The 144,179-nt window shown below is 40.3% G+C and overlaps 3 protein-coding genes across 6 annotated transcripts; 1 reads left to right on the top strand and 2 right to left on the bottom strand.

Moving 5' to 3' along the window:
- Positions 1-3,737: 3,737 nt before the first annotated feature.
- On the bottom strand, positions 3,738-51,633 carry MCM9 (minichromosome maintenance 9 homologous recombination repair factor). The gene is made up of 12 exons (XM_086632113.1): positions 51,324-51,633; positions 47,057-47,370; positions 44,438-44,519; positions 43,304-43,504; positions 41,862-41,987; positions 40,467-40,586; positions 17,577-17,751; positions 15,510-15,712; positions 14,326-14,529; positions 13,015-13,097; positions 7,491-7,636; positions 3,738-5,307 (listed from the first exon to the last, which is right to left on the bottom strand). Exons 1-12 carry the CDS (start codon positions 51,631-51,633, stop codon positions 3,738-3,740), a joined length of 3,534 nt encoding a protein of 1,177 aa, XP_086488239.1.
- ASF1A (anti-silencing function 1A histone chaperone) lies at positions 20,251-31,529 on the top strand. Its single transcript, XM_086632112.1, has 4 exons — positions 20,251-20,611; positions 23,866-23,981; positions 28,662-28,838; positions 31,119-31,529. Exons 1-4 carry the CDS (start codon positions 20,503-20,505, stop codon positions 31,329-31,331), a joined length of 615 nt encoding a protein of 204 aa, XP_086488238.1. The 5' UTR covers positions 20,251-20,502; the 3' UTR covers positions 31,332-31,529.
- A 13,564-nt stretch (positions 51,634-65,197) lies between the features above and the next one.
- FAM184A (family with sequence similarity 184 member A) lies at positions 65,198-142,289 on the bottom strand. Of its 4 annotated transcripts, XM_086632110.1 has the most exons (19): positions 142,116-142,289; positions 116,721-117,575; positions 113,837-113,972; positions 109,939-110,120; positions 109,101-109,298; positions 105,958-106,080; positions 102,452-102,613; positions 100,424-100,549; positions 100,081-100,227; positions 85,214-85,255; positions 79,988-80,200; positions 78,474-78,627; positions 77,926-78,053; positions 75,639-75,823; positions 74,996-75,142; positions 71,629-71,746; positions 70,814-70,918; positions 67,017-67,219; positions 65,198-65,279 (listed from the first exon to the last, which is right to left on the bottom strand). In XM_086632110.1, exons 1-19 carry the CDS (start codon positions 142,287-142,289, stop codon positions 65,198-65,200), a joined length of 3,480 nt encoding a protein of 1,159 aa, XP_086488236.1. The 4 variants fall into 4 exon arrangements, with proteins under 4 accessions (XP_086488236.1, XP_086488237.1, XP_009983807.1 ...); XM_086632111.1 differs by lacking the exon at positions 85,214-85,255; XM_009985505.2 differs by lacking the exons at positions 74,996-75,142; positions 85,214-85,255; positions 142,116-142,289 and having other exon boundaries at positions 116,721-117,374.
- Positions 142,290-144,179: the final 1,890 nt, after the last annotated feature.

Here is a 144,179-nt window from a genome sequence, read left to right as displayed (position 1 = left end):
CAGATCCCTCAAATCTCACAAACTTCAGCTCAATAAAGAAGCATAGTTCCATTTCATAAAGTAATACACTGACTACTTCTAATCTGGGGAATCTGAAGAGACAACTCTCTTTTTACTGATATACTATCTAACATATTATCCCCAAAAATTTTTTAAGACGCTACAAAGAAAGACAGAATTCACTCTGCCTAAATTCTACAGTATGTGTTTGGATTTAGATACCCCAAACATACCCAAGTGGTAGATAGCAATCCAGCCATGCTCTTTCCAGAGCTGCATAGCTCTATAGGCAAAATGTCTTCACTGATCTGGAAAGGTCTCCTGGGCATTATCAAATTCATCTTGATATGCGCAAAGATACTGTTTTGATGGATGCAAGCTTGACTTGCAATCTAGTAAAGACAGGTGCTAAAATGTGGGAGGTCTTAGGTTCTCAGATGTCCTCAGCAAGAAGAGGAGTGAACCTGTATCACTTCCTTGTTTCCTCTACCCCCAGAACACAGTGTATCTTAAGTGAAACCACTCGCTACCTTTTCATCTTGAAGGGCACATTTCACAACCAAGAATACGGAGAGATTAAGACAGAAGAGCAGAATTACATTACACTGCACCTTACACATCTCACTGCTTTAAGCTTCAGCTGCCAAGTACTCAGGACACCCGCAAATCAGGCCTTACAAATGGCGCCTGTTAAAGAATGAACGTACAGAGTCCGCGCTCACTAGTGAAATCTTTGGTTTAAGTGGGCTAATTCGTCCATGCTAAGCAGGAGCTCAGAGGCCTTGGCATTTCTTTATCCTTCCTAGTTCTAGGAAGTTCCTAGTTCTCCCTCTCTGCCAAGCATCGGGGGCCCTTTCTAGGCACACTGTAATGGAAGCTGCTGCAACTTTCCTCTTGCTGTTGGGGAATTTCAGCAAGCCTGCAGAAGACCTCATACACTTGAGCCTCCTCTAAGTTCAGATATCTCAGTACACATATCTTGCTTGGTTGAACTGCTCTCAGGCAATGAAAGGAGGTATCCCAAAGGTCCAGCAGTATACTGAACTGGTTGAGTCCACCAGGTGCTAGGCACATGAGGTAGCCTATCCTAAGAGATCCAGTCTCCAGCAAGCTTCCAGCTTGTCCATGGCTCTGCTGACGGTGCTTTAAAAGAAGAGTTAAACTGTAGACTTCAATTCAAAACAGGTTAATAAAAAATAGGATCGAGCAGTATTTTATCAGCCGAACTGCTGAACTGGCCCACAAATGTGATTAGCACCGTATGACTGGAAAAGCAGTGGGACGTACGGTACCTCAGTACTCTAAGCTGAGTTTTACTGAATCAGAGAAAACATTTTTTCATCTATGCAAAAATAAACTTGGTTTAACCATCTTCCACTTACTCAGCTGCAATGACCTATGCACAGGTTTGAGGACACCAAGAGAATGTTCTCACAGTTGTTGTTAACTGGGCATTGCCTTGCTGCATGAGACTTCACAGGCTTCATTAGTGAGGAAGATAGCTGTCTGCATTTCCTGGAGTTTCAGCTTTCCTGGAACAGCTGCTCTGCTTCACTATGTAGCTTCCCTGGCCCTCAGGCAGGTCTTACAGTGCAACAACTTTTGAAATCAGCAGAAGATAAAAACCAGAACCTTCTTGAATTTTGAGCTTGACTTTCACCTCAATTTTGTGCTGCTGAGTTCAAGAGTTCTTGTTTTCCAGTGGGCAGACAGAAAGTCAACCAGCCTCCAACAAAAGTATGTTTAGTAAAAGGTCCTGCAGTTCTTAGGAGCAGCTCATCACATAACTTTACATAACAAATTACATGAGATGAAGCTCTACCTACTGATCTATAGGAAAGAAGTGATGAATAAAGCAATACTTCCAGCATAAGCGGATAAAATTACATTTGATTAATTTTTTAATAATTTTTCATGGTAAAAAAAGCTCATGCTGCTTCACTATGGAGATCCAGTAGCAATGCTCTGGCTTTGCACTGGTCAGCTAGTAATATCTGTCAAACAAAACAGCTAGCAAGGAGGGCTTTTGATTCTAAATGAGACCACCATGCAAGGGGTTGCTGCAGCTCCAGTGGTGATGAAAAATTATGCCTTTAGCTGGCCTCTGAAAATTCAAGGAGGAAGACCATCATAAATGCTAATAGCTCCAGGCTTCTCGAGCTTTCTCCAGTTTCAGTGTAGACACAGCATCCTGTAGGAAACTTCTGATTTTCATGGGCAGCAGGATCACAAGTACAGGCAACCCTCACCCTGGCGTCTTTGTGAGCAGGAACAAGAAGGAGCGGCTCTGTGCTCTGGGAGAGAGGTGGAAAAATTCCACTTTTTTCAATTGATGTCATCTTTCCAGTGGAGGAACTACCATGCAACCAGTCTGGACAGTAATGTTTCTGTCATTTTCCCAAACTCTTAACACTAAGCCTACTACGATAATTACTGTTCTCATGATTTCACTGTATCACACTGAAGCACTTGTGCCTCACACTCCCTCATTCTCTGAAATTTTATAATATTTTAACTCACATGGTTTCAAGTGAGCTACTTCTAAATTTAAGCAAATCAAGAGAGAATCAGATCTTTTTTGTGCTAGAGAGTCTCTCAAAGGATTTACTGTGCTGTAAGCAACCACTCCATTCTCTGTTTACCTTGCAGGTAGTAATAATATTCTGTGGAGGATTCAAACACAGAAGAAACATACCAGGCAAGTCACCAAAATAAATTGAAGGCATACCTTCCTCTGTAAACACGCAATGCATTAGCAGATTCACTTCCCATTAGACAAATGAATGACATAGGATGCAGCATGCTACAGAACATGAACTGCCTATCAGATGCAGTAAAGCTCTAACCACAATTAAAATGGTCAAGTAAACACTATCTGAGTCAGAACCAAGCTACACTAGGGCAGCACTTCACCACACTGCTAGGTTTGAAGTGTGGCTTATATGCTACAGCTTAACGCCTGCATTAAAGTTACCCTGGTTACTGAGGACTCCCATTCAATCACCTGAAATCTGTCCTCTCTCCAGTGAAGAACTGTGTGTTTATTATAGAGCTGGGTTTTCATAAAATGACCCAGAACACAGACACAGATACCTGAGCCAGTATATTTAAAATTGAAATTAAAAAACAAACAAAGAAACAAAAAGCTCTCGATCCATGTTTTCAACATCAGCAGTGTGACAAGGAGCACAGCAACCAGAGATGCAGCAAAATTGTCATGATACTGATAATACACTTACCACAGCATGATGATAAATGACAATATTGCGAACAACGCTGAGACAAACAGCATACACAGATGAACACAGCTTTAGCATCATTATTTTTCTGAAGTGGCACAGTCATTTGGAAGGACAATCTGGATCACATATGGTTCTAGCCGTTACACAAAATATAGGGTAACAGTCAATTAAACCTGCTCTTCCACAAGATTCACTATACTCTGGATATATGAACGTAACCATACAGGTCTTCAGGTTACACCAGGTCAATCAAAACAGTCAACCGGTACAAGTGGTCCTGGGAAGAGTTTAGGAAACTAAAAGCCACATCAGGCCTGCAGTACATGTGGTCCTTAGCTGATGTAAAGTATACAGCCCTTTAAGAAAGTACGGTCCTTGGTATCAACAGAGGTCCAGGATGACTATTTTTAAATGCTTTGTAAACTACGGATACAATTGACAGAAGGATGGAGATTCAGAAGAACTGTATGTCAAGTAATTTGGAGGATAGACATGTTACGTGCTTGGATTTTTTCTAACCTCTTCGTCCCAATCAAAATCTAATGTAGCATCATCTAGCTCTGCTATCGAGAAGAGAGATTTCTGTGCCACCACACTGGCTTTACTAGTATTTCCCAATGCAAAACTCTTCCTTCTACTAGGATTGCTCATGTGCAGCTTTGGCAATGGGCTGTGGCTTTCCTTGCTAGTGTCAATCTTAACGGTAGGTGAGGTTTCCAATTTTGACTCGGGACGTGATGCAAAGGAGAATGCTGACAGTTTGGCTAGTGTGCTGGAGCGCACTTTCCCTGTGCTTGGACCACCAAACTTCTCCTCTCCCTCCCTTTTCTTTTCAGTGGGTGAAGATGACACAGCATCAAAACTTACATCAGAGCATACTGTTGCACGTCCTCTGATCTCTTTCCCTAAGGCCTGACTCTGTTGCTCTTCTCTCTCTTTATTATCAATTGTTCGTTTTTCCAAACCCTTTTTTCCTAAGCGAGTCAATGTCATCTTGCATTTCTCAGGGGGGCAGCATTCTTCTGGCAGCTGCTCTCCCTGGAGCTGCTCTCCAGGCTTAAAAATAGTTTCACTCTGCAAAAGAGAAAATTCTTCATTTTTCTCCTCTGAAGAATGATCAAGTTTTGTCCTTGGTCTGAAAGAAAATTTAGCTAGTTTAGCTGCTGGAGGACTTTCACTGTCAAGGATTTCTGGCTCATGGGAACTTACCACCTTTGTTTCCTTCATTACTTGACCTTTACCTCGTTTTCTCATGGAAACTGTTGTAGTTTTTGCTGCTACAGATACACCGTTCTCTTCCTCCCCTAACACAGAATCTGCATCACTTGAAAGATCTGGCAGGCCAGACACAGGTGATGCCAAAGGAAGGGCCTTTGCCTCGGGGTCCTGTGTACTTGTAAAAAATCCACGTGATTTCTCCGTGTGCAGTCTCTGCCACCTTTTAGAAACCCGTTGTGTAATAACTGAAGCCTGCATACTAGCACTTGGTGATGCTGAGTCTTGAATATTTGCTTCTGAAGAAAAACAGTTGTGTTCTTCAGTTCTTTTCCTGCTTATCTTGGAAACTTTGTCCTGTTCCAAAGGAGCACGCAGATTCACAGTTGCTAGTGACTCTGTCATTCCGCTTCCCTTCCTTGGTATTGAAGCACTTCTTTCTTCAGAACAGGATGTTTTACTCAGGGTTTTTGAAGTCAAGTTATTTGGAGATATCTTGGTCACTGGAGACTTTTTCTCAGAAGTTTCTTCAGCATCAGTGTTGCTCTTTTCCAGGCTGTCAAACCATGCCAGGCTGCCATCATCACCTCTCTCACTATGTTTAATCGAGAGTTTTGTATTTTTGTTATTATCATGTGCTGGGTTGTGTAAGGATTCTAGAGGTATAACCCCTTCACAGCTGCCTTCGGGTGGAGGTGACTGTGGCCTGGAGTTATTCTCTTGTTGATTTGAAGGTTCTGACTGAGATATTTGCTTTGACTGCTCAAATGTATCCTTGTTCAAGCATCTTGTAGTAGTACTGAAACTTGTCTCTTCAGGCTGCAGCTGGCATGAATTCTCCTTTAGTAATCTATGGAAAGGAAAAAAATTTAAGTAATTTATTTTTCTGTTTTTTTCTTTCTTTGTTGCATTAGTGATGCTTAATATGTGTGAATGGTGAAAAGCTACAAATAATGTAGGTCACAAAAGTGCATTATTAAGTTTCACATAAAGCTCCGAAAGCTGTTGTTGCTTTCAGCACCTTCTACAGTAAGCAGCAGAATTTACTGTCCCCAATAGAAGACTGGCAGATGGACAGAGAAAGCAACCACCTAAACTTCATTTCCTTGAGAAACCAACCAAACAAAAAAATACCCCACGAAACCGAAACCAAACAAACAGCTTTGCACTATTTACAGCCATTGCTAGAGTCCCTTAGAGATTACATATTCTGTAAGTATATCTTCTAGAACAGGAACCTCATTAGATTTTACCCTGAGCAAGGCAAAGCTTCAAAAGGTATCAGAATGGAAAACCTAGGTATTACTTGGAATAGCGGTTGCTGGTGATTTTCTCTCACAATCACTACGGACCCAACAAGTCAAAAACTCCACATGATAGAGTGAAAGCATCTCAGATGACCTATCAAACTTAATTATCACTGACGGTGGCTGTTAGTATTCTCAGGGACCTCCAAAACAACAGAGGTGCTAGAATGAGGGTTCCCTCCAGTATCAGTATAGCTGATGTTCTGTCTCCTGTACCTAAACATACAATTTCCAAGGGAGATAGCATTCTACTTTTTGCTAAATAGTGATTCTAAACATGAATGAAGAGAAGCCACATTCTATCCCAAAAATGACTGCACTACTGTAGGTGAAATGATTGCCATGCACTATAAACAGTTCCTCTGTTATATGAGAAAGAAAACACTATACTGACATGTATCTTTTAGAATCCTTATTATCATTATTTACTGATATGCTTATTAGCAACATTTTGATGGAAAGTAGCAGAAATGATGTGACTCATTGAGAATGGCTGAAAGATACATGATTGTTTTACTGAAATACAGTTTAGGGGGAATGCATAGGACAAGTCTTCCGATACAGAATAGGTTGTGTTAAAGTGGACATTAATTTAGTATTCTCTAAGCTGCTTAAGAGGGGCAAGAAGAAATCAGCTTAATTTGCAGCATAAGGGATTCAGTGGGATATTGGGAAAATCTTTATGAGCATTAGGATAGAGCAATAACAGAACAGACTACCCAATGGCAATGGAAAATCCTCTTCATTAGAAGGCCTTTGGAGCAGATAACACAAGCCCCTGCCAGGAAGGTCAAACACAAACGATTCCGTCTTTGTATTTGATCTCCCATCCTATCCTACATTTCTTATGACCCCTTATGAACACCTCTGTTTTAAAACTACCTTTTGTCTGTCTGTTGGAGATACCCCACTTTGTCTGCTTTTATTGCCTCTGTGGTTATTTAAGATGTCCTTACTATGAGTTACAAAATAAGTCTGAAAAATACTTAAACGAAAAAGTTTATTTTAGCTTTAATATCATCAATTTTTTATCTTCCTTTAACAATAAGAAAGTATGAGTTTCTTTAGCGCCTAATCTCATTTCAGGAAACAAATATGGGGGTTTTGTATTTTATTTCCTTGCAATCCTAGTGTTTTTCTCTCAGCCTCAGTACGTTAGAAGTTTTCTATTAAAAACAGCAAATAGACTTTCCAAAGATTATTGCAGTGAGCTGAAAATTAGAGAAGAGCCAGTGAAAATTCCAGCACATAAAAAAGAAAAATAATCCAAAAGAATAGAACTTTGACTTAGGCTTATATTTTCCATTAACAGAAAGGGAAAGATCCTGACTATCCCACTACAAAAGGAGGCTTAAAAAATATGAAGCAGATCTGCTGTATTTTACCAAGCAAGTAACAAAAGGTTATATAAAATTACTTGCTCAGCTACAGAATCTTGCATTTTGACCCTAACAAGCAATGCTGAAACTTACCTGAGCATAGAATTTAGACATGAGTTGGGAATTGATTAAAATGTTCTTAAATTCTTTGTAAATTCCATAACCCAAAAGGAGGAATGATCTTGTGATGATCTCAGAGTGCTACTTTAAAACAATCTCCCTGCTTATCCATGTCCTCTAAAGAACAAGTCCCTCCCAAATGTCATTCTATTTTTAGACCCTCTCCAGATATTGTCAAACAATTCTTTTTTGCTATTGAATTATTTTGTTACTTTGCACATTATAACCTGTCAAGCCTTTGTAGCTCTTTATGCAGAAGATCTTGCAGCTCCAGTCGCTCCAATATGAGTTCACACTGTGTTCGGTACTGCGCCAGTGGATTTTCTGGAAATGAGGTGTGTAAGGCATTGATGCCTCCAAGAAGTGCACCCCCCTATGTCACCAAAGAGATTAAAAAAAAAATAGAAAATGATCTCTATTATTCAGCACCAAATTTAAACAGCTGAAACCATTTTACACAAAATTCTCCCTTAGATATTTCAAAGCTTAAGGTAGCAAATATTTACTCAGTAACTGTATTCACACAAATAATCCTATTAGGTCTGCTCACACAGGCAAAGTTGCTCATACACATAAAGCAATAAAAATATTGTCATACAAAAAAATATGATCAAGCCTGCAGTTTACTTGTACTGCTTTATTTTAATTTACACAAAAAATGGAAAGTCCACCTAAGGCTTGAGAACATCATGACTATGACTAAAAATGGAAATTAAGATGAAAGAAGTTTCCAAAAATACCTTGAGAAAATTCTACCCATGTGAGCAACTTTTGTAACTGAAGAAGTTCTGACTGCTAGAAGTTTTCATTAGCTTTGCCTAATAATTTAAATGGAAAGACCTGGGTTGTCAGGTCTTCTCAATACAGGGTAAATTGACCGGTAAAAAAATTTCTGAATAGCTCTTTAAGAGTAACTAACTATTCAGGAATAATTCCAGAGAACAATTGATTTTAATCTGGGACAATTTTGCTGTGCCTTGTGGGAAACGAAGTAGTTTTTATTTGGAGCAGAGCATCTGCACAAAGTGATTTGTTCCACAACAAATAATCTAGAATAGCTCTGCAGTTAATTGCTCTTTGGAACAAAAAAAACAAAACAAACAAACTACACCAGAATCCTTCTATTTTGCCACAGATTAGCTACATTTACCGCTTCTGTCTAAGCTACAGAGCTCAATACAACTAATGACCAAGATGGCACCAAGAGCCACGAGAGCAGTTAAAGTCAACGGAATCTCTAGAACCGGAATTGCTACATATGGCATGATGTGGACCATATATTTTCATTTGTAGCAATATCTGGTTCTTCCATTTTGAAATTTAAAAATTCGGTATTAAAAAAAAAAATACATTGAAAAAACACCATTCTGGTGACTAATTGTCCTGGTTTTAGCTGGGACAGAGTTAGCTCTTCTGTTTAGCAGCTAGAAGAGCTCTGTGTTTTGGTTTTACTCAGAGGCTCGCTCTGAGAAGAATGTTGATAGCAAGCTGATGTTTGTGGTTGGAAGTGAGACTCCAAGGACTTTTCAGTGTGCTGTGTTCTGGCTGGAGTGCGGAAGCACGGCGGGATAAGGGGGGAGCATAGCTGGGACAAGGGGGACACGACTCCCCTTGTGATTTGTGGTGGAACTTATGATTGAAGGCCAAACTGGCCAATTAGTATTCCATATCATGCAGCGTCATGCCCAGTATAAAGGTGAGGGTCAGCCAGACAGAACGGCTTTTGCGCTTTGGCTCTTTTGCCGCTTTTGCTCTTTGCGCTGCTGCACTTTTGCTCTATTGCCTTCCCTCTCCTCCGCCCCCCTCCCCGCTTCCAGTACTCCCACTCTCGGAGTACTCTCTCTCTCTCCCTCTCTATTTCGGGACCTCGCGTTCGTCCGGGATTGCAGCTTCGGGACGAGACGGGCTTCGGATAAGAGGGGGTGGTGAGCATCTACACTGTGTATTACTTATCTGTATTAAATTGTTCTTATCTCAACCCACAGGTTTCCTGTTTCTCCTTTAATTCTCTCCCTCATCCCTGGGGATGGGGGAGGGTGAGTGAGCGACTGTGTAGGGTTTGGTTGCCGGAGCGGCCTAACCCATGACACTAATTAAAGCCCTCTAAAACTACACAGTGCTAAAACTAAGGCTGTCCATGCAACCATTAATGCATCCCACTGAATTTATCCCTTGTTTTTTTTTTTCACATATCACTTCAGGAACATGATAGATCTGTTCCACATAGAAGCATTAGTCTGTAGTCATGGAAAAGGTTGTTGCAGGACCTCTCTGCTGAATTTGCTTCAAGGACTGGAAGGTTCATAGTTAGTGAGGCAGGGACTGCAGAAAGGAAAGTCCAGTCTCTTGGTTAGGAGAGTTAAAAGCAGCCAAGGAGAACGAGATTCTATTTCTGACACTAAGTTCCAGTTCTTGTGATTCAGAATGAGCCAGTTAAGCACAGGTTTTGAAAGGCAGTAAATCTGTAACTGGGATCTTGATGTGGTGTGTGCATAGAAGGAAACTGCAGTCAACAGGAAATGTGCTCAAACACTCAAAGTGCTACTACTCTGAAACTGGGGCCCAAACCATCTGTCATGGGGTGTGCTCCAGTGGACAATTCCTTCTGGACCGTGCATAATTCAGCTCCAGATCATCCCATCACTTCACAAGGACTGTGTGAAGATAAGTGAATTGATATTTCTGAAATACTCAGATACACTGGAGATCAATTCCACAGAAAAACACACGAAGAAACTGAGAATTCTACCTTTAGAACAGCAGATAATAAACAAAGCGTTGAGCAAAACACTGGCAAAGGATAGTCGCTTTTGGCTTGAGTACTGTCAACCTGTGACCTACGGATCCAATGGATAAAAAAAGGAATACATATGCCCAAAGAGTACAATTATGTCTTGCCCTCACTGACTTTCCAGTGTTTTACTTGGCCATCGCAATCATCTTACTTTAAATGCGTGTGTGTGTGTGTGTGTGTGTAATTATAAGTGGGATGGGACTGAACTTAGGATATCTTAATGTGAAGTTTCATTCCCGTGCTGGTGCTTACATCTCTGATACACCTGCCCTTCTGAGGCTCTGAGATGTCATTTTGAGCAGAGGAAGTTAGCCATATGACAAATCCACATGCTGTGGAACTGAGGGCAGAGGATCTAGAACAGAGAGAGAAAAAAGAAAGAAAGTATTACAGGGAAAGGTAGCAAAACGGAAGGATGCGAAAGTGCCTAAAGATGGGAAGACAAAATGCAGAAAGGGATTAAAAGGAGAGGGACTGGCAAGGGAAAAAATAAGGATGAAAACATGACTGAGAGAAGGAGGGAGGCAATATTAACAAAGAGGAAATGAGGCAAAGAAAAGATCAAGCCAGAAATTAGAATATGCTCACAAAGACGAAGTAGGAAAGAGAAAAATAAGGGTGACTTAAAGGACAAAACAAACAAAAACCCTCAATGAACTAGGTTGGTGAAGAAAATGTGATAGTTCTCCTTCCCAAGAGGGCTCACAAGAAGTATCTGAATACTGATCTGAGAACCTTGAACTTTGATTTTATACTGGCAAGAATATGACTTTCTGTAGAAGTTGAAAAGACAGTGTTGAAGACAAGAGTTTGCTGAACTGAAAGGTGGCAGCCAGTCCTTCAGGAATGACACCGGTATCTCCCTATTTACAACCTCATGCTACAGACCGACAATTAGGCAGGAAACACAGGATGTACCTATACATAGTTATTTTTTTTTCCTAGAGAAGGAATCAATCTTTGAAAATAAACTTTTGCATGTTACTTTTATTTTTTCAACAAAACAAATAAACCACTTCCTTCAAAAAGAAGCTGTTTCAGTGATTAATTTGAACTTTCTAGGAGGAAAGTAAAATTTGGCCTTAAAGAGCAGACTCAAATTTGCAGATTCCTAGAAAAAAATCAACACATTTGTGTACTTGCTCATAAGAAGCGAAGAGTGAGGCAACATGATGAGCGTACCAACCACTCCCAGGTAGCCTTCTGCAGGCATAATTCAGGCAAATTTCTCACTGACACTTGTCAGGTCGATGTTTGTTATGCAAACTGCAGCCCTCGAGGGCAGGGCTGTATAAATACGAAAAAGTGACCCGCAGTTAAAACAATTCTTCTACATTTATTGGTGCTGATGAGGTAGAGAGATACACAGATAACAACACACATTCATTATTACTATATACATACATTCCGCTTTTTGATCTGTTTTGAAAAAAAAATAAGTATTTCATATTTCTTATACCCCAAACCATCCTGCTTTGAAACCAATGTCCCGTCAAATTTCCATCTAGCTAATTATGGGTTTAATTACAGTTAATGAACACTTAGGTGATATCTTCTGCTGCTTCAACTAGATATATTAGTACAGATTCTTATTTTAACTTAGATGCAGTGCTGTCATTGAAAAGTTCAGCTCTTCACAACAGTGCAAGATGAATTGCCGCAGACAGCGGAATAATCTTTTGCTACTTAATAAGGTCAGGCCCTGAAGTATTTTTGAGACAATTCCATTTGCAACACTGTGTAGTAGATTATCCGTGGCACAAACTGCAATTAGTCTCTCAACCCTCATTGAAAGAACAAGGGAGATCACAAGTGCCTACCTGCCATATGTGACTTTGTGCATCTATCCTGAAGAGCTTTATCTCCGAAATAGGAGCATATCTACTCCTGCAAAGGTCTTTAAGGTCCATTGAGCTAACGGGTGCTATATAAAATTGTTCTAATTTGAATATATTCATATCAACCTACACAGAAACATAGGAAACGCCATTTTGGATCAGACCAGTCATCTGTGCAGTGGAGTACACCATCTCTGACAGAGCCAAACTCAGATATTTCAGACGTGCTAAAAACCCCCATGCATAAAACTTTGGATAATCTGCTTACGGTAATTTTTTTCCTACTCCAAAGCATGAAGATTTATTTCCCTTAAAAATATTCTATCTCAAGTGTCGATATTATTTTCCATATTTCCATTTTAAAAAAAGCCTCTATCAGATTCACATTCCTTTCATTAATTCTATATGTGCTGCTTTTTCTTTATATTCAACATCCTAATAATGTTACAGTAAACTAAAATGTAGCCTTTCATATTTTTTCAATGCCTTTTTACATAGAAACATTACACAAATTCAGGTGATAACTGGAATGCACAATTTTCAGTGCAACCAAAGTTTTGGACTTCTAAGGTTTCTCAAAGCAAAACTGATCTTCTAAAAGTTCTGAGTTTTAATATTAGCACCAACATATTTTTAAATTATCTAATGGCAAAATAAAGTGTAGGTCTTGGCAACTGTTTGAAATTTGCTCAAAAAAAATGATTTAGTTGTCTCTTACCTAGTTAATGAGTGACGAGAATATAATGGAAGAAAAACCCATCAGAGGCTATTTATTAAACACAGCAATATAGACACAATTTCTGACTCAAAAGGTCTTTAAAATGTAGATTAGCCAAAGTCAACAGTACGCCAAAACTTCACTTAGGCTGCAAAGCCTATTAAAAAAAGGGTACCAGGCCTTTAATCATCAATCCAGATTTTTCAGTATAATCTTTGCTTAAAGATTTTAATAATTAAGGTGGCCTAAAAATGACTTGTAAAGGTCTCTGATGACTTACTTTCCATGAATTCATGAAACCCTCTCCAAAGAGGCAAAGGGAACTGGCATATATCTACACGATAAACTAAATCCCTTAGATGTGGTATTGCACCAACGACAAAGTCCACAAGAAACCTTACCTGCATAGAAGATTCCATCACCGATACCACGGTTACAGCATCTTCCAAAGTTACGGTATCCCTAAACATCAACCGGGCATGAGCTACCAAAAATAAACAGGCATTGAAAGCAAATGTTACCAAAGTCAAAAAGCAATTTTTTGTACTAGAAGGGACAGGATATTTCTTCACATTTCTTCAGCTCTTCAAACACTCATGTATGGACCTAACTTAAGTATTAATATAATCCTTTTGATTTTAGCATCAATTTCAACAGGAATTGGAAGGCTTAGTTTTACTAGTGAAAAATGTGAAGTGACTTCCGGATTACAGTTACAGTGACAGTTCGAATAAAGATGCTAAAAATACTAGAATTAAAAAATCTGCTGGATATTACAACAAAGAATGTGATATGAAACATCCCTATCTATATAGGTACATGTCACTATCAAAATGTAAAAAAATAAGTCTAATTTTAATCACAGGTCAGAAAAGATCATACTTTGAAAGAACAAAATGCTACTAAAAGCCTCAATCATGTGAACGCATAAGAATGGAAGAAATACTGAATGTGAAAACAACATGTGAATCCCTAAATGTTAGGAATGTCTTTCACTTAAATAATTTTTCTCCTAAAAGGAAGAATAAAATGTAAACATCTGAGGCAGGAAGCACTACATTGCTGACTGGCATATGAAAGCATAAAGACTGTTTATGATTGTTACACAAAAATACTGTACATTCTTTTAAATTCATCCTGAAAATATTTGATATGCCATTTTATAAAACAAAATAATGTTAAGACAGAGACCTACTGCTTCCTTTGCTTGTGTTCTTATAAATGAAAGAGCTGGAAATGTTGAAGTCCTATTGCGAAATACAGACTTGATTACTGATACTTAAGGAAACAAAAATGTGTTACTTTGATGTTAAATTATCTTAGGATAGAAGCAAATACTTGATACCTTTCTGCAGGCTGAGCAGGATGGCAACCCAGGAATCAAATGAAGTGAAGTAAATTAAATCCTGAGATTGCTTTTCATAAAGACACATAACTTTTGAGATTTTCCTCTTAAAAGTGATTTCTTCCAGCAGTTTTGGGGTTGATATGATTGTGAGAATGGCAAAATTAAAACTGATTTTGACAATCTAAATGTAACACCCTCTCCCACATTCAAAATCTCCAGCCCCTTATAAAACAATACAAGAATCTCCTATTCCCACCTCTACGGAAAAGCTGCTACTCTGCTTATCGGCTATAATTATACTCCTGATCTATTCATTTTATGAAGGTTAATTGTTAGCCTAGAAATAAAATTGCCACGGCCTTACCTTCTGCAAGGCGTATCAAACTCTCTAACAAGCGAATGGTAGTCCTGGCAGCGTTTCTGCAGTCACTCTGACGCTGCATTTGATAGTAGCGTACCAGGATCAGGTTGCTCTCATCAGACAATTTTGGCTGTATGCTTTTTATAAGGCAGAAGTAGGTTTTCATCTTTTCCATGCTCCAGAGCTTTTCTGATTTGCTTGGGCAACCTGCGTAACAACTGCCTAGTCAGTAATTCAGTAACAACAGACATCAAGCTTTTTCCTAAGAATTCCTGTTAAATAGGCAGCTGACTATAAAGACACATTACTCTATTTTTTGGGGCATACTGGGTTGTCTGTATGCTAGTCCTCAAGGACTTGATCAAATTCCAGTGTGGAATTTCACACACCATCCAATGCTTACTCTATCAAAATCCACAGCAGAACCTCCAGTAATTTCAACAGAACTGCTGTCAGACTCCCTGCCCACCAGATGGTACAGTCAGTACTACGTGCTCTAGTATTCCTTAAAACGTAAAATGCTACAGGAATGTATGCACCTTCTCTGGTCGTTTTAACTACTTTGTAGGAGCCAAAAGCTACCTGTCATATTCTGAACATTTTTTGCAGGGAAATGTTTTGGGAAGAGAAGGAAGCTAGCTGAAGAAGTTTCCTCTAACGACTTCTTGCCTAATAGGGATCAAAGCCGTGTTCTTCACATGGATGGAGAAGAGGCCAGTTAAAATCAAACCACACTGCCTTCCCTAATTCCAGCACACAGAGCTCCATGTAGGGAACACTGTTGTTCACTCCTTGAGCCCTGCAGCACATGCAGCTCAGATTTGTTCTGTCTGAATTAAGTTTCCCATTAACAGCATGTACAATTGCATGGTGTGTAGGATCTGCGTATCGATCAATGTAAAGGCGTAAGACGGAAACTATTTCACTTACTGAGTAGTCTGGGCCAAAATCTCTTGCAAATGGTCACAGAGAAAAAGTATAGAGTTCTCAGCTCACTCCTATTAATTAATTAGTGATCTCTCTTATTCCTACTTAAAAAACAACCATACCGCAGGAAACTACCATAGCAAAAATGTAAACACTGATTAATATGAAAGACTCAGGAATAACAAACTAAACTGAAAGGTGAGGAAATGAAAAACAAACAAACGAAAAACCACCTTGTAACTCCAAAAGACTACTCTTACCCTTATTTTGCAAGATGAAGGATGAAATGATGCGGTCCCATTCCTCGTTCTTTGTATCTAACAATACCAAGACCAGGTCAAATCTGCTCAACAGGGGACTGCCAAGAGCTATGTTGACAGAGACAGACTCACTAGGGTCATAATGGCCTTTTGGGTTTGTTGCTGCCAGGATAGTTGTCCTTGTATTAAGCTTGCACACCAAGCTGGAGAAAAGTATGGTGGACATGATGGTTGAATTAAATTGGGTAGGGAAAATGAGTCCAAAGTGTTAAAAACTATCATGTTTTTATGTTATAAAGAGCATATCTTACCTTGAAAGCCCGTAAGAGCTAAACAATATACACAATTATTGTATTAATATATATTATATATATAGCATTTCTCAGTCAGAGATTAGCAACTAGACAGAGAGACAGTGATCAGGATACTAAAAGTAATGAACCAATATTGCCATGAGTAATCTCTATATACAGCTACGTCCTTAAATGGTGAAAACTAACATAACTTTTCAGAAATAAATATTACTTTGCTGATTTATACAGTAAAGGAACACTTTTTTTTTTATGATGGAAAGTAACATTTTAGCTTAACTCACATTTTAAGAAAGCAAAATAAAACATAACATAAATGTATGTTTTATTCCTGTGTGTAAACACATTATGACTACGAACCCAACCAACCAATGATGGCAGCCACATCAACTGTTTCTCCAGGGAAACAGCCATTTTCCACTCTTAACCATGCTAGCCTGACATGTGTTTTTAGATGTGAGGAGAGATTATTTTTATTCTAGTGGTCCAAACGTAATCCTTTTGGTTAAGGCAGCAGCAGAAGTATTCTAACTTTGGTTTGTTGCTGAGCTATTTCTAGTCTCAGCTTCTGAGTAACTGCTGCCTCATGTCCAAAGTACTTCTGTAACTGAGAGTAAGGACCACAAATCTTCTATTACCTTATACTAAATGGGGAAAAAAAAAACTTATTTCCCATGCATCAAAATAAGACCTTACATTAACAATATGTTTAACCTATCTGTGCTAAGTTACTACTTAAAAAATCATCATTATATGTAGTCCTTAAAAGTGAGCAACCAAGGCTATACGTGCAAGTTAGCAAACTGGTTTGGGGTCTACAAAACCAAGGCAACTGCAACAAGGAACCTGGCTAAAATATGTCGCTATCTTACTAAGGAGACAGGACCACGTTGATTCAAAATATTTGTCCCCAGCTGCATTACTGGCAAAGGTGAGTGATCTCCCAGGTGAGAGCGGCATTACTTGTCCGCTCTCTGCCAAAGAGGCTAAAGATGCTCTGAAGAAAGAAAGGACACGATCAGTCAGAGGAGCTGAGAAGATGCGACTGGAGCAAGAGCCAAGTTGAAGGCGAGAAGAAGGAATGTGGAAAGGGTGATGCCTTTGGAGCAGCAGAGATTTCAGCAATACCAGTCAGGAAATTATTTGGGTCTGGACAAGAGCTGCATATGACTGACAGAATGAGATACGAGCTCAAATATCAAAGCGGCAGGGGAAGGAAACAGCAGATTGAACACACACTACTTTGAAAAACAAAGTGAGGAACTGAAAGTAAGCAGGAGTTTGTATTTATGCCATGGCAAATACATAAAATTCAGCAGCCTGGAAATCTCTTGGTCTTCTTTTGTTACCATGCAGTATTACTGGATTTTGGAGAAATGAATTTTTGCTTGCTGAGTTCCAATAAAAAATTCACAAAGTCCCTCATTTCACATACAATTATTATGACCACTAGCAGCAAAGGACAAGAAAAAGAACACCAAGCCTTGTTAGGAAAGTGTCCTGGCCTACACTGGTAGATTGGAAACCCAAGAGTGAACAGGATATATATTTATTCTGATCACTTGAAACTCTAGTGCAGTGCACTGTCCTTTGAAATGTTGACTCATCTAGTTTAAGGACACTGCTGAGAACCAAACTACTAAGTACAGCAAAGAGAAGAGATATATTTAATCAGCATGACAAAGCTTCCTCCAATTCCTAGGTATCAGAGAAATATCTTATGTTGTTTTAGCATATATGTTAACATGCCACTTACCCTGCCTTTGCAACACTGATGGTTTGCTGTTCCATTGCTTCATGGATACTGGTTCTGTCATGTTCCTTGATACTGTTGAACTCGTCAATGCAACAAAGGCCTCCATCTGCAAGCACCAGTGCTCCAGCTTCCAAGTTCCACTCCCCAAAGTCCTTCACAGCAGTCACTGTCAAACCTGAATAATCGATTACTTCAGTCAGTCTTTTCCTTAAAATGCAGGAGTGAGTGCACCTGAGTGAAAGGGACCCAGCACACTGGCTTGTGCCATGAGCAGAAGGCGAATCAGCAGGTTAGCTCCACTAACTCACTTTCTATCTACTGGTAAGAAATCCCACTAGTGTCTGGCAGGCTAGCATGCCTCTGTGGACCAGATTCTCTTAAGCTTCCCATGTTTGACAGCGACTTGTTTAGGACTTTGTTAATTGAATAAAAGAGATTAGGGTAAGAAGACTAAATCTGCCAGACCAAATTGAAAATTAGGGCAAATGCAAAGATTGCAAAATTATGGAATGGACCCATTCAAGCCCTCCTTCCCATCAGCTACTAAAAAAGGTAAATATTTTGGAGCTGCAAAACAAAGTTTGGAACCAAAATAGTATTACAAGTGTCTTTTAATTCATGGACCCAGGAAGTAGAAACAAATTCTTACTTTAAATTAAGGCAACTAAATTTCTTTGTGAAATTCTGTGTTCCTCTAATCATTAAGCAAAAATGAGAATTCAAAGATGTCCAAGGATGAAATGGGGGAAGAGGGGGGGAAGTTCCCAGCAGGGATCAGTAAATCTACATGATATGACACCAAGAGCAGGGCAGGTCAGAAACTTTGCAGAACTGTGAAAACAGCCACTCGTTATCAAGTATGTGCAGCTCCGTTCAAACCTTCTATTCCCTACTTCCCAGCTTCTTCTCCATCTTTAGCCCTCCTTTTTCACTCCAGTGTTCAGCTCAAAATATCCTAGTAGCTGACAAGCTGTGACCAGCCAAAAATCTCCTGGAATGCTATGGCAAAACTTGCCCAAACATCGTTGGTTCAAGGAGGAGAGGCTGCTGAGGCCTGCTTATCGCTGTGCAGCCCACCACAGTAGCCATTTGTTCCCAAATGGCCAGCAAAAAGTTATTGGAAATCTGTTTCCAGATAACATAGCATGTAGTTGAGCTTGTGAGGAATCTCCTCCATCATGTTCAATCTTCACACGTTTCTTGGACTCTCCACTGAAAAAGTCAGGCGGTCAATTATATAGCGGCATTTTAAAAAAGCAGAATAACCTCTAGCCTTGTGTCAAACATGGAGAACACTATTAAAAAGTGTAGCAAGCAACAGATCAGGCAAGTATGAGATGATGACACTTCTTTGTAAATACAAACCGAAAGAGTCATCTCCTTTCCAAACCTTGCATGGGCTTAGAGATTTGCTGAAGGCCAAAGGCCTCCGTGCTGTGCTCTCGTCGCTGCAGATCTGGTGGCACTCTGCTCGTGCCAGCAGGGCTCAGCCTTTCCACACAGCTGGGCAGGTGACTCCTACGTACCTTCCTGCTGTGCATATTCCACTGCAGTCAAGGGCTCCCTGCAGACACTACTAGAACCTGGATGTGTATTTATTCCCATACAGAATGGCCTCTTCTGGTGAGGGTACTAAACTCGCATCCTTGAGCCCTGAGCACTTCCTGCTCTGCCCAGCCCACATCCTGACCCCCCCAGAAGCAGGAGGCATGTCAGTCCTCCCTGTATCTTGTGTGTATCAGCTACAAGATGGCCTCCTCTGCAGGCCTCCCGCAGCCGCACAAGATGGCCTCGTCTGCGGGCCTCCCGCAGCCGCACAAGATGGCTTCCTCTGCGGGCCTCCCGCAGCTGCACAAGATGGCCTCCTCTGCGGGCCTCCCGCAGCTTCCCAAGTACACATGTTCGGTGCTTATTATATTACCTCTTTACAAACAGAGGTGTGAGATGGCTTCTTGACAGCACCGCTCTGTAGAAGAGATGCTCTGACCCTTTCCAGCCCCTCTATGCGGCCTCTGCAGCGGCAGCAAAGCGGATCCGTGGCAGAATCCATGCGGACAGCCTCCAGGCTCGAGGCACCCCGCACCCTACCAGCAGACCACCCTTTGCTGCGGGAGCGCCCCGGCCAGCACGGCTCCCGCCGGCCTCCCTGCCACGCTGCCTGTTGACAGGCGGCCTCCAGCCGTGGTGCTGACCAGGACAGCGCAGCTCCCCCGCGGGTCGGGCGCGTGTGAGCCCCACACCCCCACGCCGCCCCACGGCCCCGAGCCGCGGCAGCCCTGACACTCGCGACCCCGTGAGCCCCGCGGAAACCGGCTCGGTGTCGCCCGGGGCCGCCTTTGGCCACAGGAAAAGGAAAAGAAAAAAACGAAACAAAACCCAACAAAACCTCGGCCGGAGCCCCACGGCACACGGCGCAGCCCCACGCGCGAGGAGGGCCGCGGGGCGGGGGCCTCGCCCGGCTCCCGCCCGCCCCGGCTCCGGCCGGCTGAGCGCGGCCCCGCCCCGCCCCGCCCCGCCCGGCCCGGCCCGGCGCGGCCGCTGGCAGGCCGCTTCCGCCGCGCGCCGGGCGGGGGCGCCGCTGCCGGGCGGCGCGGGCCGAGCGGGAGCGGCGGAGCCCATCTTGTCGCCGCTCGGCGGCCGCGCTCGGGGAGGAGGGCCTTAGCCCGGCGTGCGGCCAATCCGGGCGGGCGCTGGCGGCGAGCAGGGCAGAATGGGCTGTAGTTCGGTGAAATAGGAAAGCTGCGAACAGTGTGGAGTGTTCCTGGTGTAAATAAAAGGGGGAAAAAAAAAGTTTCTGCAAGTCGCGGCTCTGCAGCCTCGCTCGGACACTGGCACGGGGGTTTGCGCGTTGCAAAGAAACCAACCCACTGGACTTTACTGTGCTGCGTTAAGGCGCTCTTCCTATTGTTTGTGTTTTTTTCAAAATATGGCAAAGGTTCAGGTGAACAATGTAGTGGTGTTGGATAATCCTTCTCCTTTCTACAATCCTTTCCAGTTCGAAATCACGTTTGAGTGCATAGAGGACCTGTCGGAAGGTGAGTAGATGTTTTCCCGATACGGATTTGTAACCCAGGGCTCTCAGTTTCGGGGGTTTTAAGGCTTAAACTTTGCGCAGGCCTGCTCCTACAATTTAACAGTTCCTCCTTCACCGCATCGCCGTGTCGAGGCGAAGGGATGTGCTCGCCGGCGCCCGAGCCGCCGGCGCAAAACCGCTCTGGCCGAGCCCGCCGGGGAAAGTTGGCGGCGTTCGCTTGCCCTGGCCGCCGACCGGGGGCCGCCTCTCCCCGCCGCGCCATCGGCGAGGCGAGCTTCAAGTTGCGAGGAACTTGTTAGAGTGGTGGTAGCCATGTTGCCAGCTTTGTGTGTGCGTGGGGGGGAGCGCGAGAGGGAGAGGGTTAACCGGGCTCGGCTGCCGCGCATCCCCGCGCTCACGGGGAGAGGGTCTGTCGCGCCACCGGCGCCCCTGCGCCCAGGCGTTGCTCGGAGCGCGGAAAACGCTGCGGAGCGTTTCGTTGGCCTCGTGCTCTATTTTAATAATTAATATTTAAAAAAAAAAAAAAATCGCTGTGGGAAGCAGGGGCGGGCGGGCTCGCCCCTGGGTGCCGGCAGCCGGCTGCCGCGGCGAGGTGCGGCGCGGTGGGTACGCGGGCCCGGCGGTACGGTAGGGCACGGTACGGTACGCTGGGTGCGGGAGCCCTGCCGGTGGGGGAGGGGGCCGGCCGCCAGCCACTATTTTTGGAAGTCACTCGAAAGTTACCGGCTGCCGCCAGAGGGGGGGGGCGGCGGCGCCGCCCTGCAGCCGCCCCGCGGAGACCCCCCGGCCTGAGCGTGGGGGCGCCGGCCCCGCACCCCGCCGCGGGGCGGGCCGCGCCGCCGGCGGGCTCCCGCCTTCCCCTCGGCCGGGCGGGCCGCGAACCGCCTTCGCCTCGGCGGCGCTCGGCAGCGCCGCCCGCCGGGCCGCCGGCAGGCCGCGCCGCCGCTCTCCGCGGGAGTCGCCCCGAGAGGCCGCGCGTCGCCCCTCGGGCGGGAGTTTTGAACGCCGCGGCTCAGGGCGAGGAAGAAGGCGGCGGGCTGCGAGGGGAAGCGGGGGGCTGCTGGCCGCCGGTAGCGCGGGCGGTGCGAGCGAGCGGCTGCCGGCCCGGGAGGAGGAGGAGGAGGCCGCTCGGCTGGGGCCGCCTGTGAGCGGAAAAGGACAGCTTGCTTGGCCGCCGGCGGAGACCAAGCGCCGGCTGCTCGCCAGGGAGCCCCGGTGGCCTGAGGGGCTCGGGAAGGCATAAGGACGAGCGGAGCTGGTGGGTGACAGCGCCTGGCGGCTCCCCGCCGTTGCGGTTACACTCGCCTCACCCCGCCTGCCTCTGGAGCAGCTTCTACTGCGGGCGGCCGGGCCTGCGCCGCTCCGCCGCCCTCGGGAGGGACGGCCGCGCGGGCGGGAACTCCGGAGGAAGTCTCGTCAGCCCGGGATTTCCTCTGGGCCCCTGCCGCCACCCTGCTGCCCCTGCACGGCTGACCGACGCCCTGGTCCGAGCTGCCCGCTGTGCCCCGTGCCCACTGCCAGGCTGCCGGCTGGATCCCTCTCATCTGCGGTACAGACCCCTCGATGGCAGCTGCCTGGCGGGCGGCAGTGCCCGCCGCAGGGGCTCGGCACAGGGTGTTGCGCCTTTCCCTGGAGTTGCGCACACCTGTCTGTGATGTGCTGCTCGCTCCCTGGGTTTGTCTTGGAGTTAGTCCCGGACAGTCGGGGTGAGAAGAATTATAGATGGTCTAACACGAAACTCTGAGTTCCTTTCCCCCACCTAAATGCAAGTTAGACTGCAGGATAAATTCAGGATGAGCGCTGCTACCTTAAACTTTTAAAAATAAGATTAAACATAGCCTTTCTAGACTTAAATGAAAAATTTGCTGTTCTTGCCTTAGACATACTAGCACGTGAAAGCTATTTACTGTGCTCTTGTCTCTTCAGCCAGTCCTGTGCACCACTGATCTTAAATTCATCAAGCCCAGACCTCTTTTTTTTTTTTTCTGAAGTTGGTATTCTGTATCAAGCTACCTGAACAGCATGTGGACAAACCTATTCAACATATAATTTAAAACTTATTCTTAAAAAGTCCATTTTTCAGTACTAAATACTACTTGTTTAGAATGAACTTTATACTGTTCTAGAATAATGGCACACGATAGTGTGATAATTTTAAGTAGTTTAGGCTAAAAGTCCTCACTTCTAGTAAGTGGTGACTTACACTGACAAAAGTTGTCAAAAAAAAAAAAGCTGACAAAAGAGGTCTTTAATTGTCCTGGATGAGTAGCCTGCAGTTTTTTTTTTTTTTTTTTTTTTAAAAAACAAAATCCACAGAAAATCTCAACAACAACAAAAACCTTGGTCATAGTTTTCTGTAATGGTGATCCTTTTTCCCTCAAAAATCTGTCTTTTAAGATTACTTCTATATATGTATTTATGCATGTGTTTTTGAATCACAAAGTGAAAAGCTGGCCCAGGAAGAGCTCATGTGTGCTAATTTGCAGTTTCAACTTTCAAACACCTGTGGTAGAGAAGGGTGAGTTAGCAAAAACTGAATTGTAAGAAATGTTTGGTTTTGGTGCATTGCTTTCAGAAACAAAATACTACATTTACTTTTTTTTTTTGCCTGTAATTCCATTTCAGGATGTGGATAAAATCCAAACACCTCTATCTTTACAAATATGATCTAACCATGCCATCAAAATTTTACATGCTTCTCGGGTTACACAAGTTGCATGTGAAGGAATGGCGGCACACCGTTAGCGTGCCTGGTGCTTACACAGTGGGTTTTCTTATTCAATTAACTGCCTTCCGTGATCCGTGTAATTTAAATTGTGAGGTGTATATGTGGAAGATGGGAGTTTCTTTTTGGGAGGTGAGTCAGTGTTCAAGGCACACAGTACATTACAGGTTCATATAGGCATCATCCCTGTGCTGGAGCTTTTTCTGACAGACTTGTGAGAAAATGCTGAACGCAGCTCCCAGCATGTAAATGGGCCCTGTCCTCTGTATAAAATTTAAAAATTAATCTGATTATGAAATTAGAGGGATACCTGCAGTACGGACTGATTAGAGAGAGATGGTGGGATGGTCTGGTTCATGAGGACTGGGGCAGGCATCGATAAATTTCCCCAATGAAGACAAGTCCTTTTTCCTTTAGGGCCGTTGCCAAATAAGCAATTTTAGGCTGTGCAAAACTGAAGATGGGCGAGAGTGGAAGATCCTTAACTGTAATGATGTATGTTTGTGTTTTTGATTTTTGTTTTGCTGTAGATTTGGAGTGGAAAATAATTTATGTGGGTTCAGCTGAAAGTGAAGAGTATGATCAGGTGTTAGACTCTGTTTTAGTAGGACCTGTTCCTGCAGGCAGACATATGTTTGTATTTCAGGTAAGTTTGATTTAACTGTTTCTTAAAAGGGTTGTGTTAACTTGTTTAAAGATGACTGTGTCAAACTAACAGGCACTTGAAAAATAGTGTTAAGCTAGAAAAATATTTCAGTCAGCTCTTCAACTATGATACACCTTCCTTTAAAGTCTGTTCATGAGCTGTTATTTCTTGCCCCTTATGTTTCCATGGTACTATTTCCACTTCTGCTATCGATAATTAGAGATAGTGATATAACCATTGTTCCTGTAGCTACTGATAATTTTTACCAGTCTGGTATATAAATATATTCTAGATCAGTCAGTAATCAAGAGTGCCTGTTACCTGGTTTACGCTGGCACCCTCATGCCGAACTCTATGGCAGTTGGTGGCAGTTTCAGACAATGAGGAGCACTAGGTTAATGCAGACATCATCTTCAGAAGATTGGGCCAACAAATTCATTGTAAAACTCAGCCAGAAGAGTTAAGAGTTCATTTCTGTTCGGCAGGACAAATGTACAACCATGATGTTTGGCTAAGCACGCTAAATCACAACAAAATACAGCAACTTGTGAAATAAGACAGAATTTCAATGGCAGATAGCAGGCATTTCAGACACAAGTGTGTAGATCAAGATTGTCCAACGAACTCTGGAGCATGTGACTGTGCTTTAAAAAACTGCTGTTAAAGCCAAAAGTTACTAAGAAGGAATAATGAAGGGAAAGAAAGCAAGGAAAGAGCAGCACTAAGATGGCTTATTAGCCTATTCGGGTTTCCGTTTTAAGTCAGCAACAGGGGAGAAAAACTAAAGCAGACGTGCCTAAATTCTTTGGTTTAGGGTGTTTTCTTTTAATCAAAACGATGATTTGGCTCAGTTTTTTCCTCTCTTTATCTAATACTAGTATTTCTCTTGTAAACTGAGAGCAAAATCCATCAGCAGAAAAATCAGATTGAAACTAAGTACAGATTATTGTATAAGAACCATGCTACTTTCCCAAATACTATAAATTCGCTTAACTGTTTAATGGCAAATGCATGGTGGAGTATGAGCATTAAAAAAAAGTCCTAATGAATACACTTTCTTATTTTTCACGGTTATTGTAACTTTTAAAATAATACCAACATTTGCGAGGCATCTTGATTAATCCTGTAAATTCCAGGAAATTTTTTTTTTCTTACAGGACAGGCTAAAAGAATAGGATTAGGCTTTGATAAATTTAGGTTGATAAATGTAAGATTACATTTACCAACCGCATACGTGCAAATCAGTTTTGAAACATTTCTGTTCGGTATTGGAGCTGGGCCTCATTTTTCCATGCCACAAATAAAGCAAATGTGTAACAAATGCATCATTTATTAACAGTTCTTCCATTATCAAGCTATTAAAGCTTATGGCATTAATTGGTCAGAATAGGTGATTCTCTATTGCCCTCAAAGGGGCTACGTTGTAGCCCTATATCCAGAGAAATCAGTGGGTGTTTGTAAATTTGTAATTTAAAAGACACACTGTTCTCAATTAAGTTACGAAGGTTCATTGTTGATGGTGATGGGAAGGAGCAGGAGGCAAGTATCTAAAAAGGCATCGTTCAGCTGTGTGGTTAGGAAGGCCTTGGAAATCACATTTACTGGCCTTGGAGTTTCTGTAGGATGGACTCATTGATTGTATCCTGGTTATAAATGACACTACAGCTAAATTAGAAGTAGATAATGTAGACATTTTGCTTAGATTGGAATAGTCCTGTAAAAGAGTCAGTACTCCTTCTGTGTTATAATGAACTATCCCTTTTATTTCTTATGGAAGTACTGTTGGTCTGAGTATATTAGACTTCAAAAGCACTGGACCTTCAGGCAAGGGTAGCACTCAGCAAATGTGTGCACGGGAGACTACCAAACCCCGGAGTTCCGCAATAAGCCTTTGCTGATGACTGAAGCTACTTTATGCATCAAACTGAAGCAGCCTTGGAGATGGAGAGACCTGGCAAGAGAAAGCCAGAATGGGGCAAAGCACAGAACTGCAGGAGCCATATAATAGAAAGAAAAGAGATTCTGTTCACTAGGGACAGCACAGGGAGAGGACCTTTGCGGAGGTGTATAAAATTTTCAGCTAATAATATGCTGCAGGCTTTCCTAAATAGGAAAATGGCTGAAACAGCAACTAAAATGGAGTACCACACAGATAAAACATCAAGGATGATAAAACTACCTTTGTCAAAAGCAGCTGTGTATCACGTTGGAAAGTCAGCCTTACATACAGACAGATGGAAAACTAGTGTGCTTTTCAGACTTACACATTCAGCGCTTTTTTTTTTTAAACATTTAAAAAGATTTCAATATTAAAGGCCCACAGGTTGACCTATTTGGTCTTAAATACTAAGATAAGTAGTGAAACCTGATTCCTTCTCTCTGTGCACTTGGAGATTTGTAATAAATTGACAGAAACTTATTTTTGAGAATATAAGCACATAAATAATTTACTATCTTTAAGTAGGGATATGACCTTACACTAACTTAGCTACCCTGCAGTAATGGTTATGTGAATAAATGTATCATGGAAAAGCAAGATGATTCAAGACAACGTATACATTGAGTGATTTATAAAATTCCTAAGTAATTTCTAGCATAAAAATGGCATTTTAAGAGAGTGATTTTTATGCAACAGTTAATCCTGCTGCCTCTTTTTTCCTGCCAAAATATCTGTTTGCAACTTCACTTATTACTTGGTCATACCAAGCTCTTCTTTTTTCTTCCACCTGTGTGTGATCATGTGTTTCCTAGGCAATTAAGAGATTCTATATCCAAGGCAGGAAATTGACAATTTCAGAAAAGAAAACAGTTGGTTTTTTTAAGCAGTGTTCAATGTCTTTTCCACTCAGCAAAACAATGTTTGAGAGTTAAGGAGGATTAAAACAGTATTTCCTTGGGTTCACAACTGTATCATAGGACATAACAGGACACAAAATGACAATTGGAGCCTGGAAAAACTAAATTCTTGCATTAGGGTGTGAGTTGAGTTTCATGGGGGGGTTAAAAGGAACAGTGTCCTCTTGCAGTATATTGTTCTATAACTGCGCACTGTGGAATTCAAAGTAATTAAATGGTCCTGGGCACTGTTAGAACAAGACTACTGAATTAAAGTAGTGATTTCATCAGAGAAGTAGTGATTTGCCCAGAGAAGTTGTGGATGCCCCATCCCTGGAAGTGTTCAAGGCCAGGTTAGATGAGGCTTTGGACAACCTGGTGTAGTGGAGGATTTCTCTGCCCATGGCAGGGGGGTTGGAACTAGATGATCTTTAAGGTCCCTTCCAACCCAAACCATTCTATGATTCATCTGTATTGGCAGTTCTTGTGATTTCTTCAAGCTTCTACACTTGCCCTGTTCCTTGGTCATCTTTTCTGTTCCCCTATGCAAGTTTTAAAGCCATTTGGTCATTTTGTGTTCCCTTCAGGGCTGGAGGAAGTTGTGTTCTGCCTGATTCCCTGGTTGCTTCTGCTTCCCCTGGTGTTAGACCCTGGGAGGTCTGACTCATCTAATTCTTCTGTAAAGTGCCTACAGCTTCTTACAAAAAGCTAGACTGGTTTGAAGGCTTAGAATTGAAGTAACAAAGAGCAGAAGCCAATGATGCATGATCAGTAGCTCCCAAATTTCAGTGCTGGAGCATATAAATGTTACAGAAAAGCAGGGGTGAGAGGGGCAGTAGGAATTAATCCCATTCATCCTCTGTCCTAAGGGAAGATGTTACCCCTGAACCATTCTAACATATGTTGTTAATACCAGCATGTACTCCCAATGCAGGTGTTCATTGTTGGCTTCAGATCTTCATGTGAGATGGTAAATATGAGGCTGTTTCATTTATGCTTAGATTGCTGTTACTTTAGATCTTACAGCAGAATGAGGCATCACATTGTATCAATAAATGTGTAGTTAGGAAGCATTTTAAGGGATTGACGTAAGCCACATTTTACAAGGCAAATTTTATTGATTATTAATAACTGCAGAGCCATGGTAAGTAAGGACATTGAAGAAGATTATAAGAGTTGTGTATTAATTAGGATTGCATCCTGGCTGAAACCGTCAGATATCTTAGAGTGATGATGCATTTAACTGCATATATTTTAACAAAAGTAGGTATGTGAAAGGACTTGAGAGAGAGCAGTTTATTCCTTTCCTAGAAATCTGTAGGACAGCTCAAACCTCACCGTAGTCTGTCCTTGCTCTTCTTACTGAAGTATAAATTGCAGTCTGTATTTTTAAGGGTATAGTCTTGTTAAAAACACATATACAGACCAATTCAACCTCAGAGGTACAAAAAAAAAAAACCCCAAATCTTACTCTTATTAAATTACCAAGATGGGCTGGAGAACAATGGCACTGTAGAATTGGAGGGATGTTAGTACACTTGCTTGAACAACAGTTCAGCTGATCATGTATTTAAAAGCAGTTTTGGATCAAAGCTGTCTAATCACCCATGAGAAATGTCAGCACACAATATTACTGTATTCTAAGTAATTCTGTCTCTAGAGGAGAATTTAGGGTCCTAAATTCAGGGTTGATGTTGTGTAAGCAGGTATATTTTTCTGATTAACGTAAAGAAAAATTTTAAATAGTACTCAGCTGCTAAGGCATACTACTTAAGATTCCCCTGCTAGATAGGGGAATGTGGTATCAATTTTATTTTAATCCGTTTTTCCTTTTCACATTTATAGGCTGATGCACCTAACCCAGGGCTTATTCCCGATGCAGATGCAGTAGGTGTAACAGTTGTGCTAATTACATGCACTTATCGAGGTCAAGAATTTATTAGAGTCGGCTACTACGTAAACAATGAATATACCGAAACAGAACTGAGAGAGAATCCACCAGTAAAACCAGATTTTGCTAAGGTAAGACATGCTTTGTTTCTAGTCGTATATCAAAGGTACGCTCATAGAAAGAGGTTTTTAAGAAACAAAACCAAACACCGTGTTACTATAAAGTGCATAGAAGAAGGCATCAAATAACGTAGAAGACTTGAGGGGAGAAACTGCAGGTGCTGTGTAGTTGTATAAATTTGGAAGACACTGAGAAACCTGCAGCGGTTTCCACTGGCTTGAAGCCTTGGTTGGGCTTTATTATTTTACGCTGATTGTGTGAGAGAAACCGTTGGGTTCTCTGCTGCGCCACTGTTGACAAAGCGGCTCTGTTGTTCTTCAGAGAAACAGAACAATGTTTTTTCAAGGACAGTCAGCTTGGAACTAAGTTGTAAGCAATAATTTAACACAGTTGTTATCCAGCTGTTCTAGTGTTAAGAGCTGCAGTTTCTGCAGACCAGTAACAAACAAACTGAAGAACAAGTAACATAAACGAGTGAAGATGAGTAACCTGTTAAGAGCAGGTTGGATGATTATCTGATCAATGGACAACTTGACCACAGAAGTATACAGATTAAGTTTTTAAAAAAATATATATCTCCTTCGTGGTAAAAATTAAACTAGGACTAGAATTAAAAGATCATGTGAAACACAATTATTTGGAACCTAATACCGTGAGGAGAAGGATCAATTAAACATCAAAAACTAGTCAAAATCCTATGAAATAATCTACCCAGGCAGACTCTGTACAAACCAACACGGTTCTATACAGCATCTGGGTTTGTTTTCATGGAAGATTTTGTGGAGTTGGGTTTTCTCTTTATGAAAGCGGATGTACTGGTGCACACGCTTAGTTTCCAAAGTTGTGTGAGGGTGAAAATTTTGTTATTTCTCAAGTTTGCATGAATTATATGACTGGATATATGAAGAAATGAGGGGGATAATGCATTTACTGTAATGACCAGTACAGAGATAATCCCCGTAGTCTCTGACACTGAATTTCAATGTAACTACACTGAACTGGTTTTTAAAAGCTGCTAATGATTTTCTATGCTTAACTTAATTTTCAGGGATCAGATGCTCAGTATGTTCTCAAAATTTGAAATTACTGTTAATTTTGAAGACTCTTACATTTATAATCTGTTCTTTTGTTTTTTCTTTCATTTAAATCATATACTTATTTGTTATTTTGGGTGTGACTGCCAGAATGTTGACTTCCTTTAAGCACTTTAAATTAAAAATACCAAGAACTACTTGTCTTAATTATCTGATTTGCTTATGTAAAAAACTGACTCTGCTTCTATGAAAAAGAACAGTAAAAGCTATCGCATATTTGCATAAAAAGTCCTTAACATGACTTTGGAACAGAATTTAAACATACAGTAGAATAAAAGATTATTAAACACATTTAATTGTAATTGATGGGTAATAGACCCTATAGATTCAAAAAAAGAAATGGTCTTGTTAGTTTGCATAAGGGGCTGGGAAATATTTAATGAGTGCACTTCCTTGGAGAAGAAAATCAACATGACTACTGAAGCAGACTTTTCCTGTGATCCGTCTTAACTTTCACAGTGAGTGGCCAATGGTAGTAAGCTGCTGTCCTCCGGAGTTAACTATATATTATCTTGAAAATGGTGAAAGATTAAGTGAGCATTTTCTTTTTTGCTGCATACGTGAACAAATACAACATGTTCTCAAAGGAAAATGAAGGCTAGCCATGATAATAAAATATGGCTCGTGTCTAGGCATGGTCGCTGCCACAGTGTGAATATCTTCCAAATCAAAGTATGTTTTTACTTTAAAACTTTAGTAGACAAATTAAAATTCAGTTTGTGAAATCAATCTAAAGCATGGTAATTTAATCTAAGGAAAGGTTGTACCGTGAAATGAAGACAGACAGTTGATGGAATTGATACAATTATTGCAAGCACCATAAAGTTGATGCAAAATTTTACAAAGTACTGTGGTTTGCAAAATCTTTATTGGGGTAGTCACGTGCTTTACTAAGAGCTGGCTAAAACAATAAGCACTTGCACTTTAGTTGCAGAGTTCTCACACAGCCTTGAACTCACAGAACAGTTTAAAAAATATCCTCTCAAATAAGCAGTTATTTTGCTGACTGGAATATTAGAGTAAATAAATGAGTGTTGTGTTTCTGTAAGCCTTTTTCTGATCTATAGTCGCTATAGATTCACATTTTTATGAATTACCTTTTTAATATGGGGAGTAAAAGGAAAAAAGTCTATATACATGTGAACTCCAGTTTAAGATGTACACGTTACATAATCCATGTATTTTCTTCCCTCCCAGCTTCAAAGGAATATTTTGGCATCTAATCCCAGAGTCACAAGATTCCACATTAATTGGGAGGACAACACTGAAAAACTGGAAGATGCAGAGAGCAGTAACCCAAACCTACAGTCACTGCTTTCTACAGATGCATTACCTTCAGCATCAAAGGGGTGGTCAACATCAGAAAATTCATTAAATGTTATGTTAGAATCTCATATGGACTGCATGTGACTAACCACCATCATTTTGGTGCTGTACATGTGTTAAACTGTAAAAACAACCAGAACTATTTCCCTCAAATTCCATAAGTACATAGTTGACAAGCAATGTGAAGAACTTGTTTTAAAACATCCTGTAGAAAGTTTATAAAAAAAACCCAAAACACAGTATTTGAGCAAATTGTGGAATATAAATACAACTATTTTTAAGTAATTGCCTTTTTTCTCTAATGTGTTATTCTATGTGGTCTAAACCAAACCTGATTAAAGCATACCTATTCTTTACTTTGTAAGCACTATTAAAAGCTAAAAAACTGGAAGTTGAAACATTCAGGCAAAATGAAGGAATAAGCCACGTCCTCATCTCTGGTATCTAAATTGCCAAATACAAAGTGTCCTTTAGTAGCAGCTGAAGAACAAAACTGTCAATAGATGGAGTCCAAAGAAAAAAGTATTTCTTAACAAAAAAAAAGTCCTCTTGCTGCGAAAGCAGGCAGCACAGTATAATTTTAGGTGCAAGCTTCTTTTACTTTCAAGGCACATTCTTGTTACTTAAAGCGTGCAATTTGAGATTTACCATCTGCTATCTTGGATTTTAGGACTCCCTTTTTTTCAATCTCCTGTGGCTGCTGTTTGGTCAAGCTGTGGTTTGCTAAGGGCAGTGTTTCATGTGGTTTGGGCAGGTATCTCAGCAAAGAGCCCTTTTTCAGACACCCTAATAGCACACACGGTTAGTTGGAAGGATTGAAGCAATTGCTAGAAAATTTAAGCATTAAGAGGAATAGCATGAGCATCCAAAAAATGCTCTTCTGCAAGATTATTATGTGCAACTGCTGGTTGATAGGTTTATTTTCAGGTCTGATTTATTCTTGTAGTCTTTTTAACTAGTAATAAGGAGTTTAGATGCTTTTTTTCAGTTTTTGAAACATCTAGAATTTAAAACCTTTCTGTTTTCTCCCTACCCTTTACGGCAATCCTATGCACTGGTATAAATCAAGATTCAAACCCTGTTGTGGCAGGCATGACACGCTCAAGAATTCGTTGCCTGCCCTGAAGCTCTTGCACTGAGACATCCCTGTTACCTGAGGCATCCTTGAAGATAAAAAGAACGAGTCAGTAAATTGTAAAGACTTAAGACATTATTGTGACACTAAAAATTGAGTTATTCCTTCCAATCCTCATCAGCCTTACACGTTTACTGTGACTGTGTGTGCATTTAAAATTGTAATCTGTCATGTCAGATTACAAGAATATAGTTCTGCTAGTTACTAGTAACCACCCAAACTCTGAACCCTCGTTAGTTTCTAGGCCCTTAAAAATCATGATGACTGACAGTATAGCTCTGAATAAAAATAGAACACTTTCTCTTTTCTGCATTTTCTAACAGGGATGAAGATGTCCCAAGCAGTTAGCACTTCTGTCTTTCCGCATCATTAGTGGAACTGTTTTCATTTCTAACATTTTTTTTTTTTTTTACATCAGAAGGGAACAAACATGGATGTTTGTTTTTTGTAGGGAAATGCAGCAGTACATATGGCAGCAGAATGAATTAATGAAATCCATTAATATTTGGAACTCTAATTCTAATGTGTGCTCTTGTTTAAAATTATGATTGGCAATTTAAAAACATTAACATTTTAATATCTGTATGACTTAACATAAAGAACTGGTCCCCTAAACCAGCAGTTGCTTCTCTTGAGGGCTGAAATTATTTGAAGATCTTTTGATTTTCAATGATACTGCAACTTTAATTTAATTATCATCTTTAATTTAGTAATTAAACTTAACTTTAATTATTGTCACTGTCTACAGTGACATTTTGAGATTTTTCATGCACTTTATTGTTCTATTTATAAACCTATTTGAGATATCTCTTAAATGTAAGCATGTAAATAACTTGGTCATCTGCTGAAAGATTGGCAGGCTAAAGAAGCCTGCCTTAAGCTAAGGCTACCATAGTAGTATTTCAAACCCTTGCACCTACTGAAGATTCAAATGAAACAAGTACAAGCTGTAACCAAAATCCATCCATCAGCAGCATGAAGCCGCCTTAGAAGCATGTCTTAAAAAGCAATGGAAGCAAAGTGTGTTACTGCTATTGCAGAATGAACTACAAAATACAGCCAGCAAACCTACGTCACCTAGCAAACCAATTAATTTAGAGAGATCAGAAAGTGAAGATCTGTTGTTCTTTTTAGGAGAAAAAAGTCAGCTGTGCATGTAAACTCAGGTGCAGTAAACTTCAAGCTAGACTGGATGGCATGATGCTGCAGTAGAATTTGGCACCACCTTACCTGATACAGTAACACATCCTAGATAGAGCTGACCTGCCAATTACTGGAAAAAGAACAACTCTACTGTGCTTGGTGAAAACTGGAGAACAACTATACCTCATGAGGGCACTGCATGATCTTTGCAAGAGAAACGGCCTTTCTGTGCTTTTTGAAAGATTGGATGCCTCTCCGGTCTTCTACAACTTTGTCCAGATCTTAGCAGTCCACACACACTGTCTTCTGAATATCACATTTCCTGCCAAAATCTCATTCCAGAGACATGGAATTTGAGAAACCAAATTCCAGTACTCCAGAGGCTTCAGGTCTGATCATCCGGCAACATCACAGCACAACCTTAGAGGTATTAAAAGATACAGATGCATATAAGGTGTCTCTGTAAAGACCTGTCCATGATCTCTGAGTTTTGAAGCAGCAGGGCTGTACACAGGACATACAGACAGCCAGTGCAGACAGCGCAGCGTTACCATTGCAAGGTCACAGATGCATTCACCTTCCCACAAACCTCCACTTGCAGAGACCACCAAGATGCAAGAGAATGCTACAGATTGTATTGACAGGACTGGGGATGCATCCTACTGCATTTTAACCTCAGTTAAACAGACTCAATTCCATCAGAAGACTATCATAACGCTTTCCAGAGGTTATTCGTGTACAAAGTAAACGGATCAGACAAGGTAACTAGGGATGAAAAACCTGAGTGGGTTTTTTTATGTCTAGCTGGAAAAAAACCCTTGTCCCTTCCTCTTACATTCATTGTGATTTATTCATGCATCACCTTCAGTCTGAATTACTGTGACGCTCTGAATTTGAAGGGGGCAAAAAGGCTCCAGCTCCATCATAATGGAGGCTGGTGAAATTTAACCTCTCCAGTGGCTCTACAAAGCTGCACGGAAAAAGGCAACCCTTATTACCAATCTTCAAGCCTGGAGCAACTCATAACTTGGCTACAATAACCACAGTAGCTAAGTTTATAGCTCGCCAGACAATCTGTATGCTTGAGATGTGAGTGACAAAGTCACAAAGATAAATCTGATGATCTGACAGTCCATTATTTTCCTTCGTAGGGTCTCAACTGCTCATTTTCTGGAAGTCAGCTCAGACTGGAGGCTAGCCACTTGCAGCTGTACAAAGATGGTCCACTGCCATCTGAAAATAGTGGTAGGGAAGAAAAAGGAAAAAAAAGTCCAGAACCCCTTAGGCATGTACACTCCTGGCAGATCCTCGTTTACCAGAGACAGAAAAAGAGCAAAGTTGACTAAATCGTGTGGCTTCTGTCTTGGCAGCTGCAGGAGATCCTTCACACACTTACTGAACTACCCTACTACCCCTTATCCATAGCACAGTGGTCTGCAACCTTGCAGATTCTCTCATTTTTTTGAAAGCTGTGGAAGTTTGGTCCACTGATGATGCATTAATTGTCCCTGTTGTTGCTAGCTGGAGGGCTCTGCTCAGTGCCAACTGGGCAGATGGGACAAAACTGACAAGTACAGGTAAGGGCAGGCAGTGTGTCAGGGACTACTCGTGGTAGGCCTTCCCTTTTGTATTTATGTTTACAGTTAAAGTTCTGCTTCTTACGAGCTGTTCTTGTCATGTGTGATATGAGTGCTGGGCTGCAGAAGACAAGTGGAGAGATGTTTGCTTGATTTTTGGTCTAGGCAAAGAAAAATGTCTACAGAAGAAGAGCCAGCTGGAGTCACTAAGGAGGCTTTGTTAAAGGCAAAACCCAGGTTTGTATCTGGAATCTGGAAAGCAAAAGTCCTTTCAGGAGGGGATGGAGGGAGAATACACTTCAGCATTTCCAACTTTTGGTAATGCTGGCTTGGAGGAATGGCTGGGTACTCATTGTCCATGGAATGAGGCATGTGACTGGCCTTCCTGTAGATAGAGAAAATCAGAGGAAGGAGGTGTGTGTGCTGCAAAAGGGCTGTACCAGATGTAAGAGAACAGTTACGTGTTAATAGCATTAAGTACTGGCTGAAATGTCAGGAACTTTATTAAGAGAGTTCTTGGTTCTCCTTCCAAAACACCCCTGGACCACGAGATAAGGTCTATCTTTCAACGTAAGGAGTTCTCCAGTTTGTCCTATCTCACTAGAAAGGTGTGGGAAACCTACACTGATACCAATTGAGAAGAAGCAGGGGCTTTATGATATGGTAAAGCGAATCCTGAAGACACGGGGTATCCATCCAAAAATCAACTGCTTGAAATGTCTGCCATTCCAACAGCAGGATGAAAAAGTCTAACCAAGACCTGCCTGGATGTATTATGCCAGAAGTTCATAAGACCTGACACCTCCAGCCAAAATGAAGATGTTGCTCCTGCAGTATTTCCTGTACAACCCAACTACAGGTCTTCAAATACAGATGTATGAACAGGCCAACATTTCTGAAGACAGGTATCTACTTGGCTAAATAATCTTTTGCATGCAGGTAGTCAAAGTAAACTCTGTCTCAGGACAAAGCTATCTTGGAGCAACACTACTGAGAGGAAACTAAGGGAATTTAAGGATCTGCAAGAGATGAGACATTGTTACAGATATGGCATATCTCTGGTGAGGTTTGATCACAACTTCATTCCTTCAAGTCTAGCAGACTTCCTACAGAGTTAAGGCCTCTTCAACTTGAGGCCCAACTTTAAGGGACAGCCAATGAAGTCATGCTGTCAGGAAAATATTTTCAAGGTACATGCTGATAGAAAATACTTCATGTGCGATTATGAATATTCAGGAAAACAATGAATAATCCTGTGGTAGAAGTGAAGATCCGAAAAGAGTGGCCTAAAGGCTGCATCTCTGTTAATAACCCAATCAGGGCCAGGGTACGGACCCACAGTAGTAAACTGTTAGCGTGTTCCCTGGCATTGCCTGGGCCTGTATCAACTAGGAACGCCCAGGGACAGTCTGGGGATCTACAAACAAGGAAAAACGCCTCCAGCTTCAGCATCTTGCACACCTCAGGATGCTGACACCACACACTCTCTTCATAACCATAGCTGGATGGCTCATGTCGGCCACTTTGAATTGGTTTCGAATGGCTCAGAGGACAGACAGCTGTTAGCACCCGAAGCCTGCCTAGCAGGGAGAAGCCTACTATGAAAAGAAAAATGTTTGTTTACCCTCAAGTCAGTTGCCTTCAATGAAAAGAAAAAAAAAACCCACAGTAGCAAACAGCTGTTGGCATGATGTGAACAATGTTAGATGTTGCAAAATGTCAGCAAAAAGCCAGTACTCTCAAGGCTCTGTAAGAGGCTGTGAGAGGCCAGAAGGCTGCATTTCTTACTGCTCAGGAAGGCACATTGTACACAACTGGAAAGCTGGAGAAAACAGTTGATAGTCTCCCAGATTTTTAGACAAGCTGTTCTAAATACAGTTCACAAAATTCTTTAAGCAGTCCATCTGTGGAGGGACACAACACCAAACATAACTTTGCAGAAATCTGAACAGCCAAATATGCACCAGGAAGCGGCATAATGAGACTGACCCAGATGTCCACGAGCTCCAGACCCAGCAGCAGCTGGCATGTGTTGGTTCCTGTCCCTATGGAGTCAAACACATCGCTCACTCAATCACTGCAGATCTTAAGCTCCAGGGGAAAATGAAATATTTCCTTACTAGTGATTACCTCATCCAATTATGCACAAGCAGCACTATGGCTCTGGGGACTGCAAAACAGTTTGTTAAACTCAAGTGGTAAGGTGGGAACCAATAGAGAGAAATTGTTAAACCTCACTAAGTCTCTTTTTTTCTGGAAAACTATGTATCAATTTATAAAAATTAAAAGATATCTTGAATGATTCCCTGTCATTCTCAGATGAGAGACTACAGAGGAAGAACGAACCAGGCCTTTATGAAAATTAAACACTGCGTAGACAGAACCAGATAGTGGGACAGATGGTTCCCCCCATCTTCTATTTACAAATCAGAAAGTCCTATAGCAGTCAAAGAAATTTTTGCCACTGAGTTGTTGAATGTGGGCTGGCCTTCTGGCTGCCAACTTTCATTACAGAGATGTGGGAGGAACGAGCCCCAGTTCCTCATAAAAGTTATCAACTCGCAGAGAACTCTCAACAGAAAGTCTCTACTGAAGAGTTCATAAGAATGGCACCCTAATAAAACAACCCAACTCAGAAACACTATCTGGAGAGTGGAGGCAAAGTTCTGGTTTTACCCACAACAGAAAATAAATGACTGGTCATTTGCAAGGGCTGTTTGCAGCAAGTGGTCGACTTGAGCCTGTCGGTGAGATAAGAAAGATGACGATCTTCCACACTGATTCACTGGAACAAGAAAGCAGGGTGTTAGCCTGGGCCAAACTTTCTGAGTCAGGCAAAACCCATCTTACGCAGCACAGACTTTGTTTAAAAAAGGGCTGGGGAAGGCAGGAGCCTGTTTGAAAGAGCAGAAGCCCAAAAGCAAATCAAGCTGAGGAGTTAGGTTACTCTTTTCTGAAATTCTGTGAGAAAATTCCAGTTAGGTGTGGATGGGGTATTCGGCTGCAGCAGGTACATGACACTGCAGGGCCCCAAAGGACCATAGTGGATTTCAAAGCACATGATACTTAAGGTAGAGCAGGAAAGAAAGGGAATTCTGGCACAAGGAGAATGTTAATGATCTAATATGCTGTCCTGGTACCAACAACTGCTTCTACAGAAATCCAGGTAAAACCGATATGATAGACAGTTTTGGAAGCAGAATTCTAATTCTGTGGTTGATAAATAGCTCATGTCCTAAAACAGCACCAGATGGGTAAAGAGTACAAGATGTGCTAATGCACATGATCTTACCAAAGGTTGGTTAGATATCAGCAGTTTTCTCTAAAAGAGGAATCCACATGTAGGACAGCTTTTAGCACTTCTCCAGGGTTTACCAAATCTCAGGTGTGTCTTTTGGCCTATGTGGACTGTAATCCCAGAGCCAGCAATAAAACTGCAATCCAGACCGCTTTTTACACAAAGTAAGGAACTAGCTGAAAGTAGAACTTACAGATTTAGTCTTTGTACACTGGAGGGAAAAACATGCATGAGGACTCTCCTCTCACAAGAAAGTAGAAACTGGTAATTTGAAGTGTGCAATTAAGACAAGGAAAGTAAAACAGTTCTATTAGAAGAGCAAGTTGACAAAATCAACATTAGGTACAGTCATAAACATGTTCATAAGTAAGACACTCCTTGCACAGGGACATCCAAACTCCTGGGCTAGGAATTAATGCTTTAGTCCAGCAGTCCTAGCCATGGAAAGGTTCCCTGAGATTTAACTAGAGTTAATAACTTGCTAGGGACTCAAGTTTCGCTTGCAATAAGGGTCCTAAAAAATTTTAAGGTGGAAATTGGTGCTCCTGCTGTCAGATTTCAGGAAGGAGGTGGGGGGCAGGAAGAGGGAGAAGTTTTTTAAAATATAAGGAATATTTAAGTGAAATGTAGATGATCTAGAGACCCAAGACAATCCTTTCACAAAATGAAAGTTCGTCTCCATGCATCATTACAGCTACTCTACGGCATAGATACCACAATATTGCTTGTAAACTGCAATACTGGTTTTCAGGGAAATGTCTTTGAACCTAGCTATCATGGCTGAGATGGAAACCAGATCATACAGAAAATGAAGCACAGGAGGGAGATGTGGAGAAGAAGGCAACAGCAACATCAGAGGCCAGGAGCAGCTGACACAGGGAGATTACTACTGACAGAAGTGGGCAAAGTCACATTGAAATGCATGGCAAAATTTCACTCCAGGTCACCGTCAGTCCCCTAGCAAAATTTAAATTATCCAGCCTGTTCTCAGTTCTTAACAAAGAACAAAAGGTGGAGAAAAAGTAATGTTGAGCCAAAATGTTCCCTCTGGCTTCTCTCCAGGCCTATTTGTCAACAGTTTGGATGGAAAACCAGAGGCATATTTGCAGTTCTCTGCACAGAAGAGTATACGTTCAACAACATGTTCCACTTCCACAGCTACAGAAGACCCACTATACACATGTACACATAGCTACAGAAGTGGGAAAGATTTATTCTCTGGTTTTCCCATGTATAAATAATGCTGTTTCCCAGACATAAAATAAACCGCAGCACTACCTGAGAAACATTCAAGTTACACATGCTAGCTGAGACACTGGCATTTGTCCCTAATCACTTTACGATTTTTAATATACTAGTAATACAGTCACTTGCTCAAATAAAGTCATTTGCAGAGGTAATCCAACCCTGCACATTGTGCCCAGAAGAGTTTGTAAAGATACCTGGCATTCAGAGCCAGCTGGGACATAGCTATATTAAAAAAAAAACCAAAACCCACCCCACAAACAAAAAACAACCCACCAAACAAACAAAAAACAAAACCCAACTTGCTCTCTGAAACCATCTTGAAACCATCTTTATAAGTCAGAAATAATTCCTCAGCACAGGGCTGAATTTCCAGAAAGTAAGCAGAAATCAAACTGGCACCCAGCCAGAACATATAAAAGAACAGAAGAGAGGAGAATATCTGTTCAGGAGAAACCAAAGGATGCTAGCCCATCACACAGTGTGAGCTCTGGAAAGGTGTCAGATTTGTCATAGCTGGGAAAAACACTACAAATACAGGTCCAGATCATCCTCTGCTAGCAAAGCAGTGAGAGGTGCCTCTTGATGAGGCTTGTAAGGTTCCCTGTTAAAAGCTCATCCCACTGCTCCACTGATAGAGAAGAAGGGGCAGGACTGCCCTTCTGCAGAGAGTCATGTCAAGCCTCATATGCCTCCACAGCAGTTCTTTGCTTCGGCTGTGCTCGTACAACCTGAGCACCTATGTTTATGTATGTAGGAGGCCTCTGTGTAAACATACTCCAGCAATAAAAGTCAAGTGTTCCCACTGAAGAAGCACATACCTGCACTTGTAGATCCAATTCCTGCAGTGAGCACCGACCGTGGTATAATCTTTACTGCATACTTGAGAAATTGGGATTTCCCTGTACCTGGGTCTCCGACCAACAAAAGATGTGATTCACCTTGGGGGAGAGCGCCGATGTAGGAGTAGACGGTTCATATGCGGAGAAAGATAGACATAAAATGTTCTGAATTAAATAATACTGCTCATTATTCACCCAGTGTTTAGTACTACACATACATTACAACATGCAATTCTGTTTAAGACTGCACTATTTACTGAGTGTGATAAACATGTTGTTTAACAAAAGCATCCAGTCATATTGCTGCACTCAAACCAAATATTTACGCTGAAGTATTCAAAAAGTATTTGCAGGTATTTGACATTCTTCCTGTAATGTGAGTTCTTACATTTTAGAATACTCATTTCTCAGACTCAACTTACTATTGAACATGAAATAGATGGATACCAGGGTTTAGTTATCATTCCACTACTCAGTTACTTAAGTTACTGTGAAAAGGACTAATAAAATCGGGAGGTTGTTTTTCTTAATCAACTGTCACATTGTCAACAGTTACACAATTTAGTAATATAATAACAATGCATTTACCGAAGTAAATAATTTGGCTACTACAATCTCACTGAACTGCTCTAAAATTATTTCATTGTCTTCTACAAAACATTAATTCAATTTCAATTCAAATATAAAATCTCTAACCTTATTTAGCTGCTGGAGCATTAAGAAAATCCTGTATTTGCAGATACAGTCATATTATTTTAGAATTATTATGACCTACATAGATTATGACCTGCATACCACCTGGCACATGGCATATTTGCCATCTAATAACAACAGAAGGAGAATCAGCAGGCAGATAACTTACAATAACAGAACTAAGTGAGATGTGCTGACAATCGCAGATGGAAAAGTCTGGCATTAGGAAGTAAAATGAATCCTTTAATTTTTCCTTTCAGTGTACTACAGTGATCCACATTAAGGAAACATTAATATTCCATCCTTTGATGCCAAATACTGCTGGGAATATTCTACTAGAAATAATTTTAAATGTCACTTATACAATAAAAAGTGAGTTTATGTTTTATCTAAAACAACTGCCTTTAGTATTCTACCTAATGGAATCCTGAACGCCTGCTTCTACTGGGTTCTATTGGGGAAAAATTAAAATAAAAAGAGAAGTCTAGACACCCACTTTATTTGTCTGAGATTCTGGAAGAATACTCAGCATTAATCAAAATCTCTCTCGCTCAAGAAAATGGGATCATTTCGCTCCTGAAACCTTACTGGCTTGATTTTGGAGAGGCAAGGGATTTGAGTGAAGACAGGGATGGGAATGACTGTCCGAAAGGATGTGATACTATTAGAAACACCACTAACCTCTGATTCGAGTTCCAGTAGCATCAGTCCTCTGTACACCACCAGCAAGCACCATGGCTACAGCCAGCTTCACCAGGTACAATCCAAAAACTTGAGGACATAAGCTAGCCAAAATTTCGTTTCTCCCTAGAACAGGAACAAAAAATGCTACTCAGCCCTAAGAAAAAATGAAATTAATGAAATTTTTCTCTTGAAAAACAGTAAATGTACATACATCCTGCTGTGAAATTGCCTATACTTTGGACTCCTTAGTCAAATTTGATCTCTGCCCTCACCTGAGGAGACTCAGATTCAGACAAACGGCCTGAAACAGACATGTTGGGCAGTCAGGGTCCTTCTAATTTCCCCCTCAATTTTCTTGTAGCCGTTTCATATTAATTTATTTGTTCTGAATGGGTAATATTCCATAAAACCACAGTGCTCCCTACAGACTTCCACAAATTGTCTTGAGAATGAAAGACTAAATGGGACCTTCAAAGAGGATCCTGAATTACATTCTGAACAGTTCTAAACTGGGTGTGAAGAAATGTTCTTGTTCCAGAGCAGGAGGCTAACAATTAAATTGCTTTCCAGGAAATGCCGTTCTGAAGAATCTTTGCCATTGACAAAATCTCTGATTTCTTATGTGAGCACTCTATTTGTTAAGCTGACATGAGCAACATTTCCACCAGCTTTGCCTCCTGTTTGTCTTTTAAGAAGAAAGACTAAGCCCTCCTCAGGGCAGTTCACTGACAGAAATCCTAAAGAGTCCATTGAGCTTCACCATGTTTCAGAGGGAAGCACTCCGATTACAGAGAGGAACAGAGTTCCAGACAACTCCTGCTAATTCCTAGGTGGTTGACTGCATAAGTTTAGGAGCCAGCATACTGAACACTCTGGGTGTTCTGGAAGCCACTGTGAATTGGAAGACTCCATATTTGATAGGAGGCTCCACAGCACCTAAATCAAGAGTCTAGGCATCCAAGAGTTAGGTTAAAGATGAGATGTGTTAAGCTCTGTGGTAAAGATTCACAGCTTAATTAGGGATGCAGAGACAGTGAGTCAGATTTCTCGCCCCAGAGTCAATCGCTACGCTCACTAAAAGTAGACCTGGTCTGCACTATTTCTTCTAAGAGGTATCTTTATTCTTTCTTGATTATGAAATGATTCTCTTTTTTTCTCTGATACTTGTATTATTTCTCATTTCTTGTTAATAAATGTTCCACTAAACACTTGACTAGAATGCTCAAAAGAAGGAAGATCAACGCAGTATGTTTGGTACTTTTTTCCCCAGTAATATTAAAGTAAGAATTTCATATTCCTGTACTGGAAAAATACATATTCGGAGGAATGTGTGGTGGGATAGAATAACGGGGCAAGAAGGTGTGCACTCACTGTATTTTCACTCATGATTTCATCTATAGCTGAACATGTGTGCTACTTAAAAGCTTTCAACTACTAACCTGCTAAGGGATCATTCCTGTGCTTTTCCCAGAAGTCTTCAAATTCCTTGCGAACTTCTTCATCAATTACAACCCCTGCTAGCTGCTCATTGTTCACTTTAACATAGTTGGCTTTCAGAACAAGCTCCAAGTCACAGCGTGCATCCTCGTGAAAAGGTTTCCACCTTTGCATTACCACTCCATACACTGTGATGTCATCTCCTGGTGACAAAAATTTATAAAATAACATCTGACTTGAGATACACAGATGCGTCAGTTAACTGTAATACATAATAATACAGTTGAGATCATGTGTTAACAGTTAATAAGGTTAAAAAACCCCAAAACGAAAAGCAAACCTCCTGTAGCTACTGCAAGTCTAAAACAAACATTGGGTAGATTGCTTCTGTCTGTGGTAGGAAGTTTCTATCTTTCTGTTTCTGTTTAAGGTAGGTGAATTCTTGAAGGTATACCTCTGCTTGGTTCCTCTTTCAGGAAAGAGGAATTCACAGTAAACTGTAGAAGCTCTTCTTTCATTTACTATACAAAAAATTCAGTCAAAACATATTTGACTTCTGGTAACTTTTACGATGAGTTCCAGAATGACTCGTTAACATCCTGGCCACAGTGTTCTTCTAAGAAAGTACAACATGAAATGAATTCTTTCTGGGGATGCGCCTATCTGAGAAATTTTAGTCCCGTTTTCCTACATCCTCCTGCCAGTTAGCTTCCTTTTTGAATGCCAAGTAGCTTTTTCTACCTGCAGCGCTCCTTTAGATAGGAGGTCAGGTTACCCAGCTCTCCGAACCTACAGAGAGGCACCACACACTGTGTGATGGTGTGGACCAATTTCCTCAAGAAGTTTGGTGTTCCCACACTAACAAGATTTAATATACTTTCTGTACATTACAACACATTACTTATTGAAACTGATCTGTCAAACAGTACAGATGTAACATGGGGATGTATGACATTTTCGAGAATAGTCTTCCAACTGCCATGCTAACCTCCAAGCTGAAACAGCAACGTGACAGACGAACAGATCTCATTCGACAAGCCCCCAGCACCAACAGTCTACTTGGCAAAGATTCATCTCAAATGGAAAAATAAAAACGCTTGTGCTACAAACATATGCGAAATATGCTGTATCCTCACCGGACTTGCAACTGTCCACTAAGTCATCTTCCAGAACAACCACCATGCAACGAGGGATGCTTCCAACAGACAGTCTTTGAACCTAGGAGACAGGAAGGAAAAGCACTTCTTAGTAAGAAGACCATCTTTCAAAAGCCATTTACTGTCTCTCTGGCTTAAAGACTTACGTTCTTTTCCTGGAACTGAGGTCAATCCTTGCTGCTTCTCACAAAACTTACACAGTAAACATGCTGCTGCTGCCATGAACTTAATAACAGAACTTTAATGCTTATATTAATGGAAACAGGATTGAGTATTAGATCAGCTGAACTTGCTCAGTCCTGGGAGGTGCTGTGTGATTTTAATATCTCGCTGAAGAAAGCTTGCTAAAAGAATTCCTTTGAAAGAGCCATTTTTTTTTTAATAATTTGAGATATTTTTAGATATTTCTTCAACATGCAAAGTTTACTTTGGGTACTAAAGCATGCCCGTGGATTAGATAACCCTTCACTGAAGTGTATACTGAAGGATTATTCTCTACATCTTTCTGGCATTTAACTACGATTTGACAGGTTGAGATTTAAGTTTACGTCTAGGCGTCAAGGATTAAATCAACAACAGGAAGAAACAAATCGCACACGACCACACAAATGTATATTGACAAATGTGTCAGTAACTCCTGTAATTCTTCTTATTTTCTCCAGGGCAAAGTCTATGCCATCTTGTCACGATCTATTTCCAACTGGCAATCTTTCCATTTACACTCAAAGCTTGCAATAGTAGAATAGAATAGAATAGAATAGAATAGAATAGAATATGCACAAGAACAACAATCAGAACTATCTTTTCATTCTCAAGAAGCTCAACATGAGCCGGCAATGTGCGCTGGCAGCCCAGAAAGCCAACCGTATCCTGGGCTGTATTAAAAGGAGCGTGGCCAGCAGGTCGAGGGAAGTGATTCTGCCCCTCTACTCTGCTCTTGTGAGACCCCACCTGGAATACTGTGTTCAGCTCTGGAGTCCCCAACACGAGAAGGACATAGAGCTACTGGAACGAGTCCAGAGGAGGGCCACGAAGATGATCCGAGGGCTGGAGCACCTCTGCTATGAAGACAGGCTGAGAGAGTTGGGGCTGTTCAGCCTGGAGAAGAGAAGGCTCCGGGGTGATCTTATAGCAGCTTTCCAGTACCTAAAGGGGGCCTACAGGAAAGCTGGAGAGGGACTTTTTACAAGGACGTGTAGTGATAGGACAAGGGACAATGGCTTTAAACTGAAAGAGGGGAGATTTAGGTTAGATATAAGAAAGAAATTCTTTGCATTGAGGGTGGTGAGGTACTGGAACAGGTTGCCCAGAGAAGTTGTACATGCCCCATCCCTGGAGGTGTTCAAGGCCAGGTTGGATGAGGCTTTGGGCAACCTGGTGTAGTGGAGGATTTCCCTGCCCATGGCAGGGGGGTTGGAACTAGATGATCTTTAAGGTCCCTTCCAACCCTAACCATTCTATGATTCTATGATTCTGCAGCACAGGCCATACGTGCTAGAATTCCACATCCATTCACTCTCTAATGCCTAGGAAGGTTAGTTCATCCTAAATGGCCACAGGCAGTTCACATCACTGTCAGTACTGGTGGCACATGCACAGTTACTTGCAGAGCTCAGTAAGAAACATGAGTTAAATTAATTCCTGGTTTAATTTTACTGTGTTTAATAAGCCCGTGCTGCTGAAAATCCTTTCCATCATAGTGATCTGCGTGTCACACAGTAAACCAAAAATAATGTTATAGAAACCATATGTCAGAAACAATCATAATATAAACATGCAGCACAGGGCTTATTTCCTAAAAATAGTTTTATTCTCTTACTTTTTTTCTATTCTGAACTTTAAAGAGTTTCATTTCTAATTTCATACATGTCTGTTTTCATACATCTTGCATGCTGATGGACACCACTATACTTTTAACTTATAAAATCAAAACCCTGAAACAACTGAAGAGATCTTAGAAAAGATTTATGAAAAAGACACTGAACATGTAAATAAACACAGAAACATTGCCTGTAATACACTCTATTATTCTCAATTTTCATGCAGCATAGATTTTCTTGTGCCAGTTTTGCCTTTGTTACGCGCTACTGTAAAAAGAGGTCTGATTATTCTTACTCCTCCAGCTTAGCTGTATTTCCACCCAGGGCTACCTTCAGAAAAACAAATGCAAATTCCGTCAGGAGCATATAATTCAGTAATTGTTAAACTCACTATTGGCTGAAGGGAACAGACATTTGCAGACACCATGTATTAACCATACTGTGCCACTACAGCTGGCCTTGGCCACCGCCGGGCTAGGTTCAGTCCTTGGAGAAACGACCCAAATTTGGTCTTTTAAGGATTCAGCATGGAAATTTAACCTATGCACTGATCCCGGGTGTTTCGTATGATCACGAATGGAGTTACCTAATAACGGAAGTCTAATCAACAGCTTCATTCTGACGTAAGCATGAACAGTTTCATTAAAATTAGAGGAGTGACCTTATTCCAGCAGGAAATTAAGCCCTCAAATGCCTTCTTTAGTAAGTTAACTATTTTTCTAGTTGAGACATCTATACCTTAATACCCTCCCCTTTTTCGCATCTTATTTTTTTTCACCTGTTCCTGAATTTTGATTTCTTGATAGTCTCTGCAGCAGGTAGAAGAGGTTGTTCCAGAGAGACATGTGAACTTGGTTGAGTTGCAGCCTTCTGCATTGAGACAGGCTGATGGACGACAGAACGCGTAGTACTGTTCAAAGTCAGCCTTGACGACAAACACATGCTTGCACTTATTGCAGATATAACTCCGTTCAAACTCCAAAACTTTCACCAAACCGGTACGTATGACAGTCCCAGTAACAGACAAAAAGTGACCCACATCTCTGGTTTTAGGAATGTGCTCTCGAGTCAGCTCTGGGCAAACAGGCAAACCTGTTTAAAAAAAAAAAAAATGTGCAGCATAAGGCTGTGCATATAAAACATGAGCTTACAACGCAGTTAAACAGAAAAAATTGTCAGATGTATTAACAGTAGCCATTGCTATTACTTTTTCATAAATGTCATTCAACAATTCATCTGTTGTACCATAAATCTGATTCACTGGCCTCAGACAGTGAACAACATCAGACGCTGAGCACTGACAGAAAACGTCGCCGTTTTACCCTCCTGCTCTTGCCAAGGGCTGAATAGTCATGAGCAGTTTCTATCCACCGAAATAGCTCCCAATGTTCTTAGATCTATTTATTGATTTAAATCATCTTTTGGCAAATGCCATTTATTCTACAACTGGTTTATCTGCATTACAAAATTGTAGTTATGCTACTTAATTGTGGTTCAGTGTTATTCCCACATTTAAACAAGGGTAACTCCTAATCTTGTGTCAATTCTCAAGTCTAAGCAAATTTCAAATCCGCAGTCTGTGAGCATTTGATCTTAAATTCACACTGCATACCAGTACATTCCAAGCACAAGGAAGATGGCATAAAAAGAATATAAAGGGGTTATGAACACAACCAAAGCAAATTCACTTGCATGTTCAAATGAATAATGACGGAACATTTTCGTGGCACTTGCTCTCCTTTAATTCCACCCCAACAGCCAGTTACATGGTTTACTGATCCTGCTCCGCATTCACCTGTGTGGGTGAATCCCTTAGCACCGCAGCGGCTAAAATCCTCAGGAAGATTAGTCTACCTCAACAGCCTGCAAAGCCTTTATAAAAATAAATGGTCTCTGAAATGCACACCTGAAGACAGCATCAAAATACTGCCTCTTCAGAAGTTAGTATATGAACTACAAGATACTAATAATTACCAGCTTAAAAAATTTAAATTACTTGCTTTTAAAATAATTTCTTAGCTTTACTTCCAAAATAGAGCTAGGAAACAGAGATGCGAAATAATAACTCTGCTGGAAAATTATGTTTCTAAGGGGATCAAAACTACTTGTGCATTTAGGTCAAATCTTCTTAGTAGCTTTGGCTGCTAAAAAAAAAAAAGACATCATTTATTTCAGTGTTTTCAAACTCAAATGCTTTATTTCAGACATGCTGAAATATTCTGGTTTGATGCTTTTAAGCAAAGTGTTTGTCTTTTTGCTTCTGTTTAAAGGAAATATTTCTAAATATTAAGCTAATTTTAAAACTTAAAATTAAAGTAAAAAAAAAAGCAAAGTAGAAAGGAATTAAATAATCTGGAAAAGGAATAAAGTATTATGCAGAACTGCAAACAAATTTTTCTGGTTGACTGTAACAAAGCTATTTCCATATTCTACCAAATCTGTTGAAAATTCTTTTTCTCTCACAGCTTTGCACTTCTGTTCAGTTCAGGCAAAAAACAAAAAAAGATAAAAGCCACTATTTTTCCAACTGCTTTGGCATCTTTCATTCTCAGCTCAGTATTGGTGCAGCTCAACAGCCTTGGCAAATACCACACATCTTACGCTAGAGAGAGCTGCAGCACTGTTGCCAGGATATATGATCTGATCATCTCTGTGAAGAGTGAAGAGACGAGAGTCTGGATGGGGAAAGAAAGAGCCTTCGTTCTGGTGATACCAGACTGCTTGACAAACTTTGAGTATGTGAATCTGAATCAGCTTTACTACGTTAGTAATAACGTGTAAAACTGAACTATTAGAAGCAGCTTGGCTACCAGTAACAGACACAGCGGTGCTCAGGCCAATGGTAAGTGAGAAAAAAATCTTTTAATAGATTTGTAGCAAAAGGAGAAGTTATAAAATCAAATTCCTACAATGCTAAGATTCAGATAAAGAACTTCACCTTTTACTTTCTTTAGTGAACTTGGGGTAATCATCCATTATTAATCACTTGATATTCACACTCCCCGAGTCCTTCTCTCATCTCCTAGATGCCCTGTCCATATCGGTATGAGCATGCTAAGATTGCATTCTTATATCCAGCATAAGCAAAACCACTTTTCCTCACTTCAGTCTCAAGCCTGACAGGCAGATACCCTCAACCCCACTCCAGGTAGTCCCTGCTGCTCCCACCAAGAAGTGCACCACCTTCTCCTCCTCTCATTTGATGTGGGAATGGGAAGTGGCACTCCAGGACAAGAATCCTGAAGGTAATCGGAATCACTTTTATTTTTATTTTTTTTTATTATTACTTTTAATTACTTAAAAGATAACAGTATCACGGGAAAATTTGGCTGGAAAAAAGCCTACAGATCGTTTAGCTTGCTTTTGTTTCTTCAGCAGTGGTGGTACAGAACATAAACCAAAGTACTGGGTCAGACGTTCTTTTGATCCAGCTGGACCACATGAGGATAACCACCCCCTGCTCTTCATCATTTTCCCTCCTGTTTAGTGATGGAGTAATTTGTAAGTCTGTCGACTAACTTTTTCCATCAGTGATCAGTCAGACTTGCTTTTATCAGTTATTAAAACTATTTGATCAAACATGGCTAATTTTGCCTGAGGTTGATTAGTGAATATTCAGACAAACCATCACTGTGGGAGGAATGGTCAGCTCCAGCAACAGGCTGATAACAGGAGCAGGAATGTCCTAAAGACACCACTACTCATGCAGCGATCATTTGCCTCTTGCTTTATTCCTTCTAATACTTCCTGCTAGCTTATAAAACAATCACACTTGGAGTAAAAATAAGTGTTTTCATACTGAAGCCCTGAATAATGCAAATGCATTCTAGAACACTAGGGGGAAAGTTTTCACTCACTCCAACTTTTACAGGTACAGGGAAATGCCTGATGCTTCAAATTTTAGTACAACACAGAGGCTATTCTTTTAGACCACGTATTCAGCAGTTGTACACAAGCTCCATAATACTTAAATAGGTAGCAAGCGTTTTCCTGCCTCCCTTAAAAATCTTGAGAAAACAGCACTGTGAGAGCCACAGGCTAACTGTATTTCTGATGTATGTGTTTTAATGACAATATTTTTAATGAATCTTCCTAGGACAAAATACAGGTCTATTTAACAACTGTGTTCAAGCTGTTCAAATCCAAGCTCAAGCTGCCAAAATACTGAATGATCATAAACCACTCCAACACAGGGCAGAGGAGGGAAACACAGGTCATCAGCTCTTGGCTTTGCAGACTAGATAGCTCCAAATCAGCACTGGCCAGAAGGGACTGTGCCACTGCTGAACCAGTTCTCCACAACAGGCAAAACAGGCATTTTAATCCCAGAACCTGCACTCCTCACTTACCACATCTCAAAGCTCCTAAAAATTCCCTGGTAATAAGGAATAATGGCCGATCAACTTGTAGTGAAAAAAGGGACAAAATCCTCTATTAACGATCATGTCTTCCAACAGTTCATTCCAATTTTATAACAAGTAATTCTATAACAAACAGGTAAGCATGAAATTTGACAATTTCAGATTAAATGGTTACAAGACAACTCAAAATTTAGACTTTTCCTCTTCTGGGACATGGCTGGAGCCAATAAAGACCATGAGCCAACTGACACAGCAAGGAAGGTGACTTGCAAGAAAAGCCACAAACTACACCTCTTCCCCTAAAATTTTTTTTTTCCTTTAGATCTTCTGGCTAACAAGAGAAATTATGCGAGACCAGCTGGGATTTGAGGAGCCTTTTTGCCACAGAAAGGCTTTGTTGCAAGTCCTGACCCAGCAGCAAGTGCCAGCCATCGCACGCACACCATCAGAGATGGCCACAGCGTTTTTCCAGGTTGGTCCACACAGCCTCATATGTTTGCATGTCTTCTTTTCTGTTTTAATAAACACTACCCACTCCCTACTGCTTCAAACACTGAAACTGCAAGAATTAAACTTGCTCCTTCCCTCGACCCCCAATAGTTTGTTGGAGGATGAGGGAATTTGGCAACGCTGACTGGGAGATGCCCTCTGGCACCTTGCTGCCGCCTCTGCCCTGCTACTCACCCGACACCCTGGCATGGAGGTTCTGCTTCACGCTGAGGCGCGGAGGAGCTGCGGCGGCCTGCAGCACCGCCAGAGCAGCTCGGCGCAGCGCGCTGTCAAAAACGGGGAGGACCTCGCTGGGGAAGGCGTTGAAATACTCCCCGATCTCCATGTTGGTCTCGAAGAGCGTCAAAGCGTCGACGACGACGGGATAGTGCGCCTCGTCGTCGGCCTCCCTCAGGATGCCCAGGATGTCGTCCCTGTGGTGCTCCAGCACGTAGGACTCGAACACCTGCCCGATGAGGTTCACCTGATCGGCGCTCAGCACCATGTCGCACCTGTGCGCAGGCAGACGGCGGTCACAAGGCGGGGATTTTCGGTAGGGTCAGGCGCCAACCGGGAAAACTTACTTTTCGCTCGGAAAAGCCCATCACGGAGCCAGGCGCGAGCGGGGCGGGGCTAATGAGCTTGGGCACCGGCGCCTCGTTACCCCGCGCCCCGGCCTGCCGGCGGCCCGGCGGGAACGCGCCGCCACGGGCCGCCCCGCCCCGCCCCACCCACCGACGGCTCCCGCCAACCCGCCGCCCCGCCCCGCGCCAGTCAGTCCGTCCGTCCGTCCGCCAGTCAGTCCGTCAGTCAGTCACCCACCCCCGTCCGCCCCCCGTCTGTCAGTCAGTCAGTCCGTCCGTCAGTCAGTCAGTCACCCACCCCCGTCCGCCCCCCGTCTGTCAGTCAGTCAGTCCGTCCGTCAGTCAGTCACTCACTCACCCCCGTCCGCCCCCCGTCTGTCAGTCCGTCAGTCAGTCACGCACCCCTGTCCCGCCCCGCGTCAGTCAGTCAGTCAGTCCGTCCGCCCGTCTGTCAGTCAGTCCGTCAATCACCCGCCCCTGTCCCGCCCCCCGTCAGTCAGTCACGCCCCCCGCGCAGAAAGGCGGGCTCGGCAGCGCTGCACTCCTCACGCCCGCCGGGGCAGGCAGGGTGGTGGGCCGTTTCCAGCCGTGCGTTCTCCGCCCCGTTAATGCCAGAAAGTGGAGCCGTCCGGCCACCCACCTCCGCTCTGCTCGGAGGGGGATGAGGGGAGGCAGCAGCCGCTTGCCCCGCTTCGCCCCAGGCAGCGGCAGGCGCGGGGCTCTCTGCAGCGCGGGACCAGGCCTCCCGGCCGCCGCCAGCGCGGCAAGTTTTGAAAGCGGCGAGGCGGAGGTGGGGCGGGCCGGGCCGGCAGCGCGCCGCCTCGGCCGCCCGCCTGCGGAGCGCTGTCCCCGGCGCGCCCCGTCCCGTCCCGCCGCGCCTCCGGACGGCGCGGGCCGCGGGTGCGCTCTCAGCGGCCGCATCGTCGGCCCCGCCGGAGCGTATGTGCAGAGCCGCGGCCGCCCCGCTCCCGTTCGGTACCTGCAGCACGGTCGCCGCCGCCCCTCTGGCCGCGCTCCCGCCGCCGCCGTGCTGAGCTGAGGCAGCGGCGGCAGCTCCCTCACCCGGCAGGAGAAGCAGCTCCGTCCCCGCCCCCTCAGCGCAGCTCCACGCCCGGGCCCGGCGGCCCCCGAGCGGGGCGGTGGGGTGGAGAGCGGCGCGGAGCCGCCAGACCCGGGCGGGGTGAGGGGGGCACTGCCCTCGGGTGCCTCGGCGGGCCGTGGTGTGGGGAAGCGCCGCTCGCTCGGGGCCGCGGCGGCGGGAGGAGGGCCTGTGCCCCCGGGCGCAGGTGAGGGGCGGCGGGCCCGGCGCCCCGCCGAGTAGCGCGGCGCCCGGGAGCCCTGCGGGGAGAGGAGAGCGCTCCGAGGGTGCGGGGATATCCCATATCCCAGCTGCTCTGCCTCCCGCGAGCAGAACATACACCAGCGGGTTCTCGTTTAATGGTGCTGCGCGCGGTTGTTTGCCTAAACCTCTCTTGTCGCTGCTCCCCCGTTCCAAAGGGGCGCTGCTCCTGCGTACAACACGGGAGGATTGCCAGTCAAGGGGGAAAGATGGGTGCTGTGCAGCAGGGGTAGCCCGAAGGTAGCTGGAGCTCGTATTTGCTGCTGCTTCCTGCAGCCCCCCCAGTTTGCAAATCCCATAAATTTGGCTTTTTTAAAGTGAGATGCTGAACAAAAGAGTCAATTGTCCCCTCTTCATGAGGGCACGTCGTAGCAAAGTCTGTGGAGTTTGGGGATTTTGTTTTTAATAGAGCCAGAATATAGGCTTTTCTGGAGGCTCTAAAGCTTTCACTTTTGCCCAGAATTTACAGCATGTCATTTTGAATAGTTGCATTATCTGTATGTTATTTTCTCTGGGTGTGTATTACAACCCAGTGTGTTGCAGCCCAAGTGTTAACAGTAAGGAATGTGTATCAGCGAATATAAAAAGAACACTGTCCTTGAGATAAGAAGGTAGGTTGAAGCTGTGAAAAACACACTGTCCCTGGGAAAAAAACAAGAAGGATGAAACTATGAAAAACAAGATTCTGAGCAAAACATACTAACTGCAAAAATATTAAAATATTGTAACAAATATAGAAATCTGTATCCAATCACAGTGTGTATCATACTCGTGCTTGTCGCGTGAACAGTAGTGCTAGACCAATTAGCTTGCTAAGTACAGCGCATGAAAGCGTGCACAGAACCGAGCTATGCTATAAAAAGAGCAGTATCACAGAATAAAGTTGAAGCCTTTTTACTCATCATATTGATGCGTCTTGCTTCCCCGTCCTCGGCCGCAACACCAGTGACACGCTTTAACTATTTGAAATATTTTGTCTTTCAAATAGTTAATCCTGTTTTAAAATTGAGTTCCAGGCATAAGGAGTGAAACTGGATCCCAGTTTCTCCAGCAGTATGCCTATTTCTTTCCTCTTCAGCTACTTTGCATCATGCGTGTGCTCTTCTACCAAGTGCTGTACCTGCCTGCCTGAATCTTGCCCCCGTTGAGTTCCGTGTAAGTAGACTGTCTTCTGAATTATTACATGTATTTTCTCAGTATCTCTGATAATGTATTTGAATACCTTTTTTTCATATATCCATTCAAGTCTTGTAATATCACAGAGAATAATTTTGTCTACTTAACTTCAAAGTTTTTGAAGGATTTTAAAACTTCATAGAATCATAGAATGGTTTGGGTTGGAAGGGACCTCAAAGATCATCTAGTTCCAACCCCCCTGCCGTGGGCAGGGACACCCTCCACTACACCAGGTTGTCCAAAGCCTCATCCAACCTGGCCTTGAACACCTCCAGGGATGGGGCATGTACAACTTCTCTGGGAAACCTGTTCCAGTACCTCACCACCCTCAATGCAAAGAATTTCTTTCTTATATCTAACCTAAATCTCCCCTCTTTCAGTTTAAATCCATTGTCCCTTGTCCTATCACTACATGCCCCTGTAAAAATTCCCTCTCCAGCTTTCCTCTAGGCCCTCCTTTAAGTACTGGAAGGCTGCAATAAGATCACCCCGGAGCCTTCTCTTCTCCAGGCTGAACAGCCCCAACTGTCTCAGCCTGTCTTCATAGCAGAGAGTTCTTCTTTATTGAGCTCCTCATTCCCAGAACCTCCCATCGTTGGCTTGTATTAATGATGAATTATTTTTATGCAATCAAACCAAAAATCACTGCCCGTGTAAAATCTTAACTGAAAAGTTTACCGTACTATCACTAAAGTATCAGAACTGTGCCAATAGTTCTATAATAAAAATGCATCAGAACAAATTTACAAAATTTATATTTTAATACCTTTTTTTCAGAGTTGGTGGACGGGAAAATCAATGCTTTTCAAACAAAAATGTCCTTTAGATCTCTTATTTCCAAGTTATGATATATGGCTTCAATATGTAAAGAGCCCTACCTGCCTTAATTAAACTGAGATAATTAATTTGAATGTCTAGCATTTTTTTCTCCCAATCTTATTTAAATGTGATTTTAATGATTAAGAAAGCTATAGCAGTTACTTCACCTGTTAACTATATTGAGTATCTCACCATCCATGAGTTGGTCTGAGGAATGTTTGGCCAGCAGAGGAGGGAAGGGTAATGTTTGGGTAAAAGCTTCTTGGTGGAGCTGCGGGTGCTTTAAATCACAAATCACATTTCTTTGAATTGCTACTCCACAAGCTATTGGAGGAGGATTCCTGGGTAGGACTCCTGTCTGGTAACTGTTACTTGTCCTGTGTTGTTTGCAAATCGAAACTTCTTGAGAGTAGATGTTGCCTAAATCCTCATCTGAAGGAAACAGTGTTTACAACAGAAGTCTCAGGCTGCTTCTGAGGGTTATAAAGAGGGAATGTTTTAACCCCTAGATATGTCTCTAGAAGCAAAAAAAATTTTGCTTTATAAAATGGTCTTGTTCTGACCAATTGAATGGATATGGCTACAAAATCACTGCTGAGATCTGCACCTAACCTATAAATTGATCCCTGTGAAAATTCAAAGCTATTTCTGGTAGAGATTATCCTGGGTGGAGTGTCAAGCAAGTCCTGTCTCTGCAATATGCTTTCGGTTTCAACTTTACTCATTTAATGGGCTGTCTTGCAAGGCGAAAAACCAGGCTGCTTTTTTTTTCTAATGATGAGATGCAGCTACTTCTACACACTTGTTAGATCAGCACAGTTACTTGGCTTCTGGTGTCTTTGTGATCTGTCACCTTTGTGATTTCCTGGACATGTCTGTGTTTCCTCAGACTCTGTGTTTTGTAGCCTGAACAACTAGAAAAACAGGATGAAATAGAATGCAGCCACCTGCAACTGGAGCAGCTAATTACAACTGAGAGCAAGTAACTGATATTGGTGTGTAAAGGCTGCAATTAGGTAGTGGTTCCTACAAGAAAAAAAACTGAAGTATTTATAATTTTGTTATTATCTAATAATAACTAGTAGCAGTTATGTGCTTAGCTGAGTAACGAAGAAATGTTTACTCAACAAGAAGTCATTAAAAAAATACATTATGCCTGTTTGAGAATCCATGAGGTAGCCAGCTGCCTTTGAAATAATCGTGCAAAATAGGACAAGAAAAAATAATTGTCTCAAACGAGCAGATAGAGAGAGTGCTGGCAGTTGCCAACCTGAAAAGCTCTCTTGTGCTGGAGTCAGAACACTTTCCTGGTTTGCCTCTGCTTTCCGCTTTGAATGGCTGTTGTGGTTTGACTCTAGCCAGCAAATGAGCACTATGCAGCTGCTTGACTTTCCCCCACCCTCCGCAGTGGGATGAGGGTGAGAATCAGAGTGAAAAGGTAAGAAAACTCATGGGTTGAGATAAGAACAGCTTGTTGATTGAAATAAAATAAAATAATAATGTTAGTTCTAACATTAATAAAAATGGTAATGAAAACAACAAAAAATGGAGGGAGACAAAGCCCAAGAAAAACAAGCAATGCAACTGCTCACCACTCACTGTCTGACACAGCCAGTCCCTGAGCAGCGATTGCTGGCCCCAGCCAGCTCCCCCCAGCTTTATAAGCTGAGCACGATGCCATATGGTGTGGAATATCCCTTTGGTCAGTTGGGGTCAGCTGTCCCAGCTGTGTCCCCTCTCAGCTTCTTGTGCACTTCCAACCTACTTGCTGGTGGGGTGGGGTTAGAAGCAGAACAGGCCTTGACTCTTACGTAAGTGCTGCTCAACGGTAATGAAAACACCCCTGTGTTATCAACTGTGTTTCCAGCACAAAACCAAACCATAGCCCCATAGTAGCTACTATGAAGTAAATTAACTCTATCCTAGCCAAAACCAGCATGTTCTCCACCCCTTATTCAGTACCATTTACGTCATGCTCAGGTCCCACACTATCCTATACAACCTCATTAACCACCCTCCCTCTTCCCATCCCTTGGTTTAATACACAGGTATCATTCCCTTAATCTGCAGACCACCTCTGTAAAATGTCCACAGAATGTCCTTTGAGTTCATTTAGTCTATGACTTTGGGCTTCATCTGTTGTGGTGGTCACTCAGGACAGGAGAGGTGGTGTGTTGTGTGGAGTTATTGGGTATCCAAGCCCGCTCAGGTTGGGTCACTGCTGCACTGGCGCTGCTTCTTGTAAGGCCTCTGCTCCGTTGGTTCAGGTGGTTCCTACTGTAGTAATTCCTGTAACATGCAACTCAAATCAAGGGTTACAGCATTTTAAAGCTGGGGGAGCTGCTCAGCCAACTCATCCACCATTGGTCTCTGTCTTTCCAGGTCAGTACAGCCAATGAGTTGGCATATGATGATGGTACACTCCGTACAAATTTCCACCACACGGGTTGTGTGCACTGGACTTCATCTGGATCTTTGGGTAACTGCTTATTGTCCAGGTCACTATAAATCACCTCCAGCATGGCTGATTCCCTCAGGTACCTCTCTCCATGGTGGTCCACTTGCCTGGTGATACATAACATCATCCTTGAAGAGCTACTTTTTCTCCATGCCTGACAGGAGTTGCCTCCAGAGGCTGAGGGCTTATGCCCCTTTCCAATCGCTTTGTCAATGCCCCCTTCCCTAGAAAGGGATCTTAGCTGCTTGGCTTCCTTACCCTGTAATTCCAGGCTATGGGCTCCGTTATCCCAGATCGAAGCAGCCAGGTGACAATGTGCTCGCCTGGACAACAGCTGAGATCTTTTTGCACATCTCACAGCTCATTCAGGGATAGGGATCGGGTGGTTACCATTTTTTCTTCCTCCTCCTCGTGATGGCCCTGCTTGTTTGTCATCCCTTACTAGATGAGCTGACTTTTGCTTCCAAGATTTCTTGTGTAGGGAGGATGACTGATCCCGGCACAGGTTGGTTCTCTGCAGTGCCTGTTGTGGGGGTTTGAGTAGCCATAGTGTCTGTCGCCTTGTCGTCAGGTCCAGAGACTTTCTCTTTCCCTTGAGGATACTGAATAGTGTTGAACAGGGCTCAGTAGGCATGGGTCAGGCCCCAGCACGTTGCGTGATTTGTGTCTCTCTGGGATTACCAGGGTAACACGTACTTCTTTCAAATATTGTGCTAGTTTTATAGGATTCTGCACTTGTTCAGGGGTAAAGTTCCAAGCCATTGGAGATGGCCACTGTCCTAGGCACTTGCCCATTCTATACCAACACACTCTGCCACTCATAACTATCCAGCCTCAGGACAGATCTCTGGGTGTTATCCTTAAATAGTTGTTCAAACTTAAACTTAAGACCTGAAACAGGAGACATAGCAACAGGAACATGCTGGTTTGAACATCTCAAGGGTAGTCAGAATTCTCAAGAGCTATCATAACTAGCCTGGAGGAGAAGGGGAAGGGGAAGGTGAAGGAGCAGAGAAAAGTATTCCCCCTTGTCTCTTCCGTGGATTGCGCCTCTGAGAAAAGGTAGAGAATGTAATTATTAATAGTTTCCAGTAGATGGCTCCCGAAGTACGGAGATGGCGGCGAAGCTGAGCACAAACATCGCATGAGTCCTACGGCCGGTGCTACACAGTGCAGAAAAATGGTGACGGTGGTTCAGCTCCCAGGGAAGACTGGCAGCACGACAGGGAACATCATACGCAGCAAGTGAGGTGTTAAAGCTCTGAGAACAAGCACAGCAACTTTGAGAGCAAGTAAGTCAACATAGTGACCACTGACTATTAAACTATTTTTCGTAAAAATTTATTTTAACGGGCTCTGGTGAGATCTGTTGTTATCTCAACCCTTCGAGCCCCACAGTGGGTGCCAAAAAGGACTGTTGTGGTTTAACCCCAGCCAGTAACTGAGCACCATGCAGCTGCTCACTCACCCCAGTGGGATGGGGGAGAGAATCAGAGAAAAAAGATAAGAAAACTCATGGGTTGAGATAAGAACAGTTTAATAATTGAAATAAAATATTAGTACTATTTAAAAATTGTAATGAAAACAACAAAAGACAGAGACGAAACCCAAGAAAAACAAGCGATGCAACTGCTCACCACCCACCGACTGATACCCAGCCAGTCCCTGAGCAGCAATCGCTGCCCCCAGCCAACTCCGTGAAGTTTTTATGGTGAGCACTATGTCATATGGTGTGGAGCATCCCTTTGGTCAGTTGGGGTCAGCTGTCCCAGCTGTGTCCCTTCCCAGTCCTTGTGCACCCCCAACCTACTTGCTGGTGGGGTGGGGTGAGAAGCAGAAAAGGCCTTGGCTTTGTGTAAGCACTGCTCAGCAATGACGAAAACATCCCTGTGTTATCAGCACCATTTTCAGTATTAATCCCAAACATTGCTCTTTATGAGCTACTATGAAGAAAATTAACTCTATCCCAGCCAAAACCAGCACAATGGCTCTCTTACATAAGCCAACATTACTATTTTTGCTTTCAGGTCACTTCTGATCCTCTTATATGTGTTTATGAAGGAAAGGACGAAGACTGCAGAACAGAGTGTGTGCCCTCAATCTGGGAATGTCCCCGGAGAGTACAAGAACTGTCCACTAATGCCGCGGTCAGAGTGGCTGGTACACATCCCACTCCAGCATGTGACTGGGACACTGCCGGCAAGGCTGCACAAGTGCTGAGAAGGGCTCCACAGGTTAGGTAAAGATTTAGGCTCAGCAGCATGGATATGGTTAAATGTTTATGTGACTGTGAAATTTGGGCTTCAGCCTCTGCCGTAAGGCATGTCTGTTGCCAGCCGTGACTGAGGCTGCCGGTGGCGTTCCCAGCCTGACGTGTGCCCGCTCTTCCTTGTGCCCAGCTGCCACGCTGATGATCTGTAACTGAAGTTAAACAGCAATAGTTCCCACTAAACACTCATTCCGTTCTCTAAACTTTTCTGTTCATCTGTCAGGTTGATTGTGGAAAGCCTGTTAATTTCTGAGAGCGCTCACTGTCATAATGAAGCCAGATTTTGGTAGCCATTACTGAATTATGCTTTTGTTTTCTTAAGCTTGGCTCTTTGTGTTCCCTAGCAACGTTGCCATCAGTGCCGCTGGCAGCAGCTGCTTCGCATTGGGTTCAGCCAGCTGTTTATGGTGAACAGGCCTCTATGCCATGCTTAACTCTGAAAATGACCGAGTTGCCTTAGTGACAGACAATTTATAGACTCACCCTTTAGACTGTGCAGGACTCCAGAGTGGGTCAGTAGTTCACCTCGTAAGTCCTATCCTTAACCTAGCAACTTGCTGTGCAATTTGTGCAGTCAACAAAGCTCGAGTTACCCAATTGGGTATGTCCTTCAAAATTATGTTAACACAGTTGTGCAGTAAAAGAGCCCCGTGTTGAGCCTTGCAAATCATGAGTCTTGTTATTAAGGGAAATGGAATTCGGTGATCGGTCATGCTGAAAAGTTCTGTTTCAGCTTGGCTGCCTGGTTTCCTTACATGATCTCAGTACTATTCACAGGTACTTCTGATTACTGTAGCGTATCCAGAGAAATGGATGTTTATTTGTGTGACCAAAATACACCGCAAAGTAAATTAGCTTTAGAACTGCAAGCTGATTTCTATATAAAATTGTAAATGGAAATGAGTCATGTTTCCATTTAAAGATTTTTTGCGAGGGAATGTATACATAAATAAAACTAATATAATGCCCAATGCCCAAAAGTAGCTGAACAATACTACAAATTAGACATTTGCCTTCTATAGTGAAAAAAGGTTTAGCTTTCGCCTAGGAAGATTAGTAACAGTACTGTATTGGACTACATTGAACAAACCAGGAAAAAAGCAACAGCTCCTGTAAGGGAAGTCAGTTTGCATCTTTCAAAGCTGATACAGTTTTGCAAATGTTGGTTAAAAAAAAAAAAAAAAAGACAGGCTCACACCTAAATTTAGGCAATGGAGGTACTTACATTTGCTGTTGCTCTACAGTCTTCATGCAATCCAGAGAGATAAGTGGACTGATTCACCCTTGAAGCTGCCTGTTGACTGCAGAGGAGGTTGAAGATCACTATTTTCTTCAGTGATGCGATTCAGTCATTTTCCTTCTAAGTGAAGTAAATTACAGGAAAGGAGGAAAGCTTGGGGTCTAATTTTCTCAATGCAGAATTAGTGAAATTTACCTGTGGATAGCAGGAGGATGAAGTAGCAAAATTCACATATGACTTAAACCTTAAACAAACAAGAGATTGCTCTGAGATTTTGAACAGGTCTGGTTTCTGATATTATGAATGAAGTTTCCCTATATTCATTAGGAATTCCTCCTGTCCTGTAGTTTTTAAATGGAGTTTCAAGGTAAGACTAAAGCTGGGGAAAAACGTGAATGACTGTTAGTTAAAAGTTAATATTGGGATTTTCTAGTCATGGTTACTGGGATAGTGTATTTGTTAACAGTTTAAAGAAAGGACCCCAATTTTTTCAGCTGCCACACCAGAAAGGCAAGAGCTGAAACAGGGACTGTAGCTCAGAATCTGTCCATGTTCAGTTACGGGAACAGAAGTGTTTTTCCCCGCAGACTGCTGCTTTCAGTTTTGAAGGGCAGCTCCTCAAAGGAGGTCCTTTGTGGAAAGAGTTTTCTAGTCTCAAAAAACAGGAAAGTTTAGTACCAGAGACTACCTACATCAAGAGCGAAAAAATGATATTCTACTTTAAGAATGAAAAAGATTCTTGCAGCATTATAGAAAACATTTTAGAAGAAAAGATGATAGGTATATCCTAAAAAAAAAAAAAACCCTAAATATTCCTAAATATTCTGTATTCTCCTGTAGGGTTGGAAGGGACGTCAAAGATCATCTAGTTCCAACCCCCCTGCCATGGACAGGGAAACCCTCCACTACGCCAGGTTGCTCAACGCCTCATCCAACCTGGCCTTGAACACTTCCAGGGATGGGGCATCTACAACTTCTCTGGGCAACCTAGAACACAGGTATTCTTACTCTTTAAAGCGATCAAAGATTACAAATTTAAGACATTTAATTTAAACATGTACATGTTTAATGTACAACTACTCAAACCAGTTAGAAAATAATCAAAGTTTTTTATTCCAAAATAACAGATCATGAGAAAAACAGATGTGAAAAGTTACTTAGTCTAAATTAGAATATTAAAAATTCTATTATATTGACCCATGTATTTTATTGTCAGCACTTCTCATAGGACTAATATTTTCCTTGAAGTCTCAGGTAAATATAGTACACGTATGCTGAGGTAACTGAAAAAATGCAAAAGGAAGGAATCAGCATGATAAGGCGATTTCTATGTTGGCACTGATTACAGCTTGGTTTTCAATAGTTTGGGGGCCTTTTTTTTCCAAGTAAACCTTCTGGGTACAATTCCTGCTACAGAAAAAAAAAGCCATGAAGTTCTCAGGACAAAATTCTTCCTTGTGCTATGAGATCATGTCAGATGGGTCAGCTAGAGCAGTTTTGTGCTAACCTGGAAAGTCCACTGGCATTCAGGCTCTTATCACAGAAGTAAGTGGAGCAATCCAAACTGAAGGGCCAAACCTGGCCTTGAGACTGGTTATTACGATGACTTTCTGATGAAATGTAGGATTCTTCTGGATTTTGCCACTGTATCAAGTACTGCCTGTTCGTTACTTCCTTCTTCCATAGGAAAACACAGTAAGGATTACAATATTACATTCTTTGTTGGCTCTTTATTATCTTTCTGAATAAAACTAAAGGGTTGGGGGAATAGTTACACTAAGTGCTGGTAATGAGATTTAACGTGTCAGAGTGCAGAGAGAGAGAGCTCCTAAGAGCCAAAAGATTTTGCCACCATTTTAGATAATACTGTGCAACTTCATGCTAATTCCATACCTCCTTACTCAGAGTTGCCTGTTGAGCTTGGAAAGACTGCGTGCCCATGAGAGCAGAGACTCTGCAGAATTCTCTGCGTAACTGGACTCACGAATACGTATGCTTTTTGCTTTTTCCGAATACCAGATACTGCAAAGGTCAGGAACACAATGGTGGTGTGATAATGCAAGTTCCTGTATTAATTCCAAATGCCAGATACTAACTTCTCTTAGGAATACATTTTACAGAGTTCTCAATGCCATTTGGTAGAAAATAATTTTTTTCCTAGTTTCTTCAGGTTGGTTTGTTGGTTTTGTGTTTTTTTTGTTTGTTTGTTTGGATAGTTTTTAAGAGACTGATTTGGTAGTGGAACAGCTGCTGGCTGTGGCAGACATGGTAACTGAGTGTTCCTTAACTTTCTTCTCCTTTCCAAAAGAAAAATGCCTACTTGCAAAAGTCAATGGGCACATGTTTTACTGAACAGGTGTAAAGTAAACATGGATACTGCCATCAGATTACTGTTCAGTTATTAATTCCATATGTAAAAATGTACAGATGAGGTGGAGGATGGGAGGAAAAGGCTGAGCCCTTGCAAAGCATGCAAGAAAAAATACGCAACACTCAACTTCAGAACATTGTAACAAAACGAGCTAGTGTATTTTATTTCGGGTAACAGCCAAGAAATCTGACATTTTGCCCAATATGGCTTTCTTCTAAAATTAGAAAGTTGCATATACCTACAGTTGAGTCAACCAGCTACAGAAAATCTGCTGTATACATCTTTAATCCATGGCAGCATCACCAGAATACAGCTTTCAGTGGAATTTTCAAGCTGAACTATAAGATACAAGTTTTAAAATGTTCATTTAGAAGATTTTATATTGTTTATATGAAAACATACAAATTTTTCATTTATACATATACTACATATAAAACTCATCATAATTAGCAAGTATCTTCCTCTAGGTATTTACCTTTGTGCATATAGCGAAGAAAAGATGTAGTTAGGGCTTCAGATGAAATATTAAAGTTCAAGACCTTTGTTTATGCTAACTAAAACCTTATTCAAATAACTCAAACATTTTTTCCTGCTTTTAAAAGATAAGAGATTCAGCTTAAAAATACATTCATAAAACAAAGAGACAATTTTCTCCCTGAGACTACCAGTGTGAGTTACTTTGTGGTAATCTTTGAATGAAAAATTAGAAAAAAAAGACAACAAACTCTATTTTTCTATATGCTGCAACAAATTTCTCAAGCAAAACTGGCATCATAAAAGGTGTAGATTGGAGAATCATGCTCACAAGCTGAAAAAACATTTTCATGTATCAGTTTAAGAAGAAGAAAAACCTTTAATACAGAGAAGGGAAGGTAATTAAGTTTTAATGAAAGATCTGTATCTGTAGTATGCATAAATAGGAAAAAGTTGGGTTGTTGTTTTTGTTTTGTGTTTTTTTTCCATTTCAGACATGAATTTTATCCAAAGCAGGACTATATGCTCAAAACGTAGATTTTTGATTTATGCAGAGATACTTGGTACAGTCTTATAAATGTTTCAAGAAAGTTTTTGTTAATATTCATAAAAGAAATACATAACTTGTAGGAACAGTTTCTGCTTGAATTCAGCGATAAAGTGTTTGATTATAACTAGATGGCAAAGTCTCATGAGCAACAGGTAAGGAGTCAACTTCCCCCAGTGAACAGCTCCTGGTTTGCGGCTTTCTTCATCCTTTTGTCAAAATTACTCTGCGCTGAAGACTAGCAGCTACACTAGTTCTGATTTATTTCACATTCATCCTTTTAAATGTTAGAAGGAGACAGTTTTTAAATTGCTGCAAAGTAACAGAATAGAATTGGGATGCATTAAACATAGCCTGCCCAAACTGGAGAAAGAGTGCGATATATATACTTCTTCCTTTTACAATTTAGATTGTGTTTATAGTAACCATGCAATTACGTTACTTTTTGGGGAAAAGCCTTACCTGAAATCAAAGAAAACACATTTATAGGAAAAAAAGGGAAAGCATTATGTTTGTTCTACCAAAATTTATTATGTAGTAGTTACAAAGTTTAAAGATTCTTCCATTTTAAATAAAAATAAGTCATAATTGCACACATTATATAGTACCATTTCCAGTGATTCCAACAAATATAACATGAAATACAGTGCAGTTTCAAATCAGAAAGACAAATACTTTCTCATTCACAGTGTTTGACAAATTACAGGAAAGCTTGTTCACATGAGGGTTTACTTAAGGTCATGCTCTTATAAACAGTCCACATCACGCTGTGCCAAAAAAACAAATCATCTCTTAGAACGTGAAGTATCGGGCAAACCACTCCTGGCGTTGTGGATCTGGTGAAGCCACTGGTGAAGCGTCAGTCTGAGGAGGGCTAAATTCACAGAAAGAAAAAAAAAACAAACCACAATTATCCCACGACTACACAAAAAGTACAAATGTTAGGAGAAAAAAAATCCCAGAAAATACTCAGTAAAGAACACAGTCTCTGTATTTCCACGGATTAGTTAGCAGTGTGCCTCAGGACATGATTTAATGTCTCCCTATAGAATCTCTGATCATCCACTCCATTGGAGAGCATCAGCAGCACAGACAAGCAGTTCAGAAGCCATGTTACAGGGTGGGCAAACAATATTTTGGAAAACTTAATTTAAAATCTCATGAACAGCTGTAGGTTTTCAGGAAGAATAAAAAGGGTTTTCTTGGAAAAGCGTGACTGTAGAAGGTCCTCTTTTAGCATCCTTTTCCTGTGGTAAAGTTAATTTTCAAAAATATGATGCAAGCATCATATTTGTAGACATGTGCTCACAAAGACTTGTTGGCAAGTGAACGAAAATACACACTATTTCAATACTTAACACTGATCACAAATATCACTTGCATTGTTCATGCACACATTTAAAATATGCTAATATTCTAGGAAAAAATAAACTGCTGTGCTGCAAACAAGATTTGTTTCCCCCTTGAAGACTTAGAATTCTCGCAAAACGAGCAAGGGAGAATAATTTAATAATTTAAATTTAATTACACAATTAAGTTCCTTTATCAATAAAAATCAGTAATAAGATAATCCCTACTGTATTACTGGATAATACAAAGCACAAAATAATTTGGAATGGAAACTCCAGCATCACAATCCATGAATTCATGCACATGCAAGTTACAGATACCTGAGCACACTCATGCACATCACATGTACAGGAAAAAACAAGCAATAGTGGTTTTTTTTTAAAAAAAAGCTTTCCTGAAATAGACTGTCTCTTAATTTTTTAGATTCTATTATTAGTTTCCTTCTCTAATTAGTAGTTGCTAGGTATGTGCTCACGTTAAACCAAGAGAGAGAGTAAACCACCAACTGAGGAACTGGTAATGACACGTTGCTTTAAGCTGCCAACTTAGAGGTAAGAGATGAGCCCCTGCTAAATACAGCGTGCAGCACTGCAGTGCATTTAATGTGTAGGCACATAACGCCAAAAGATTAAAATCTCACCTCTTAGATGCCATTTTAAAGTTATTCAATTCTCTATTATTAATTGTGAGAGAATTACTTGAGACTTTAATGCTGGTTGTAATTACGGGAAGCTCAGCATTAAGCATCCGAGCATGCACATTTCCTGTTGCTGTAGTAAGGTTACTCATATGAAACGATTTGATATAGGTGAGGAAAGGGGAAACACAAAACATTCATGTAGCACAGAAAATAGTTTTCTTACATAAAAACCATTATCACATAATACCGAATAAAATAAATTCCGTGCTAGTATCAATTCCTAAGTGACAATCAGTAAATAACACAAACATTTAAAACAATTGTTCATATATGTAAACAATTGGAAGCACATGAATTCTGTTAAAGTATCCAAAGAGGTTTTCAAAGTTCAAGACCTATGAAAAAATGAGAGAATACTTCACATTTCAACAAGGTCTGCAATAAAAAGGAATACTATAAAGAGGTTACAAATATAATGTAAAAATTAAAAATGCCATAAGTACTTGTACCTCTGAAAGGTTCACAAAGCAAGTGGGATTCAGCTCAATAGGAATGCAAAATTTTCCTGAGTTAAGCGAAAAAAAAAAAAGAAAAAAAAAAGATTGGTGAGGCAGTGCTCACCTCAAAAACGTCTTGGGCTCTTTAGGTGGCACTGGCTGTGGTAGTGGTTTGCTGCTGTTGAACTCAATATCGTGGATGGGTGAGTTGGGAATGGGGTCCAGGCGGTTAGGATGTCCATTGCCCACCACTCCGCTAGATTCCAGAGCACTTAGATTGGGGACACTCACAAACCTGTTTGTTGATTTATCGCTCTTCTTCTTTTGCTGCATTAAAAATAACAAATGTAAGGAAGGCTTCTTGCACTAGGACAGATGAGGAAATTTTCAAATTTAAAAGTTTTATTAATGGCTGATTTGAGGTTTTTTAGAAGGAGAGCAATTGGGACCAATTGTTTTTTTTTTTTTTTTCTAATTGTAGTTTTACTATTTGTTTTGACCAGAACTGAACACCACAAATTTTTACAGAAAAAAAAAAAAAATTCTGGTCAAGATGATTAAGTTATTATGACTTTGTGTAATAATCAATTAATATATTATATGAGATCGTCCAATATAACATTTTGCTCTGTTTAAAACATTGGAGATAGGAAGTTTTCCACAAAATTGTCGTTTAGTCTGTTATACCTTTCATGTTTACTTAAATCTGTTCTTGGTATCAGTGAAACAGCTCTGCTGTCAAATGTAATTACAGCCAGTTTCAGTGATGAAAAAAGTAAATCTCTCCCACAGGTTTCACCTCATCACTGAGGCACAGTTTGGTTACTGGAACATGGAACCTAGAAAAGCAGCTACATATATTTAAAGCAATTATGCCCTCATAGTTAGCAAGCATTATAGCAATACTGCTAAAGATAAAAAGATTACTGTACAGTTCCGTTTCCTGCACAAGGAAAAGGCCAGGCTTCTAATGCTGCTACAGCTGCCACTTCTAGACACCAGATGGCACAACTGAACCTTTTTCTTTTCTTCATACTCTATACTCCTACTGACAGTATTTCACAGGACTCAAAACACTGAAGAATTTTATTTTCATATCACTATGTTACTCTCCATAACACATCATACAAAGGAATCAGTATTTATCCTCTGTACTTTAATAGCTATTTTAATGTAGAAGGATGCTTCAAATAATTCTATAGCTTTTTAAAAATAGCAATGTGGCAGAATACCATGTGTATTTTCTGACTTCTATCAAATATTCCATATCCACAGTAAAATATTAATATTAAAAAGCCTTAGTTCCCAAACCAGGATTTGTGAACAGATTTGTTTATTCTCATGATTTATGTATTATTTGAATATCTAATAAATACTTTCACTCAATTACGTATATGCAACCCTGACAAAGCAGCTAGCAGAGAAACCCCTTAAGGGCTTATGAACTACACAAATTTGAACTAAATAAAGTCAAGGACAAGTGGACTCTCACGGTTTATTTTCTATATACTGTTTTCCAGCAGAATTCCACTTGGAAGAGAAATGCTGCTCAGAGACAGAGTCCTATTGTTTGTTTGTACTTTCTTCTGTTTAGCTCTTCACTGGCTTTGATTTCAGCGCCTGACCTCTCCAGGGTTGGCAGATGCAGATGCCACTAATTGTAGCCACACTGGTGGATGCGTTTGTTAAAATACAATTAAAACCTCCTAACAATTTAACAGAAAGCTATAACAGAAAAAAGTCTTTTTTTAAGCATCGCAGTGAAAGATCATTAGCTGCAAAGGATTAAACTAAGATTGTCCCACACGCTTTACTACTTCTGTAGTAGCTGAAAAAGCAAGAAATAACATTATGGTGGAAAAACTAGCTTGGTAAAAGTAGCCAACTGTATGTAAAATACATCTGCAAGGTAATATACACTACAATTAAACCTGTGTGTTAAACACTCTGTAGTTAAATCTGTGTGCTTCGTAAGTGGCTCATTTCTGGAAAATGTATATTATCCACACAAGTGCTTAGAAAAATACTACAGTTTATATCTTATTCTCTATAAAATAATCTATGCTTCTGAAGCAGTCAAATCTGGAGAGACAAAATTGTGTGTATTGTTTCCATGAAATTCATGCAAAGTATTAAGAAACTTCAGATGCAACAATGTAATATTAAACAGATCCATTGCATAAATTAGAAAAGCTGTAATACATACTGCAATGGCTGTAATTTTGCATTAATATGCAAAGTCTGTAGTAACTCATAAATTCTGCCTTTTTATTACAAAAAAGAAAAGAGAATGAGATTTTCAGTTTCTTTGCTATTCATTCTCCAATAACACAGTACATGCTTTGACAAAATAAAGTAACATAGTCCACAACATATGAAGTGAGAGATCCAAATGTTCTGGCATACAAGATGGTTTTAAAGTCCAAATAGTTTTAAGTGATAGAAGCATATTATAAAATTATATGAATTATCACTACAGAAATCTGATGGTGAAGTATGTTTCCCAAACACTTCAGATTTCACACAAAACACAAGCTTACATACTCGATGGTTACATTTCACATTTTTATAAATGAGTGGTTCAGACAAACTTCCAAAATTTTCAAGCAGTTGTTATCACCTAAACCCAAAGCATTCAATTGTATCTGGCAGTCCTGGTGTTGTCTCTATTGGGCCCACACAAAGTTCTTTTATGCAGTTATGCATAAAAGTCAGGCACCCGCAGATAAGCTTGTGAGAGCTCCTGGGCTCCTGAAGAACGTAAGAGAATACTGACAATTTGCAGCAGAGTTTGTGAAAAAGTAAGAAATATGCTGATCTGATGTGAAACGGTAGTAAAACTTCGCTAAACAACACAGCCTGATCTCAAAGAACAGAGGCAGACCTCCTTTTAAATAACGGAGCCTGAACCTTGGTCTCTGAGGCTCTGAGCATCTGAGCTGCTCGCAATGTGCCCCTTGAGTCACCCTCTGCTTCAGAAACTTCCTCAGTTCTTCTGCCTCTACAGCTGGGACAAGTCTCTTCCCTTTCCATGCAGTTGAAGTAACTTATGGGTTATCACAAGGAGGAAGGAAATATCACAAGACTCAGTCTTACTCCTGAAGCAGTGAAAAGAAATGGAATTAGGGTACCCTGCCAGAGTCTATTCATGCGCCTCCTGAAGGAATGCTGCTGGGTTTTCAAGTGACCAGGAGGCTACTACACCTGCTTGTACAGTAGCCTTCACTGGCTGTTATTCAGCAGGATGGAGAGAACTGAAAAAGGTTGCTACTGAAGTGCTTTCACTTACATAGAAGGCGACAACAACTGAGAAGGCTAGAGACTGACTTCTATCTCCTGCTGCCCCCACAGTCCCTACCTGGTTTGTCACCCCAGTTCTCCAGTATTACTCTGTCTTTCTCCATTCAGACTTGTTCCATCCCCTTCTCATACTCTTCTCCTTCCACTTTTTACTCTTATTCCCTTCCTTTAGTGTCCCCTGTTCCTCTGTCTTTCTAATGCTCTTCCGTCCTTAGCACCGCCTGAAAAATGAAGTTATCCTTGCACTTTCCAAAATAACCAAGAAAAATTGTGAAACTAAAACCATGTCACTGTTCTGTATTATATGCTACAGTCCTGCCCTCTCTTTCCTTTCTGTCACGTCTATTTGGATTTTGCAGGAACTGTTGTTTTATGTCACACGTCTAGCAAACTAGGGCAACGGTATCAGTGGATCTCTCAACAACACAAAAGAAACAAATCTACACAAAAATAAGTAGAGACAAATGGAAAACTATGTTTCTTGTTTTGGATGTGTCTTTTAAGAGTGATATACGTACACACGCAGGCACACACACTCACACATATATTTCTTTTTTTTTACTACATCCTAAGTTAAGATTTCTTTTTCTTCACTTTAGCAATGAAGTCCATGGAACATACCTTCACCAATGGATTAATAACACCAACATTAGGGCTTTCATTAAACATTTTGTTGTAGTTAGTCTCCCTGTTAACTAGCTCCAGCTGATAGAACTTTTTGTCCTCCTAAAAAGAAGAACAAATAGAAACTGCTTTTTATGCATTTTCAATCAGTTAGCGGCCAAATCTGCCTATAAAATGATCTCAAATAAATTTATATTTACATTTTTAAATAAACTGGTAATTCTAAAAATTGCATTTCATATTTAATATGCTTAATATATAATTATATGTGAATACTAAATAATTTCTATTTATGCAGGTCTGTTGCAGTTCTGCACTCCTGAGAGTGAGCATAGCCTAATGGATTATGCACTGGGAAAGACTCTGTTCAGTTAACTTCTGATTTCTAATTAATTTGAATTTCCTCATTCCTTCTTTTTTCTGAACCAGGATCTAATCAGACTAATCTGAGTCAGCATGTTGTGCTCTGAATTTGGGAAGCTCAGTGGGTCAGGAAACTGGTCTTGGAAGCCTCACAGAAGAGACTATTTCTTGTATGGTTTACATGGCTGGCTTATTCCAGGATTGGAGACGTCTGATCAAGGTCATACTGAAATATTTTTTATAATAATGTATTATGCTTGATTGTGCAGAACATTCTGTATCTAATTAGTTTTACTATTATGAGCCATTGGGGCCACAGGTATAACATGTTAAAGAAAGTGAATAACATACTAACAGGATTGGTTCTTTAAATACATTTCAAACGCTTTGAAATAGATTAACTTTTGTATCTGCCAAGATATTAAACCAAGAGAGCATAAAAGTCTTACAATCAATTTCTTTATGAGTTGGTCTCGCTCTGCAATTAGGTCTTTCAGTTCTGAGATAAGCTGCAAGTCTTCTGGTCTTGATTCTCTGTTTTTATATTTTTCTTCCATTTCTTCTAAACTTTATAGGAAAGAAGAATACCCCCTTTAGCCTGATCCAATGTTAAATGATGAGTGAATAGTCACATCTTTGATTAGTACAAAAGAGAATTAAGGGAGTAAAACCAGAAGATGACTTTCCTATTACCCTGAAGTAAATTAATTCAGCTTTAGCTAGTTAAAAAAAAAAAAATCCACAATAACCATAACCTTTGCTCCAGTAGCTAATAATCTGGTCAAAATTCTAAAAACTCAACATCCTTCTTGTGCATGCAGTACTAGGTGTTTGAAAAAAGGCCTCTTGGAAGTCAGACAGAAAATAAGGCATTCAAAAACACAATATGGACAGTAGGACTACAGAAGTCATAGCTAAGACAGATTCTTATGTAAAACATAGAGACTATATTGCATTATATTTAATATTAACGTAAATTTTAAAAGCTGGCAATTCACTTTCTTGATGAGAAACACAAACTGTATCATTTTTCTTTTTATAGATGACTACTCTGAATAAAGATGCATGCGTGTGGTACTGGAGAAACTGGATAGACAGAAAAGGCTGGCACCGTCTTCCTCAGTTCTTGTGGAACATACTGGGACAAAGATATCCAAGAACAGTGAAGACTAATAGGTAACTAATTCCTCTCCACAAAAGCAACTTAGTACCATTAGAGATGAAATAAAGGAATGGGCTGCAAAAGAAAAGCAATAAAACTTCGATATTAGGATATCTAGATTAAGTGAAATATAACAATTGATAAACATTTGAAAAAAAATAGGAAGAAATTTGAAATGCTTGGTGGGAAAGCATTAAAGGAGAGACGTGAAATAAGCCAACTGAGAGAGGAATTGTACAAGTATAAATATCCTTGTTTCTTCTTAAAGAACAAGTTTTGAAGACACAAAAGTTTCAAACAACTCAAACATAAATATTGTGCTCATGATGCTAAACATTGTTCCAAAGGAAACTACTAAAATACTCGTCTCACATATTCAGCCCTCATGTAGATTAGTGAACCAAGTTTCAGAACAGATTCAGGAAATTTAACAAACTTAATGAAAAAAGAAATTTAAAAAAATGCCCAACAAACCCTGAGAAAAATCTATGAATTTAAGGTGTGTAAGTCAGCTCAAACTCAATTCCACAAGGCACCTGGAAGTAGACGTAACTTCTCACTTTAGATAAATATTTTCCCTTCAGAAGCAGCTATGTGATTTTTATTTTGAGTTGTATCTGAAAAAAGAGTTCATATTAAATTATATTTATAGCTTTCAAATAACCGGTACATAATCTGAGGAGATTATATAATGTATTTACATAAAACGTTATAAATGTGAACAACATGACTGTTTCTATTTGCCGAAAAGGCACTTGACTCAGCAGAACAGAAATATGCTCAGCTGGCTTAATTTTTGTGTACACATTTTATGCCGGGTTAAGCTATTGCACACAGATCTCCAGAGCACAGCACATACTTACGCACAGCTGTCGCTTTATTTTCAGATATTTCAGAGGACTGGTTTTTCTCTGTTTCAAAGAGGAAACATGTAATTTAAAGACCTTAGTTGTAGACCCTAATTAATGACACCCACTCTCAATTACTGTAAGATAGATTCTCCATTTCATAAATGTACACAAGGCCATGCTTAAGTACAGCAGAACCTGGAAACAATTACTTAAGAAATAGCTGCTTCTGGGCATTATCCAGGGCACCTTGGATAATGTTTGCTCTCTTTAGAACAGTGGCTGCTCCCTCACAGCTCTAAGTTCAGCAAAAACCAGGAGTGGGGAACCAACTAAATTCAGAAATTTCAAGACACTGAAAAACAAACTTCACGAGGGAAAAAAGTTAGGATAAACAGTTCCAAGACCTTGTTCGGATGGTTGCTCATAGGCATGTTCCTCATACAAGACAAATGTAGTAAACAGGAGGTAGCTCACACCTAACGTACTGAATGCCAAGTTACCACATTTATCAGGAGACACGAGTGTGCATGTGGACGATTAGAAAGGAGTAAGAACTAGAATTTTCTACCCATCTTATTTGAAGACAATTTCTGAGTGCTCATTATCAAGAAAGAATGCATTTGGGTTTTATTGTCCGTTTGTAATTGATATTTACTTTAAGTATATGATAGATTTAGAGATAATTACTTTTTCTACTATAAATCTTTTATGCTGCAAATACAAATCCCTCAGTGACAACTTCATGTCAGGAAGCCCTCACTGTGCTATGAAGCCTCAGCCAGAAACTCTGACCAAATGGGTTATGTCACAGACAGAGATAAAGAATGAAGTGGCTGAGAGAGCTGGGACTGTTTAGTCTGGAGAAGAGGAGGCTCAGGGGGGACCTTATCGCTCTCTACAATTACCTGAAAGGAAGTTGTAGGGAGATGGGGGTCGGTCTCTTCTCCCACGTTATGAATGACAGGATGAGAGGGTACGGCCTCAAGTTGTGCCAGGGGAAATTTAGGTTAGATATCAGGAAAAATTTCTTTACAGAGAGGGTTGTGAAGTATTGGAACAGGCTGCCCACGGAGGTGGTGGAGTCCCCATCCCTGGAGGTGTTTAAAAACTGTGTGGATTTTGGTGTTGAGCAACATGGTTTAGAGACCCTGACAATGCAGGGTGGATGGTTGGACTCAATGATTTTGAGGGTCTCTTCCAACCAAATGATTCTATGATTCTATGAAGGATGTGGAAGACACGAAAACACCAGCTAGATGACACACTACTGTGCCACTTCTGCCCAGCGGTGGTCTAACCCCAGGTAGCATTCTGAGTCAGAGACACTCCAAGTGTTCTGTTATTGTTATGCTCATATAATCCATTTTAGACACTAATTTTCCCTACATTAGCAAACCTGGAAATGTTTGCATCACTCGTGCTCTAATCAGACTTCTTAATAGCACATATTGTACTGTTTATAAACTTGTTGAAAAAACTCTTGTGCTCCCAAAAAATATGTATTAATGTTTGAGAAAAAACATTTGCAATAATGTTTTCTCCTATTTTCTACGAACTGCACAGATTTAGTATCTTTCCTGCTTGAAATTTTTTTATCTCAAATCCCTAACAATTCATCTCACTAAATTGCCCTAAAGCTTATAGAGTTGTGTTGCCTAAAGAATGCAAGATCAGGCCCCATACTTGATTGAGGTTTTTGCACATCTGCATCTCTGCAATATCTTCAGCAACTTGTGGACACCAGAATAAACTATTCACTCAAACGCAGCTACATACAAACTTTTTTAATGCAACAAAACTTACGAAATTTGTAAAGCTGAATTAATTTCCTTGAGCAGCTCTTGGGTCTTATTAAAATCTGCCAGCATGCTTTGTTTCTCTCTGATGTGATCTGCTGTCAAGACATCCAGCTCTTTTTCATGTTTCTTGCTTAAATCTTGCTCATGCATCCTGTTTAATTTATTTTTTGTTAAAAAAAGAGTTATTCTAAAATCAGACTCATTCGTTCATCATGATTTTCTGCTTTGCTTCTAATGGCTTTTACATGATATCAGACAACACAGACAGAATTACTGATTTATCAAAACCCACTACTTACTGTCCTCCAGTCTTCTAGCTTATTTCATGGAAAATGCATCTCCTTTAATGCTTTTTTAAATAAACAGACATAATGAATTTAAAATAAAAAAAATCAAACAAAACTCAACACTTGAGTGGCCTGTTACTAAAATATGCCAAAATATATCACTGAAGCGCAGCTTAACTATACAGTAGTATTCACTAACTTTACTAGTAATGGGCGTAGCTTTTTCTAAAGAAGCCTAAGTGATATATAACATCACTTAATTAAGAGGATAAAATAAAAGCTGCAAATGGTAACATTTCTTAAGTAAAACACAATACATGAAATAATACACATTTGTGTTTAGCGTGGAAAAATTCATACCTGATCTGTTGGTTGGATTCACTGCGTATTCTAAGAACTTCTTTCCCTTTAAACTCTAATTCCTTGGTCAGTGCACTTATATTTTCATGAAGATGCAGAATCTCTTTGTCCAATTCAGCTATATGATGGTCTCGGTGCCTCAGTTCATCTTGTAGATCTGATATTCGGCATAAAAATTCTTTCTCCTATGATATAAGTGGCAGAAGCAAAAAATACTTTAAAGAGACTTGTCTCTCAGAAGCACAGTACTTGCTGTTGGAAGATAATAGCTGAGCAGAATTTTCCATTCAACAGACAATTTTTTCAGTTTTTGATGCTGGCACAAATTATAATTATAATTGAGGTGTTTTTTTATTGTGTACAAGTACAAATAAGGAAGAAATCAGTTACGTATCAAACAACTTCCATTTGTGAGAAAATTTAAAACCTGTCGTTGCCTGTTAAACTTTGTGTAGCTCATCACATTTTCCTTTTGCCCACACATACAACAAAAAGAATACAGTTACTGCTAAGAACTGGGGAGCTGGGCATTTAGCATTTTCTACCTCTTCAACTCATGATATAGAGAAACTGTTTTTCCCTTTGCAGCCCCATACAGTGGGATGAAATATCTCAAGATGTACCATGATTCAGAAGTCTCCTATCCTACATATGTATAAGGGTCATAAATGTCTCACAGCAGCATCTGGGAAACTCATCTGGATCACATCCCAGTTTAGAAAAAGTCGGTAATAAAATCAACCTTTTTCAGAGTTTTCCATTTCCACCTATTCCACTTCTTACAGTTTCACAATAATTTATGACCATATAGTTTGCACAGATGGAAAATCAGCAGGTATTTCAAAGTTTTGTGTATAATTGTGTTTTGTGCCTTCACGCATCCAGGAAATACAAATATATCCTAATGAACAAATTTTATAGTACATCTTTAAGAACAAACCTTTAAAAATAACTCTCTACCTCCCCATAGAAAGACTATATTAAAGTTATAAGAAAAAGCAGTGGAAAATTTATATCCACATATTTAAATATTTCAAAAGGTAGCAAATACATTCATCCTGCTCAAACCTCTCTACATCTGGTTCAGCTCTGATCCTGTGAATTCTAACAGGAACACACAATTAACTGCTTTGCCATCAGTACAACTAAGGCTCATGCTGAGCAGATCATTGTAGTGAGGCCAAAAGTACATGGCATTTGGTTGGATCAAACACTTGCTCTGGTACTGTAAACTTTTTCTTCTGACATCTCCTTTAGGTGTCTCTCTCAAGGCTTAAACACCCCACAACTGAAACTACATCCTACTGAATCCTGCATGGTGTTGTTCACTGCTGACAGCACCACATTTTTGCCTCTAGTGCTCACACTTTTAAACCAGCAAGGAAGAGAAAAAGAAGGGGTCATCTTTGACTGTCTCTGTTTTTGTGTAAAGGCTATATCCAACTAAACTTGTTTGGTATATTAATATATTTCTAAAACCACTCCACCTCCTTCGTGCTGGACTATCAGGAAATCAATCCTGAAAAGCCTATTTTATAGGCAAATAAAGAAGTAATATTCTGGTCCTCTTATTTCCAGGAGCCTGGCTTCCCTTCAATAGAGATCCAGCTTTGAAATTTTGGTTACTACTGGAAAAACTGTGCATAAAGTGAAAAATGAAAGATAAAAGTGAATGAATCTGCTGCTGAAAGCTAAGGTAGTCCATACCGGCTTTGGGATTTGGGGGTTTGTTTTGGATTTTTTTGTTTTGGGGTGGTTATTTTTAAGAAACAGTTGCAAGCTGTTATGTCGTCTTCTCTGCTTTTTTTAGATGCTAATTTATCTTTTCCAATTTGGGTCTTGAAAATAAAATATACTAAGCTACCTCTTAAGTTTGAAGCAATCATTTGGTTTTAAGCAACTGCCCCTTAGCCATATCACTCAGGCTTTGGAAACAAAGAGCTTTTTCCCTTCTGAGTCCTGTTGGCAGCAGAGGATGAGCAGAATTTTGCGAGAATTGGCACTTTCCTCCCACAGCAAGCCAGCTTGCTCCCAGGTGGCTGCACAACTCTGAGAAGAAAACTGCCTTGATACAGGGTCCTTTACTGGACTTCGAGTGAAGTTTGTTGAAGGAAGGAAGAGCTAAACATGAAGTTTAGGTTAACTGGCAGGGATGTGTTATCTGCTGGTGCTGGTGACTTTGAAGGATTGCATTTTTGTTGTCTGTTCACAACAGTTCTTGCCTCCAGCTAAGAGAAAACAAATACCAATTAGGCGATTTTACAGTCAGTAAAGCAGTGCCGCTGACCTGTCGCCTGCCGAGTTCTATGCTTCTTTCAAGCTCCATTTTAGCAGCTACCAATTCCTGTTGATGGTTGTGCCTTAGCTGGTCAATTGCTGCTGCATGTTGATGATTTAACTCTGAGCGCAAGGAAGCTAGTTACCAGGAACAAAAAGGAAAAGTTTATTTTGCAAACGTTTACATTAATTAACAATAACTGTCCGGCTCTGTCAAGTATTGCTGCTAACCTAAGACACACTGTTTATGTCAGTTAAGCAACTGTCCTGTTGTTGTATTCCTGTTACTTTCTGAAACATTCTCCATCATGAAATTCGGTTGCTTACTCCTTCAAAAAAAAACCCTCAAGGGTAAGATCTTTCAAAAGCGAACAGTTTGGGCTCACCTGTTAAAGCTTATATTGATTTTAAGAGGATCAACTAGGTCAACGTCAAATGACTCTGAGATACACCACAGCGTTATAATACACACACACGTACATACATATACGTGCATGTATATTTGTATGAGTAGAAATAATGGTGTTGGACCCACTTGCAAATCTGAAGATAGTATACCTAACATAGCTTTTCCTTCATCCTCCAGCTCAAATCGTAGAGTCTGAAGTTCCTGTTCCATCTCCAGTTTGAAACCTTCCATGGCTTGTTTATGTGTTTCTTTCAGCGCCTGAAGTTCTTCCGAGTGCTTCTGTTGTAAACGTTCTTCTAATTCCTATGAAATCCAAATTGACAAAATTTATTCTATACCAGCGTAGGGAATTTATAAAATATTAAACAATAAACAACTGGCAAAAAAAGCAGGCATTGGCATACTCTGGAAATTATTTGAAATGCACTAATAATGCTCATATTTTCTTCTCTCACTAAGCTATTCTACTACTATATTTTTTCTTTTCAGTGGCTGATGGTTATCTGTGCACAAAACCCCTGTTCTGCTCACAGCTGGAAAAGAGAAAAAAGCAATCTATGGATATATTTACAATAGTGAGCAACGTGATAACGTGCAGATCCATGGACGGGTCTAGTGTGCACACAATACACATCCGGAAATTTCTGTTCATAGATTCATAGATTCATAGATTTCTAGGTTGGAAAAGACCTTAGAGATCATCGAGTCCAACCATCCCTAATCCCCATTAAACCATATCCTCAAGTAGATCATCCACCCTATTCTTAAACACATCCAGGGATGGGGACTCAACCACCTCCCTGGGCAGTCTATTCCAGTGGCTGACAACCCTTTCAGAGAAGAAATGTTCCCCATTGACACCCATGTTTACCCCTATTGAAGCATAACGTTCCTGGTGCACGTCATCTAGCTACATTTTGAACAAAAGGAATCCACCTTGTGTGCTTCAAGATCAGTCTATGATGTGAACCAAAGTACATGAAGCAGGGACAACAGGAAAATTGATTGCAAACATACGCTCTAGACCTGAACTTCAAACAACCCCAAAACCTAAGACACGTGCCCTGTTAAGTACCATACACTGCCAAAATTTTAATTTTAAAGCTGGTTTAGGCAAGGCTTTAAAAAAAATATCTTAGATGTGACATTGTTCTGGACAGGAAAATTATCTTGGAAGTTGCAGAACATAGTTTATACAATTTTCAACATAATGAAAATATAAAATACACTACAAAAGGAGTCAATTGACAGGAAATATCAGGAAACACATGAAAAATTAGGTAACTAGAATGGAAAATACAGAGAAACATATTCCAAATCAAAACTAATATAATGTTATGGATAACAATGTCAAACTACTGTAATGAAATGCATGTGTTGATAATAATTTTACACAAATATATATACACACACATACACCCCCTCTCTCTCTGTATGCATATACTATTAGAATATAAAGCAAGACATGAAACTATGCCAGTATTAGAGATGATTTTCAATATGTCTTAATCAGATTTAACTGGATAGAAATATTACTATAGGACATCAGCAGCGAAGGAAATTTATTAGTTATGCAGATATTTTTCTTTACTAATTCTGACTGTGTACAGAAATTGCTAAAATGGCATTCTCTACATAATTCGGAATATCCATATGGCCATGCCTTTTGTTCTTGCTCTTTTGTTTCTTCCATGTTTTGAAAGGCAAGGATATGGGCTTCCTGAAGTGACTTGTGTCTTTGCTGATGCTCCTCTTCTAACTCCTGGATCTCCTGAGTCAGCCTCTGTCGCTCCTGACTGAACTGGGCTTGTAGCTGTTGCAAAGAGCTCTGTGACTGGGAAAGCTGCATCTCCAGATTCTGCTTCAGTAAGGAGATCTAACCCACAACAGAACAGCAAATATCCATTAGTCATTAATACTAACATCAACTCTGAAAAAAACATTCAAAAGAAGAAAACACTTGAAATGTTATAGCCAGAACGTTAACTCAAAGACAGAGAAGAAATGTCATTCATCTACTGAATTTGTTGTTAATATTATATCTCGGAGAGATAATAATTACATTTAAATAGTTTTGTCAGGGTTACCACATCTGTCAGTTCATACTACAGCACTACCTATAACACAATTTTTCATGGCCGAATTATCAAAATTTACTTCTAGGTTTTCATAGATTTCATAGATTTTCTAGGTTGGAAAAGACCTTAGAGATCATCCAGTCCCTAATCTCCCATTAAACCATATCCCTAAGTAGTTCAACCACTCTTTTCTTAAACACATCCAGGGATGGGGACTCAACCACTTCCCTGGGCAGCCTATTCCAGTGGCTGACAACCCTTTCAGAGAAGAAATACTTTCTAACGTCCAACCTGAATCTCCCCTGACTAAGCTTATACCCATTTCCTCTTGTCCTGTCACCCATCACTAATGTAAAGTGTATCCTTTGTATAAGGATCAATAAAAATAACACTATCAAGGCCTGAAATCAAACACTTGATTGTTAAGATAAACTGTTCTTCAGGGGAACATCACGTCAATTCTGTAAGGAAAATCCTGCAGTTGATAGGATAGCCTGTAACATCCAGATTGATTGATTTTTGTACCTTTTGATATGATATGGTCCTATCTTACTGGTAGTTTTCTTATTTAAAAAGAAATGGTAGCGTATTACTGTACATCACAAATAAAATGTTACACATGATGGATTCCCTCCCTTTCTTTTTTGTCGCTAGCTCAGTAATACTATGAGTGATTTTTCTGCTGGTTTTCAAGATCTAAGATCTAAGCAATCTGAGTCACTCATTTTCTTAGAAATACCTGATTTTACAAATTATGCTTTTCACCCAACAAGCATTTTAATACATTAGAAGTACACTGTACTTCTTGAAAAAGTCCTTTTTTTTTTTTTTTAATAATAATGTTATACTTTGTTCTTCCCATCAGATAGCATCTTTTCAGACTGAAAATACTAAACTGTATTCCTTTAGAGCCAAACACAAAAGAGGTACCCTCCAATTCTGGAAACAAGATTTAACCAAAAGAGAATTTTGCTAAAGTGACTCAAAGGAAGGAAAAATGAAATTGCCATCTGACAAAGAATTTGAATCATTAAGGACACTTTTCAAGCCTGAGAGCATTACATAAAATTGAATTATAAATGAAAGTCTGATAGTGTCATTTGATTCAGCATATCTTAAAATTAATTATGACAAATAAGTAATGACATTGCACATCAATTCATTCATTTACAAAACACTAAAACCCACCACTTATCAAAAAATTAATAGCAGCATACCAAGGACAACTTGCAGCATGAACATTATTGTCGAATGTGGGGTTTTTTCAGGACACAGCTTAAGCAGATTTGAAAGAAAAAAGCTACACTTAAAGAAAAATTAGCACTAAAACAAAACAAGCAAATTAATTTGAATGAAATGAGCATGGCTCGTTGCATTTCAAATTACCAGGTCTTTGTGTCTGTTCATATATACTCTACCTTTTAAGTGTCCTGTATCAACAGGATTTTACTTCAGACACCTTTGAAACAGATCAGCTACAACTGAAGGAGGAGTACAGCGAAGGCCTACACTACATTCTGTAATCTGAACTATACACGTAAAACCTTTTACTAAGTATATTAAATATAAATATCACATACAAATTGTACAGTGTCAGATCAAAGGTTTGTCTGATCTCCTCTTCTGCCTCCAGAAACGGCCAACCTGGGTTACCCAGGGAAAACCAGTCCAAAGCATAAACGTAGGGATCTTGACTCCGAAGTGTACCAGCATCCAGCAATCTTTCTTAAAGCATAAGAAGCATTTTGGGGCAAATTCATGGAACAAATATTAAATAAATACAACCACTATCTGAATCCGTAAAAGCTTTTAGTATCCACAGCATCCTGTGGCAAGTTCCATATAGACGTGCCAGTTTGACGTGATGACCTCTAATACTTGTAATGGAAAGGAGTCAAAAGAAGTTTCCTTTTCATTTACTCTGTTCTACTCATGTTTCTGTAGATCTCCACCATTTCCCTCCTTAAACCCTTTTCCAGACTAAACAGTTTTGGCTTAACAAGTCATTCTTGCATGAAAGCTATTTCATATCTATCATCACATTTCTCCTACTTTTGTCCCTTTTCTACTATTTGTTTTCCAGATTAGGAAACCAAAACAGCATAAGGTATTTAAAATGAGAGTAAACTCTGGTTTTATATAGTGGTTTATATGGTTTCACATGTTATTTATTCACATGTTATTTATATTTATATGTTATTTATGGTTTCATATATTATTTTCTGTTTCTCTCCTGTATTCCTAATGTTTTATCTGCTTTTGTGACTCTTACTGAGCACCGAGGTGATGTTTTCATGGAATTATATATCACAGTCCCCAAAACTACTCTCTAGTTGTAACAGGTCAAGATAAGGTTCATCATTTTACATAAGAACTTATGATTTGTTTGTTTGTTTTTTCCTTGTGTATCACTTTGCATTTATCTACACTGAATTTCATCTGCCATTTTATTGCAAAGTCCCTTGGCTTTTTACAGCTATTCTGTAATTCTTCAGTCTTTGTCCTTCCCACCCTGAATAGCCTTTTATAAGCTGCAAACTTCCCCACCTTACTTATTCATAAACAACCTGCAAAAGAAAATACGTTGAACATCAGTGTAACTCCACTGATAATCTACGTTTGCTATGGAAGCCTCAGAAATTCTTGGCCATCTCTTTCGGCACACCATGGCCAGGGCTGCCATGCTGGTCAGACAAACTAATAAATGAAACCATGTATTGTATTCTTTCTCTTCAACTCTAGAAACTCACTCCACTGATGCAGTTTGCACCACGCAACTGCCAGCACGGCCAGCTCTGGATTTTCATCTATGTATCATCATCTGGTATTGCACTGTGCTATTGCCTTCCTTCACCAGAAAAAAAAATAAATCTAACTTATCTAAATTCCCCTTTGATCTACTCACATCCCCATCTACTCTGATTCATCCCATGTTGGGTCCTTCTCTCTTTCTCCACCTTTCTGCGACTTCATACCTACCCTGGGTCCTTCTTTTCACCTGTAAGCTCTGCCTTTATTTCCTGTTTCTCTGCCAGACTACACCCAGCAAAAACCAGTCTCTGCCTGGAGGTCTATTTTCCCCCTGTGCTTTTAGGTAACTCTTACACTTCTTTAGATTACCTCTGCTCCTATTTAACCTCCATCCATAAACTCTCAGGTTTGTTGAGATTTTTTATTTGTTTCCCTGAGACCACTAGTGTGACTTGGCTCTAGCCTCTCCTATACTCCTCGTCTTCCATCCGTCCCATACTCCAGTATCTATCCCCCATTTCCTCCCTTCCTTTGCTCTTTTTCTTCTTCCTTACTCCATTTTTTAGTATCACAGGAATATGCAGTTAGGACAGTCTTAAGAGATTACTCAGTCCTTTCTGCTAGGTGGGAACTCTATACACAAATTACTGCTTAAAAATCTCGTATGAAGGAAATCCCACAATTTACACTCAGATTCTCTTCCTCCTCCTGTGAGTATCTGTGGCAGAAGCACTGAGATACAGGATACATGTTCTGTCCACTCTGAACTTGTCCCTTTCACTATGTTTCTGTCGCTCAGGTTTCTCACCATTGCCCTGTCCCGTTCACCATGGTCAAGAGGAGGTATAGTTCTAGGGGAAGTCCTGCTCAGTCCTGCAGAACCTCAGGTAGTTTAATCATCATATTCTAAAAAGCCTTTCATGGTAACATTCAAATGGAGTTGAGCACAGTATCTTACCTAATTTTTATTAAGAGGACATGAAAAAAAAAAAAGTATTTTTGGCTTGAAGTTAAATCTGTCTCTCACTTAAGTTCCTGCTCCAAGTTCTGATAATTCTCAGTATATCATTTATAAACATTTTTAGCATGGGCCAAAGGCAAAACAAATTTAATTTCTTTCTTGGAAATGCAGAAAACATTTTAAATAGGATGATCAAGAGTAGTCTGACATCTGGCCAGGAAGCCATCTTAGAGGAGATCAGGAATACCCTTCTCAAGAGCAGTTCATACTTTCACCAGATTAAAGTGACTGCAGAACCACAGCCTGAAATGAGTCAATCTCTGAAGATGTCTATTTGCATTAATAAACTATACAGAAAATAAAGGACAATGAGGATTAAATGGTTCTAACAAGCAAGTCAGATAAGTCTACCCTTCTAATTAAGATTTTTTTTGAAAGTACATCAAATATTAAAAATCTAATAGTTATTTTTTAGAAGAGCACATAAATTTAAACATTATTTTGATTATTCAGTACATACACTGATAGGTCCAAGGGCACATTTTGGAAAACATTAGTGCCTCTCTTTGCATGTCTTTGGGGCATCCCTTCTATGTACTCCTGTACTGAGGACTCAAAAGAGAACAGCTCTAAACACTACTCTTTGAACTTTCAATACTTTAATCCAAGGGTTTCAGCACATTAAAAACATCAGTAAGAATTTAAAGAAAAAAATAAAATAAAATAAAAAATAAAGGCTATTTTGGCTACAATTATGACTTGCACTGCAAAACTGCAAATTATAGTGCAGCATCGATCCCATGCTTCGTAGAAAGCTCTGCAGTACACATCTGCACGGCCCACAAGCTTGCTTGAACAACGACATAAAAATGCTGCTTATATTATGACCATGTACACAGTGTTTGATGCCCAGCGATACACACATTTACACAGGCGAATGGATGGCGCAGTACACAAGCTTTTGACAACGAGCGGCAAACGTTCTCCTCCCCAATATTACCATGTATTCTATCTCATAGGCTAAAGCAGCACTAAAGGATATGCAGATTTATCAGTGCAAACATGCCCTGCTCAAAAGCTGTAAGTGCAAATCACTTACATTGCTGATAGATTTATGCAAGGCTTCACCGAGACAGTGCCGCTATGAAGAAAAGATCACAGGAATAAAGGGAAACATTCAGAAATCAACTGAGTAAAAGAAAAAGGGGTAAGGAAGGGAGAGTAAAACATAGAACATTAATTATAATTTGATCAGGGAAAAATAAGTTGAAAACTATCTGGAAAAAATATGAACACGTTGCTTTGACTTAGTAAATAAACTACTGAACATGGAACAGAATGATGTATTTTCCTGCATTATGCTTTGAATGTACAGGACAGCATTATCTCTTCAACATAATGTTACTATATACTCATATATTACGCAGCTGAACACTTTTGAAGTTATCCAACTGTTTTCTTTTCTCCTTTATGGCAAATAATTTTGGGAAGAAATCATTAAGTACACCAATTTGCATTACTATTAGAAAAGATGTTACCTAAGGACTCGATTAATCAACAGTCAGCTGTATCTCTGAAGTATCACAGTACTGAACACATAATAAAGATCAAATTTCACTGCTAAAGGGCAGAAAACACGTTTAGTCTGTAACAAAGGCATAATTGCATTAAAATACTTGTTTTATTGTTCTTAAAATTCAGAAAGAGCTGGGTACACAAAAGACACTTCCTGAAAACCTCCAGCAAAAATGACCTGATGTACCACTTATATTAGTTGATTGCTAATGAAAAGCAAAAAATAAAAACATCTTGCTGAGTAAATGTTCCATATGCAATATTATTGACCATACAAATCATATATATCATTCATGTGTGTGTACGTATACACACACACACGCCTGTGTGTTCATCTCTCTGAATGGCATAGATAGGTACAGACACAATAGTCATCAGAAATAAGGTGAGAGCAGTTTCAAATCCAGCATGACCAATTTCCCCTTTCGGCACAAGTCAGTCAAGAAGAGGCTTTCTCCAGGAGACAGCAGGTATTTTGACACCAGCTTGGAAGCCTACAGCTGGGAACTTTTAGATAATACTTTGTCAAAATACAAAAAGAAGAAATTATTATTCGTGCTCCTGAATCTACAAAAAATCACAACAGAAAAATACATTACTGTGGAATATCCAAAATTTTCTTATTAAAATTGTAAGAGTTACAAGCAACAATTTTCTATGCAAGGGCGATAACACTAGGAGGCATCATACTCCAGCGGACAAGACAGCAAAGCAGCATCTAACAGCTCCGATTTCTACACTGGATTTTAACAGTGTCAGTCTGAACTAATTCACCTATTTTTTTTGTGCTTCCATTCACATCTGTCTGGTAGTTTAGGGGGGAAGCTGCTAAGAGCAGGAATGATCTCTTGCTAAATAAATGTTCAGTTTCTAGAACATCTGGGACTTAATTTTGACAGACACAGCTGGGCACCACTGTAGTACCACTAAGAAATACTTAGATTTCACACCTGAAGCAGAAAGGTTAGTAATCTGCTACACTGAAAATAAAGTCCAAGTAAAAATACTTTTGGGAATCTGTATTCTGAGATCTACCCTATTAAAAAGGCCGTGCAAAGTGAGAGTTGCCCACTGCTGCTTGCAGAGAACAGATTTCTTTCACCAGGAAACGAACTGGTCTTGCTTTGCTGTCAAACTGATCTTAGAATTAAAAGTACTGAGATGGGCTAATCATTTTAATACATGTGATTTCACCAATTTTTAAAGTTTTTCAGAGATCTGGAAAACAGATGGAATTAAAACGAACTTTTGGTGAAGGTTCTCCACTAAAACTCTCAGTCACTATTTAGATTTGTCACAGATTTCTTAGGCTACCTCACTCGAAGTGATCTTTCTGCAACTCACATTTCCTGATTTTGCAGTGAGAACAGTTATTACTTAATGAAAAAAAATAATTAACTATGAAATGCTTAGACCTTATTGGCAAAAAGAAGACCATGCACAGACCAAAAAGAAGTTATTTTTTAATAAAGTTGAACTTATATATTTGACATTCCTGTGCGATCTAAAAAGACACACAGCAATGTCGAATATACAGTAAATACAGCTTACTGATTTTTAACAAAACTTGAAATACACAAGTATTTTATAAATCTGGAAGCCTAAGTATCATATCACTATTCAAAAGCGTTTAATTATAAGATAGCTAGCTAAACATCAGTCCTGGAAAAAGACTGGAAAATATGATTTAAGAAATGCATCTTCAAGCATGAAAATAAGATTTTCAGTCAACATAACAATGGAATAAAGCCATGCTAAAGAAAACCTGATTTCTTGCAGTGACAACACTACAAACTTGGGCAATAAACGCTCCTGTACAGAAATAAGGCTTACAGGAATTTTTAATGGTATTCAATTTATTATCACATGATATTTTGTTCAAAATGGGTGCTTATACAGTATTACTGGAGGATGTTTTAAAAGATTAAAATCTTTTAAATGTTCTCCATCCTTCCAGTTGCGAGCAGTGACACTGGAAGAAGCAAGTGCATTCAGTCGATTAATATGTGGCTCTGTGGCTGGTGTCATCGCCACAATTTTAGCTTTTTTGATAATGGGATGGACCACATGGCACCAGGCCTACTGGTGCCAGATGGGACTTGCTTTTCTCAGAGAAGAACGAGGGTCTTAGCACAACAGCTAGCAGGGCTCATTGACAGGGCTTCAAACTAGAATCGAAGTGGGAGGGGGGTAATATCAAGAATGATAAAGATATGCTGGAAGTACCTGAAGAACAGAAGAAAGGAACTCCAGCCTCTCCAGCCAGGAAGTCAGATTCATCTGGGGCCCAACTTAAATGCCTTTATGCCAATGCGCGCAGCATGGGGAACAAGCAAGAGGAGTTAGAAGTGTGTGCGCGCCTGTTGGGCTATGATCTTATTGGCATCACGGAGACCTGGTGGGATGAATCCTATGACTGGAGTGTCAGAATAGAAGGGTATAGGCTCTTTAGGAAGGATAGGCAGGGGAGAAGAGGAGGAGGGGTTGCCCTCTATGTCAAAGACCAGTTGGAGTGCATGGAGCTGCACCTGGGGATCGATGAGGTCCCAACTGAGAGCTTCTGGGTTAGGATTAAAGGGAGAGCAGGGACGGGGATGTACTAGTAGTGGTCTACTACAGACCACCTGACCAGGAGGACCGGGTGCGTGAGGCCCTCTACAGACAGATAGGAGCTGCCTCACGTTCACGCACCCTCATCCTCATGGGGGACTTCAACCACCCCGATATCTGTTAGAAGGACAACACAGCAGGGCACAGGCAATCCAGGAGGTTCCTGGAATGCATGGATGATAACTTCCTTCTCCAAGTGGTAGAGGAACCAATGAGGAGAGGTGCTTTGCTGGACCTTGTTCTCACCAATAATTAAGGGCTGGTGGGGAACGTGACGCTCAAGGAGAGCCTTGGCTGCAGCGATCATGAAATGGTGGAATTCAAGATACTTGGGAAGCAAGGAGGGTGCACAGCAAGCTCACTACCCTGGATTTCAGGAGAGCAGACTTCGGCCTCTTCAGGGATCTCCTCGCTAGAGTACAGGATGAAGCCCTGGAGGGAAGATGGGCCCAAGAAAACTGGTTAATATTCAAGGACCACCTCTTCCAAGCTCAGGAGCGGTGCACCCCAACAAAGAGAAAGTCAGGTAGGAACACCAGGAGGCCTGCATGGATGAACAAGGAGCTCCTGGACCAACTCGGACACAAAAAGAAGGCCTATAGCGGGTGGAAGCAAGGACAGGTAGCTTGGGAAGAATACAGAGAAATTGTCCGAGCAACCAGAGATCAGGTTAGGAAAGCTAAAGCCCTGATACAGTTAAATCTGGCCAGGGACATCAAGGGAGACAAGAAAAAATTCTATAGATATGTCAGTGATAAAAAGAGATCTAGGGAAAATGTAGGCCCTCTCCAGAAGGAAACGGAGGACCTGGCTACCCGGGATATGGAGAAGGCTGAGGTACTCAGTGACTTCTTTGCCTCAGTCTTCACTGGCAAGAGCTCCAGCTGCACAGCCCAAGTCACAGAAGGCAAAGGCAGGGACTGGGAGAATGAAGAACCACCCACTGTAGGAGAAGATCAGGTTCAAGACCATCTAAAGAACCTGAAGGTGGACGGACAAGTCCATGGGACCTGATGAGGTGCATCCGCGGGTCCTGAGGGAGCTGGCAGATGAAGTTGCTAAGGCACTATCCATTAAGGCACTATCCATCATATTTCAGAAGTTGTGGCAATCTGGTGAAGTTCCCAATGACTGGAAAAGGGGAAACATAGCCCCCATCTTTAAAAAGGGATGCAGTTATGTAACACTACTTCTCATTGATATTTCAATGTCAAATTGTGTCAAGATCTGACTTTGGTATACAGTTTACTAAATTTTCAAAATACTGCTGGAAGGGAATTCTTGTGTAATACCTGAGACCTCAACTGAGGAAGGTCCAACTTTATCTGTATCAAAGCAGATCTAGATTGCTATGCAGTCTGCCTCATTTTAAGAATGACCTCCAATAGATGCTGCTAACCTTTCAGAAGAAGAAAACCTATTTGCATCCATCAGATGTTAGTAAAAGAAACTAGTTTTTGAGATGCCTACTGAAGAAGCTGAAGGGACCTTTGGCATAAGTCCATTTTATCCAGCTAATATCAACAACAATCACAAAACTCTCCCTCAAGATACATCTTTGGTTTGAAGACTGATTCGTCAGCAGATGCACTGTCTCTGGCTGTGCAGTGCTTACGCGACAGATGACTCTGCAGAGATTTGGAAAGCAGCTGTTTCCCACTACAACATTTTGTACTTGGCTTCAGGCCAGTAACCCTTGTGCTGGGGGAAAAAAATAGTGTTTCCTGATTCTGCTGATGTGGATGCACGTCAGCTCTGCAATAAGCACCTCCACACAGGCAGATAAAGACCAAACAATGACTGCCCTCCAGTAGAAGGCTGGCCAACAGTCATTTACAGATGAGCACAGGAGCTCTGTGACTTTTCTACAACACTCCACTTCATGAACAAGAGTACACTCAGTGGGCAGGGTTTTAAGATTGAGTTTGAAAACTACAATTTGAATAATGCCTACATCAGAAGGAAATATTTACCTTTTGGTAGAAATCAAACTCACTTTGTCAGTTGAAGAAGGAACACATTATCATAGAAACAAACTCTGAATAGGAAACTTCTACTTTTTTTTCAAAAAAGGAGAAAATCTTTGCAGCAGGAAAAATAAAGAGCAGCTACCAAAGCATATGTAGTATACTTTTGTCTTGTCTCACTGTACTACTTCTAATATTTCCATGAGTAGAAGGTGGTATCTTCATGTGCAAAAAGTTGACAAAGTTAGAACGTCATGCTAATGCTCGATCACGTAACAGTATGAAGCTACATAAGAATGGAAAAAAAAAAAAACGCTGACAAAAACATTTAATTTACTGGAAACACATTTTACTGAAAAGTAAGGAAGATGAGAGAACTAATATTTGCTCAAATATAGAAAAGTCCATCCACAATCAGGGCTTGTGCATGAATACTTGATTCAGTTTACTGAGAGAAACATTTATCACAAGAAGAAACAGATAAGAAGAATACTGGTCTTAACCTGTACGTTTCAGTGCCCAGAACTGAGGGTTGTGCAACACAGAGAGGCAGAAGAGAGAACACACTCATGCTTTAAAAACGAAAATTCCTGCCATTTCATCCATGGCTGAAGCCTTCTCAGTAGTAAAATGTTTTTAAGAAAAGCGTTAAAAGCCCATCATACAGCTAAGAGGAATGGAAAAGAGCTAGCACAGCTGAATTCGCTACATATTTCATAAAGAAACTCTCACATGGATTGATGTAGAAGTACTTAGTACAATTTACAGGAAAAACAGGAAAAGCGCTTTCTTTTTAAGTATACTGGAACCATTTCTCATATCAGAGACAAGAACTACACGCTTGGTCCTAGACACTGATCTAGTTAACCTGCCAACCACATTTAACTGTAGATGGTAAGTGATGCAACCGGCAAGAACGTGTTTTAAGCATTTAATCAGCTGAACAGCGTTTTCTCTCAAGAGAATTATTTTACTCGTAACAAAGCTATACTGTTAGAACAACAATAATCCCACATGCATTCTATGAGGGATCACTTAGAATTGCCAATATAAAAGCAACATCATTACCTTGCTTTATGCAAGAGCTAGCCCTCACCTGTCAAATGTGCAACAACTAAGAGAAGGCAGAAATTTGTAGATTAGTATAACATAATTTAAAAAAAAAAAACAATCAGCTTCATACACTTTAGGGACATACTTTTTTTTTGATTAAACGTGCTTTATTTTATTTTATTTTTAAATTGTTGCCGTTTATAGCAGTGTCTCTTCATTCAGTTTTTTTGGCACCAGTCAGCAGCATTCCAAGATGCGTTTACTCTATGTTGTATATTTCTACGGTTTAAGTAACTATACTGTGTCCCTTCTCTCCATTCATTTAAATCTGTTTTTCAAAGCTTTGCTTACATAACCACTCCTATACTTCAGGTTAGGTGCTACACTCCTTTGTAGCTTGTTTTTAAATCAAATCTGAGATGCATCAATATGTAATAGAAAATTATCTACCTGTATCGATCAGCATTTCATTTCTGAATTCAACCTTTCTGAACAGTATTTATACAACTAAATTTATACTACTAAATTTAAATTCATACTATTATACAACTAAATTTATACTATACTATATATACACCTAAATGCTCTAGACATTTTCTCAACATAAAGAGCACGTGTAGACCACATTTTCCGTCAAGTTAGGAATTTACAAATGATTTAGTAGAGACCTTGGTCTTGTAACATTTTGATAAAGCACAGAATCATAGAATGGTTTGGGTTGGAAGGGACCTTAAAGATCATCTAGTTCCAACCCCCCTGCCATGGGCAGGGAAACCCTCCACTACACCAGGTTGCCCAAAGCCTCATGCAACCTGGCCTAGAACATTTCCAGGGACAGGGCATCTACAGCCTTTCTGGGCAACCTGTTCCAGTGCCTCACCACCCTCACAGTGAAGTTCTTCCTTAGATCTAATCTAAATCAGTTTAAAGCCATTGCCGCTTGTCCTATCACTACATGCCCCTGTCAGAAGTCCCTCTCCAGCTTTCTTGTAGGCCCCCTTAGGTACTGGAAGACTGCTAGGCGGCCTCGCTGGAGCCTTCTCTTCTCCACGTTGAACAGCTCCAACTCTCTCAGCATGTCTTCACAGGAGAGGAGCTCCAGCCCTAGGATTATCTTCGTGGCCCTCCTCTGGACTCTCTCCAGCAGCTCCATGTCCTTCTTGTGTTGGAGGCCCGACTGCTGAACACAGTACTCCAGGTGGGGTCACACGAGAGATTGTATAGTATTGATGGTATAGACTAAACCAATGCTTCAGGTGTAAAAATCTGAATTGCAAAAAGAGGTTCTGGATCTCTTCTCTCTCCCTGACTTTTTACATGACTTCATGCCTTTCAAATGGGTTTTAAATGCATCTTCCCACTAATGAAGACTGGGGCTGGGTGTAACAAATTCACAATTTTACACCCCTACTGCAGTATCTCAGGCTGCTCTAGTTCAGTGTAGCTGATAGAAGACAAGTATGAACAGATATTCTTCTGACAGACTGAAACTTGAATTCTTCCCAATGCTGTTAATTTAATTTTTATTTTATTTATATATATATATATGCAACGGCAGAAGAATCTCATTTTTGTTACTCTCTCCAGTCTGTTCAAACTGGACCGAGAATCCTCTGGGGTAAAGCGTCTCACTGCACGTTTACAGACTGCCGAGCACAGCCAGGCTTACTGCAGTAGTTCCTGTGGTGCCAAAGTGGAACCAGCGCAGTTTCCACTCAGAATAGCATCATTCTAGATTGACACAACCAAAGCGTATGGTCATCTTTGCATTATGAAACGCATATCAAAAATCTTCCACTCTCTTCCATAATGAAAATACTATCTCTGATTTTCTTCTATGATGAAACAACTAATCATGGAGGGGGATAATACCAGGCTTGATCAAGACAAGCTGAGAGCACCTGACGATCAGCTGAAATCCAGTGATCCAGCCACTCCAGCCAGTGTCAGCTTCACCAGAGGTCCAAATGAAATGCCACTATGCAAATGCATGTAGCATGGGGAATAAACAAGAGTTAGAGGTGTGCGCGTGCCTGCAGGGCTATCATTTTATTGGCATCATGGAAACATGGTGGGATGGCTCCTATGACTAGAGTGGTAGAATGGAAGGATGAAACCTGATCACCTTCTATGACAGGGTGACCCGCCTGGTTGACGAGGGAAGGGCTGTGGATGTAGTTTTCCTGGACCTCAGTAAAGCCTTTGATACAGTTTCTCATAGTGTTCTGGTGGAGAAACTGGTAACTGCTGGCCTGGATAGGCACACCCTCCTTTGGGTTAAAAACTGGCTGGATGGCCGGGCCCAAAGAGTGGTGGTAAATGGGGCTAAATCCGGCTGGAGGCCGGTCACCAGTGGGGTTCCCCAGGGCTCAGTGCTGGGTCCAGTTCTGTTTAACATCTTTATCAATGACCTGGATGAGGGGATTGAATGTACCCTCAGTAAATTTGCGGACGACACCAAGCTGGGAGGCTGTGTCGATCTGCTCGAGGGTAGGGAGGCCCTTCAGAGGGATTTGAACAGACTGGATCGTTGAGCTGAGGCCAATGGCATGAGCTTTAATAAGGCCAAGTGCAGAGTCCTTCACTTGGGGTATAAAAACCCCAAGCATCGCTATAGGCTCGGGGAGGAGTGGCTGGAGAGCTGCCTGGCGGAGAAGGACCTGGGGGTGTTGGTTGACTACCGGCTTGATATGAGCCAGCAGTGTGCCCAGGTGGCCAAAAAGGCCAATGGGATACTGGCATGTATCAAGAATAGTGTGACCAGCAGGAGCAGGGAAGTGATCCTGCCCCTGTACTCGGCACTGGTGAGGCCGCACCTGGAATATTGTGTCCAGTTTTGGGCCCCTCGCTTTAAGAGAGATATTGAGCTCCTGGAGCGAGTCCAAAGAAGGGCAACTAAACTGGTCAAGGGGCTGGAAAATAAAACTTATGAGGAGCGGCTGAGGGAGTTGGGGCTGTTTAGCCTGGAGAAGAGGAGGCTGAGGGGAGACCTGATTACGGCCTATAAATACTTGAGAAAAGATGGTGGGGAGTTAGGGGAAGGGCTCTTTACATTAGTGATGGGAGATAGAACAAGAGGAAATGGGCATAAGCTTAGTCAGGGGAGATTCAGGTTGGATGTTAGGAAGTATTTCTTCTCTGAAAGGGTTGTCAGCCACTGGAATAGGCTGCCCAGGGAAGTGGTTGAGTCCCCATCCCTGGATGTGTTTAAGAATAGGGTGGATGAGCTACTTGAGGATATGGTTTAATGGGGATTAGGGATGGTTGGACTCGATGATCTCTAAGGTCTTTTCCAACCTAGAAATCTATGAATCTATGATACCGGCTTTTTAGGAAGGGCAGGCAGGAGAGATGAGGAGGAGGTGTCACCCTCTATGTCAAAGACCAGCTGAAGTGCATGGAGCTCTGCCTGGGGATGCATGAGAAGCTAACTGAGAGCTTGTGGGTCAGGATTAAAGGGAGGGCAGAGACAGGTGACATCAGAGTGAAGGTCTGCTACAGGCCATAAGGAAGACTAAGCAGATGAAGCCCTCTATAGACAGACAGGAGCAGCCCTGGTCCTCATGTGGGACTTCAACCACCCCAATACCTGTGGGAGGGACAACACAGCAGGGCATAAGCAATTCAGGAGGTTCCTGGAATGCATGGATGATAACTTGCTTCTCCAAGTGATAGAGCAACCAATGAGGAGAGGTGCCATGCTGGACCTTGTTCTCACCAACAAGCAGGGGCTGGTGGGGAATGTGAAGCTCAAGGGCAGCTTTGGCTACAGTGACCATGATGGAGTCCAATGGTGGAGTTCAAGATCCTTAGGACTTCAGGAGAGCAGCCTTTGGCCTCTCCAGGGATCTGCTTGGTCGAGTACCATGGGGTAAAGTCCTGGAAGGAAGAGGGGTCCAAGAAAGTTGATTAATATTCAAGGATCACCTCCTCCAAGCTCTGGAGTGGTGCATCCCAACGAAGAGGAAGTCAGGCAGAAATGCCAGGAGGCCTGCCTGGATGAACAAGGAGCTCCTGGACAAACTCAGTCACAAAAGGGAAACCTACAGAGAGCTGAAGCAAGGACAGGTAGCCTGGGAAGAATACAAATAAATTGTCCAAGCAGCCAGGGATCAGGTTAGGAAACCTAAAACCCTGTTAGAAATCAATCTGGCCAGGGACATCAAGGGAGACAAGAAAAGTTTCTATAGGTACGTCAGTGATAAAAAGAGATCTAGGGAAAACGTGGACCCTCTCTGGATGGAAATGGGAGACCTGGTTAACAAGGACATGGAAAAGGCTGAGGTACCCAATGACTTCTTTGCCTCAGTCTTCACTGGCAAGAGCTCCAGCTGCACAGCCCAAGTCACAGAAGGCACAGGCAGGGACTGGGAGAATGAAGAACCACCCACTGTAGGAGAAGATCAGGTTTGAGACCATCTAAAGAACCTGAAGGTGCACAAGTCCATGGGACCTGACAAGATGCATCCACCGGTCCTCATGGAACTGGCAGATGAATTTGCTAAGCCATTAGCCATCATATTTGAGAAGTCATGGCAGTCTGGTGAAGTTCCCACCGACTGGAAAAGGGGAATCATAGCCCTTATTTTTAAAAAGGGAAAAAAGGAGACCCAGAGAACTATAGGGTTCTCTGTAGTCCTGGCCTGCATCCAAATAAGTCTCACCTCTATGCCTGGCAAAATCACAGAGCAGGTGCTCCTCAAAATCTTGCTAAGACACATGGAAAATAAGGGGGCAATCAGTGAGAGCCACCATGGCTTCACTAGGGGCAAATCCTGCCTGACTAATTTGGTGGCCTTCTATGACGGGGTTACAGTGTTGGTGGATAAGGGAAGAGCAATTGATATAATCTACCTCGAGTTGTCCAAAGCATTTGATACTGTCCCACACGACATCCTTGTCCCTAAATTGGAGAGACATGGATTTGATGGATGGACCACTCGGTGAATAAGGAATCGGCTGGATGGTCGTTGGAGTTGTGGTCAACTTGTATGTGGTCCAACACAATTGGAGTTGTGGTCAACTGCTCAATGTCCAAGTGCAGAACACTGATGAGTGGTGTTCCTCAGGGGTCAGTATTGGGGCCGGTGCTATTTAACATCTTTGTCGGCGACATGGACAGTGGGATCGAGTGCGCCCTCAGCAAGTTTGCAGATGACACCAAGTTGTGTGGTGTTGTGGACACGCTGGAGGGAAGGGATGCCATCCAGAGGGACCTTGACAGTCTGGAGAGGTGGGCCTGTGAGAACCTCATGAAGTTCAACAAGGCCAAGTGCAAGGTCCTGCACATGGGTCAGGGCAATGCCAAGCACAAATACAGACTGGGCGGATGTTGCTCACCAGCCTGGGCTGCGGCACCAAGGATGCTGTTGCATCCTCCGCAGCCAGGAGGAAATGGCCTGCCTCTTGTAGGCAGGATAGGTACCTTGAGTTGATTAGAGTAATTAGTAGTTCATTATCTCAACTCAGTCCAGCTGGGTAAGAATGATTGGTGCCATAGGCGGAGAATGGATTGAGAGCAGCCCGGAGGAGAAGGACTTGGGAGTGCTGGTGGATGAGAAGCTCAACATGAACCGGCAATGTGCATTGGCAGCCCAGAAAGCCAACCGTGTCCTGGGCTGCATCAAAAGGAGCGTGGCCAGCAGGTCGAGTGAGGTGATTCTGCCGCTCTACTCTGCTCTCGTGAGACCCCACCTGGAATACTGCGTTCAGCTCTGGAGTCCCCAACACAAGAAGGACATGGAGCTGCTGGAACGGGCCCAGAGGAGGGCCACGAAGATGATCCTAGGGCTGGAGCACCTCTCCTGTGAAAACAGGCTGATAGTGTTGGGGCTGTTCAGCCTGGAGAAGGCTTCAAAGAGATCTTATAGCAGCCTTCTAGTACTTAAAGGAGTATCTAAGGAGCCTACAAGAAAGCAAGAAAGAGGGACTTTTGACAAGGGCATGTAGTGATAGGACAAGGGGCAATGTCTTCAAACTGAAAGAGGGCAGATTTAGATTAGATCTAAGGAAGAACTTCTTGAATCTGAGGGTGGTGGGGCACTGGAACAGGTTGCTTAGAGATGTTGTGGATGCCCCATTCCTGGAAGCGTTCAAGGCCAGACTGGATGAGGCTTTGAGCAATCTGATCTAGTGGAAAATGTCTCTGTCAATGGCAGGGGGGTTGGAACTACATAGCTTTAAGGTCCCTTCGAATCCAATCCATTTTAGGATGCTATGACTAGATCTATGGATAAGGGGAGAGCAGTAGATGTTTGTGACCTCGACTTCAGTGAGATTTAACATCCTTGTATCCGACTGTATCACAATTCAGACAGGCAGGCTACCAGATAAATGCGAACTGGCCAGATTATCAGGCTGAAAGGGTAGCAGTTACTTGTTCACACTATCTGAAATCTTCTTACAGGTCAAGTTCCCACAGTGTCTGTTCCAGTGTTTTAGTACCTTATCAATGACGTGGAGGAGGAAACAGATAGTACACTCATGCGGAGTTAGTGGATGACATCAAAATGGGAGGAGTAGAAGCAGGAGAACAGCACAGTGGAAGGGACACAATACATTGAAATTATGTGGTTGCCATCCAGAGGGATCTGTACAGGTTTTAGGTACGAGCCAATAGGAACCTCACAAAATTCAACAGGGACACAGGCAAAGTCTTTTACATGGGATGGACTAAACCCCTGCGTTGGTTCATACTGGTTTACAGATCTGCTTCACAAAATCTAGTGAACAGTAGGCTAAACATCAACCAGCAGTGCAGCCTGGCAGCAATGAATGCCACGCAGCACACTGGGTTGTAGCAACAGCGAGTAGTTTGAGGGAAGGGATCAGCCTCTGACTTGGCACTTGTTGCACATCGCCTTGACAGCACATTCTGTCTCCTCCTCCAGTTCATTCAGCTTTCGTTGCCCCAGTACAGGACAAACGTTGATAAATTTGAACCTGTTCAGTGGAGATGGCTGGGACTGGAACATACATCCTTCTGAGGGAACTAGGTTTGTTCAGTCTAAAGAAGAGAAGGTTTTGTGGGACTTAATTGCTTTCCAGTACCTATGAAGTGGTTACAGAGGAAGTGGAACCAGCCTTTTAACAGTGGTGCACAACAGCACGAGAGACAATGATCAAACTCCAACAGAGGGGGTTCTGTCTAAACATAAAGAAAAAACTCAGTATGAGGATAATTAAGCATTAGAAGAGATTATTCAGAGAGGCTATGGTATCTTCATCCTTGGAAGTTATTCAAGACTTGACTGGACAAAGCTTGAAGCAATCTGGTTCAATTTCAGTGTTGACTGATTTGAGCAGGAGGTTGCACGAGATGACCTCCTGAGGTCTCTCCCAACCTAAGTCTATGATTCAGGTCAGTGCAACTCTCAGAGGCTACCATTTGCATACTGCAATCAGGAGGAACTTACTAAAAACCCACTCCTCTAAGAGGAAAGTTGCCCATCTTGTACGCTATAGTCTGGAATTCTCTCTCCTCCAGGTGTAATGGATAAGATGTAGATTCTTACAGGGGAAAAGCTGAATTCCCTACCACCAATAACTTTTCAGTCTTTATGAAATACCTGTCCAACTCAAACACTGGTATAGAAAAGCAACAGCTGGATTAAAAAAAAAAGGGTGAAGACTCCCATAGTTTAGTTTCCTCTGAACACACATGCCTGTATGAAAAGTTGCAGCTCTTTGGTACAGTAAAAAGAATAAAGAAAAAAAAAATCTCAGCCATTTTGCACATGCAGACCATTTCCTGTGTCTGTAAATTCTCTAGTAAAATCCTCCTTATTATAGTTAGCTGTTTAACATATCCCTTTCAAATTGTACTTTCCTAGAGAAAATGCTATTTATAGGGAGACATAAAGAGAGTAAATGAAGCTTGGGTAAAGGCAGTAAGCGAAACTTAAAATCAAATGAGTTCAAGTCTTACTACATTATGTTGTAAAAAGCAACAGACCGAGAACTTTGAAAACCTCCACCTTTTATGAGCCTAAGCAACAAGATTTTACAAGGTTAAATCTCCTTGTCAGCAAAATACGTATTATGTGTTCCTATAAGAAGCTGTATAATTAAGTGCATGTTAAGTTATTAGACTTCTCAAATTAGACAGCAAATTAAAAGATATTCCACACACACTCTGGCATTGCAGTCATTTAATGAGTTTCTGTTTCTCTTACTTTAAAATGTATTTGTTCATTGTCAGCTATTCTTTCAAACTGTAGTCAATAAAAATCAATTCTCTAGCATTTATGGTTTGGAAAAAGTACAAAACAAGTATTTTCTGTGAACTATCTAGCATAATTCAGTTTATAAAGACAAGTTGCAATTAAAAACTCACTATTTATAAAAAATATCCCAATTTAGTGTTGAAAATTATTGAATGTGTCATCACCGTAAAGAGAAGAGATACCTCCAAGTCCAAACAACTATCGTTGGTAAATATTTACAATAGAATAGGTGAACAGACATAAAATTAAAAAAATCTTATAGAAGAGGTGAGACTGCCAACACGCTCTCACTTCCCCCCAAAAATCCTGTAAAAAGTTTTATTCACATTCAGTGTAAAGAAAGACATGCGTATAATTTTAAGGCCTCTTCATGTATTACTTAAAAAAGTCAATAATAATTAGATTTAAAAAGCATTACACTAACAAATTTCATTTGAAAGACAGATGTCACAATTAATTTCATGTAATTAACTGGTAATAAACTACCAGCTACTAAATTGTAACAATCTGCCAATTCTCAAAGAGATCATAGTTACCTGGTCTAAAAGATCTTCAACTTTTTTTTGCCATCCATCCCTTGCTGCATTTTTTTCACGTTCTTTCAGCTGCAACAGCTGAGTCATGGCTGCCTTCTTATCCTCTTCATGCTGAAGCCTCAGCTCTTCACGAAGCTTATTACATTCCTGTCTAAAAGCAAAGGCCAAATAACTAACACACAGTGGACTTGTGCACAAAGTGAAAAATAATTAAGAACTCAGTAGTAATTGGAAAAGCTTAGATAATAACAAACCCCTTTGTTTTACATGTCACTTGATATTACACTTGTATGTAAAACATGCTTCATTTCTTATTCAAAGACTAAAAGAAAAAAATTAATACTTGCCGAAGATTTTCTGTCCATTTTATTTCCAAGTCACGAGCCATTCTGTCAACTTTGAACTTTTCCTCTTCTCTCATGGCAGCAATCATTGCCTCGTGCTGCTGTCTCTCCTGATCTAGTTCACCCTGCAAACACAAACTTCACAATAGAGACTGATCAGCAGCAAAAAAGTATTTCAAACCTTAGATGAATGTATTTATAACAAAAGTGTCAGTAACAAGAGGCTCATAAAACGTGACCTATAACTTTTTCAGTGTGTAATTCCTAATTACACACAGTTAACACCTATACATCTGCTGATATTTCTTACTTGTGGAAAAGAATTCTGCATTCCTATAAAAGCAGTTTTGTAATAAGTCATTCTGGAATTAATCCTTTCAAATACTGTTACATTGAATCACAGAATAATTTATGTTGGAAAGAACCTCAAAAGGTTGTCAAGTCCTGCTCAGTGCAGGACTAAATTCAGAATTAGAGCAAGTTGCTTAGGTTTTTGTCAAGCATGCTTTGGACTTTTTTTTTTTAAATCAGCCAATATTCATTATTTGAATTTCAAAACTTGAGCTATCTGGATTTGATACAAAGTTCACGTATCTTCTTTGTTCTTGACTGGACTAACCTGGTACAAACCGGCTTTCAGTCTGAATACAAAAGAAATTTCAGAATTCATATCAATTTCTGTTCAAATTTTACCATGCTAGAATAGTATTAGGTACTACCTAGAATTTATACTTACATGAACGTTTTTCAGCAGTGCTTGCTTCATTCATGACAAGCGAGCATGGTTGTCTAAATTTAAATTAAGACTTTTTAAAGTGATAATTTTTCTGTATGAATTTTTCATTATATATTTTTAAATTTGTTAAGATAAATGTTATTGCCAGTAACCTGCTACGTAGGAATATTTAAAAGTTATACAAGGTGAAGAGAGAAGACTGCAGGAGTTCATACAGGCCCTTAGAGAAATTATAAAAAGTAATGAGGAAGTTATAAACTGTAATAGGGTGCACATCTAATGACCATGGCTGAAAGAAATATAAGAAAGCATACATATATACACCAATATCCTGTTTCAGGCTGGTTTTGTTAAGAAAATAATAGCAGTATCAAAATGGATTCAAGGAATTATCTTTTAATATTTGCTGCTCTACTTCAACTATTGCGGTGACCTTCTAAATATACATTGTTTACTGAGGAAAGAGAAAAGAAAGGTTATACTTAGTATTAAAGTCAATGTGCTACTGACAGATTAACTAATGATTCCAGTTTCATCCAAGCCAACTAAAATGGCAATACATTTGTGCTTAGACAAATTAATTACTTCAATTGTATAAAGTGGTCACATTTTCTGGACGATAGTCCGCTATCTTTCAATATATCATAGCATATATCTTTAAACTATTCTCAAACATCTTCTGAAATTCTAAATTTGAACCTGAAATGAAGACAGTGCCCATTATTTGAGGAAAAAGTGGTATGCTTGAATACTGAAAAAAAAAAAAAATTAATAATTAAAAAGGTTTCAATGAATTCTAAAGCTAGTAAGCTCTGGATCTTATTTTGCACCAAGACATGGAACTGTCTGGAACAGTACTGGTGTAACACATCTCCTTTTCACATTCTCATGAAATTCTGTTACGCATCTGAAGAATCCAACTCTGGATATATATTGTAAGACATACTTTGGCAGCTACAATTTATATTAACCACAGAAAAATGTGTTTGCAGCAATACCCATTAAATATTTAAGTATTTAAAATACTTAAAAACATTCTGAAAATAAACAAACAAAAAAAACCAAGCCCAAAACAACCAATCAACCAAAACCAACTCAAACTAACCCACCCTAGTTTTTCAAGTTTTTTTTCTTTTTGCTCGAAATAAAGAGAGAAATCTCTTTTTTAATGAGGCCATATGAAGCTCCTTCAGTAACATGTAGACTATAACACTTATTGCCGTTTTAAAAACAGAATCAGAAATCACTGTGACTGAACTTTGCACAATTTTTTCTCCAACATTATGGTTACCTCAACACTATACAATGAATCTGTGGTCTCTCGCAGTCTTGCTCTAGTTAATTCTAGTTCTTTCTGGAGTATTTCCTGAGCTTCTTGAAGACTGGAGATATGTCCTTCTGCAGTACCAAGGCCTTGCTCACTTTTTCGTACTAGGTCTTGCAAACGACACACCTATGACATGAAAGAAAACAACAGACTTGTAATTTACATAATCATTACTAATGGCAGCCAAGTCATCCTAGTTTCATTTTTTCCAGTGATTTCTAATTCCAACTTAGGCAAATTTTTATTTGCGCAGCCTGTTCTCCTTTAATATCACTTCATGTTTCTGTATTAAAAACCAAATTCCTGTAATATTATAAAATCAAAGATTCAATTAAAGTTTTTTTTACAACAAAAACAATCCAATCTACATTTGAAGCATTCTGCAAGGAAAGAGGGTCCATAAAAGTTCTGAAACCACCTGTAATTTTACTGTGAGAAAGCATGTTTTATGCAAATTAAAATAATGAGAATTGCTATTTCAAAATATATAAACTCTAATCTAATGGATAAATTAACTTGTGCTAAATTAATGTTTCTCTGTCTTCAGATTGCTACCTGTCAATAGGTTAGTCCATTTAAAGCTCAATCTAATTATCTGTAAAGTATAATGTGATCATTTCCCTAACTGCTACATAACAATGCACTTTTCTCTGCCTCTTTGTGCTTCAGCTCCTCATCTGTAAAACAATGATACTATATTTCTTTGCTTCAGGTAATAGTAGAGATTGAACATCGATCACCAGTTATAGGAAAGGAAAAACTTTTTTTTAATATGTAGGCTAGAAAAACAGAATAATGAGACCAAAGAACAGCAGCTAATGGGAATCGAAGTTTTCGCAGAATAGTCTATGTCATTGCCTTGTACACTGAGATAAATTCATTCACAAAGGAACAAGCGTCCCAGGAAAAGACTAATCTTTGATTTGCAGGTATGAACAAGTAACAGTTAAAACTATTTTCTGGTTTTTAGCATAATTATATGCAAATACTGCTTATAACATACGCAGGCCCACACACACATATACACCCCGCCTCCCTCCCAGAACTCTTTCTCTCTGTATTCAACCCATGAAGTGTTTAAAAAGAGGAACTCAAATTAAAAAATTAAAAAGAGGGAATCCTATATTTCTTTGGGATGACAGATCTCCGAGAAAAACTAATGTAATCTTGAGCACTTCTCCATGTGCTCCTTTGCATTATATGCAAACAACTAGTAATTCCTTACAAAGCCTACTACTTGAAGGAGAATCTCTACATGAAATACTGCCCTAAAACTGTGTTGATATCCTCGAAGTGCACCACTGTCTATGTATCTGGTAGCAGCATGCCACTTGGAAGAAGTGTGAACAGCAGGCCTGTAGATCTGAAGGATATGGAAATAGCACTTACAGTGCTCAGGTCTATTCTACCAATGACACAGCAATGCTGGAGGCTGTTAAATGTGATCCTCAGTAATATCATCAGAAATCCTTTGCACAGAGATGGCCAGTCTCTGTCAAGAGACACAAGCAAAGATCCTTCCAAAGAGTCTTGGCCAGTCAATGGTGAAAGTAAGATCTACAATGTAAACAGCCAGCCACATCCGGAGATACATGTGAAAAACTTAGTATTTTGACTTAACATGAACTCTCAAAAAATCCCTGACAAGTATTTAAGATTACTCTGTTCTTAAATAGCTTGAAACTAGGAGTGAGCCTAATGAGGCTTGAATGTTCCTCATCATTTAGCTAAGATAATTGCTATCAAAAAGTCTGTCAAAAAGAAGAGAGGATGGCATATGTTCAAAACTAGTTTTCTCAGCAGGGAAGCTAAAACTAAGCTAACATCTGCAGAAAGTAATAAATATATGCCTACTGTTAAATGAAGTCTGTAACTTAAAACAAAACAAACAAAAAAGGAAGCAGCAGCAGAAACGTAAGAGCCAAGCTAAAGATGCGCCAGACATTTCACAAGGAAGTTTATTCCAGGTCAGTGAAGATATTGAGAAACTGTTGTGAGTTGTCAATAGAGATCTAACAGTAAGCTGTTAGAAGCAGTGAAGCACTTGCCTCATGTGCTTAAGATAAACATAGTAATAAAATAAAACGTATCGCCTCTGTATTAAACAGAGAGGATTTACAGACCACTCCAAATTTATTGCCTGTACACTTTCTCTCATTCTCTCAACATGCAAAACACACTGTATTACATTTATCCTGGCATAAGAATGTATATAAGCTCAATTACCAAACACCAGCTGGCTCTAATTCCTTATTTTAGTTTATGTTGAAGTTATCTATTCCTTAGCTATGCCTCTGTTTTCTTAATGCAGTGTGCTGATGGATTTTCCAAGCCTAAACTTGATAGCAGTTAGGTAATGAAAACTCATTCTCAAATCATTTGAAGCTATTTCCTTCAAAGAAGGAGCAAGTTTATTACTCGTGAACCCAAGAGAAGTTGATAAGGAGTAACTAATTAAAGTCTACAGTGTTGAATGACTATAGTCAGTGATCTCCCTCAGATGTAATCCAGCAATAGGGAGAGATAACACACATCAGAGAAGTTAATGCCAAAAAGAAATAACAAATATATATTTATATATATATGTAAGGGCAATATTTCCGATTTATTAAAAATAATCAGTTTCATTCTAAAGCAGGTTTAATGTTTGTGCAAATTGAAAGCTACCAGAATTAGACAAACCTCTGCCACCTCCAGAACCTGTATGGTATAGAAAATGGTAACTAAAAGTACAGCCACAAAGAAATACTTGAATTCATGCTTAAGTGTGTCTTAAAGCACATATGTATGGCCTGATGAATAATGAAGCTGATTATTTTCTTGAAACAAGGCAGAAGTTCCAGACAAGAATAGACTGGTGTTTTCACTATCAGTAGAACATATTTCTAGTTTAAAACTATTACATTATGAAAAGGTTGTGACTTCAAACACAAAAAATTAAAACTATATTGAGATATAATACATTTAACATGGATTGCATATATCTAAACATTGCAAATAATTTGGGTCTTACTATCAGTAAGTATTTCACATCATCTTTGGATGGAAATATATGAAGATCACCTGCAAGTCAGGAAGCTGACCAAAATTTACAATATGTTAATTGTAAACAAATATGGGTTTAAATACAGTTAATTTTCCCTCTGTCTCCTGGCATATTTTGTGTAGAGGTCTGCATACCTAATGAGAAGATAAGCAGAGTTAAAACAAGAAAGGCTGTTTAAGTCAACAGTTTTGTACCTCAATCTCTTTTGCTTTGTTAATTTTGTAAAGGATAATAAAATCAGTGCTCAGATGCAGTCAAGTAATTTGTGTTTGAAGAATGCTCCACCTTAAACAGAAATAAGTCACACAACAGACTGAACAGTGTAATCCTGGCTCTGTACTGGACTCTAAGCACACGACCATTATTGATGAAATGTGGCCGAGTGCACAGGAATGTTAGCTGATACAATTCGGTTAACCCTTGCCTCCTGATTAGCAGAAGTCAGTTTTGTTGTCAGCTCTTCCTTCAGGTTTTCCAGCTGCTGTCGGAGCTGATTCTTATCGTCCTCCAAATGCAGTTTCTCCTTCTCAAACTGCTGCTCCAACTCCTTCAGAAATAAGAAGGATGGAAGAAATATTAAATGCTTGCTCTATGGTCATTGCAAAGCACAGGTATACCACATGAAAATTACTTCTCCTGGCATAAATATTCCTGATCTCATGCACGAATTGGCCTTTCCTTAAAGTGTAAAAGCACAAACATTTACTTTCTTTTACAACGGATGTCTTAATTTTTCAGTTTATTTTCTCATCTAACATCCTTGATTAATCACAAAATAAAGACAAAAAGGACTTTCTTCTCAATTACTAGTTTCACTTTGCATTTAATGATCAGTCATTAAAACTACACCTACTTCCATAGTTTTTCAACTTGAATTGACAGAATGCAGAGGGTTTCACTTTTTACAAAATTACACTGATAATAGGCTTATCCTTCAGCCTTCACCCATCTATCTCCTACACATAATCCTCACAGAAAACAGAAAAGCTTAAGATCCAGTCTGAGCTTTGGGAAGTTTTTCAGGCTGTTACAATAAAGAAAAAAAGGCCTCACACCGTTATCTATAGAATTTATGTAGAACCAAAAGAAATCAACAATTAGTCTTCAAGTTCAACTATATGGACAGAATCAAGTAACACCTCTGTTTTCATTCAATCTCTGTGGAGTAATAGCCAAATTTTGACAACAACTCTGTTGGATGAGTTATATTTCTCTTACATGAGCCCATGTTGTATGTTATACATATATGCATATGTTAGAAACTTTTTTCTTTTTCAAGGGAAGCTATAAATGCGTGCTTCAGCTTTATTAATATTCAGAATATATCTTCAGAAGGACAATTTCTGTCACAAAATATTTAACATGAAACATGTTAAAATTAAGAGCTTTATTATATATTCCACTGGAATATAATATGTAATTTTTTACACCGCAAAGTCTTCTTCAAGAAAATTAAGGTTGCCAGGTAAGGTGCTCCAGAGCCAGGTAATACAAGACTTCAAGGTTTTTTATGCAGCTACAGAGGCTCCTTTATTAGCTTCCTCCTTGGGTTCAGCTGTAATTCAAGGCTTCGCATTGATTCAGTGCCTCTGTGTAGCCCTGGGCTCAGATCTCTGAGAAATCAATATCTCAGAAACAGTTATGAAAATACATAGACCAGAGCCGTGCATGAAACAAAAAGTACAACTGCAGGCATTGGTAAGATTGCAGAGACAGGGAGAGTTAAAAGCTTAAGAATTCAAGAGGAGAAAGACTGTCATGAAAAGGTAAAAAACTCTAAGGAAAACCAGGGAGCTGGAAGTCAGCAACTCAGTGTCATCCAGCTCCTTACAAGAAGCAATGAAGGCCAACCTTTCCTCGTCCAAAACCAGCGACTCCTCAAGTGTTTTGTTTTTTTTCTGGGGGTGGTATTAAGCTTAGTAGCTTGTTAGTTCTAGCACTCCATTAGTTGTGCAATAGGCAATAAATAGTTTGTGTATAAACCACTTGCCCAATCTCTTTGGTCATAGTTGGGCAGAGTGACAAAACCAAAGGGTTACGCTTTCAACAATACGTTGCCACACAACGTAACTCAACAAGTGCATGTTTCTTCACCGGGCCCCGATCAATCGCCACGCTGAGAAAACGACGCTCGCTAAATGAGACTTGCTCAATTTTTCTTGTTCGCGCTGCGAAATCTGCTGTCTGCAAAATTTCACTGGTGCTATTCAGACCCTAATCTGATAACTGAGGAATTAGTTCTTTTATGATGCTTGTCAGTACAGCTGTGCAGTACTGTAAAATTATTAGCAGCTCTATTTTAATAATCCTCCTATGAACTGATGCCATTTTTACAGCTCATTTTATACATGGAAGAATTGAAGCAGAGATATTTAAACCATTTCTTGAGTCCTATTCTCATTCTTTAGAATTCTCTTCTGTTCCATTTTTTTCCAAAGATTTCCAAACCCTAGATGCCTTTCCCAGTCTTCCAAGTCCTGATAAATCCTCGTGTCCTCTATCCCAAGCCTCCTTGCTTGTACCATGCTTCCTCCTCATATACTAAATTCAACTCTTGAATGCATTTGAGACTGACGGTTTCTTCCTTGAATTGCTCAAAGAACACAACATGTGCTTACTGAGGCAGCTTTGACCAAGGAGACAGCATGCTGATTAACATTTACTAAGATCTTGACCCTGACATCTTTTCATAGTTAGTTTTCACTTGCTAAAATAAAGTTTTATGTTTCTCACATTTATAGAGGTGTTCCCTATTTAATTCAATGATTTAAGAACAAACATTTTATGATATCCTTTGTTTTGTTCTCTATATTATTTTAGTAACAAACAAAAGGAAACAAAATTAACTCCACATCTTACTGAAGTAAAATAAAAATATTCCCAAAACCTTTAAGAGACACTGTTTTAATAACAGGCATGTTTAAAGTTACAAAGAAAATTTATGTATAATGTACATACCACCAGATTAGAACATAATAATTAAAAATCGGTCCCTTAATTTATCTCAACAAAGAAAAGGCCAATTTTGTGAAACAAAAAAGCCTTTCAATTTGAGGATTCCAGTCAAAGGTTAATGAATAGTCGATATACAGTTAGCATAATTTTATGATGTAAGTTAGGAACAGCTGTTGTCTTTTGAGTATGCAAGCAGTCAAGTACTAATATAATAACTTTTTGTATTTCTAGACTGTTTATAAAAATTTCAAATAAACATTAGAGTAACATAATCTTTCATCTCCTTCAGAAGAACTGATCTTGAGTGAGATACCAACCCTTCTGAATACGGGTCACAAAACCTGGAAAAACACACCTACTATACTTGCAAAGAAAGTTTTACTGAGTTGAAAATGTCTCTTCTGTATGCAGACAAATGACAGTACAAATGCTCCTTTTTTTCGCAAGATATATGTAATTTTAATAAAAGCTGAGCAGTTTTTTCTGAGGCACAGCAGATCTGCAGTAACTCCAAATAAAACTTGCCATGTAATGAAACCATGCAGTACATGGTTCAAACTCTAACATTTGCTTTTTGTAATATGTTTGATTATTAAGAAAACACAAACCTACCATCTGCAGTTTTTTCTTATCCTTATTAGCGCTACTGTGTGCAGCCTCAATTGCAGTATGGTGTTTCCAAGCCAATTCTTCTAAGGTCTTGGAATGAGCCTCCTTTAACTGTGCAGCCTCTCCTTCCAATCTTGCTTGCAATTTTACCAACTCCTTCTCATAATATTCACGTTGTGTCTCCCTCGCTTCATTTACTTTCTATAAGAGACAGAGTAAAATAAAATTATTTCTATTAAGCAGTAAAATCTCAACAGTAGGAGGAAAAAAATACAAAAACATACTGGTGACATAAATCTACAAGAATTAACTTCCATACAGAACGAACTAAGCAAACACTAAACATTGACTAAGTAATTCAATAACCAAAAAGGTAGTTACAATATATCCATGCAAAGCGATATAGCCACATTAAAATCTATTTTTTCAGTCTATTTAGTCTGGGGAAACAGTAATCAAGTATCAAGCCTACAGAAAATTTCAGTTCAGTATTTTCAAACACGTTCAGCACATTTTCAGAGAACAGCTTTTTGAACAGTTCTTTACCCATTTCACCTTTCTCCTCACTGAGACACTTTAGTTACTAAGCATCTACACTCAAGGTCATAAATTAAGAAGTCCAAAGCAGTTTGAACATCATCTAATCTGACTTCCCTTTACTCTCACTTTACAATCTACTTTAGTCATTGTATGTTGCTATGTGAGATATACTTGGAATGTACTTCTACTGGTCCTAGTCCAGTCATATCTAACAAAAATTAAAACATATTCAAGTTGGGTTTTTTTCTGAGAATTCTAAGTCTTTTGGTTTTATTCAACTAAAGCCAATAAGCTGTTTAACCTTCTCCAAGGCCAGAATTTGCTGCCTTTGTCGCTCATCCAGACTTTGTGTTTTGCTTTGTAATAAGTTTCTTTCTTCTTCCAGTTGGGACAGTTTTTCTTTTAATCTAGACTTTTCTGATTCCAAATCTCTGATTGTAACTTCTTGAGTCATTTGAGTAGCCTGGAGCATTCCAATGTGACCTAAAAACAAAACAGCTCTTTAAAACCTCACAGCATTGATTTCATTTAATTGAAGTACATATTCACACTTCAGTAATTTCTAGAAGTACAACTGCAGTGGAAGCTTTCATATGGATCTCCATTATCTTCACTGCAATGCTTACCTTCCCCTCTACTTCTCCCTTTTTTTTTAGTTTTATTGTAAAACGTCCAACAACAGTAGAGTACTTGATGCTGGGACTCCTTTAGTTTCAATTTTCCTGGTTCAAAATTGCTTACTGACTTCAAGAGAAAGCAGTGATAGGCAACAGTATGAATGCAGACAGTCCACCTTGAAGAACTTAACCCACCTAAAACCACACATTTTTACCCCACAATAAGCTACACAACAGAAAGCAGAACATTGAAGTATAAAAGTAAAGACGTTACTGTTTTATGAAACTCATAATTTAACCAGCACACTAGGTATAGCAGCTAAAGCTATGTAAAACTTATGGAATTATGCTTTGTTTATTCTGCTCTAGGGATATGACTAAAAGATGTAACAGAACTCCTTCTCTCCATAGTAAAGTATCATCTAAATCCTTTACAGGTTAGAGGCTTGCTTTTAATTTCTTTCGATATATTTTTTTTAAAAAAAAGCTACAAAGCTAGACAGTATAATCATCTGTCCTTCACATCACTGGTGGAAAAAAGTTTATGACTTCAGAAGAACAAGGACAAAAATTTCTGATTTATATCTATAGTATGAAAAATACTACTGCTAGGTAACTGACTAAAGCAGTGAAACTCCTGTTATTCTCAGAAAGCTTTAGGAGGGGACGGAAGGCTATTTTGGAAAAGAGGATGCTCCTAAGTTTGTTCAGCTGAAAGATGACAGAGAGGATATTCTCCCATTATTTTAATATCTTTGTAGAAGCATCAGGAAGTCGTACCTAAGCTGATATTCCACGTTTGAATGGACTCTTTTGATAGAAATGCTCCATGATCCCTTTCATAAATTGCATGACCTAGACATGTTTGAAACATGCCTTTTAAAAATTAGCATATGATAAAATGAAATGGTAACTAAACAGGCTTTCAAGTATTATACAGACATCCTTAACATGTTTCACATTAAGAAAGCATCCAGATAAAAAAAACTGCACTGTTTACTCAGAGAAATTTTTCATTATTTTTGTAGTCACATCTAGGAGAGACTATTTTTTTCCCCAATTTTATTAAAATCTTTAAAAATTGTAAATTAATTGAGTTTTAATAATAGAGTATTGCTTTTAAATTTAAGTTACTAACAAACAGCTAAGAAAGTGGACTGTTCATCACTGTTTCTCACAAGACAAAACCACTGAGCCTCCAGATTCATTTCTATCTGCGGTTAAAGCAAGACATGAGCCAAAAAGGAAACGGCTTTAGCCTTTGTTGCATGTGGACACTATCATGCAATGAAGGACAGTGGGATACGTAATGGAATTTGGCCATGAAAAATGCTTCAAAATTAGTAGTATTTTTATAAACAACACATACTTCTAATAGTATTAAGCCCTGAAGAATTCTAAGAGTCATTTTGGCACTTTTGTTTGATAAAACTAAAAACTGAAGAAAAAACCTTAAGATGACAGGTAGACTTAACTTCTGTAACATTTCAAAAACTACCTTATTTCAAGAGTTTGGCCATTTAAGAAATGTATTTGCAAACCCAGATTTTAGAATGCAACAAGAAGAATAATTGTGCAAGAATTTCAAGCTTGTCAGGAAGTATTATGCACAAACATATTTTATTGTAAGCACACACACACACACACACACACTGATCTAGAGCTTTTTTCCTAGCAATACTGACACACAATAGAGGTTTTCCATTCTTCATGCTCTACACAGAAGGTATGAAACACAGCAGTTTCATTTCAAAGTTTGGAATTTCAGGATATATGGAAGAAGGATATATGAATTTCCCATAATAGACTTACTACGGGATTCTCAAATTGCAATACAATGAGTAAATATTTTGTATGGTAATTAAGTAGGAGAATTTAGTTTCTTTGAGGCAGGATTTCTGCCTTCCAAGTGTGAGATGAAATTCAAAGGAGATGGCAGTGGGCCAGTGCCAGAAACCATTTCCAAACAGGCTGGTAATCAACTGTATCCCACCTGGTTCTTGTTGCACAGCAAGGTGCTGTAAAGCAAAGATGTGCTACTGAGTGCCACTGAGCTCAGCAACAGTGTGGACACAGCAGTAAATTTCTGGTAAAGTGAAAAACCTCGGTGCCAGAGGAGACCAGTGCTAGACTCATAGGCTGACTCCATGCCATTAGTAATATGGAAAAACAGCCTGGAAATTTAAGGTTCTTTCCACTAAATATGGGGCTGGCTGCTGAACCCTTCCCATGCTTCTTCCTAGGGAAGGAAACAGCAATGGTCAAGGAGTATGCGAGAACAGGGGCTTTTTTTCCCAATAGTCTCAGGTCATGAATTTTTCTGAGTGCATCACACATAACTTTTTGAAGGGTCAGATTCCCATTTGAGATTCGTGATTCAAGACGCTTTTAGCAGGAAGCCCATTCCTTTTAGCTATTCACATCCAGTAAACCCTGCAGTCTTGGGTCCCTGCTGGCCGCTATGTTGTCCAAACATATAGCCTAGACTATTTCTAGCCTTGACCTTAGCTAGCTCATCTATGCCACTTGTCCTAGGCGGGAAGCTCTCCTGGGCAGACACACTCAGTCCATCTGTAGGAACTGCTTAATTATTTAAAGGACAGAAATAAAGCCTTGATACAGGCCACATACATGGTTTGAGGGCTATGCCACATGTAGCCACCTGTAACAGTAAACTATTACAGTAAGAGTAAATACAGTATTATATATAGTATATAATATAAATAGCAAACTATTACAGTATTAGCAAGTTAACGCTTTGAAGTATTTTCTGGCCCTAAAGCCAACTGGCACAGTCTGGCAACATCCCAGCCTTCAAAACAAGGTGATCTTATTAAAACTGACTTTTGGGAAGGGCCCTTGGGCTTGTGCTAACTTGTGTGGAAAATAATCAGGTATTTCTATGGTTGGTCTAGTTGAATAAGGCCAAAGATAAGCCACAGGCTTATTTTTAATCTACAGTCCTACCTATAGTATAGTTAACCAAGTTCAAGTACTTGGGCCCATGCCCATGCCCTACCACTAAGCAGTTTACTAGGGAGACAATACCATTAAGACCCACACATGTACAGGCAAATCTTAAACCATTTTCTATGCTGTTCCATATGACAGTTAGCACAGAGAAGTCAAGAAAACAGCTATACAGAAAACCCTAACAGATTTATCAACTGATAAGCTGCAGGTCTTCTGACAGTAGGTGTAAGGCAAAGTACCGTGGTCTCAGCAAAAAGACAAGGCAACATAAAAGGCTGGAGACACAGGAAGCATGTCTCAGTGATTATGTGGAGAACAGATACACAGCAGAAGTATTCCGTACAAGAGCAGTTAAGGCAAGAAATTCCAAAGCCTGGAAGATGCCATAGAAAGTAGAACATTTGGGCAAATAAGTAGACAAAAAAAGCATCGTAAGTACAATGCAGGTGATATCAAAACAGTTGAAAGACCCAAAACTTGTTATAAATGTCTATGGACAGCACTGAACAGCCTTTAGGCACTGTAAACCTGCACAAGGTTAACAGGAAAAGGAAAGGCTAGAATAAACAGATGAAGGTGATTTCCAGATTAGGTTACTGACATACATACTGGCTTTGAGAACAAGATCGGTGGCCTGCTGCTGTAAGCGTTCTCTAGCAGCTGCTAGCTCACTTTCCACTTCCTTGTGCTTGCTTAACAACGACAATTCCTCCTCCTTCACATCATCTAGCTGTTTTTGAAGAACCTAGAGGAAGAACAGTATAACGCCTGTCATCACTATATACAATCATGTTTAAATTTAAATGAGCTTTAGGTTAAAACATACAGAAAAACCCTTCAGCAAACAAGTTTTGTAATATTACCATCATATTCACTCTGTATTATGTGTTTTTCCAAAAATATTGTTGAAGCACTACAAGATACTGGATGTATGGCGTGACAAGAACGCAGAAGAAAAGTGTGAAAATATTCCAAAAGGTGTATGAAAAATAAAAATGGTAAAATGGTCCACAGAGTTTGAGGGCCAATTTGATAAACCTGGTTTCTGGTATCTAAGAGTTCTTCACACTGAATAATACATTTGTCCAGGTTTCGGCTGGGACAGAATTAGCTTTTCTTTTTAGTAGCAAGTGTTTTGGATTTAGTATAGAATTTGTTATGAGAAGAATGCTGACAGCACACTGATGTTTATAGTTGGCACTGAGACCTCAAGGACTTTTCAGCTTCCCATGTTTTGCCAGTGTGCAGGAGCACAACAGGCTGGGGAGAAGCACAGCCGGGACAAAGAGCCCATATACATCTCCTCTCATGATTTGAACTTAGGCTTAGGATCGAGGTCCAAACTGCTCAACTGAATACTCCATATCATGCAATGTCATGCCCAGTATGTAGATGAGGGTTGGGTTGACTGGGAAGTTGGAATCACTCTTTTGGGGAATTCTCTCAGACCCTCAGAGTTCACTCGCTCTCTTTTCAGGCCTCTCTCTCATCCAGGACTGTGGTGTCAGGACTTACCTGTTTTGGGATCACTTGCTGGGACAGGATATGCGTTGGTCACCAGGTGCTGAGCAATTACACTGTGCATCACTTGTTCGTATGTATTATTGTCATTATATATATTATTATTTTATCATTATTACTTCTGATTTTTATATGATTATTAAATTGTTCTTATCTCAATCCGTGAGTCTCCCTTCCCTTTCCCTTTTAATTCTATCCTCCAATCCCCATGGGGTGGGAGAGGGTGAGCAAGCAGCTGTGTGGCATTTAGTTGCTGGCCAGGTTAAACCACAACAACATCATATGTTCACAGCAGTTTACAGTGTCCTTCATTGCAACTGTGAGTATTTAGTAGTGACACAAATTAAGGTGCACATGGATATACATAAAATGAGAGCTTCTAAACAAACTTTTAGAATGCTTTGAGGTACTGATTCACAATAGCATATCTTGGGTAGTGTGATGACGTGTTCTCAGCCATGCGGGAAGGAAGAGGAACAGGTTCTGTTTTTATAGGAAAGCTAGATTTTCCCATTGTTTGACTCACTAGAACAGTAAAGGGTTATTTCAGAAACTAAAGCAGGAAATAGAACTGGGGAAAACACTGCACAGGATGTGTAATGAAACATGGGCACCAAAAACGGTGAGATTATGCCTTTGATCACCTCATCCACGATGACCAGAGCACGACCTGACTTTAAAATTCGCTGCGAATACTTTATACTAGACTTTTCCTCTTCTTTGGAACTGAGAGGAACTCCCTTATTGCACAAATGATCAATCTACAGTGGGTTTCCTCTTTGCTGCAGCTTGCCAGAAACCCATCTCCTTGATAAAGTCAACTGAAAGGCAAGAGTTCTGCTTCATTAACTGAACAGAGTTGGAAAAAAAGTTTTGGAAGGCTCCTTGGGAAATTGGAAAAAGGTATTCTGAATTTAATATCTGATAAAGGTGGCAGTCTTCCTTCACTGTACCCTTTAGCCTTTAAACAAGAAGGAAGGATAGTCTAAAAGATGGGCTGGAATTAGACTCTAAATGAGAGAAGCTCATGGCCCCTCTCAGCAATACTCCATGATGCTTTCAAAATTACTATGACCATCACATTTCAAGTACTTCTGGCTCTGAAACTTGAGAGTAACTACAAATGCAAAAGACAAGATGCTCAAGCTTACCCACAGAAATTACTGTTGTCAAGCCTCAGCACAGCTACCAAAAACCAAGCATAATTTCACAGAATCTTTTCCTTCAAGTCCAGCATACCCAGTCCTATTTTTTTCTGAACAAAAAAAATATATCAGTCATTGTATTTCTGGGATGTCTTGTCCTTCTTTAAGGACAAGAAACTTTAGCATCTAAATAGCACTGTGTTGTGGTTTAACCTGGTAAGTGGCTAAGCACCACACAGCTGCTCGCTCACCCTTCCCAGAATGATGGGGGAGAGAATAGCAAGAGTAAAAGTGAGAAAACTTGTGGGTTGAGATAAAGACAGTTTAACAGGTGAAGTAAAAGCCATGCACACAAGCAAAGCAACACAAGGAATTCCTTCACTGCTTCCCATGGGCAGGCAGGTGTTCAGCCATCTCCAGGAAAGCAAAGCTCCATCATGCACAGTGATTACTTGGGAAGACAAACACCATCACCCGAACATCCCCCCCTTCCTTCTTCTTCTCCCAGCTTTACATGCTGAGCATGACATCATATAGTATGGAATATCCTTTTGGTCAGCTGTGTCCCCTCTCGACAACTTCTTGTGCACCCCCAGCCTACTCAGTGGGGTGGTGTGAGAAGCAGAAAAGGACTTGACTCTGTGTAAGCCCTTCTCAGCAACAGCTCAGACATCCCTGTGTTATCAACACTGTTTTCAGTAAAAATCCAAAACACAGACCCATACAAGTTACTATGAAGAAAACCCAACCTACCTACCTTATAGAAAGACAGCCTAAGTAGGAAAAGAAAATTCACACTCTTGGGAACAACATATCATCAGTCTCACCTGAACATTGTTTTCTGCTGTACCAAGAGCCACCTGCAGTTTTTGGCATTTTTCCCGTAGACTGGCAGCTTCATCTTGAACCATTTGCAACTCAGTTTTAAGTTTTCCCAGGTTCTTCCGCAACATACTTTCCTGGTTTTGAAATTCTTTTCTTAGCTCCACTTCTTTTTCTTTGCAAGCATGTAGACTTTCTGCTGTAAAAAGCTGAGATCTTTTCAAAGAATCAAGTTCATGTTCATAGAAGGACTGTGCTTTGCTGAGTTTGCCTTCATAGTCCTCAATGAGTTTTTTTCTTTCCAGCCTTAACTCTTCAACTTTACTGTTCAAGTCTTCAAGCTCCAGTCTATGTAATTCCTCTAGTTTTTCTTGCCCCTTACTTAAAGTAGCATTCTGACTCTGTTGAGTCTTCAGAAGTTCTTGAATCTCAAGCCTGTGGGCAGCTCTTAAGTCTTCCAGAGCTGTACGCTTGTCCTTCTCATACTGCACTTGCAACTGTATGAAACTTCGTAGCCTTTCCTCAAATTTCTTTCTGATCTCTTCTACTTCTCTTGACATGGTCACTACACGCTGCACATGCTGAGCTTCTGCACAAAGCTGCATATCTTCAACTCTATCCTTATAGGCTTCAAATTCTGTCAAGGCCTGATGTTTCATCTTTTTATGATCTTCCAGTGACTCCTCTAAAACCTGGATCTTTCTCTTGAGATCCATTTCTTCTGCCACTTTACTTTTATACTGCAAGATCTTCTCTCTGGTCTCTGCAAGAATTTGTTGAATTTCTTCTTCATGAGCGTCCTTAAGGGCTTGGATTGCAGCTTCATGTTCATCATTTTTAGTGTTCAAAGCATATATTACCTACAAACATGAAACGATACTATATTAGAGAAAAGGCCTTCTGGTTATGAAAACCTAGGTGCCTAGGCACCCTGAAAGTTACTTTGACAATCTGGCATGTTTTCATGATATAAATAAGACACCAAACATTATTATGACTGTGACTGCATAAATGCTGTATTAGTTATGACAATCTTACACATCTTGCAGAATGTTTTTTCTATACTTTTTAACCTATAATTTTCCTAATGAAAGTTTTGCCTTCATATGAATGCTGTTGCTGTCAACACCACTGGAAAAAAGCACATTCAACGCATCTGAAAAAAATTATTTATTTAAAAAATTAAAATCATAGCCTAAAAGAAATTTGAACAGAGGTCTTCTGACACAGAGAATAAATTACAACATGAAAATAAATTGGAACAAAATCCAAATCTCATATTCCTCCTTTCCAAATGCTAACTATTCTTAAATATTTAACTAAAATGCCAACATTGGTTGCTCAGATATAATTTCTGTTTTGACAGCTTATCTAGTAGGCATCCTGTGTACGTGGATCTCCTAAGGTCTGAAGTCCCTCACTACATAAGCTCGCAACTTTCCAGCTTGTGAGTCGGCTGAACAGAAAATTAGCTGGCAGGGCAGCCAACAGCTTGGGGAGTCCGGGGAGCTAAGCAGCTCAAGGTGGCTGTGAAACCAGCAAAGTTGCCTAGCAGTGAAAGTTTTAAAGCAACTAGATATATATGGCTATCACCCAGCTGGCTTGTATTGGTGATTATCTAATTAAGGTTTAGGTCCTGCCTACAAAAGGTGGGCCATTTCTTCCTGGCTGTGGAAGATGCAATGACATCCTTGGAGCTGCAGCCTAGGCTGGTGAGCAACAGATATGTTCCAATTGTACCTCAGCATGGTAGGTCATCTTTTTGGTTTTTAACTAGGAAGTACTCTCACCAATACAGAGATGCAGATAAGTACCTGTGTATGTATGTGTATATGTATAGACCAGCAAATAAACTATAACTATTCAAACAATAAGTGGTTTTAATCAATATTTTGTGCTCCAAGAACTCCAGAAAATCCCCACGCTTCCCAGATATGTTACAGCCAGCAGAGGTATTAATGTGCCTGAATAGGAAAAAACTAAAGTCTCCTGATTAGTATATTTTGTATATCTTAATAATGAACAACAAGCAACAAAAATGGACAACGAAGAAGCAGAGAGTTTAGAAAAAAGCTGCCTTTTGGGGTTGTTTTATTTTTTTCTTTTTTAGAACGGAACCTGGACCAGTCTTCTGTTAGCATTCAACCAGACAACAGAGGCATTGTGCTGACTTGCCCTCAGGGCCAAGAAATACGAAGAAGGCCCAGAACTGCTCTTCTGGTAAAAAGCCTCCATGTTCTGTACTGCAGACAGTGTCTATAGTCAAGTGTTCAGAGAAGTAACAAAGACTTTTCATAAATGTAAACGCAGATTCAAGATTTTGGCCCTGTCAAATAACAAGCTTTGTTTTCTAAGGGGTTTTTGTTTAGTTTGTCTTTGGGTTTTTTTGGTTGGGTTTGGGGTTTTTTTTGGTTGGTTGATTGGGTTTTTTTAAACAAAAGTCCAGACATTGCATTCTAAATTTTATTGTCTGAAATGACAAACACATTATTCTAATTCCATTTTTCTAACATATGTACATGTTATTTAATGAAAGAGAGAAAAAAATAGCTCTTCCATGGTTTTGGAAACTGTTCCTAATATTGCTAATATCCCTGCAGGCAGCACATAAACTTTTGGCTTTCCTCCTCCCTAGCAAAAAACCATTTTTTCCTATAGCAAAAGAGCCTCATAGTTCAGAAACTCAAAAAGCTCCTTCAATACATTGCAAAAAACGGCAACAGAACCACATGCAATTCCATTAGCAGAATCACAACTATCATTGCCATGCCTTTCACCCAAGGTTTCAGCCTTTTATATTCTCATTGTCTTTCACGATGCCAACAGCAACTTCTTACCACAAAGAAGTTTCGCCTCCCTCCCCTCACCAACATCAGGTTTAAGCTATTGGATCCCAAAGGTTAGTTTCTCTGTCGTTTAAACGGTGTCCAGTGCTCAACTCCTTGTTTCATATCCGAAATACTTCAAAAACTGGGATTTTTATTTTATTTTTTTTTAAAACGTACATGCAGCATCTTGCATGAAGAGGCCTTAGTTTTGATTAGAGAAACTGGACAATGTAGTTTAAAAGATATTATAAAAAAGATCACACTTCTGATCAGGTTATCATAGTAAGTATTTGCAGAACACTAGGTCAAATGCTCAGAACGGTCTGTGACTCCTGTCTGTGTGCACAAAAGTGCCAAAATGTTTTTCCTCACTTCAGGCAGTGTTCCAGTCTCAGGTTATACAGCACTATAATCTGCAGAAAGTATAAATCATACAGTATTTTCAATAGTATTATGATTTGGCAAAGGGACCCTCACTGAAAGTTCCAAGTGAAATACAAGTCTATACGCAATGCCAGATTCAGAAGGTATCTTCAAATTCTCATCATCCGCTTACTCCATATAAAAAGCACTCAACATCTACAAATTCAATAAGCACCATTCATTCCCTAAATGAAGGACATGGGTGTCTTGTGGAAAATATAAAAATAAAATAAAATGCATGCAACAATGTTGTATCATATCATATGTTCTTCAACAGCCTGAATTCCAGCTCTATCAAATTACTCTGTTATAAATCTCATTATTTTTCAAGTAATGGAATAGCTATATCTGATTTTATCTTTGAGAACTTGATGCACTGTATTAGCATGGGAACAGAGAAAAATGTCTGTACTAACTGAAGCAAAAGCAACATAGCAGTACTTCAACAAAGTGAAAGCAGAAACTGAAATACGTAGGAACAAATTAATACATTTAAATTCTAGCTAAAATACACAGTTCTTGCTCAAGTAAATTTCTGAAAATTGAAAGGCAGTAGGGTTGCAAGTTGGAGGTGGGCAGCTAAAACAAGTTTTGCACTCTTTTTTTAAAATCAGAGGATGAGCTGTTTCCTAAGCATGCTTGTAAATGCTTTTAAAAATACTAGTAGGTTTTTCAGTACGGCTGCATATTAGTAAGAAGCATAAACTGCTCATTTGAGTAATTCACATTTTTTCCTGTTCCACACTAAATGCATCATAAACATTGTAGTTCTCAGGTGACAGGAAAAAAAAAAATTGTGCTTTACTGTATTTTCCATTAGCATATCATTCCAGAGGTACAGACAGAACCATACGCTCTCCAAGAATACTGAGATTGCCACCTGAGAGCCTTAATACTCTTTATAAAAAACAGTAACATAATTAATTATTAACAGGAATCTACTGAAATACTACGTGTCTTGGTCTGAAGAACTACAACAGAGTAAGTGAGTAACAACAACAATAACCACCTTTTTTATGCCAACAATTGAGTATTGGAGTGTTTAGTTATATTCTACATGGTAAGGTTAAGCAAGTCTGTTGCTGCATTAGCACTGGTGTCTTGAACTACATGGAGTACAAGCAACAATCAGCGTTCAACACTGTGGCTGAAAGATAAATATTGTACTATTTGGCTGAGAAATACTTTTGACTCCAAACCAGATGTTACAGCTTGGAGAGCTGACCAGCTCTTGCATGGTCAGCTTCACTTGGTCATCTGCTCCTGCCAGCAACTTAGTCACGATGGAATGCTTTTCTAATTGAAAATGTGTAATTCACCTTAATACTGGTATTAAGTGCCAAATATACTTAGCAGCACAGAAAACACCTCCAAAAACACGTGTGGTTCATTCTCCCTAATTTTACATGGAAATGGGAAGTGATACCTACCAAAAAAATCACATCATGCACAAACATCAGCTTTATGTCTCTAGTAAAACTTCATTTTAGACTTAACATGTGGGTTCCTGGGTCAGAGCACCATCTTCGGCCTAGTTTGGGTGAAGTGTCTTGTTCCCAGTGCTGCTGGGGCGTTGCTGCCAGTGAGCACTGGTGCTGTCTGTACCCACTGGTCTGAAACACCAGGGTCCTTGCAGACAGCCCAAGACTTTGCCAGTGCTGCACACCTGTTCAAGGAACTACACAACTACAGCACCAACAAGGAATTGTTCGTGCAGAACCTGTTAATGACTGGAACACACGAACCAACGAGCCTGACCTACCCTTGCTATCTGCGGGTAGATAAGAACCGCGAGATGCAGGAAGAAGTTAAGATACATCAGGAAAGAGTCACAAGGGTTTTCTAGGGACAAGTCACACCTCACAGATATGGTGGGATGCAAATAGAAAAGTTCAGTCTACAACATCGACAAGAAACGTTAAAAAACTTCCAGGTATTATTATCAATTAATTTTATGTAGAAACGTATCCTCTACTATAGTCTAGATTGATCATACTTTTGTTGCAACAAGCATTGCATTCATTTTTCCCCTTTTCTTCCTGTTGACCAAATATAGAGAAGTATATTTAAGCATTTAAAATTCATGTATTATGATCAATGAAAGATCAATTTAAGACAAATTAAATAATCAATTTTAAACTCAGAAAAAGTTTGGTTTTACTGGACAAATTTCTGCTCCTTAGTACATTATAAAGATATGCCCCTCTACTCAGCTCTCGTGAGACTCCACCTAGAATACTCAGGAGTCCCCAACATAGAAGGACATGGAGCTACTGGAACGAGTCCAGAGGAGGGCCACGAAGATGATTCGAGGGCTGGAGCACCTCTGCTATGAAGACAGGCTGAGAGAGTTGGGGCTGTTCAGCCTGGAGAAGAGAAGGCTCCGGGGTGATCTTATAGCAGCTTTCCAGTACCTAAAGGGGCCTACACGAAAGCTGGAGAGGGACTTTTTACAAGGGCGTGTAGTGATAGGACAAGGGGCAATGGATTTAAACTGAAAGAGGGGAGATTTAGATTAGATATAAGGAAAAAATTTTTTACATTGAGGGTGGTGAGGCAGTGGAACAGGTTGCCCAGAGAAGTTGTAGATGCCCCATCCCTGGAAGTGTTTAAAGCCAGGTTAGATGAGGCTTTGGGCAACCTGGTGTAGTGGAGGATTTCTCTGCCCATGGCAGGGGGGTTGGAACTAGATGATCTTTAAGGTCCCTTCCAACCCTAACCATTCTATGATTCTATATGGGAACACAGGAAAATACTTCAAAGTTATTTAAAACAGTCTTTCAGAAAAGCTGTCCACAATCACAGAGCACATTCTTACAAACGCATTACTATGTACAAAGTAGATAGCCAATTATAACATTGCATTTTATTCCTTCTTATCCATTGCTAGCCAGACATTGAATAATCAAGAGATGAACTCTGAAGATTTTTTCGTATAATAATCTTTGAAGTTGCATTTTTTTAAATAGGACGTTTCCCTCAAATTGTAACAAAGGGCCAACTCTGCTCAGAGCATTTAATGGGGAAAATCAAGTTACTGCTAAATCTGAACCCCGCCTTTGCATAAAAACTTGACTTAAAAAGTCATAGATTCATAGATTCATAGATTCATAGATTCATAGATTCATAGATTTCTAGGTTGGAAAAGACCTTAGAGATCATCGAGTCCAACCATCCCTAATCCCCATTAAACCATATCCTCAAGTAGCTCATCCACCCTATTCTTAAACACATCCAGGGATGGGGACTCAACCACCTCCCTGGGCAGCCTATTCCAGTGGCTGACAACCCTTTCAGAGAAGAAATACTTCCTAACATCCAACCTGAATCTCCCCTGACTAAGCTTATGCCCATTTCCTCTTGTTCTATCACCCATCACTAATGTAAAGAGCCCTTCCCCTAACTCCCCACCATCTTTTCTCAAGTATTTATAGGCCGTAATCAGGTCTCCCCTCAGCCTCCTCTTCTCCAGGCTAAACAGCCCCAACTCCCTCAGCCGCTCCTCATAAGTTTTATTTTCCAGCCCCTTGACCAGTTTAGTCGCCCTTCTTTGGACTCGCTCCAGGAGCTCAATATCTCTCTTAAAGCGAGGGGCCCAAAACTGGACACAATATTCCAGGCGCGGCCTCACCAGTGCCGAGTACAGGGGCAGGATCACTTCCCTGCTCCTGCTGGTCACACTATTCTTGATACACGCCAGTATCCCATTGGCCTTTTTGGCCACCTGGGCACACTGCTGGCTCATATCAAGCCGGTAGTCAACCAACACCCCCAGGTCCTTCTCCGCCAGGCAGCTCTCCAGCCACTCCTCCCCGAGCCTATAGCGATGCTTGGGGTTTTTATACCCCAAGTGAAGGACTCTGCACTTGGCCTTATTAAAGCTCATGCCATTGGCCTCAGCCCAACGATCCAGTCTGTTCAAATCCCTCTGAAGGGCCTCCCTACCCTCGAGCAGATCGACACAGCCTCCCAGCTTGGTGTCGTCCGCAAATTTACTGAGGGTACATTCAATCCCCTCATCCAGGTCATTGATAAAGATGTTAAACAGAACTGGACCCAGCACTGAGCCCTGATTAACAAAAAAATCCCAACCCCACAACATATATATACCCATCTCTTTTTTTTTTTTTTTAATTAAAATAAATAAATCCCTCTATCTAGAAAGACCTGTTGTTCTCTTATGCAAAATACTGCAAATATAGATGCTTTGTCAAATCCAGTCCTCTGTGTTGCTGGCAACACAACAGAAACAAGCCCAGAACATTAGGCCAAGATTGCTTCAACATCACAGAAAAGGCAAAAGGCAGGCACTTGTTCTTTAGCTAATCTGGTTCACTGGAGGTCGTCTTATATGCTTGGGCCAGTGCATTAGGGGCAGAGCATGAGGAGCTGGGAAGAGACAAATAATGGTCTGCAGCTGTAAAAGTAGTGTCCCCTGCCAGTACCATCTCCCCAGAAAAGCCAGTCTAACTACGCCAGTCTTCCTTTCACTTAAAATCCAGAGGGCAAGAACTTGAAAATTTTTCCACAAAAAATACACTTCCACAGAAAATTTACTATGAAAATATCCTTTAGCTGTTCAACAGTCTTCACAAATTAGCTCAGTTTATGCCTAAGTAAAATTTAGCACTTTATTCCTTTAGAAAATCTGAAAAAAAATACTGAATTATTTTTATTACAGAAATAAGCGTTCCAAAGTAATCTCTAATGTCTTCTGTTTACAATTAACTATTTAGAGAATGATGCCATGAAGTTCAGCATAATTTACTTCCAGGAATAGAACATTAACGGATTTCCACTTCTACCTGACATTCAGCCTTTGAATGAAAACAAACGAGAACCATTCTTCGCTTTCATACTCGCTGCCATACATCTAAGCTTAATTTTCTATAAAAGAGAAGTCTTGGTAAGTCAGAGGACATGCACTGTTCTCTAACATCTAAGCTGATAATTAAACAAGGGTAAAAATATATTTATTTTATACTTTCAGGTTCCTTGATGTTCAATACCACACACATAAGGCACAAGGGGCACACAGACCCAAAGACACTTTGCTCATGTTCCTAAGCACATGCTCCTCAGGTACCTGTCATCCGATGTGCTGATAACCTGTTTCTGCTTTCTGAACTGTCAAGTACAGATCAATATCACGTTAACTACTTGACTTACAATCCTTCCTGTGATTTGTTTATTTGTGTATGACTCACACCAAAATATCAACTCTTCTTAAATTGACAAATCCCTGAAAAATCCCACTGGTTGAAAAGATCCACTTGCATTTACCAGCATATTTATAAATTACTATAGGGCCTATACCTTAAAATTTAATTATCAGAAAAAGGCATGCCACTTTCCAATTAATCTCTCCTCCATCAAAACAAAGTTCATTTTCACACTCTCTGCTTTCAGGTCTTTTCCTCTCAACACTTGATCTATTTTGATTCCTATTTCCTCAAGGACTTATGCAGGTTTTATGTAATTCCAGTATCTAGTGGTTCCTCACAGTAGAAGAGACCAGCCTCTATGGAGCAAAGAAGAATTCCACAGCAGTGGTTTGAATGGCACACTGGACAAACAACTCTTTCTTGGTTATCATTGTCTCTCTACCTTCCAGGCTTGTTTAAGAGAAGGAAAGGCATGAAGCCTTCCAAACAAGTATGCAGCTATGCAGGAAAGAAATATTAGTGGAAAGCATATATTGCAAGATTCCCAACTCATTCTATGATTCTAACTCAGTATTGTTATCTACAGAATTTTCCAATTTAAAACAACCTCAACTACAAATCATGTCTGGAATTTTAATGGTAAATGCTAATTTTCCAGAATGAAAATACAAAACTCCAACTAGAAACTTGTCTATTCATGGAATTTTTAATAATTGTAGAAGAACTTGAGACGCTTCCCCAGGAATATCATACTACCTTGAAGTAATTTCTCTTCCCTTTCTCTGGAAAAATGATCCAGATTTTAAAAACAACAACAAAAAAATATCAAACTAAGGATAGATTACTAAGCTTTCACTTTTTTTTTTTTTAAGATTATAGGAGCAAAACCATAAAGTAAACAAAGAAGGTGGCAAAGTCATTTTTGCTCAAATCACACCACTTGACAGTCCAAGTTTATTCTTAAATCTCAGCCTGAGATGAATCTAGGACGAGTTTGAAGTGGCCCACTTGGATACTTTCCAATAACATACAGGTATCTATCATACAATGAAAACCATTTATAATTCCTAGCTTCCTTTCAGTATTCACACAATACTGGCTATTAGTTTTGTCATTTCACACCAACAACTTAAAGATTCAATACATTAACTACTATAGAAACAACATGTATACACAACAACCTCACAGAAAGGCTGAGGTTGGAAGGCCCCTCTGGAGGTCATTTAGTCCAACTTCCCCGCTCAAAGCAGAGTCAGCTAGAAGAGACTATGGTAGGCCTTGCTCAAGTGGGTTTTGAATGCCTCCAAGGAAGCAGACTCCTCAACCTCTCTGGGAAACCTGTCCAGTGTTTGACCAACCTCACAGCAAAAGAAGTGTTTTCTTATGTTTAAATAGGATTTCTTATGTTTTAGTTTGTGCCTATTGCCTTGCCTTTTCGTGAGGCACCACTAAGAACATTCCTGCTCAGTCTCCTTTACTCCTTACCATCTGGTATACACACACATTCAGAAGATCCCCCTGAGCCTTCTCCAGGCTAAACAGTTACAGTTCTCTGCCTCTCTTAGTATGACAGATGGTCCAGTCTTTTACTCATCTTAGTGGCCTTTTGCTGGACTTGCTCCAGTATGTCCATGTCTGTCTTGTACTGGGGAGCGCAGAACCGGACTCAGAACTCCAGGTGAGTCTCACCAATGCCAAGTAGAGAGGAAGGATCACTGCCCTTGAGCTGCTGACAACACTTTTTCTAATGTGGTCCAGTATGCCATTGGTCATCTTTGCCACAAAGGCACATTGCTGGCTCATGTTCAACTCGTCTATCAGGACCGCAGGGTCTTTCCTACAAAGCTGCTTTCCAGCCAGTCAATCCCAACTACATACTTGCTATTCTGCCCCAGATGCAGGGGGCATCCTGTCCAGCTCTGAACAGCAGCACACCCATCTGTTTTATCAACCGCTTGTCCTAGTTTTTCATTGTCTACAAACTCACTGAGTGTGCATTCTGTCTCATCATCCAGGTCACTAACAAAGATATTAAACTGTACTGTCCTCAGTATCAGCCTCTAGAGTACACCATTAGTGACTGGCCTCCAACTGGGCTTCATGCTGCTGACCACAAGAGTTTAAGCCCAGCAGTTCAATCGGTTTTCTTAATGTCTACTTGTCTAGGATACATCTGGAGAAAACACACAGGCACATGACAAACAGCGGTGAAGATGTATCTAATTTTAAATGTCCTATAAACAGTCCCACAAAAAAAAAAAGACTGAATAGACTTTTTTCCCTAGTCTCTAGTCTATCTATCAAGATACTTAAAGCTTGTGCAGTTCCTTCTACCACAGGTTTTCTGAACCATTCAATTAAAAAGGAAAAAAAAAAAGTATATACTTAAGTAGGAAAATTGTAGTATCTCCATTAGAGACCTGCAAGAAAACTGATATTCTGGTAAAAGAATACAATTATATTGCTTTGTCCTAAAGCATCTCTCTTTGATTCCTTCCATTAAATACAGTAAGGGGAATCCTGCGGCTCCTACACCTGAACACTCAGTTACCTGTCCAACATCTGTGTTTTCTTATTATGGTTATCCCATTGGATCTAATCTTCTGGAGAGCTACATTAGTGAATGTTCTTAAAAAGCCATTCTGTGCACTCATAATAAGGGCTTCTGCTACTGCTTCTGTTTGGTAACTGGAATACAGTGTGTTTATTGTACGAGTACTTAAATTGTCACTATTTGCCAGATTTGCCTCTTCTACAGTACTTACTTTATTTCACATTAAATGAGACACATTAACTCCTACTGTTCCAGCAATTCATCATACAAAAGTACACAGGTATATCTGTTCAGAATTTTTCACCTCCAACAAAAAGTCCCCATACCTGATGAGTCAGCCATGCAAGGATTTTTATCAAGACCTCAAGTTTGAGCATGAAGAGCTGTCCTAAGAAAAAAAATCTGTAATACCTAATATGACAGAGAAAGAGAATTAAAGGAAAACCAAGTGTTCTTTCTTCAACATACATATACAAATTATTTTGAAAATTCAGCAGTTGAGAAAATAGTGGAAATCTTAAATCAAGGAACACACATAAATCATATATAAGTAGAATGGCAAAAAATAATAGTTTACGGAGCACTTGTGTGCAACTTCACATTAAATAATTAGCTCAAGGCCTCTGGCCTTGAGGTAGGTACAGGTCTGTATCATGCACGTCAGTTTATATATATATTCAGTCTCTCAAACAAACGTGCCTAGTTCTCACTCCTACTGTAAAAATCTCCATTTTTATACGACAAATGAAATTTAAAAAATGAGCTAAGTTGGTGGTGTGTTGCAAAACACACCATCAGCTAAGAGAAAATTTAAGAATTATCTGTGTAAGCCATATACAAAGAATACATTCATAGAATACTGGGAAATTATTCTGAGGCACATTTTAAGACTATTCTATGCACAACACAGCTTCCAATATACCAGTTTTGATTCCATAGAATTATAAATGATGTCTTAACTTGTTAAGAGACAGTACAGAACAATTTGCTTTGCAGACTAAAACATTTAGCAGTGGACAATCAAATTGTCAAAGTTTTCAAACACTTTTTCAAAGCTCGATTTCAATTTAGCTAGCAAATAGCATTTATGCTTTGGTTGGTTTGGTTTTTTTATATATTAGCACTCTTAAAAAACAGTATGCACAAGTATCTCCAGCAGTTAATACACTCCTTTTCCCATACCACAGTCAGGAAAGGTTCTAATAAAGAGGACAGATTTTGATACCTGGCTTTCCCTTCTGCTTTTAGCAGACCCTCTCCCTAATTCTAATTTATACTTAAAGAGAACTTTCACGGCTTTCTCCCTATAGTTTAAGGGTTAGAAAGAATGGGCATAATACAGCTTCCAAAACATCTCTTCCATGAAGGAAGGTTAAGGTTATTTATAATAAAAAAACATTAAAAACGAACAAGCTCAGTGCATACCAACAGAGCTACATACATTTCAGAAGCATGTCTCCTTTTACAGATAAAAACGTAAATAAATGCTTGCACTTGTTAGCTCACCACAGAGTTTTCATTAAGTTCCTAATACACCTCCTATATTTTGGTCAGTCTTCAATTTCAGAACCAGGATATAAAATGCACCAGAACTCAATGCAAAGTTTCCAATGAATTAATGGAAGTCCCATTAAAAGTCAGCATTAGAGCTACCAGCGCATCATAATAAAGAGGGAACATCTCCCAGCCCCAAACATAAACATTCCAAAAAGAAACAAAAAGCAGGAATGGACTGATTACCAAAGTATTAAGTAGTCATAAATCCCCTTGCACTTGCACCAGGAACTAGACTTACTTTCTACTCCATTACAAAAAAAAACCCAACAAACAACAACAAAAAAAACCCAACCAATAACGAACACAAGCTAAAGAAACCTGATCATCTGAGTTTCTCAGGTCACACACAAAAAAAGCTTTAGTTTTCAATACTTTGAGAACATCTGCAGGGAAAGCAATACAAGCTGCTTTACCAAGCTCTTAAGCTACATCATACAGAAGATTCATGTCTGGTAGTACTATAGTTTACTTTGGAAAGCAAGATATGAAATGAGCTGTTAATGTTGAAGCTCTCTAAACCATACTCCCCATATCCTATACATGCTGAGAAGTGAAGTTTGCATTGTAGGTTCTGCTTCCACCATGTCCCAGTTGCCTGAGTCAAAAATTACCTAAAAATCAGCTATGCCATCTACTGTACTACATGGTTTCTGTTTGGAAGTAATGTAGTTCTCTTTAGAAAACAAGCATAAGGAAGGTGAAGGTGTCACTGCCAAGAAATTCATCTGTTTCAACACCTGATACAGTCTACTGGAACTCTCAGATAGCAGGTAACGCACTATTTATAAAGGCAAACACAAGCGTATAAGAAAAAGGCAAACCAGGAAAGACCAGATATGCATTACACCCCCTGAGCTGTCATGCAGTAAATCAGTGATTTGAATTAGGAAGTCAAATTAATCAAATTACTTCAAGTATGCATATTTTCAGAGTTTCAAAATTCTACTGTGATAAAAGACAGACTTGCAAAAATAGTCTTTCACAGCTTTCTACTAAACAAGATTAGCTTAGCTGTTCATTCTGTATACAACTTGAATCGACTATTTCCTCCTGTTACAGACTAGTTCAGCACACACAACTCAATGCCCTTGTGCTGGGTGAGGTGTGGTAAGTACCAGCACTCCATCAAAACCCCTTTTCAGTTCTGGGATGTTAACCTCTATCAGTCAGGTTCTGTCAGAAACAACCACTACAAATCTGTAGTGCAGTTAGCTTTAGGCAGTTTCCTTAGACAGTTAAATCTTGAGAAGCATATTGAAGGGAAAAAAAAAAAGGAGAAAAAAAAGGTTTAGTGACAGATGTACAAATTCCCCAATCTGCCTCCTGGTGAGAAAGAATCCCATTTACCCTCCAATCATATATCCAGAATACAGTTGACACATCTGCTATATGATTAGACCTTACATTGCTGCAATGAACACAGGATAGGCCAAAGGACTATTCCAAGTTGTGTTTTAGTCTCGGAGCTGCATTTTCTTACAGACTTAGTGCTTCAATATCTGCATATCTGATTTAAGCCTTTCAGGTATAGGGATCCCTAGAAGAATTTAAGGTACAATGTTTGTATTGCATCTGTTTGTGGGTATTTAGACCCTGTGAAACATGCACTGGAAAGTTCTCAGAGCTGAGAAACTGACTTTGCATTGAGGAGATAACAGTAGTTTGCCCTTGGCAAAACAAAAAACCTATGAAAAATCTTCACTCTTCAAGAATTGTTCCATACACAAATGAATTTTCTCTCATGATATTAGAGCTCGAAGCTTCCCAAACCCAAAAGCAGCAACACCTAAGTGGAGAAACAGAGTGAAAAAGGTGGTCATCTTATAGACCTGTATCATTGTTTTTGATTACTCATCAAAATATTTTTCAAGAGTAAATAATTTCAAGATGCAATTTCCTCTTCTCTTGAGAACTACAAGGGCTTTTGAATCCAAGATACTTTGGGCAACACCTAGAAATAGAATACACACCTTTAATGAATTTTATGACAAGATAACTGCATTTCCACTTTTTAAAAATCCTTAAAAGTTACGAATGAATTCTTTCAGAATAGAATTAAACCAAGTAGAAATCCTGAAGGAAATCATCAAATTTTGCGTTGTATAGTCCCTCAGTCAACTTTAGGAAATCAGGCTTGAAGCCCTCTTTTAGACTCTTAACAATATGAATAAAATACTGCTGTTCATTTGAATATTGTCAAACATTTCTTAATTTGCTAAGTGACAGAACTCCCTGAAAAATACTAGTGCTTATTTTTATTTTCACTTCTTTGTCTTTTTGTCAAGCTTTGGGGAAGTCACTATGAAATGGTATGGCGCACACTTTCAGGTAAATAATTCACTGCACTTACCATTATAGTGTTCAGTGTAATCAACATTATACGTCACCACATTGACTACATCATTGAGAAACTATAGAATCATAGAATGGTTAGAGTTGGAAGGGACCTCAAAGATCATCTAGTTCCAATCCCCCTGCCATGGGCAGGGACACCCTCCACTACACCAGGTTGCTCAAAGCCTCATCCAACCTAGAACCTTGTAATTCTTTAAGTTGGGCCTCTAATGACATCTTGCTAGTAAGGAAGCATATGAGTTTGCGTATCAGGAAGAAAAACTTACTTGCTCTTGACATCAGTGCCAGTGACGCCAAAACGTCGAGGTGGCCTTACGCTCAGCACCGCGGAGAGCGGCAGGTGCCCGCGCCCTGCCACCGCGCCCCGCGTTCAGCACCGCGGAGAGCGGCGGGTGCCCGCGCCCTGCCCCCGCGGAGCGCGGCAGGCCACCACCTCCTCCAGCCTCCGCGGCAGCGGGGCAAAACAGGGCAAGAGAAAAATCCAACACAGCTGGAACAAAACCAAGAGGTACAGCACCAGCCAAGGCTGCACTTCATAAGTCTTCCAAGAAAAGCAGGCACAGCCTCAGACTTCACTAAAATACGTATCACGGTCTTTGATAAAATCAGTTCTTGTAGAGAAACTTGACGCTACTTTCAATTCTTTGACAAACTACTGAGGGTTTTTTTATACTTCCCAGACGACAGATTTTCTTTATTTCTTTCTGTACACTTAAACAAATTATTCACTTTTCTATAAGAGTCCCTTTATATGAGAACCCCTATATACAAGAACAGAAAAGGCTCAAAAATCAGTAGCAAATCTAGAGTCAAATAGGATTTGTCAGTCAGGACTTCAATAAGATTTTCTGTAAGGGGCCACATTTACCAGAATTTCATCTAGACACATACAGAACATATATGTTTTATAGTGAGAGGACGTTACTTCTGTCTCCAACTTTGCCAAACTAGAAGTTTTCTGAAAGGAAGAAATTTAAGTTTCCCTCAGGAACAGGGAACATATTGCCCTAAGACAAAAAAAAAAAAAAAAAAAAGTCATTAGAAAAAAAAGTCTATTACAGAAACGGCTATGTCCAAAAAAATTCTGGGATTTGGAATATAGTTTATTCTAGAGTATGATAGCTATGGAAAACAATACAAATCAACAAATGCTAAACTTGCTTCAGGCTCTTCATTTTTACAGAAGGTGTGAGGATACTTAATTACAGCAGTGCCTGCCCAAACATAAATGACAACAACCACAATCTCATGCATCAGGTGTTTGGAGGTAAGGCAGAATATATCCAATACAGCAAATTGTCAACGGTGTACACCGTCGATTGAAAAGGTACACGTGACAGAGTGTAAGGCAGAGTATGGAAACAAAGAAAGGCAAGACAAGAATCATGGGAGGAGAGAGCATGGCTGCAGAATGTTCCCAGACCAGCTCAAAATACCACAAACTGATATTTGCATCGAAGTCCAGTCTCTGTTTTAGGACATATTTTTGTAAATTCTATCTCAGCATAAAGCACACAGCCAAATGCTTTTAAAAAAAAAAAGAAAAAAAAAAGACTGATTTTAACGACATAAGAACTTAATGGAACTCTGCTAATGCTATAGTGTTAGCTACAATACAGAAAGCTACTGAACAACCCAACCAAAATAATGGATCATAAATTTCAAATAAAGTTTTACCACTGAGTGGTACAACACAAAAGTATTTTTTTTTTTTAAATAAGTAATGTAAGTAGTATACATTACTTATGCTGGCAATACAGGTTTATGTTGGAAAGATAGACATACATAGATTTTCAAGGTGTTTCAAAAAAAATTTTAGCATGTAAACATATCCTTGATTACTTATTACTATCAGCTACAGATAAACTGTATTTTTAAAGTGTGAAACCTATACATATAATTACAGAAAGCAGGTAAATAAATTTAAAAAAAAAATAAAGTCCTTTTCCCTAATCTTTATTACAGAAATCATTTACCACTATTTTCATTTGTCAAATTTTAAAAAGGACAAAGATAGTCATAGGAGATTACTGGAATACATTTTAGTACAACCTATCCAAACATATCAGCATCCATACTGCAAAGTACTAGATCTGAGAAGGCAGCGTCAGACACTCTTTACTATAAGTTGTAGCTTTCAGTCATGTTGTGAGCATAAACATTATTCAATTAAAAATCTCTGGATTATAGCACACCTGTTTTCTAAACACATTACAATTCAGGTTTCTAGAAATGAAATTTTAGGAAATTGGCTGGAAAGAATACTTCAATCTCATAAAAACTAAAATAGCAAGTATCTTATAATTACCTCATACTACTTATTTTAGCTAAAAGGTTGTCTTTCCTTTAATAGGAGCATCTTGAACAAGGACTTCACGAACTTTTTAACAGTAGCTATTTTTAAAGTCTGTCATTTTGAGCCTAGCCAAGTGACAACCTCAGCAAAAGGTTGTTCTTCCTCATACCCTTCTAGATTCAGTTAAAAAAGCCTGACCAAGGAAACAGAACCAGGTAAAATGCATTAAGTAGGACAAGATGATGAACAGCTTTAGACTGTTTTTGTTTCTGGTTATTTTTGGAATGCAATGTCTTTGGTTATTGGTATGACATCAGTCATTAGAAGAATACATAGAAGCCTGGCTTACTGCTGCCAAACTTGTATCAGCCAAGAGACATGCACATCTGATTTCATAATGTTACGTTGAGATTTGCTGGATTTACTTAGCAGTAAGCCCGCAAACAGTAAGAAAAAGTTAAGAGACTTTTTAAGGTAATGCCCTGCTCCTCCACACAGTTAACAGGAGAGTAAAGTTTTCAGTGGTGGCAGGAAGGGGAGTGGGGAAACAGCCATAGCACTGATAAAATTACTACTTTTATTAAAGCCAAAGCATGAGTTTAGAGAATGAGATATTGAAAGAATTTCAGTGGTTTGAAGCTACTTAAGGCTGGAAGTGACTGTACCAATACAACAACTTGTAACAAATAACATTTCTAGACATGCATTAGATGCAGTATGCATCTAACTGTGCCTCTAGACATTAAAAAGTAAAGTACGTGTGACCAACAGGTTGCATGACAATATAGAAACATCCAAATACAGACAATGCTGTTACAAAATATAGTTTTACAGTGTTTGAAGAAAGTACAGAACCCCTATGACTAAGACTAAATTGCAATCTGACCATTTCCAAAGAAGTGGTAAGACTCATCATTTTGAAACAACTTCTTTGCACTTTCATGGTATTCCCAATACACACACACAAAACCAAAGGAAAATGAAACAAAACAACTGTCTTCTGCTGACACGTTTTTATAAGACTTGACCAATCAGAACTCCTGGAGGATTGAGTACTTCAAAAGTGCTGTGTCCGTGCTAATTTATGAGTGTACGAAGAAATTAACATGTAAATACCTTGTACAACTACATAAGAGTTCAATCACCAATTTCCTTTTTCAAATATACATAAAAGACTCTCCTGTTTAAAACTTTTGCATCTGGAGGAAAGCATTTCAGTATTATTAGTGTTCTTAACTCTGAACTGGCACCTTCTTGATTTTATCTAAATCAGGATAGTAGCAAAAGTCTTCCATCATAATGTAGTAGTCATCTGAAAACTGTAACAACAGCAGGAAAAAAAAAAAAAACAACTAAATTTCAAGTATTTCTTAATTTTTTTCATAGGATTTATATCATCATATGTAAAAAGCAGCTAAAGGTTGACAAATTTAAACTTTTCGGATGTCCTCATATCAGGATTCATTTATGGCCTGCATGCTCTTTCTTTTTTACTCTAGTTTTTAAGTTTTGATATGTTGATAAGATTGAACTTTGTACTAAACCCCTCGTCTTTCAGGTTTTCTTTAAACATCCTTAATATACTAATGTACCAGATTTAACAGCTGAAGTACATATCAGAGTGATAACACCTAACAGTTTTCCACCTCCTTGTAATTCTATATTATTTAATTATAGCAATATGTAAGAATAAGCATAGAGCAAAGGGATATATACAGAATCACAGAATCATTTACATTAGAAAACACCCTTAAGATCATCAAGTCCAACTGTAAAACTAATACTGCCACCAAACCATGCCCCTAAGCGTCACGTCACATTATTCGTCCTTTCCCCCCATTTATTCGTCTCTTCATTTTGATTATTCTTTGGGATGTTTGCAAAACATGGGGAAAAAAAATCCCAAAACGATCTCAGAAAAGATAATATATATATTAAAGAGGCATTTTAGACTAGTAGCTTATGTGAATGTGTGATCAGACAGTTTTTCAACAACATCACACTTTCAACTACATACACACACAGAGAAAATATCTTCAGAACATTAAGCTCTAGCAGTCTCAGAAGAACTTCAAGTTAGTAGTCAACCATTAAGACTATGTGGGTGGAGAGGAAAGCAATTTCACCAAGTCGTTTTTTTAATATTAAAAGTATTTCATTCTTATCCTACTTCTCTCTTTCTTCTTGATGTCTTGTGACAAAAGACTGTAAAGTCATTGATCTAGTTCACACATACCACATCACTGAGCTCTAAAACATACCCCTATCAGGTCCACATAACACTCGTACAGTCTCTCCTTGTACGTGTGCAATGATAACAAATGGAAGAACCATTCGAGGGATATGTGGTCCTGAAGTCATCGAAGTATCAGAATAATTAACTTCTGTCAACTAGTCCTGATTGGGAAAAACCAGCATTAAATAAGAGTTCTCTGACTTCATATCAGGACTGTTACTTTAAAAAAAAAAAAAATCAATAAAATCAGTGATCTCTTCTTTCAGAGACAAAGAACATAGTAACTAAAACATCAAATTCCATAATTTTTGCCCTACAAAACATGGAAGGTAAGAAACACCTTTTCAGGTCTAAATCAGAATCCACAACTGCTTTAAAGCAATTCTAAGTGCTTCAACTAGCAAGTATTCAGATAAAGACAATAACTGCTGATTTCAATTAAGGTCTCAAGAAGATTGTGAGAGCCTGAAAGCTCTACTTACTTTTTCTGAACTATACCAGATGGTATTAAAGACATACCATTTTCACCTAGTCTCATCTTTGTCCTTACACCATCATAGGTACAGAAAACTTCTCTTCTGTGAATATCCCTTGCTAAGACCATAACTACTGCAGAACAAGGACACAATCAGAACACCACCTGGACAGAGTCAAAAAGGGATGATGGAGAGACTATACTAGCATAATTAAAAAAGAAAACTCTTAAGATATCTGCTTCAGAAATAGTCTCTCTCTCAATTTCTACCTTCAGTCTCTCCCTTCTTTGAGGACTTACTTCAGCTATCTTTGGAATAATTAACATACACCAAAATTAAATAGCTCCAGAGAAAAGTAAAAAAATTGAATATCTAATATTACATTTTCATATCTTCTAGTCCATGAAAACTCTTTTTATGTAATAACAAAACGTAACACTTATTCCCACATTATCAGTCAGAAGCATATGCAAAAATTTTGACATTGAAATATGTAGTCAAATCACACCCGCCTCACAATTTCAGTTCTTTTCATGCAATCCTAGAACTGTTGGCAAATACTGGCCTACTGCCAACGTTAACACACATTGGAGAGATGACATAAGCTTGCTTGAAAAACTAACACCCAAGTTTTCACAAAACTGTTAATGGCATCAACTACCATATGATGACGGCTAACATCAAAATAATTCTACAGGGTTTTTAGATTCTCATTTCTTCCCTGTTTTTAAAGGCTGCTCTTTTAAGTTTTCTTATCATCCTATCCACAATGAACCTTCTGCAAAGAGTTTTGTTGTTTTGTTTCCTGAGGCAGAATATTTCCAAATAAAACCAGACAAAGTTTCACTGGAAACATTTTGTTAAGAATCATTAATATAAGTTAAACCCTGCAGTTCTTATTTCCATTTTGCACTGCATTCTGCGGTAGCTAGGGACACTTCTAACCATCCCAGCAAAAGAGTCCATACAATAAGAAGCATAAGCATCTGAATTAAAGAACATCAAATTTGCTCTTTATTCTTTGAAAATAATTTACTATCCACATCCCCAAGCAACTCACAGGGCTAACTACTACATTAACATCTATTCTCTAAGTACTTCTCTCTAAGGCAGGAAGACAGAAAGGAAAACGAAGGAGAAATTTAATTTTTTTTTATTAAAAAAAAAAAAGGCAGTTTCCCAAATTTACACAACAAAATGATGGAGGAGTTGAGAACAGAACTCCGATCTCAGGAGTCTCAGATTGCAGTTTCTTGTTTACTGAAGCATGGTGCATCTCGGATAACTTTGTTGCCTCAGCCTTTGAACTAGCAGCATTTTTCAGAACCTTTCCACAACTGAACTGTCCAGCTCTAAGCAGGTACCAAGGGAAAACATCGGAGTTTTGAACAGTTTTTTCTTTTTATTAAATAGACAGAAATTATCACTGTAGGGTATGTATCATCTGCATGGCACTTACAGACTCTTCTTCCAGTTAACCTAAAATTTCTGCAACCAATACCAACCCTTACCATTCGATGAATACCACGCAACCAAATCAATGCCGAAGATTCTCATTTCATAATCCCAGAGCGGATCATGCAGTTGTTCCATAAAAGTCAAAGATTTATGTTGATGTCACAAAGCTTGCACAACAGACTTTGCAGACACATTTAGGATACGGATTGCAACTTGAGCATTTATGATTGAGAAAACTACAGCACAAAAAGAAAAGAAAAGGAAAAAAACAAACAAACAAAAAAAACCCCACCAAAACAAAAACACTTGAAGTTGCACTCTTCTGGCAATTGTAAAAACTAATTCCATTCTCCCCTACTGATGCAAGCATAGCAGTAACTTGCTTTTTGTTTTCTATTTCAGTTGTCTTATGCAAACTAATTAAATATATATATGCATATTTTCATCTGCAGCAAGCATAATTCAACACTGCATTAGCACTCCAGCATGCAGTAGCACAAACACATATATGCAATCTCACAATCGCAGCTTATTTCTTGTCGGCTTTAATCTTTGTGTCAGATGCTACTTTATCCCCAAAGTGGTACACAGATCTTTCAAAACGCCTAAAAATAAGGAGCTTATACTGAAGAGGAAGACCTAAAATTGCTTCAGTTACAATCTACTGCAGTCTTTAAATATGACAGGGAGTATCATCTTAGTTTTTAAAGCTGCATTTCTAACTACTTGTTTTACCTTCCCCTGTGAATTAAGCATATTAAAGTTAAATCAAGTAAGTCTTCCTCCTCCCAAAAGTAAAATTACAGTTAATCACTTCAGAAGTGTTGTGCTTAGTGAAATGGATTTGTATCTTATTGTGCCTCTCTCTGAATTACTCATTAAATCTGGTTATTAAACAAATTTCACCTTCTTCTTTGTGTTCCTGTATCGTTTTGACTGAAGCATCAGATTCCCTCTAAGTAATGAGAAAACAGAACAGAGGAATTCTGATTTTGGAATTTTACATTTACTTCATGAGTGACCTGCATCTTCTGTGGGGAAAGCATTTTCTTCTACTGCTACTCACGGCTCACAATACAAACTGCACAAGGAGAGGCAAAAATAAGCTATTTCCTGTAAGTCACATTTCCTTTGTCAGAAGACAGAAGTTGTCTGACTAACTTAACTATGTGTATCCCTTTTGCAACACCCCATGCATATTTGGATTTCCTTTTACTGTACTATATTGGTGGTTTTGTTTTGACCTAGTAAAGCACCTGACTTCAGCTCTAAATCCACTGAGAGACTTAATATCTGTTCAAGGTAGTCTCAGAGAAGAGTTGGAAGACAAAAAAAAAAAAAAAATAAATGGGGAAAATAGTTGGAAGCTGTGTGATAAGTGTCTTTAAATGTAAGACATTAAACAATTTGGGAAGTGGTATTCTTAAGAAGTTCCTAGGTTACTGAAGAGGAATTCTATGCACATAATTTAGAAAGCACTTGACAAAGCTCGAACAGAATTTGGTCAAAATACCTTCATAGAAATATCCTAATATCTTTTCTGCATCAGTTTATTTCCAGAAATCTTCTGCAAAGTGAAGTTAATTCTTCTCTAACAGTTAACTCTTGCTTACAGAAATCAAGTATCATGTTTATATTTTCCCCTGTAGCTTGAGTCCTTTCTCAAGGATCAATTTCTGCAGCCACATATCCAATCAAGCTTCAGATTCTGAGGCATGTTAAAAAGTTCATATCATACCTTACCCAGAAGTTTCTATTCTTCTTTTAAGCCTTCCTTTCTGAAAGGTCAAGTAATAAACAGAACTGTAGGACCCGAGCCCTCTAACTATAAAACTGTCAAAATTTGCTCCTCTAGCTCAATTAAATTAATGCTATAGAATACTTTTTATTGCTGCAATAGGTGCAAGAGAAGTATTTTTACTATACATTTTGCTTCACTTCTAAAGATACTGTTCTTCAGTCCAGACCTTCAGTCTGAGTTTCAGATGATTATCCAAGTTTTCTCCCTAAAACTTGAAAACAGAACGCAAACTAAAACATTACCGGAATCTGTAAGTCACTGGGAAACAAACACAAGATTCTAGTTCTGCAAAAGTCTAATTCACTTGTAAACTTGAACAAGCACATAATTTACAGTTATTAAATACACAAGAGGAATACAATTCACAGCTTTTATTTGCACTACTCCGAAGTCTTTGGCAGGACAGAAATGCACATACACAATTTCTAGAATTTCAGAAAAACTCTACTATGAATCATTAAAAAAAAAAAACCACAAAAGAAAAAAACCCCAGTATTTACTTTCATTCTCTATGTTTTCCAATACAGAAGTTCAAACTATCCCAGCACTGTGCGTTTAAATCCATATGTAACTCACATCCACCTCAGGATATCTGACATACACTAACAGAGAGCACAGGGCACATGCCCAGTGATGTAGGACTCACGGGTATACACAACCAACTTCACAACAGAAGTGGAACACTGTTTGTGAAATCAACTATAAACTGAGTAAATTCCTAGAGAAAGGAAGGGAAGTATACCAAAGGACATATCCACAAACTAAAATTATTCTTTCAAACTATTACTTTGTGTATGCACTAGGCCTTAAGGTAAGTCTAAAATACATTTATGGTCTCCAGGTGCTTTCAGCATCTTTCAGGGAGCACAAGTCTGCATTAATATTTTAATATTTTAAATCTTAGACTGTATGCACATGGACTAAAACCAAAGAGATTCTTCAGCCTATTTTAATTCTACTTTTCTCCTTACGAAATTACAATTTTAGTTCCACTGATGCTCACATATAAAGAAATTGGACTCTGAATTCAAAGACAAGACAAAATACTTCTCAGTTATCAGTTTTGCAATGATAAATACTGTTTTTAACTGGTCAATGGTGCATTAACTGTGCATAAGTATTAACTGTCTCCACTGTGAAGCAGTCTTCATTCTCTTCACTCTTAGTTTCAACGAAATGTCACCTTCATCCATTTTAGCACACATTTGAAGAATACTAGCAGCTCCTACAGTGCTTTTAAATTACCTTCAAATGTTTTAGCTATGTAATTCTTGTCAGAAATTATTTCTTCTGCTTTCTCTTTAACAAAGATAATCTGCCTTTCATTTCCTAAACAATGCTATTCATCCATGGCTTGAGCATCATGCTTGAGAGACTACAGTATCAAACCATTTTTTTTAAGTTATTCTAAGTAAATCATAGCTATAATCACATCTGAAATATGGGGCCTACCAGCCTTAACAACGTGCTTTTAAAACACCTCGTAGTTTGACCCTAGCCTTTAACAAAGATACAATGTATTTTCTAGACTGGGGATGATATCATGAAAACTGTTCAATCAGCAATACGAGACCAGAGATACTCTCACACTTCACCCTCACCGTCTAAGGCTTTTAAGATCTTACCAGGCAGTAACATCTTAAATAACAGTAAATAAATAAATAAATGAATCTTAAATAACTTAAATAACAGTACTTCTCTTCAGCTAAAGGAAAGCAAGCACCACTTGAACTTCTCTATTTTAAAAGACTCAGAGAACGGGCTTACAAAAGAGCTGGAAGAGAAGCTACAATTTTCGCAGAATGAATCGCAAGCACCAGCCCAGCAATCAGCGATCACCTCCCACACACTCCATCCAATACCTGGCTGTGCCAGGCGGAATTTGGACACAACGAACCGCGAAGCGGTACTGCGGCAGTTTCTGTGCTCGGTTCGCCTCTGACCCGCGCTGCTCCCGGTCTCCACGTTTGCTGTACGCCGGAGCTCGCGCCGCAGGACCCCGGCACGGCGCGCTCCGGTCCCCCGGGGACGGAGGCTGCTCCCGGGACAAGGCGGCCGCTCCAGGCCCGGCCTTCGGGGTGCCAACCCGGCCGCATCCCGCCCGGGTTCGACCCCGATCCCCAGCGCCAGCCTCTCTTCAGCCACATCTCTGCCTCGGAGACGGTCAGGAACGAAGGGAAACAAAACAAGGAAGAAACAGAAGGCGGCGGAGAACCCGGCGCGCTGCCCGGCGGGGCAGACGCTCCCTCACCTTCGTGAGCTGGGCGATCTTCTTGCTCATTTTGAAATGCAGGTCCGGGCTGTGCTCGGCGCCCAGCCCCGGCTGGGCTGAGCCGGAGCCGAGTTTTCCCGCGCCGGGCGCGGAGCCGCTGCCACCGCCGTAGCTGTGCTGCGGCTGCTGCCAGCCCATCCCCGGGGTCGCCATCTTCACCGCCCGGCCCCCGCCGCCGCTCAGGCTCCGCCGGCCGCGGCCCTAACGGGGAAGCCGTGCCGAGGGCGCCCCGGCCGCGAACCGCTGCCCGAGGCGGCTCCTCCCGCCCCAGGATCAGCCTCGGGCGCTTCCCACTGCCGCCGTCCCCACCATCCGCGCCGGGCTGCGGCGCCAACCTCTCAGGGCCGCCGCGAGAAGGGGCGCCAGCCTCTCTCTCCGTCCGTTCCGCCCGACGCCAAGCGCAGAGGCCGACGCGGTCCGGCCTCGGGGCGGCCGGAGCCCCGGCGAGCGCAGCGGCGGGGCGGCCGTGCCGGGCTGCCGCCGGGCTGTTTACGCCGCGCAGCCCCGCGTCACTCGCCGGCCCCGCCCGCTGCCGCCCGCCCGCAGCCTCCGGAGCGGCAGGACCGCGCGCGCCACCCAGCGAGCGAGGGCGCGCGCCGGCCGGAGGGGCCCCCGCGACCCCCGTGCCGCGCGCGCGCCGCGTCCCGACCCCCGCCCGCCCGCCCGGCCGCTGGCGGCAGCGCCGCGGAGCGTCACGGGGCTTCGCGCCGCGCTTCCAGCGGCGGGGGGGTGGGGGGTGGGAGCCCCTTCCGCCACCGGCGCGCCGCTGGAGCAGGGGTAGGGGCAGGGGCGGAGCGGGAGCGGGTGCGGGTGCGGGTTTTCGGCGGGATCGCCGCTCCGTGGCAGGACTCGGGGGCACGCAAGCCGGGCGCCTGAACCTGCCCTCGTGCAGAGGCCTGGAAACGCGGCGGGCGCCGGTGGGCTGCTGGGGCAGAGCTCCTCGGCGCTGGGAGGGCACCGGGGGTGCCACCGGGCGGTGCGTGGGAGCGAATAAAGCGGGTGAGACCTTGCGGGCCCCGGGTGTGTCCTGGTCCGCGGCTACGTGCGGTTTGCGCCCAGCCGCAGGGGCAAGTGGCGTCTCAGAATTGAAGCAGGAGGTGAATGAGATAAGCGCTTGACTGCGCAGTTACTCCAGGTTTTGCGGGAAGAAGCAACACGGTGCTCATGGATTGCGGGGTGAAGCGAGAGGCACGCACTTGAGCTGGGCCGTCTCCTGCCCTAGACACAGCCGTGGCAGACGGCGGTTACGGAGCCGTGGTCTGATGGGTACGGAGCAAAGGTCCCTGCCAGGAGGAATTCGCAGCTGAATTTGTACTTGATGTACAAGTACATCCTGTAGCTCGGCTTTGACTGCTCTCTTCTTCTGTTTCCATCCTGTGCAACTCCTGAGAATAACCACCCTCGTTAACAATTTAGTGGCTTCTTGCTAGGCTCTGGCCTTATGAGAATATATATGTATTAATGTGGTTGGACACATTTGATTCCCTGATTAACAGCCTCTCTACTCGTCTTTTAAGGAGTCCTTGGTACTCTCTGTTGAGTAGTTTATCTTTTCACTGCTTTTTTTTTTCTGCACTTTTTTCTGCTTCTTCGCCTGCATTCTTTGTAGGCAGACAGAAATATCAAAAGAGGTAAACTACAAAAATACTTGGCTAAGTTTGTTGTTCTCAACAGGGGTATGGAGGAAAGTATTAGGTAGAATTTGCAAATTACAGGAATAGGTGGAAGAGTAAGTTGTAAGATGAGATCCATATTACAAGTGTGCCTCACTTCCTAATAGAGATTCCTGCTCATATAGTACAATAAACAACCAACTAAACATGAACTGCAGTGCAAGCCTGAGGTCGTGGGGCAAGTGAGATCCTTTGATGTGTATCTGTATGTCCAGAAGGTACAATTAGATGTTGCTACTTTTGTACAGATAGTTTGTAAGAGTACAAGAGAAATACTTGCATTGACGTATGGGGTCTGTAATTTGCATGCATCACCACACTGGAAAGGTGTTCAAAGAAGGGCCAGAAGAACTGCAGAGGTACTGGAAAA

The sequence above is a fragment of the Tauraco erythrolophus genome, chromosome 2 (assembly GCF_009769465.1).
Source record: "Tauraco erythrolophus isolate bTauEry1 chromosome 2, bTauEry1.pri, whole genome shotgun sequence".
Lineage (NCBI taxonomy): Eukaryota > Metazoa > Chordata > Aves > Musophagiformes > Musophagidae > Tauraco > Tauraco erythrolophus.
Note: the sequence above shows the minus strand (reverse complement) of the source record. Positions and strands in the feature narration are given on the sequence as shown.

Coding starts and splice junctions, on each gene's coding strand:
- MCM9 (XM_086632113.1), bottom strand. CDS start 51,633: ATGGTGCTGAGCGCCGATCAGGTGAACCTCATCGGGCAGGTGTTCGAG. Junction 44,520..47,056: donor AAATCAAAATTCAGGAACAG/GTGAAAAAAAAT, acceptor CCTGTCTCCTAG/GTTCAAAGACTGTCTGTTGG. Junction 17,752..40,466: donor AATTGGATCTACAAGTGCAG/GTATGTGCTTCT, acceptor TCGATTATTCAG/GTTTGACAGTGACTGCTGTG.
- ASF1A (XM_086632112.1), top strand. CDS start 20,503: ATGGCAAAGGTTCAGGTGAACAATGTAGTGGTGTTGGATAATCCTTCT. Junction 20,612..23,865: donor CATAGAGGACCTGTCGGAAG/GTGAGTAGATGT, acceptor GTTTTGCTGTAG/ATTTGGAGTGGAAAATAATT. Junction 23,982..28,661: donor GACATATGTTTGTATTTCAG/GTAAGTTTGATT, acceptor TCACATTTATAG/GCTGATGCACCTAACCCAGG.
- FAM184A (XM_086632110.1), bottom strand. CDS start 142,289: ATGGCGACCCCGGGGATGGGCTGGCAGCAGCCGCAGCACAGCTACGGC. Junction 106,081..109,100: donor ATAAGAAAAAACTGCAGATG/GTAGGTTTGTGT, acceptor TTATTTCTGAAG/GAGTTGGAGCAGCAGTTTGA. Junction 100,550..102,451: donor ATTCATTGTATAGTGTTGAG/GTAACCATAATG, acceptor TTGTGTTTGCAG/GGTGAACTAGATCAGGAGAG.